The 144,179-nt window shown below is 39.5% G+C and overlaps 1 protein-coding gene and 4 long non-coding RNA genes across 12 annotated transcripts; 4 read left to right on the forward strand and 1 right to left on the reverse strand.

Annotated features, from left to right (window-relative positions):
• Window positions 1-1,714: 1,714 nt before the first annotated feature.
• Window positions 1,715-33,303, forward strand: LOC137859650 (uncharacterized). 4 transcript variants are annotated; one of them, XR_011098434.1, is made up of 4 exons: window positions 1,715-1,828; window positions 24,923-25,045; window positions 26,242-26,339; window positions 29,108-33,303. It is a non-coding gene; the product is annotated as an uncharacterized lncRNA (long non-coding RNA). The 4 variants fall into 4 exon arrangements; XR_011098436.1 differs by having other exon boundaries at window positions 29,111-33,303; XR_011098437.1 differs by lacking the exon at window positions 29,108-33,303 and adding an exon at window positions 26,582-27,625.
• Window positions 33,304-41,184: 7,881 nt separating this feature from the next.
• On the forward strand, window positions 41,185-100,697 carry PCGF5 (polycomb group ring finger 5). Of its 3 annotated transcripts, none has more exons than XM_068687980.1 (10): window positions 41,185-41,627; window positions 67,630-67,939; window positions 77,694-77,790; window positions 83,157-83,212; window positions 83,335-83,394; window positions 86,612-86,760; window positions 88,432-88,530; window positions 89,904-89,993; window positions 91,907-91,966; window positions 94,246-100,697. In XM_068687980.1, the coding sequence occupies exons 2-10, from the start codon at window positions 67,828-67,830 to the stop codon at window positions 94,291-94,293; spliced, it is 771 nt and encodes a 256-aa protein (XP_068544081.1). In that variant the 5' UTR covers window positions 41,185-41,627; window positions 67,630-67,827; the 3' UTR covers window positions 94,294-100,697. The 3 variants fall into 3 exon arrangements, with proteins under 3 accessions (XP_068544081.1, XP_068544080.1, XP_068544082.1); XM_068687979.1 differs by lacking the exon at window positions 41,185-41,627 and adding an exon at window positions 67,052-67,188; XM_068687981.1 differs by lacking the exons at window positions 41,185-41,627; window positions 91,907-91,966 and adding an exon at window positions 67,052-67,188.
• A 9,887-nt stretch (window positions 100,698-110,584) lies between these two features.
• LOC137859534 (uncharacterized) lies at window positions 110,585-132,649 on the forward strand. 2 transcript variants are annotated; one of them, XR_011098367.1, is made up of 3 exons: window positions 110,585-110,765; window positions 111,269-111,447; window positions 131,024-132,649. It is a non-coding gene; the product is annotated as an uncharacterized lncRNA (long non-coding RNA). The 2 variants fall into 2 exon arrangements; XR_011098366.1 differs by having other exon boundaries at window positions 110,595-110,765; window positions 111,344-111,447.
• Window positions 111,317-134,113, reverse strand: LOC137859533 (uncharacterized). 2 transcript variants are annotated; one of them, XR_011098365.1, is made up of 4 exons: window positions 134,011-134,113; window positions 133,875-133,927; window positions 132,907-133,005; window positions 111,317-111,480 (listed from the first exon to the last, which is right to left on the reverse strand). It is a non-coding gene; the product is annotated as an uncharacterized lncRNA (long non-coding RNA). The 2 variants fall into 2 exon arrangements; XR_011098364.1 differs by lacking the exon at window positions 111,317-111,480 and having other exon boundaries at window positions 132,714-133,005.
• Window positions 134,114-135,478: 1,365 nt separating this feature from the next.
• Window positions 135,479-139,696, forward strand: LOC137859471 (uncharacterized). Its single transcript, XR_011098313.1, has 3 exons — window positions 135,479-136,060; window positions 136,616-136,723; window positions 137,514-139,696. It is a non-coding gene; the product is annotated as an uncharacterized lncRNA (long non-coding RNA).
• Window positions 139,697-144,179: the final 4,483 nt, after the last annotated feature.

Consider the following 144,179-nt stretch of genomic DNA (forward strand, 5'->3'; position numbering starts at 1 on the left):
CAGACCTTCTGCATTATAGAGGCCCATTACTCAGAGCAAAGAGGCACTGTGATGTCTGTTGTCAAGCAGGGGAAAGGCCTTGTCCTGACATAGGCTGATCACTTGCCTGGTGCTGAGCCACCAGACTCCAGTGTGTCAGTCACAGCTGAGCTTTTGGTATTCGAGGATGCACCCATACCGAGGCTGATGTACAGGGTCCTGGTTCTTAAATGCCTACGTGCCCTCCCTCTTCCCTGCAGTTTAATTCCAGGATTTGACATGTGTAACTTGTGTCCCCCAGCAGTCACACACAGAAATTAAGGTGCAGTTGTTCCTAGCTGATGAGAGGTGGAAGAATTTCACCATATCTGAATGAGTATTTTCTAAAGCAGAACAGCACTGTCTGTCCCAAGCAAAGACTAAAAGCACTACTTTCAGGCAGTCACTCCTTCCCCTTTCTCTGATGCCTTTCTTAAGTGTGCATTCCCTCTTCATGTATTAATATAAACTTTCATTACATAATAAAGAAATCCAGGCAAAGCCTAGTATTTCTTAAAGTTTGCAAGCATTTTGTCTGCATATTTGACTTGGGTTTCGGACTGGGTTTCTGTTGTTGAAGAAATTATCACAGAAAACAAATGAAACCAATATATGACTTATTCTATGTGGATTTCTAAATTCACTTACACATATTACAAAAGAGTATGAAATATTCTTGAGGGATGTTTAGGGACAAACTGCCCTTCTGAACTGGATACCAAGAAACCTGCAGGTTAAACATAATGATGCAACTGGGAAATAACCCTAAATGTATTTGCAAATCTGGGAACTTGTTAAGAGTTTAAGTTTATAGGGGATCTGATGTTTTGTCTTTCATGTACATGAGAAGGATCCTTTCCAGTCCCCTTTCATGGTGGCGTTCTATCTGTATTTATGACTGTCCTAAATAGATCATGCTAATTTGGAATGAAATACATTTACAATTACATTTCATATATTGACACTCACAATAGGATTCATCATGAATAACATTATACAAAAATAAAAGGAACGGTGATTAATTATAATAAATGTAAACTGGACATTGCTCTTAGCTATTCCCCCACTATTCCACTGCTGTGCTTCTTTTGTAACATTTCTAACAAGACAGTGAAAGTGAGTCTCTAATCCATAACCTCTAATATATGATATGATAACATATTCTAGCATACTAAGCTGTTCCTGAAATAAAACTCTTTAGTTCTTTACGTCATTTGTATTCTCCATCTCCCACCCACATGTTTGGAAGCATTTGAGGCATAGTATATGTGTTCATACCACGACACAAAGACATCTATCCACAGGGCTGCAGCATTGTGATAATAATTTACGTGTGGTAGGTACTTATAAATCATAATATACTTCTCTATGACAGCATGATTTAACATAATTTATTAGCATTCATACCATATCTTCTTAAAGTAATTGGAAACTCTGCTACTTGCATACTATTGTGTTTCATAAAATGGTGTAACAGTTTATTACAGTGCTAGGATGCTATTGATCAAACCTGAATGCAGCATAAAAATGCCCATTATAGCTCATTGATATTTAGAGTTAAAACAAACTTTATAAAGCACCATTAACTGTATCGTTTTGTTTTAAATCCCAGCCACCCCTGCACTCTGACATCAAGCTGTGCTGAATTCACAGGTGTTTCTGCCAAGGACAACTGGCTTGCTGGGCTCCTGGTGGGTAGCTAATAAAAAAGGAGAGGAGAGGGGTGGCAGCACCTATGTGAATACAACCTGGAGGAGAATAGATCTGGTTGCTGGTGGTTGTGGGGTTGTGCATCTAGGCCTGAACTGAAGTAAGTGTTGTCTTTATTTTGGGTTTTGGTTGAGGGAAATCTGCTGGATTCATTTACAGAAATATGCTGTAGGTTATTTATTGTTTTTGCATTTAATTGTCATGTATGATGGAGCCCCAAAGGAGTTCTGCTTTGTGATTATTGCTTGTGTGATTTGTGGTGTTGTGCAGATGATGAGATTTTTTTTTACAGGTTGGGTTTTGTTCTTCAACTGGCTGCTTTTCCCCAAGGCTGACTGACCAAACAAAATTCATGCAAAAACTTAATTTCTGTGTATATGTAACTCTAAATCTTTTGCTGTGCTTTTAAGAATTCCCTAATATCTAGGACAGAAGGTAAGTAGGAAGAGAGAATAGGTATAACACCTGTGCTTCTTGTAGCAGCAGTGAAAAAAGGGACGAGATGTGACTAGAAGCCTTTGGCTTATGTGATAGACCGCTTGCAAATTTTCTGCAGGAATACTTTTTCAGTGGGAAGGAGGAAAAATCCCACGTTTGATGATTCTGCCTTTCTCTGCTGATTTCTGAAGGAAATGTGTGTAGGGTGCTCTTGTCAGCTCTGGAATCTGCAATTTTCATAGGAGCTCCCATAGGCAGAGGTGCCTGAATGGGGCATGGAAGAGCTCTGTATCTGGCTGTGTGTGGTCTCACATCTAAAGGCTCCATCTCTCCTGATGGAGTCCTGGGGGCAGCAGGTTCCTGTTGGTTATATTTTGAGAGACACTTACTGAAAAGTGACTGCTGATGTTAAGCTTTGTTTTGGCTGGGAGTGCTCCAGTATCCACAGTGGTATTCAGCCTTGAGTCTGAAGGAAAGTGAAGAGTGCTTGAAATAGCTGCTGAGCATGGCAGATGTGAAAGAAATTGACTATTGTAGGTGTTTTTTCTTGGCTTGTTCCTTCATTGGATTCACAATGCTCTCTGGGCATCTCTAGTTTCTTACCCTCTGCAGCCAACAGGAAGTCAAAAGCGCTTGTCAAAAGCTTAACTTTATTGTTGAGCTTTGAATGGCAACAGGTCTACAAACAAGGCAGGATGCTATGTGCCTTGTATCAGTGCTAGTGTGTTGTGGCTTCCTTCTTCACCTCAAATACTTTGAAAGGCCATGAACTGTCCTTTGCACCTCCTGTGCCTGAATCCTGACCTTTCTGTATCACCTGGAGCAGGTGAGCTGAGCAGCTAAATTGTGCTTGGCTGAAGTCCCCTGGCAGAGCCTTCCTGTGGCTTCCTATCTCTGCCGCTAGCCTTCTACCTCTCCCCGGTGCCGTGTTGCAGGTGCTCTTGTTGCAGCACTGATCCTTCTTCCCCTCCCATCTCTCAGCTGCAGAGGAATAACACACAACAAACAGTTTGACTCACGCACACCTTTAGCCTCTGCATTCAGCAATAAGACCTGCATTTGCACATTGGCTTAAAGAGGAATGATTTCCATAGCAACAGCAAGGATATGTGGGATAGTACTCATGCTGCCTCCGATAGCATATAAAGCACCTTCTTATGAAATAACTGACTGCACAGGCACTGGGAAAACATTCACAATTGACTATGTGGAGGAAGCGTTGTATAATATCTTTAAGCAAAAAAAAAAAAAAAAAAAAAATTATATTCATCTTTTGTTTCAGATAACAATTTAAAAAAGTCTTGGCTATAGGAGATGGGGGGCTTTTACTTTATGTCAGGTGTTAGTGAATGCAGCTGGTATAAAAAACTGATGTGATCACTTCTCCAGCAGCACAGTGAACTGATGTTCCTAGTGAAGATCTAAAGGGCAGTCACCTGAGGCGGGCTTTGAGTGGGGGAATGACAGCTCAGTTGACTGGGGGAGGGAAACAGGCTGAGCTGGCAGCCTTTTTAAATACTAGGTTTTGTGGTTATTACTGGTGGTCAGGCTTGTTGCTGCTGGGAGACAGGGAGGCAGAGCTCTAGTACTTGAGGATGCAGAGAAACAAGGCAGGAAATGTGTACGGAGGAGAAAATGTTTAGTTTCCCTGTTTACATGCACAGGTCTTCTTTACTTGTTTCCATTGTCCTCCTGCTGCTTTTTTGCTGTTGTTCCTGCATTGTTCTGCTTTACAAAGCCCCACGTACATACAGAGCAGCCGTTTGACGTTCTAGCCAGACCTTTCTTGGGAAGAAGTGCAGACAAACACCCTGGCTTCTGTGGATCCAGGTGTGACACCACTTCAGAAGAGTTGGCCCTACTTGGTCCCACCATGTGTCCCTGAGCAAACATCTGCAGCAAGCTTGGCATGCCAGCAGTAGTTACCTGGGTACACGTGGCTGCATCTGTCTGAATGGCATGGGAGTGGGAGGAATTGCTTCAGCTTATTATAGGTGGCATGAATAAGAGTAACTGGGCAGATTTTATCGTTTCCTCAGCAAGAAGATACCTAATCAGCTCTGCTGCACTGCAGCACAAGTGTCTTCAAAATAAGCAGTTCAGTATGGGGGAAACCTCCTTCATTTCAGACATTTGGTTTAATCTGTTAAATTTATTAATGTTTGGGACAACTAAAACTGTTAGAAATTGGGTCTCCCACTGGAGCTGTATGCTACAATAGCTCTCCATGTGCTGTGGAATTCCTCTACCTTCCACAAAATACAGATATGTTTGCACAGCCCACCTTCCTCAGCCTGTTTTCTACCTTTTATTGGTAAATGATCACTATTTCTGACAGAATTTACTTGCTTAAGCAACTATCCAGCACCCTCTCCCCACCAGCCAGAAGGCTCAGTCCTGTCTCTTTCGTGTGTGCATACCAAGCTACAGCAACAGTGAGGTTTACAATCACCCAGCACACTGGGTAAGGGATGATGTTCTCATTTTTATCCCTTTGGTACTTCGATAGTGGATGCCTATGTGGGGATGGTGGAAGTCAGCTGAGGGCTCTGCACAAGCTCTGTGGGCAGAGGTCTGCCTGTAAAGCAGCAATTGAAGAATGAGCTGGCCCCTTGATTTGCAACCCCCTTTTGGAAAGGCATGTGCTCTAACCCTGGCCCTTGTGCTGTGGAGGGATCCGAGACCTGCATCGTTCTCTGGGAAGAGGAAGAGCAGGGCTGCAGAAAGCAGGTGCTGGCTTTCTTTGGGCAGTGCTGCTGGGATGGCAAGCCCTGCCTGTTGAGACCAGTAATGGTGTGCTGTCCCACAGGACTGCTGCTCTGGGGTTAGATCTAGGAACAAAGAAAGCTATTTTCTTCTAATGAATGTCACGTACTCTCAGCTTATGCTGTAATAGGGTTAACCACTCTCAGAATGGTCTTGGCAGGTTTGCACATACCCTAGGGCAGGAGAGTCTAGACTCTGTCTGCCCTGGGCATCCTCACCTCTGGTGCTGACATACAAGGTGCACAGCTCTGGGGACACCTTGCCTGCTGCAGTGTGGTTGAAGCAGCCTTTTATTATGCAGGCTGTTTTTCTGGGATCAGGTTATCATCCTTTAAGCCTGAGTTGACCTGGCAACTTGAAATAATAAGGCAAAAGATGATCCAAAATGCTGCATGCACTGGTGCAAGCCTTGCCCTGAGGGAGGCAGCTATTTGAGGAAAGCTGGTTAGGAAGCAGTGCCAACTCATCCTACTTCCCTGTGCATCTGGAGGGCAAATCCTGAACTTGGTAGTTCAACCAACCCAGAGGCACTTCAGGTTTATGTCCAAGAAGGCCAGAGACTGGTAGAAAGAACAAATAGACTTCATATCTACCAACTCTTCTGCCAATATCTGTGTGGCCAAGGGTTTATCCATGGTTTGGGGAAGCTGGTAACCTCACTGCAGGCCACCTGCAGCATGAACTGTCCTCTTTAGCTGCTCTGCACCTCCTAGGGTGAGGCTGGTCCTAGTGCTCCTCTCCCACTGGACTCTGAAGTGCTGGTCCCTTGAGTGGGAAGAGTGCCATTGACTGGTGCTAGTCCCAGGATAACCCACTGGTACCCAGGGCTGCAGCCAGCCCTGGTGGGGGAGAGGCAACTGGGAAGACTTGGTGGGCTTACTCAGAGTTGAGGACTGTCCCTGAGCATCACTGCTTGCTTTCTAGCAGATGCTGTGTGATCTGCCTGTGCTGAAGATGTTGCTGTGGCTCCTGCATGTGCTTAGAGCAGAGGCAGGTGCAATTAGCAGGATGGAAGGGAAGGAAAGACAGCTTGTCTATTTGGATCCAACAGGAGTTGGTCAGTGTGCATGGCCCAGGCTGGACTGCACATGTGGATAGTGGCAGAGGGAGCAACCTGTGCTCAGAGTTGCTTTGTGCTCATCCTGTTTGCGCTCCTGCAGAGGTGCAAACAGCAGGGCACAGGATGCAGTGGCTGCCAAGGAGAACCTGCTCTTCTTCCTGAAGTAGTCCTTTCCTGAGGCTTTCTGACCCCCTTCTCATTGTTCCTTCACTGTGAAGGAAGTACAACTTTGTTTACTCTGATGTCCCAGCAGCTGCATCTGCTCTGCTCAGATGCCAGTTCTCCAGACGGGCTTGAGTTATGGACCTGCCTCACTGCCTTCCCAGCAGACGCTGCTGAAGAAGAGCATGTGCAGTGCCAGGGATGGAGATCTTACCTCTTGCTGGTGCCTCTGAAAGCAGCTCCGGGTAAGGGACCTCCAGTTAAAATCAACAACATTAGAGGACCAGTGCTGGAAGCTTTTTTTTAATCCTATACATCCACCCTCTTCATGGAAATGCAATGTGTCTGTCAAGGTTACAAAATAGCTCCTTTCCAGAAACCAATTGCGAATCTATAATAATCAGATGTCATTGCCAGCATGTGTGCTGAACAGAGTGGGGGGGAAAGCAACAGCAGCTTGTGATAAAATTCCTTTTACTGAAGCTGTAAAGAGCCATGTGATCTTCCACCTACCCTTTAGGATGGTAATAAAAGTGACTCAGCTTAACAGCACTGGTAGCAAGTGGTTGATGGCTTTAGAATTGTTTCGTTAGAGCAGGGAAAAATGAACATTAAATACAGCTTTGGTCTGTCAGATATTGGCTTCTGAAATAAGCATAAGGAGGAGGATCTACCCTCACTGCCCCAAGGTTCTTGCTAAATATGCCATATGAAAAGAAAGCATCCTCTGCTGCTCACCCCACTTTTCTGCCATCTTTCTGGGAAAGCGTGTGTAAAGCAAATGAACATGAGAACAAGTAAAAATTAATTCTTTCCAGAGGCCACAAGGTGAGGCTGTGGCAGAAATGGCAAGAGAAGGCTCTGTCCAAATGCTACATCCCAGACTTTTTCTAAGTCAAATTATTGCTTTGAGGCCTTGTAGAGGAAAACTCTGTAGCAGGGTGGGATACTGAACTGTTAAGTAACATCAGGAAAAAGGGACCTCTTTGTCCCACTTCAACAGAGCTGTTTTTATATCACCTTCTCCAACCATTGCATGTCTGCAGGAGTTTGCATAAAAATGATCTAGTGATGTGCTTATGTGAGACAAACAGGCAAAAAACTGTTCACAAGGTATCAGAGTAGATGGAGCAGAATGATTGTGGGGCCAACTGGAAGCACTTAGGAGATTTGCAGGCAGGTCTGGTGCTTCTGTGCTGAGGAGGGCTGCGGCTCCTGTAAGGAAAAGCAAAAGGGTTATGGTGGGGGAGAAATGGATGTGATAAGCAGCAGAAATACTAAGGTAGCTGGTCAAGGTAGGGATCACTGAATAAGCAGTAAATCTGTTGCTTGGTGGTCTGCATTTTGTGCAATTACTCACCTACTGAGTGTACTTGTTGGACATGCTCATTTCACCACAACATGGTGGTATTTTTCATCATCTTACCCCACCAAAAGGTAAATTTCAAGCGGTCCTTGTATCCATCCCCATCTTTGACTATTGAGTGCACAAACCTCTGCTTTCATCCTTGACAGGACGTACCCAGCTTTGGCTTTAGGCCAGGAAATCCTGCAGGCCTGTACTTGAATCCAAACAGTACTGCTTGGTAGTTTAATTATCTGCCCCTGTAGGATGTGCCTGCAGGTAGCTGCAGTTCAGACTCAATCATCTGCAGGGAGATGCCTTGAAGGGTATCTTTGAAGCACTGAGTTAGTGCCCTGTGGTGCTGCTGTGTGAAGTAAAAGATGGCACCAATGGCTTTGGGGAGGAGGTGGGGGGCGGCAGGCAGTTCAGCCTGAAAACACTTTAGCAAGTGAAAGCTTTATTAGCTCAGCAAGATGAAAACATGCTGAAAGCTGAGGAGTGGAGGAAGAAAGGGGATTTTTAGCAGTAGAGCTTGAAATCCTTGTGTATCTCAGTGCTGGGGAGCAGTCCAGGTCCACCGATGTTTTCCTAGGGACAGAGACCCTGAACTCCTGCCTCTGCTGGGGTCTGCAGAGCTTCTTGGGAGAGTGCAGTGCAGCAGGAGAGCCCTGGGGTCCCAACCAGCAGAGGAAGAAGAGCTCTTGCTAATAGCCGATGGGGAAAACTGCTCAGGTTTTCCCAGGGCACTTCTATGTTGTGACAGCTTGGTTAGCAGCCTTGGGGATGAGAAGCTGGTCAGCCTTGTCATTTGGTAAAGCAACAGCCCTGTTAAACAGACGCCTCATGGACAAAACCTCATGTACTGCATAGTAAGTGAGGTCTCTGAACAGCAGATCTACAAGGGTGGGAGCCATCCTCTTGCTGCATCCACCGCTTACACTGTTAATGCTTCTGCAGCCCCTCATTTTCTACAAGCAAAACTCCACGTAGTTCCTCCTTTGTTTCAGAAATTGTGCAGGAGGGTTGTGGGTTTCTAACATGAACAGATGCTGATACCCCTTGAGAGCAAAATAAGAGTATGCCTGCTTCATGTGTGCAGCCAAACACCCCACACTTGTTCTGGGCTCCATGTGGGGCAGCTCTGTGCAGCCTGACTGTTCCCTTGGGCTCCAAAGGCACTGGGGCTATTAGCAGGAGTGCAAGCAGGAGACTGGCTAGTTTGGGTGCTGTCCCACATGGGTGTTGCTTCTGTTGTGATGCCCACCTGGCTGTGTGTGTTCCTGCTCTGTCCTGTGCTGCTGAATGCTCTGGCACAGCTGTATCTTTGTCACAGAGCAGCTGTACCTGTAGCCAACATGGAACTGGGATTTTTCTTGCTCTCAGTTAAACTACCTTCCAGTCCTCTGCACTGATATCCTCAGGAACGCCTCAGGTCACGCCTCTGTGGTCAGCAAGAGCACTCTCACATGCATATCTTTAAAGGACACGAATCTTTCCTGTGACTGTCCCCAGGAAGCTGAAATGATTCAGCTAGTTTACAAACTAGAAATAATTGCTGCTTTTGACAAAACAAATCCCAAGAACAAAGCACACATCCTCCTGCTAAACAAAGTAGTATGCATGTTCTCAGGGAAAGTTTATCAAAATAAAGCATTCTCCTGCATGTGCCCAGAGAGGTAACGCAAGCAAACAGCATGTGACAGACTTTAGCTGTGCCTTCTAATGCCAGGCTGGAAGGTGCTCAGCTGATAAGCTGGATGTAGGAACCTAGGCAGAATAGAATGTAAGATTTCTGTGAGTCAATGCACTTTGGTTACCAGGGCATTAAGCAGTCTATTTTGGTCCTCTTAGATATTCAATTTAAAAAAAAAAAAAAAGTTGATTCAGCTCTGAAATTTTTCTTGGAGGTTAAATTAGATTTCTAAGAGGTGGACATGGAAAGGATCTGTGTCAAGGGTATCAGATGTATGAAGTATAACTCCAAGCATTACCATGGGGTGAGCAGAGCATTTTACTATTTGTTTTTTACTGGAAAAAAGTTCTTGTCCATGTTTTCCTAAATGAGTTTTGAGTGTGGTAAAAGAGGAAAAACTGAAGAGCAGAAAACATCACCTGTGAAAGCTATGGTGAGCAGGTATCTAAAACGTGAGCAAGAAGAGAGGGCAGGTGAGATACCAGAAAAGTCAACCTGCTACTCATTGATGCAAGAAAGAAAAAACTTGCCCCCCAATATAGTGAATAATCTTCTTGATTAACGAAGAATCATTTGAAACAGGGAACGGGCTATGAAAAGATGGAAAACTTGGAACTTGTTTACCTTGGGATCTTCACCACTGATTTGATCCCTCCCCGTTTCTTTCATTGTAACAGTTGATTGTCTTGTTCCTGCTGTTCTTTAATCTCATGATGTTTTGGGGTTTTTGGTAACCTAAAGTAAACCAGATGTGATGGGTGGGGGAACATAGGTATGTGTTAGAGCTGCTGTCTGTGGATGTAAGCTCGCACAGCTACTGAGTCTACTCTGCGAGCTCAGGCCATCACAGTGTAATCCTTGTGGTATTGCTTTGGTTGGGACACCTACAGTCCTTCTGCAGCTGGCTGAAGACACAGAGGTTACCATACATATGTCCATAATTCCAGGATATGTTTTCTCAGCCTAATAGCCAATGCCCATCTGAATGAATTTCACTGCTTTGCCTTCAGGTCATGCTTTTTGCAGCAGGCTGTACTGATTTGACAGTCTGACTCCTTCAATTCAGTGAATTTTTATTGTTATGGGTATTGAAGCCAACATCAGGCTTCAGCTGTGAAATACTGGGGGGATTATCACCCCCTGCAACTACAGCAGTAGTTGTTGGTGATCTTGTAATAAGGCTCCCTTGTTATGTGAATAAGTTGTGGTATTAAAATTACAACTGTGATAAACTTCTAGGCGCTTGTCCCAAATTGTTGGCCACTGAGTAAGACAGGGTAAAACTTCTTGCTGCTAACCTTTATCAGGTGCTTCAGGGTCAATGCTAGTATTTCCAATTGCAGTAAAAGCAGTACTTGTTTTCAGGTCAGATGAAAAAAATATTTCTTATGGTAATGACAGGAAGCTATCAAAATGTCCAAGGCAAGTAGGAGCTTGGGAAAGATCTTTAATCCAAAATGGAAAGAGATCATATTAAATCATAAAACCATAAAAAAGTTTGGAGGCTGCTCTTATCTTGTTTTGATTTTTTTTTTTTTTTTTACTTTAAGACAACTTTATCATTTGTGTAAACAAGAAGTTTTACTCCTCGGTTTTTCATACTACTTTGCCTGTTTATTTCTTTGATATAAAAGAGGAGGTGATAGAATTTTCCTCCTATTCCAATTTTTTCATTTTCTACTCTCATTTTAAAACAATCCTGAGGGTAATCCTTCCCTGAAGGATCTAGTTTTCAAATTTCCAATAACTCTAAGTTCACCCAACATAAGCTTATTCTCTTTGTGCCTCTATTGCTCATGCTTTAAGTACTGCTACTGCACATGTGGCAATTTCCCTTTGTTTGCTTTCCATTTCCCCCTCTGCCTACAGTGTAGGCAGCACCCACCCAGATATTCATCCTTCTGCAATCTTTGCCACTACTCAGGGTCTTAATGTTGTCTTCTTTCCACCTCCATTTCTCTCAAAACTAAATCGAAATCACAAACTCACCTATGCCTTTCCTGCACTCCCTCAGACCTTAAATATTGACTAGGAAGTTTTTATCTTTTTACCTTTTCTGTTTTCATGCTGTTCTTCTGTTTAGATCTTTCCAAGAAGTTTTCTTTGAGCTTGCTCCTGCCACTCTGTTCCTCCAGTGTGGAAGGATTTATATAACAAAACAGTGGTGTTTTTTTCCTCATAAAGCTCTAAACTTATTCTGAGTTTCTACTTCTGAATTGCATATTTGTCATGTGTGGAGGCTTGCTCAGGGAGCTCTTGGTTGGCACTTGTTAAATCTGTTTTCAGATTACTAAATCCTGTTTTATAAAAGCACATTCATGTAGCCAGGGGCCATATGGATACCTAGATAAATGCTCGTGTGGATAAATAGCTTTTAATGGCTTTGTCTTTCTGTGCAAACAACAGTTACCTTTCCTGCCAAGGAAAAGTATTGAAATAAACATAATACAAAAATATCAACAATTGGAATTAATACTATCAATTAAAATACTTCTGCAGAGATAAAACAAAACTGTGAAGCATTTTAATGTCATTTGCATGTGATGTTTGGCATTTGTTCTTCTCAATAGGAGATTACAGCAAGTACAGAAATAAGAGGAAAGTAATTTATTCCACTGATGCGTGCTTGGGTATCTGCTGTGGTGATGTACGATCCTTTCTTAGGGAAAGCAGAATTTGTCCCCAGCTGGGGACATTCCTTTCAAACTTGGCCCTAAAACTGAAGAGGCTCTTGTTTTGAGCCCTGCTTCTATCAGAAATCTGAATAAATGCTCAAAAGGCTGAGTGATAAGCAGATGTTCTGCTTAAGATGCTGTAGAAATTTGTAGAGATGAGCAGGAAAGAAGTGATTACAGTAGAAAAATAAAGAAAATGGAGACACCTAAAATGAAGTGTTTGAGATAGTGCTTAAAGTGACTTGTTTTACATCTTCTCCTGCCACAACTGTACCTACACATTTATCTCATTCTTTATTATATGCATTAGTGGAAAAAAGGGAGCATAAACTAAGGAGCCACCTCAAATGCATGTGTTTGTTTTTTTTTTTTTTCTCCAAACTAGTTAAAACTCCTTTGACCATTTGTAATGTCTCCCGGGACTTTGCCCTCTGCTTCCTCATAAATGCTTTTTTCTTGTGCTCAGTCCTTCTCTCCTGCACCCATCCATTGACACATCCTTGTGAGGTCTCAGACTGTTGATTTACTTTCACTTGAAGCTGCTACATCTGATGACAATGCCTGCCTTGACCAAGGGATAGCACTTAGCTGACAGCTGGGTAAAGCCCTCTAACATCATGTCTTGGCACTGTAGCAGGAACTCTGGCTGAGGCTTTCAGGTACTAAAGGAACAAATAAATAACCACACTTTACCATATTGCTGTGTGTTGTTTAAGCAGTCAGCTTTCCCAGAAACTCAACAATAAGTAAAACATGAAATTATGCATTTAAACTTAATCTAAGGGACTCATGCTGATGATCTGACTATTTTTCTTACATAGCTGTTTGGCAACATGCAGGATGAGAGGAAAGGGCTTATTAAGGGAAATGAGTCTTCCAGGGCACAGTGGACAGTCACTGCAACAGTCCCCAAGATAATAATGTAACTACCTGCAGGCAATGCTGGCCTACAAGAGAGCAACAGGACTGCTATAGCCTCTGAATGCTAGTTACTCAGCTGCTGGGAAGCCAGCATTTACTGGCCTTCTACCCACAATAGCTGTAACAAAAAGGCTGCCAGACAAACAACTGACTTGCTGGGCACTCCACCAAGCTCTTGAAAAAGTGACTGGTTTGGAGTGTCAAGGCAGGGTGGTGGAGTTGCAGGGATGTTAGAGTCTTTCATGGAAGGACTGTGGCTTTGCTCAGTTCCAGCTGTGTTGGCTGTGTCCTTGTGCTTGCAGGTTTATGGCCTAGGCTGGCAGTAAGGATGCAAGGTTGCTGCTCTTCCTGATCATGTAAAACCATTTCATGCCATGACATCAATGGCAATTTGAAGAAGACGGTCCTTATTCTATCAATGTTACTACTTTCCCATGCTGTCTTTCCAAAACACTTAGTGTCCTCTAATGCCATCTCTACGTATGTTTCTGTCCCATGCTGTCTCTTTGCTCCAATACTTCCCCATGCACTGTTGTGTGACAGGTGTGCAAACTTCTCATGAGCAGCTCAAAATAGTAAAGTAGGTTTCAAGCTTACCAGCACGTTGCAGGGCATGTACCAGAAAGCGGCTTTTGGAGTGCAGGTGGGATGGTGCTGGAGGAGAACTGGAACTTGCAGCAGGTCCTCTGCTTAAATAAAAAAAACTTGCTCTGGCTGGAGGAGAGAACTTCACCCAGCAGTGAGCCCTGAAAGTGACATGTCTGTAAACTCATTTTAGAGTGTGTTACAGCATTGTAGCCTTGTGTTGACACCCCCTGAAACTGAAGCGAGAGGGAAGAGGCAAAACAGGCTTCTGTCAGCAGTCATTTTGATGCTGAAGCTTGCTACTACTTACTTTCACTTCTGTATTGTTCTCGTCTTTCTGCAGCTATCCTAACATCTCCATTTAAGGCCAGGAATGTGCACCAAAACAATGACTTGAAATAAATATTTTGGAATCTGGGTAGAAAAAATACAAAAACTGTAATCATGGGTAGTTTCATTGGGAAAGATGATGCAAAGCGTTGCTTGTTTTTGACAGCAGGGAATTCATTCGTTGGTAATACCTAATATGAAATATAGCTTGTGTTGTCATGTCATGTATTTTTTCATCTTTGAACCTGAGGTATAAAGAGAAGGGGGGGGAGAAGAGTAATACTTCAGCTAATTTCTTAAATTTTTTAACAGAAGCTCAATTGATTTCCCCCTCTCTCCTCCCCAAAACCAAATGTTGTGAAGGGAAAGGTAATGATAATCATTCAAATCATACTAGTTTCAGCAAAAATTGGGAAGTCTGCCACCTCAAAGTAACAGATTTGCTCTCCCAAGCTCCAGCTGATACAGCTGAGAGTACAGGAAAAAGAGTTAAAACATACAAGTGTGTGCTCAGTTGTTTTTTTTTTTCCTGGTGGTAGGAGGGGGAAGATTTAAACAGCAGACTTCAGTAATGGCCACTTTAGTTTTTTTTATATCTGATACCTGCAAGTATTTTTCCCCATTGTTTTCAAAATCAAACTACTTTCATTCTTCCACAGTCCAATAGTAGAGGCACAAGTGAAAAATTTTGTAAGAGGTAAAAGTAAAAACAGGGTAATGTATTCATTCCAAGGCTTTGATTTTTTTTTTTTGTCTGAATATTGTCATACTCACTGCACTTAGCTGCTGTTGGACCAATAGTTAAAGGTATACTTTTCTTTGGTGATAAATAATGTCTGTTTATTGCTGTTAACAAACCTGATTAGGGTCAGGAGATACAAAACTGCAATGAAATTACATGTTCAACAGGTGCCTCATCTACAGCATAACTGAATTATCTTCAACTCCTTGCTAGTCCTTCAAGTTGGGGTGAGAACAGTACCTGAATCAGCTGTCAAAAGTATCTTCATTGTTTTTTAAAGTCAGAATAATGCCTATTCATCCTACTTAAGGTTTTTAAAACCAAGCTGAAGTTAGACAGCACGAAACTAATGTTATACAGCACCAGCATCATTTCTTCTTAGTGACTGATGGATTATTTGGGCTCAAATTGTTTCAATGTTAGGCAGCTTTTGCTACTCCAAAACTGTATTTTAATAAAATTCTTGCATCTTTACACTTGTTCAAGTGCATGTTTTTTTACAAGTAGACTTCATTAAGTTGAGAGGGTAAAAATTCAGACAAACCAATAACTTTGGATTTATTAAATTAGCATCTTAATTCTGAAGGGATGGGATTATAATGGTATAGGTTTTCATACAGTTTCTTGATGGTTTTGTTTCTGCCAGTGAAACTTGGGCTATGAGCAAAAAAGCCCCCTCACCAAGACCTTAGTGACTTTTTTTGAGATCACCAGGACCTTAATGACCTTTTTCTTTTTGTTTTTTTTTTTTTTTGAGTGGTACCAACCCCACTTGGAGAGTTCTTCTATTGCTGATGAAGTGATTACTCAAACTTTTATCCTTTATTCAGCTATACAAATGTTGCTGGCAATGCGGGAATACTTGGTCTCCTGAAGGTTCATGCAGCTGAAATAGGTTCTACACCTTGGATAACTTAAATTTACATTCTTAAATTGCACACTGAGATTTTTCTCCTTTAATTGATGCAGTTTCTCCTATAATTGAGCCTATGAGCCATTCCCCTCTGAGCATCAACAAAAGCTTCTCAAAGCTCTGCTTCTAGAAATAAGCCAAGGGAGTAGGTTGCAATTAGAGATGCCTAAATAATCAGGGGCTTTGGGATCAGTGGCTAAACTGGAATATCAAAGAGCTGTTGGGTTGACTCAAAGTGAAATTCTCTTGATTTGTCTCCTTTTTATATAAGGAAGAGATCTCCTTACAATTTGGCAGTTTTCAAAACAAATGTCATATAATTGCTAAAATAAAATATTGACTTTCCCATTTTCCCTCCTTGGCCATCATTATGTGCTAAATCTGAACTAAATTCCTGAAGGCTACCTGTTTCATCTTCCCAAGGGAAGTATCTTTCAACAAAATATTCAATATATTATATTTAAGCCCAAATTTAGCTGCACAATTCTAGTCAGAAGTAGGTCTTTGAACAGGATGTGTGCTAATCTTTGTCCAAAGGATGATCATTTCAAATATCCTCTAGTGTTCCTACTTGATTGAAGATTTAGCTAGCTATTTAGCTTGCATACTGAAAGCCTAGCCCCGGGAGGCTCCAATTCTCTTGGACAAGGCTGGCATTTTTGCTCACGGAGTGGATTTTTCTGCTCTGGTTCCATTGTGCCAGGTGCTGCACAAACACAGGAGAAAGCTGGGCCCTGCCGCAGGAGAGGGGATTTCCTCTGCAGGTGTGTGGATGGGTGATACTGAGGGATATGAGCTGCCAGGATGCCCAGGAGAAGGGGTGGCAGTGTCCAGGTGCCAAACAGCTGCCAGCTGCTGCTAAAGTGAGAGGTTTGATGGAAAGGTTCAAAAGGGGGGTGAGGAGGTCCCTGTAACACTGCAAATCCAGCTCTCCTTAAGCCTGTGGTACAAAGCAGCAGAGACAAAAATGCCTATTTCAAACCTCAACAAGTGAGTGACAAAAGCCAAAAACAGTGTTGTGCTAAGAGCAACACATCTCCCTGGCATCTCCATGTCATTTGTGCCCATCTCTGTAGCAGATCAAGCCATCCTGTTGAACAGTGACTTGCCTAAGATGTCATTCAAACAAATCAGATCTCTTTGTGCTTTGAGTTTGCATTGATTCTGGACCTGAGTGACATCAGGATCAAGCATATTGAGTCCTCCTCTGGTTTTCTTGCTCTGTCTCAAACAGGTTAAGGTCATACTGATTCACTGGAGTTTCAGTGCCCAGGAATCAGTCTAGCATCTCCCAGACCTCATGGAGTGGCTCAGCCACATTCAGTACCTTGTGGGAGCTGCACAGCCCTCGGTCCCCAACTCTCACATCCATGACATCCTTGTAACAGTCTCAGCCCACTAGCTGCGTGCTTCAGAAAGCACTTCTCATGGTGCTTCTAGGGCAACAGAAGTGTGTGAGTTTGTGTATGTAGTCTGTGGTGAAAATGGTTGCTTTAATCAGAGCTAACTTTAACAGTAAGGCTTTGTGCATTCATTGGTGTTGCTGCCAAATTTGTAAATGGAGTGATTTTTCTTCTTGTATTGTGATAATGACAGTAAAAGAAGATAATGTGAGAAAACTACACACTTTCTTCAATGCTTAATTGTAGATGTGGAGTATTTGATTTGATGGATTCATTAAAATACTTAAATTTTTAGCTTTCTTCATTCAGAATGAAGGTTAAAATCACAACTTGAGCTCTCGCAGAATTTTAGTTGGGAATACTGTGAATTATATTATCACATCAGAATATTTTAGCACTTGAGGAAAAAAAAATATGGCTAAAGAAAAAAAAACTTTTAAACAGATTTTTATATGAAGACCATAAAAGCTTTGCATGTTTTCTTGTTTGTTTAGATTTATCTTAAAGCTTTAAAACACACTTGATACTTTATGAAAGTCCCTCAGCTGAGGCTTACAAACAATATTAAAGAGGATGAATGCTAAGATGCTATATGGAACTGCCGCAAAGCAGTATGGATATTCAAACCAACCCTTAATTCCACTGTTCTTCTTTCTCAAATTCTGGGATCATCAGCCCTTAAGTTACCTGCTCACAGTATACCCAGTTGCATGCTAAGCTGCAATCTCCTCTGCCTGCTCTGGTCCTTCTGGGAATGGGAATCTGTCCTGCATCCACAGTGTTCCTAATCCACTAAACCCAAAACACAGATTTCTTCAGCTGGGCTCTGCAAACTGTGTAAAATCCTTCCAAGTTTAGGCCTCTGAGCAAGATGTTTTGAAATCCATGATCTAGGCTTGTAAACTTATAATACAGCTCTTATCTCTTGCTAGGCCAGCCTCTAACTTCACAGGTTCCTAATTCTTATGAAATAATAGCCCCCAGGCCTCCATGATAAGAGTTGCACTTCAAATGATCAACAGCCAACCTATTTTTCTTTCTACTTAGTGCTGGGAAACAAAACTCAAGTTGCACTGTACCAGGAACGCAGGGGAATGTCCAGGCCAAAGATGATACAAGATGCATTCTACTGTGGGCAGCAGAAACAAAATCTGTATTTTTAGACTACAATACATTATGACTTCAAAGAAAAAAATGAGATGCCATGAAAGTATTAGCTATAAGGGGAGGGTAGCTTTTTGTTTTCCTGTGTTTAAGGGAGGAAAAAACTGGCAATCAACTACTATAGTGAACTACTTACCTCAGAAAAAGGTGCAAGAACTACGGTCAAAGGTTAGTGAGATAATATCAACCTCTTTGTAACCACAGTAGTATCTGGAAACATGTATCCTTCTTCACAGGCAAGACAGATGTCTCTAGCATCATGAAGATCAATCTGATACATCACCACATTTTTCCTTCTAACGAACTGCAAAACAAAGGTCATTTGGAGACAAGTCTATGGTAATATCCTGTGAGTGCATGAAGTCTCCTGGATGCTTTCTGTCCTACTCAACAAAAAAGCACTTTTTTCATGCCTCTGGTTGTGGAAGAGAGACAAGAAATCCCAAAGGAGCCTGCAGAATATGTTCACCCAACTTAACCATTAATGAGCTGATGCTATATGGAAATATGTCCATGTTGCCAAACAACTGCATCAGGTTTTATTTAATTTGTGGCTTAGCTTTGGTAACACAATAATTAAAATGCACCATCCTCATTAGAAGAAAGGAAAGGTTTGTTGTACAAAAGACTAATTAGATTACTTCTACTCTCAACATCAAGAGCTTTTGAAATCAAACCAATAAGTATGTATAATTCATGAAAGGCTTGTTTTTCTTCAACATGTAATTACCAATCCAGAAAACAGCCACAAAATGGATAGTGATTTACTTTTGGGGAGTGTGTAGCTCCTCCTTTGTGAATTGAAGGAGTAAATTAGGCCTGATCAGTTCAAATAAAAAAGGATAGCATCACAGGTAGGAATCTAGACCACTCTCTCTCCACAAAACAGGAGGCTGTATTCTTCAACCCTATCGATATGCTTGCTGGTGCTCTCTCTACCACTCCTGTTGAAAGCCAGTGTTGGTGCATGTCCCATGTGGTGCCTGCAGAATGTACTGCAGAGCTTTATTAAAAGGATGATTTCTGTCCTCTTGGGCTGCAAATTGCCAGTTCCTCTGGGATGTGAGATATATAAGCCCCTTTCTATCCAGTCTGTTCCTACCATAGTGATCAGACACAGCATTGATGTTTCTACCAGCACTCTGTAAACAGCCCACACAGTACAGGCCTACTTAGCTTAAAATAAATAAAAATAGAAGAAACATGTAATTGAGATGTATCATTAGGGAGGAAAAAAAAAATCAACCTCTAGAGCTATTACCTTAAACTGATTTCTGTTGAGACAGTGGAAGATTTCCATCCTTATTTTAATTGCATAATTATAAAATTTGACTCAACTATTGTGTTTTATGGCAGCTCAATCTGACAAGGCTAATGAAGATGGTGCTCAGTGATCAGAGACACAAATCACATGGAGGATGTCTATTCAGTTGTGTAACTTCATGGCAGTTTTGCCTTCTGGGAATGAAATGTAGAAGTCCTAGTGATGCCAAAACTAGTGATACATTATCTGATGACCAAAAGAAGACTGAAGAAGCTCTGGGCAGATCTAATGCAGCTACAGTGCTTTAAGGCGATTGATTTGTCAGTCTACGTTAGCAGAGGATTTAATCCTCTGTGTTCAGATGACATCACACTGGAAAAGCATTTCCAAATGAAAGTGCTTTTTCCCCCTCTCCTCTCCACTCACTCTTCAATGGTAAAAAGAATGGAATAACAATGTTAGCTAGCATTTTTCTGCTTTTTATTTTTTTTTTATCCCTAAATTTCAAGATATGTGAAAACTGCCTCTTCACTGGCCCTGTGATACACAGCTTAGGTACTTGTCCAGGCTTTTGCCTGGCTGGAAAACATGCTACTGTTGAAAAGCTCCTGCCCTTTCTATGTCTTTCCTGTCCAGTGGTGCAATAAACACTAGTTGGGATTGGGCTGTTGGTGTTGTAGTTTCACTGCTACAATACTATGGGTTTGGAGACTCCTTAAATCAGAGGCAAAAATAAGACAATGAAAAGTTAACCTTTTCAGATGGATGCAGTATGCTGTACAGCTTCTCAAATCTGGCCCTCTCTCTGAAGATCCAGGCAGAGCCCTATAGGCACTGATTTGTGCTCAGGTCCATTGCACTAGAAGAAGAAAAGGGTAGGATGCTGTGGATAAGTAATCATGTTTGCTGCTGCAGTGGAGAAAAGATGTCAGAATTATTACAAATGCAATTACTAAATGGTTAAGTGCAAAGTGGCTCTGTTGTTGCCCTGAACTCTAAGGAGGAAAAACTCTCTGCTGTTGGTTTGCTCATTGTATGTCCTAGTTATGCAGGCGTGTGCTAGGGGGTCGGGATTTGAGCCAACATTTGGCAACTCCAGAAATCAAAGACTTAGCACTTCAACTCATTTGCAAGTACCATATAATGAGCTTTGAGAATTCCTCTTTAGTCTGAGATGCTCTCATAAGGAGTTCTGTAGTCCACGTATATTAAGGCAGCATAAATGACAGATGAGTCAAAGCCTTATTCAGTCTTTTCTCTTCTAAACCTGAAGAACAGTCTGACTTGACTGCCTGTGCTCTCCTGAAATTAATTACAGTTTTACTTTCACTACCTCAAGTTTGAGTGAAACTTTGTTTCTTATTCATCACAGCAGTGATCAAAATTGTCTTAAACAATATTGATCAGCAAGTTCAGCACTTTCTGGGTTCCAGAAGAAACCTTGTAGTTGGATTTGGGTTTTCCCCTTTCTATTTTCATATTTGAGGAAGATTTCAAATCTTGAGGCTGGCAGAAAACTCCATATAGAACTGGGATTCACCTTTGTAGAGATGGGAGATGTGTCCAGAGAGCTAAAGACAACAGAACCAAGCCAGATCATAACTGAGGTGTGATTCAAGGCTCTCTGTGTGAGCCTACAAACTGCATAGACCAGACACTGGTATGGTTTTGTTCTCACGGGCCACATTTTGAAACTTTTAAAAATTTGAGATGCGTTTCAGACATCAGTTTTTAAGAGCACATGATATGACTTCCAATGTAGTCATCAGGAGCTTCAAATCATGATGTGTATCTGCTGGAGGGTAGCAAGGCCCTGCAGAGGGACCTGGACAGGACTGATCGATGGGCAGAGGTCAATGAGATGAGGTTCAACATGGCAAAGTGCTGGGTCCCACACTTTGGCCACAACAACCCCATGCACCACTACAGGCTTGGAGTAGCTGGAAAGCTGTGCAGAGGAAAAAGATCTGGGGGTGTTGGTCAATGCTTGTCTGAATTTGAGCTGGCAGTGTGCCCAGATAGCCAAGAAGGCATCTTGGCTTATCAGGAATAGTGTAGCCAGCAGGACCAGGGAGGTGATCGTCCCCCTGTACTCTGCTTTGGTGAGGTTGCACCTTGAGTACTGTGTTCTGCTTTGGGCTCCTCACTATAAGAAGGACATCGAGGCCCTGGAGCATGTCCAGAGAAGGGCTACGAAGCTGGCGAAGGGACTGGAACACAAGTCCTGTGAGGAGTGGCTGAGGGAACTGGGGTTGTTTCCTCTGGAGAAGAGGAGGCTCAGGAGACCTTATGGCTCTCTACAGCTATTTGAAAGGACAGTGTGGGGAGCTGGGGGTCGATCTCTTCTCATGGATAACTTAGTGATAGGACTAGAGGGAATGGCCTCAAGCTGCACCAGGGAAGGTTTAGGTTGGAAATGAGGAGATATTTCATCTCAGAAAGAGCAGTCAGGCATTGGAACAGGTTGTCCAGGGAAGTGGTGGCATCACTGTCTCTGGTGGTATTCAAGGAAAGGTTGGACCTGTTGTTTAGGGACATAGTTTAGTGGGTGACGTTGGTAGTTGGGTGGTGGTTGGACCAGATAATCTTGGAGGTTTTTTCCAACCTTTATGATTCTATGAAGTGGCCATAAACCAAGCTCATCAGAGTAACCAGCGGTGATGAGGAAGAACAGTTCTATGGGGAAGTAAGGTGACTCCCTGGGAGTTGAGCTATTTGGATAGCAGCTATCTTCTGCAGCACAGACAACTCACTTCTCCAGTGCTTCAGTTACCTCTGCTCAATGGAGAGGAAATTTCCTTACCAGCAGGATCTGAGCTACCTGGAAAGTAAATGACATGAACTGACTCTTATGAGTAATACCCTTCTCTCCAGTGTGATGATGACTAAGGTCTCTGGAGTGGTAACAGTATTTTCTGTCATTGCCTCAAAATCAGGGCCGCAAGTGTCTGACTTAATATGATAGTCAGAAGCAACGGTGTGACTCTGTACTTAGCTACGGATCCCAAACTTTTCTCTGATTCACACCTTAATATTCCTGTAGATGGCAGTGGTACATGTTCTGGACACAGGACAACTCCCAAAGATACAAGTTGCCTTCTGGTAAATGGTGGTTATCGTTTTTGCTGTGGTAAGAAACGTGTTCTGTAAGTTCTTCTTTGGAACTTACAGCAGATTGTGTGACTGTCTGCCTACTACTAGCAATAAGTGTCCCTTCCTGAAATCCCCTATAAGAAGAAAAGGGGGAGCTCTGATATTGGCAAAGTCCATCTAGAAAGTGGGGAGGATGAACATGAGCAAGCTATTTGGACCAATAAACTCCAGCCTGCTTCTTATGCAATTAGGTAGCCCACCCCCTAAATAGTCACATAGACAAGTGTCTTTTAATGTCCACTTTCTTTAATTAGACTGCATTTGTCTTTAGCAATCCACAATCTGAAGTTAATGTTCATAATGCTAAATACCAGCTGCTTCCTAGTAGCATCTTGGTAAGGACAGATAGGTCAGGGCAGGGGGAAGTATGAGGCTGTTGCTATTATTTTATGTGTGTATATGTACATACAGTATTTATTTTAATTTTTATTTTAATTGTTTATCTTTTATGTATTATGTATATAATTGTACATGCATAGTTTCTGAGGCTATGTTTAGATTTCAGTTTGGACAAGTCCATTTAAAATTTGTGTTGTTCCCTGGGTGGATCTTCCCAAGCAGAGCCAACCACACTTTCAATTAGAGCTTGTCAGTCCTGCCTGACAATTGCAGCTTTGGTTGAGAGCAGCAAGAATGAATATTGTCGTTTCACCTGCTGTGACTCATGATTTAAAAGAAAATAATTGTTTGAAACACTGATTTCTTATATTTAGAAATTAAGTTATTCTGTACCCAAATACCTGGCCAGTTTTAATAATATAACCCTGCTAGTGATCACTTAAAATGAAATAAGAGGATCCAATACTTAAACATACTAAAACACCTATTCCTGTGAAAATCTTGCTTTGCTTGATTACTGTCTACTGCCTTTCATCCTCTTAGCTCCGTTACAGTAAGCAGTATAAAATATACCATTTCCACATGCCCTTTGAAATGCTTCTTGTTGTGCAGGCAGAATCAAGAGCAACACTTGATGTAGGTTATACTGTGAGCTCTGATGCTGCATAACAAAGGGTAAAAATAGGAAAAGAAGGATTTGAATCCTGACTTATGGTTTAAATGAAAACAGAAAAATGTTGTGGGGGAAAACTTTCCAGAACTAAAAGCAAGTCCTTTGCAGTATGACATGCTTGAGCTAATGTATAAATGAAGGAGTTTTTCTATTTTTAAAAGGTGCATGGACTTGCATCATCCCATCTCAAAGGAGACCTAAGTGCCAAATCTGAATGTTTCATTGTGGAATAATGATAGAAAACTATTTGTACGTGAACTTGAGATAAAAATCACCAGAGTAGGGTGGGGAGCTAGGGAATGTATCAAATCTCCAGAGCATAATCTCCTCTAGCAAGAAAGGAAGATGAATCCTGCTAGAGAGAGTAAATATCTCATATTAAGAGAAAAGGGCAAACTCCAATCAGTGCTCATCTGAATCCCCAAAGCTTCACATAACAAAGAACTTTACTCCATTTAGATTTCATCAAAATCTCTTAACTTCTCACCAGGAAAAATGTGATTCCGATCATCAGCATCCTCGATTAAATTCTGTTTTTGTGCTAGCATATTTGTCATTTTATGAGCTGCTGCTCAGTGCAAAAATAGAAATATTAATGCATGCTGATGCTTGTATTGGATCTAGCATACAAAGGAGCAGTTCAAGAGATAGAGGCATCTGGCAGACTGCCATTTGGAGATGAGAGAATAATAATTCAAATGTGATAAGAAAGTTACAAATACCCTGTGTATGAGAGCAGTAAAATTCTTGTCTGCATTAATACCCTGCTATTTCTGGGTTACTCGGAGTCCAATGTATATTTTGCGCAATGTTTATGTTCAGTTGAAAAAAGTTTGCTTTTAAACCATAATGTAATTGCCACAGACAGATCAAGGTCCCTGCTGGTGGGGAGGGACTGAAATAATTTCATCTGTTCTGCTCGGGTTTCAGACTCATCTGATTACTTTCAGGCTTCCATGTAGCTGATGTAACAGTTCAAAACATAGAAAATGGATGGGATGGGGGCAAGGAGGGTAAAGGTTATTATTAGATAGTTCCTGAATGCGCATTTGTTTCTGCTCTCAGCAATTATAGCAGTCACTGATTCTTGCTGGGGATTCTGTTTCCCTGGGAGAGGAGGCCGTCAGAGAAACAAACCCATGGCAACTAGTACAGCCTGTCTGCTAAAAACACAAAGCATAATTGTTGTGACAGTGCTACCTTTATAATGAGTGCCCACTTACATTACTCCTGGAGCTTGGCACTTTGTTAACCCTTCTCTGAACGCAAAAACTTTCCAACTGACTGTTTCCACATACCTGAGCAGCTGGTGAGAGTTATCCTCAGGAAATACAAAACTCAAAGTATGTGTATTGCTTGTAAGGTAGAGAGTATTTCATAAAATAAAAAATATTGAATTATTGACTTTAATTCAACCAGTATATATTGTAAACTTTGAGACAATTAAGCATTAGCACTGAGATAGCAGCTAATTTGGAAGCAAGGAATGAAGAAAACAGAATACTGTAATTTGCTCCTTTGACTGATATTACAGATTGCTTAACCTTTGTTTTCCTCTCTTCTTCCAGCAGCAGATCTAATCTGCCTACCAATGCAAGTACTCACAAATGCACTGCCTCCCCTTCATGAAGCTGCAGCAGTATGCAGCAAAGCCCACCTAAGCTGAGGTCCTCCAGCAGTGCTGCACCCAGGTGAATCATGTTTGTACAGCCCAGGCAGTAGTGTTAGCAGATGTGGTGCAAAAAGCTGTAAAAGCTGGCAGTGAATGATTCCACAGTTAAAGAACTGCACATTCTGAGCATCACCCACCTAAGCTCACTTCAGTGGAAAAGAGTGAGCTCTTCTGAGTCTATACAAAATCCTGGCATGTATGCAAATGTGGTATGTCACTCTTTGCAGATATGTAGTAGCTCAGAGCACACTGCACAGCACTGCAGTGTCAGTGCAGGGATGACAGAGCATCTTCACCAGCTGCCTTGCAGCTTGAACTCTGCTGTTGCCACTCTGCTCTGCTGTGGCAGCTGGGAAGGAGGCAAAGAAAAGGAGGTGGGGGGAGCAAGCAAGAGCTACAGCTAGGAGAAATGACAAAAGGAAAGATGAGAAGGGGAGGTGTAAAGCTGGAAGTGGCCTGCAAGTGTTGGTATTATGCCATAATTAACATTACAGATTCTAATTTAGAGCAAACATGCCGTCTTAGTGTCATACAAGCCTGTCTATCATCTGTGTATAAATGTTTCCAGAACAAAATTCTCTTGTGGATGAGGTCCCCATTTAGTTTTCAATAAAAATATGCATTTGCTTGGAAATATGATTGAGTTAGTTCAAAAGTGATCTGCACCAGCATAAAAAGTTGCACCAGTATACCCTGGGTGCTGTAGTTCCTACATGAATCATACTACAAATCTATCCAGAGAAAACATCTATGACTTGTTTCTGCTTCGTTGCAGAGCTCTCCAGGTTCAGTAACTCATTCTGACTAGTTGAAAGTACTGAAAATAGCTCATGGGGAGGGGAAAAGGAAGGAGACTGAGGAAGACAACTTTCCAAAGCTGAACTATCCCTTAAAGGGGGGGGGAAGGAAAAAGATGAAAGTAGGGTAGGAGGGAGAGGAGGGAGAAGAGTAGTCCTTGGAAGGAAGAGGAAAAGAAACTTATCTGAAGAAATGCATTCATACTGAGTCTTTTTTTTTTTTTTTTTTACTAACAAGTATACCAGTAAGAGCATCATAAACTATCTGTGAGTTCAGACAATTAATAGTATGTCAACTATAATCTCTAGTCAAGCTAGATTATATAGGATGTGTTTCTCTGTAAGGCAGGCCTTAGAGTTCCAAAATGTTAAAATGTCTTTCTTCAGTTCATCTCTACCACTGCCTTTCCCTCCATAGAATAAGATCTTTTGAAGAACTGTCTCTATGGACCAGTGTGTCAGTGTGTGCATGGTCTTCATAGATCCTATGCTGTCTGGAGGATTCTGAAGTAAAATGTGAGTGTTCATCAAAACATCTGCTCAGGTTGTGTCTTGTAGTGGAGGCATAAGTTACAACATGAAGCAGCAAATCTCCACTGAAGTTTCATATAGGTCTTGGGGTCAGCATCTGAGCGTGTTCAGAGCCAGCTTGCTTTCATACAGTGCTGAAATGCTAATTAACTCAGTTAACCTAAACTGCAAAAATACAGTTCCTCTACCTATGCAAAATAATCATGTAGATTTTCCTAATTATATAGATGAGCCAGCCCAAGATCTTAGGAGTGTGTGTTCCTGCACTGCAGTCCCATCTTCCTTTGCTGCTGGAACCATATTGCTTGCTTTCTTGGGCTAGAAATGTTCTGATCACCAAGAGCTGGTTTGTTAGGTGTGGTGCTGAAAATACCGTGTGAGCCTGTAATGCAATGGTTCAGGTACTAGCTGGGCTGTCTCACCTACTATGTTCAGCATTATATATATCGTGTGACTTCACACCTAAAATTCCAAGTTTGTGTAGTAAGCCAATTTGTTCACATGATAAAAACAACCAGAAGTCCTGCTGAAAAACTGGAGAAATACTTTAAGTGCTATTACTCATCCACTCACTCGACTTGCTCTTGCTGTTGTGTTTGAGTGCAAGTTCTTTACCAAAAGCCTATTTCTACCCCAGGTACATCAGGTAAGCATGAAAGTGGGTTGGAATATTTTCACCATACAGCCTGCAGCTTTGTGTGAATCAGGCACTTGTCTCTGCATAAACTAAAGGGAGGATCATATCCTACAGACATGTATATCCAGATCAGAGCTGCTGCAGAACCACAGAAGTGCTTCTGGAAAGTTTGCTTTGGTCCTTTTTCTAATGAATAGTACAGTGTAAAATAAAACTAAAAGTCTTTAAAGAGATTGAATCCTCATTCTGTTATTTATGTGAATGAAAATACTTGAACCTGACTTCATTTCTAAGGTTGTGTTTCTTGTTTTGTTTTGTTTTTTTGAGAACTAAGATGGATATCTACTGATGTCTCTTTCTACAATAAGAAATGCCATTCACTAGATAACAACATTTTAATGCACTGTATTGCCTTACTGACATCGTGATGATAAAGCATGTCCTTTGGAAGCCCAGTGAAGCTCAGTTAGGAGTAATTGTATGAGAAAGTGAAACTTGTGGTAAATGAGTCATTAAGATGTTTTTAATCTGTGAACAATATTTGCCTCAAGAACTTTTTTGTGTGTGGATTTATTTGCTGTGGATATGAGTAGGTGGTGGTTTTTAGCTGTTATCAATATATTGTTTAAATTGTTATTTTCTTTCCTTGTGATTTCCTTTTAGTGCATCTGGGATTTTTTTTTTGGTTCTGATTTTTTAAGGAAACAAGGCTTATGCAATCATGTGATCCAGATGTGGTTGTGTATCTGTCTGTCCTGATGTGGCAGCTTTTTAATCTAGTGGCCACTTCTAAGCAAATTTGAGAGCAGCAGCCATCTCCAACAAGTTACATTCCTACAAATTCAGGAAAATCAAGAGACAGCTACAGGAGAGAGAAGCTTTAGGAGTGGCCCTAATGAGGGGCAGTCCCTCTTCTCAGCATTTACAGTGAGCACATGAGATTCCACACAAGGAGCTATGTTAAAAGTATCCTTACCCCAGGAAAATCTTTAGTTAGAATTCACACCCAGTTTGCTACCAGTGAACACAACTCCCAGATAACACCCATAACAAAGCAGGCTGCATTAGCTCCCTCGTTCACATAACATTGCTTTGTCTTTGTGACCTTGGCCAAGGGGAAGCTAAATCCAAATGCTGTGTGAGTATTGCTAATACCCTGTGTATTTAGAAATATCTGGATTAGATGTGAAGAAATAATCATAAAAATGATGCATTTTATGATTCGTTAAGCTTTCAGTTGACACTGTGACATAACAAAAATGGCACAAAAAGCATGTCTAGACCCCTTTATTAATTGCAATCTTTCTGGGAAATCTGTTTGGAAAGCAGCCTGTTAGTGCCTTCTCCTCTCTTCCCTTGCAATGGCATGCAGCTTTTTTTTTTTTTTAAACCTCTCCTGAAGTTTAATCAACAAAAAAGTCATAGGCATTCTAGGTCACAGGCGTTGTGGTGACTAAAACACTTCAGAGTGAATGTTTTTCATAGACCGCAATGCACTTTGCAAACCCTCCCTTTTTCTTGGATGAACAAAGGTAAAAATACTAATTCCCTTGCTGCACTATGTGCATCAGTTTTCTGTTCACAGGTAATTTGTTGCTTCTCTTTTGCATAAATGAAACTGAATGAAATCATCCCTTTGGCACTTTATTGCTGTTTGAATCCTCATTCAGTTGTTTGGCACGTTAACAGTTCTGCAGGAAACTAACTGCAGTGATCCACTACCTATTTTATGTTGAGCTATTGGGCTTTATTTTCCTGAGATGTTAAATATATTTTCATGCTATAGTCAAGGAAAATACTTAAAAACATTGTTTAATGACTTTCAGTTATCACCTCGATAATACTGTGAAGTTTTCCTGTCATTTTTTATAGGCAAAATTACAGTTTCTGTTACTTTCTTGTTAAAGAAAAGTCTTCAAAGGGAAAACTGAACATATTCAGTTTGATACCTGTAGCATTTCATACCTGTAATAAAAACTGGTGTTCCTACCTACTGCTGTAAGACAACTCATACAGAAAACATTTCCCTTTCTTGTTGCTCATCTCCTAGTTATGGTGGTAATGGGAGGTGAAAGCACTTGCTGGCAGTCATCTGGTTGCTTTTGTTTTTCTTCAGCAGGTGGTGACTCTAAAGATCTGTCACCTGTCTCTTACTTCACTTAAATCTCTGGGTGTGGATGAAAGTTGAGCTGAGACCGTTCCTTGATCTGAATATAGTCCCTTTGTGTTCACAAAGGACTGCGGATAATACTTACTGGCAGTGAGTTATCCTTACAGCTTATGTTCCTCCAACAATACTACCAGAGTGCTACAGGTAGATGGAAGTGAAGTTATGTCACTGGGCAACTTTTCAGCAGTGCACTGTTGGCTTTGCTACCAGCTGCAGGTGGTGGCCAGCATTCAGTGACAAGTTACAATCTGAAGTCTTCTTGACCATGTTGCAATAGGATTATGTCACTGCTGTTGTATCATTTCCACCCTTCTCCATGAGGACAGCTTTCTATTTTTTGCCATTAAGGAAACCATACTGCCTGGAAATAAATCTGTATTACAATGACATTATATGGTGTTGGGAAATAGCTTTGCATCTGATTGGCTTGTTCTTAGAAGATTAGGGACTAAGTAGATATGCAAGTATTTCTTCAGATGTCATTTATATTTAATGTACAACTTGAAAGGGAAGGCTCTGCCAAGAGCTGTCTTCAAATATGCTTAAAAACTTTCATAAGAATTGAATACAAGCAGGGAGTGATGCCTGACCCCCCAAATGCTCTTATAAGTACTGTGTGTAAGAGGATGCTCTTGGCTCCTGCAGCCCTTCTGCTCTGTTTACAAGAATGTTTCCTGGCTGGCTCAGAGAAGCTGGTTTCCAATGGGAATATTAATGCAACAGGAGAGGGAACAACTGGAAAGATGTGGTATGTCTTCCCCCAGACCCGGGATGCTCCCTCAGCAGGGAGAAATGCCTGTGTTCTGCAGCCTTCAGCATCGTCTGCCAGGAAAGCAGCCATCCTGCAACAGACAAAATCTATGAAGGCATTTTAAGAGAGAAGGGATAGGAACAGGTTTGCACTGCCATCTTCAGCCCCAGGGAAAAATGGAGCTCCTTCATTTAGTGGGCAGAGCATGTGGCTGTATGGGGTATCCCACAGGCACTTGGGTATGTGTACTCCAAAGATCCTCACAAGAACAGTGCTTCTGCTGCTCTTTGCACCCGCCATGCAGGAAGAGATGGAGGGATTTCCTCCATGCAGTCACTACCAGTGCTGTGGAAGGAAAATATGTAAGCCCTCCAAGGTACAGCAAGACTACAAAAACATGGGAGAGAAGTAACTGGTGGTAAAGCATGTGTTTGAGGGAGAGAAATCTAGAAAAAAAAAAAAAGGGGGCAGCCTAGAGCTCTAGAAGGGAAAGTGAACAGAGCAGTGGAAGGTTCTGGGAAGACAAGAAAGCTTGGTACAACATATTGCCAAGTCTGCGCATGGATTTTTGAAGATTTTTTTTCTGCTCTAATATAAACATCTCTTTCCTTAATGCAGAAACACAGCTTCACTGATGGTCAGAAGATGCAATCTGGTGATGAAGTGTTTAAACAGCATTTAAGATTTTCCATTACATAGGAGTACCTATTAACCAGAGAAGTTGCATCATTATTGATTTACATTTTTGTGATTTTACATTTTCAAAAATTTTAGCAACTTCTTGGAGTTATGGTGCATGAAAGATTCTGCTAGAGTTAATGGGGTATTTGTATTTAACCACCCTTGTTGCAAGATGTGGAACAAACTTAAGAACTTAAAAAATACTCTGAACTAGAATTCCTAAAGTATCTTAAAAATCCAGTAATACTGCTTTATATAGAAAGCCACGCATCTCTGGAAATCTAGCTGCAGAACAAACCATCACATTACTGTAAAGCTGAATAGCTTTATATACAAAATGCTGAATTTTCAAAATCTTCTATCAGTAGCCTTTTTGTTTTATGGACTATTAAACTGGTGTGCAACAGGCTGTCACTAAACATTTGTTCCATGTTTTGCTGAATGAAGTACAGAAATACAAGGCAGCTGAGGCGCCTTCCCTGCAGAGAGTAAAGATGACAAAATTGGGAGCTGCTGCAAGAACTGAAAAACAGAGGTGTGGGCTACATGCTGTGTGTGTTGCAATGATGGTTATTTAGGGGTTGTGGGAAAAGGAGGCGAGATGCTGGAGCTTGCTGAAATTGTCAGAACTGCTGTATGTTTTATTAACGATCTATAACCTTTTAGATATACAGACTATGCTGCTAATAGCAAAAGCAAAATAACAAAAAGATCTTAATTTGTCTCTTTTTGTAACTGGGAAGAGTTTGATAGTGTGTTGATAGTCTCAGGACATAAACCATCAGTAATAGCTACCAGGAGTCACTGTCAGCCTGAACCTGGCTAAGTGTAAAGCGTGTATAAACTTCATCATCTAATTGCCACTAGTCATTAACCCACTCTTCTAGCTGAATACCATGTAGGACTGGCATGAAACCTGCTGGATAAAGGAATATGACTTCTCTTGCTAACAATCTGGCACTCTGAGCACCCATCCATCTGCTTATCTAGGAGCTCTGTGGTAAAAGCCATGAAGGAAAAATAGGCGAAACTTTTTGACGAGAGATAGCATTAAAGTAAGCATAATGTCAGGTGGGATTAAACTTGGGCTGATAAAATGTGCCTAAAATCTCTTCTGGAGACAGAAGTCTTCACCCACCACACAGGCTCAGCACAGCTAGTGGCAGTGTGAGTGTCTCCAGTCACACAGTGCACCTTTCTTCTTCGTGCAGACCGAGGCAGCAAGGGTACTGTGGCAAGCACACACCTAGTTGCAGTTGTCAGCATCACTTTGGAGTCCAAGCAACTTCCCATGTCAACAGGGTAATTGGCAGAAGATCTTTCACATGCACAGACATACAAATAAGTTGTATTTTGCATTCAAAACTAAGAAGGTGGCCAAACAGTTTTCCTTCAAGATCTTGATGACTTTTTCTTATTTAGGTTATTTTCAGGATTGGGAGAGATTGATTGCAAATGCCAAGTCATGTTATAAAAACAGTATCAGACACTTTAAGGAGATGGGAAGAAGCATCACTGAAGGGTGCAAGCCTGGAAGAATGTGCTTCACAGAGAGAAAACTTGTGGGTAGATTAACATTTTCTGGATAAGGCCATGCTCATTCCTTGTGTACCCCCAGGGATACTATGCACTGGGACCAAAACCTTTGTTGTCTGAATTCTCCCAATTCTTCATTACTGTAGTGCAGCAGGGGCTGGAGGCATCTGTACCTGGCTGAGGGATCCACACAGGCAGAGAAGAGAAGAGGGGCTCCATGTAATAGTTTAAGAACTACTATCCTAAATAAATAAATATGGCCTCAGGCCAGCCTTGTTTAATCTTTTGAGGCTTTGGAGATATTGAAACATGATGTGATAACAAGCAGCTGTATTTCACGAAATATTTACCAATGCTCAGTGTGTGCACTCTCTTCAAGCCATCCATCCTCTTTCATTATTTCACCAGATACTGTGACTCATTTCTGAGTCTGTGATACTTGGCTACTGAAATAATTAATCTTGAATAGAAACTAAAATTTGGTTGTATCATGCAGGATTTTCATTTTGAATGAGAGTCCAGTCAGGGATGTCTGAGCTTTAAACTTGCTCATTTCCATCTGTAAAAGCAAATAGTAAAATATTAATAAAATTGCTTGGAACCAAAAAATATTAGCATTCAAAAATCTCCATATCTTTGGATATTTGATTAAAAATTCCGATTTTACTTTGAGTATTTCTGCATATACGTATAGCTAAGAAGCTTTATCCATACAGCAGTTACTAAAACAGGTCTGACCAGCCTATTTTGTGCAGTGGGAACAGCAAGAGTATGAAAATTAGTTTCTAAGTAGGAAATAAGATCAGCCAGGAACCAGACATCTCTTTTCTTCAGTTCTGATACATGAGGTCTTTCAAAATATGTTTCAAAAGTATTTGATAGCTTCCCTTCTATTTTAGGAAAATACATAGACATAACTGCTTTAAAGGAAGAAAGCCGTCTGTAAAACATGAGAACTTGTGGGTTTGTACTTGACTTGTGCACTTTCTCCTCGCCTTTCCAAAATGCCTCTTTGAATTACAACCTCCCAAGAGAGCTATGAGCCCATAACTGAGGCTATCAGCTGGGGTAGACAACTTACCTGTTTCTCAGTGTGCAGTTCAGTGGATGGTTTCTGTGTCCCTGTTTTTATTTACTTTCCCACCAGTGTCTCTAAGCAATTACAAAGGCTTCTCTTTTCCAGTAGTTGGCCTTCGTGGCTCTCCATAATGCACTTAGCCTGTCTAAAATTAGTGACTTCTGTCTGTAACTAAGTATATGTGGAGCTGGACTCAGTGTAGCAGAGAAAATACAAACTAAACACAGGGAGGAAGAAGAAAATTGCAATAATTACACAATCATCCAACCTAGAGAGCCAGTTAGCATCATTGGCAGCCTTTGTTCACATGATCTTGTGGGCAACCAGATAGAAAAAAAGTGACAATTATTCTTTTTTTTTTTTTTTTTACTTCCTCCTCTGGTGTTTGTGAATGAAATCTGCTAGCAGCATGACAAAGCCTGCTGCTGCCACTATACCTGCGGCCAGCTCTCCAGTAGTTGCCAGTGCAGCTGAGACCTTCAATTACACAGGCACCTGCCAGTCCTCCTCCCCTCAATCTCTACTCTTCTTCTTTCTCCAATCTTTTTCCTCATGCTCTGCTGCTCTTCCTCATTTCATCTCCTCTCCAGTTATGAATCTGTCTTTTTCGAACATGATATACGCTAGAGAAAAAGTAACACCTTACGTTCAAGATACAAATCAATCCCACAGTGGCACATATGGATCCTGAATTTGGCAGGGATTTAGATGAGATCTTGAAATTTCCATCACATAAAATTTGGTGTAAAGTTTTTCAATTTCATCAATTCATCTTGTAGATTCTTCCTATTTACAGTTTTGTCTGTGTGGAAATAAGTATGATGTTAAGTTCAGATATCCACCTGCTTCCACGGATTTGTCACGCAGGATGTCTGTAAATTTGGTTGCTTAAAGCTCTCTTTCAAAACTTCAAATTTAAATGGAAGAGCATTAAGTTTATCTTGTGGCTAATTGCATTACATCATTACATTATAGCAAAGTGGTTAGCAGTAGGAGAACTTCTGAAGGCTAGATCTACTTGGAGTTCAGATGGCTTTTAAAGAAAGACCTGCAACCACAGTTTGTCCATCTGCTGGCTTCCCTTCCTTAATAATGTTTGAATTTACTGATAATTCCAGCTTATGTTTGACAGGCCTTGAGAACATGAAGCTCCTGGAAGCTTGATCAAAACCAGCAAGTGGTCAGAGGCCGCTGGCCCAGGTTAATGCCACCCACCCAAATTTTAAGGCAGTTTGTCCAGCTGGTCCCTGACACAGAGCGCTGTGAGGGGTGCAGAGCAGTGAGGGGCATCTGGGAGCACTACAGAAAAGGGGATCCATGTGCCTGTTGAACATAAAATACAGAGGGATCTGGTGGCTGCAGTTCTGTTCAGCACATAATTTGCTAGCTTCCAAAGAAAGCAATTCACGTTTAAAAACAGCAGGAAGGGCGTACGTGCTGAGTGATGAGAGAGACACGTCTGTGTGGCCTCCCTCCCCTACTCCTCACAGGTGCAGCGACCCAGAGGGGAGGGATGGCTGTCATGGGCACGGCCCCCTGGCAATAAGCTGCTTTTTCTTATTCTGATGGGCAGAGTGTTGCTGTAGTTCTGCGGTCTCTGCTGACCAACTTGCCAGGAATTGCATGCATGCAGTTTGCTGAGGAGTGTCCAGGAGTCCCCAGGTTTCCCAGCAGCCCTACTTATGCTAGCTTTTTATTTGCAAAGCTGAAAATTAATTAGGATATTTAATGCTCTGTGAAGAATTCAATAAAGCAGTCTAAGGTGTTGACATGCTTGCCTTGAACAAATAAAAGTCACCTGTGATTATTCTTATTGCCTGCTGTGGAGCTGTAGCCTGGCTGCTGAGACAGGGATCCTCAGTAGAGTGAAGTCAGGAGCAATGACAATTGGACACGTGACATTTTCAGTTTGCTATAAATTCATCTGTAAATAGCAGAGCCTGATATTAACGAGACCGGGCATCTCATTAAATAACATGAGATAACAATAAATAATGCTCAATGTGCCATTATGGAACTCTGCAGTACCTGATTTTGAGTATTACAGATCAAATTATGGAAACACTATGTTTTTTTCTGCATGGATTTACAACTATAGGCTCTCCATGTTTTAATGTGTGAAAATTTTCATGTAATGGGAGAAATTTTATATGTTTCATAAATCAGAGTACCCTGGTAACCATTCTGATTCAAAGCATAAAGAGCAGTCTGTCAAGTTCTTCGTCCTTATCTCTTGGGTGAAAATCTTTTCTATGTTTGCCAAGAAAATATACTAGTACGTGACCGCCTGATAAGCAAATCTTTCACTGACTCAATTTCAAAATAGATTACTATTAGGCAATATATACGTTTTCAGTGGTAACTGTTTGGACTGCTCAGATATATTTTTATAATGGTTTTAAAAATCACTCAGGATTAAAAACTCCTGGATCCTTGCTGTCTGGGATGAAGGTTACAAGGAATGTTACTGTGTTCCAAGTGATGGTGCCAACAGGGACATGCAGGTACATACACATAAAATATGTTCATGATATGAGACAGAAAAATGCAGTTTTGTAGTGTGCATTTTTGTATATGCTACGAAATAGCTTTTTCCTACGATATTGTGTATGCTGCATCATCCTAAGTATTTGATAGGGAACACGTTGATCCTTAATGATTAGAAAAGCTGCTTCTTGTATAGGAACTTTTGAATCCATCTGTGCTTTACCCTGTGGGAAGAGTTCTTAGCAGCTGCTTCTTTTTAAAGAAATTCAAAGAGGATATCTATTTGTGGGCTGGAGTTGCCATTACAGGTCTTCTCCGCACTATTGCATCCTGTCCACATCTCTACTATGCTACATGGAGACCTCAACTGCTCCACCCTAAATATATAGTCCTCTTAAAACTTGTTTGTTTTCAATGAGGTCTGCAAGCTAAATTGAAAATAAATACAGCATATGCAGAATGTTTTTTTCCTCTTTGCCTTTCAAAAAACATCATTCTTACATGTACCTGACATACCAATAAAACTTTATAATACATTTGTCCTTTTACTGCTAATGTTTTCAGATGCCCCAGTGAGGACCACAAAAAAACATAAGATGAAGCACTTGTGACCTTAAAGATTTTGAGATCTAATTTAGAAATTGGTGTAATACACAAACTTGATTGGGTGCAATTTATCTTCCTGTTCATGTTGTCAGCAAGACCCCCTGCAGGTGTTTTATTACAAACTCTAGCAATAACAACAACAAAACAGATTTCTGGGGATTTTAACAACTACTACAACAATCTACTCCTACTTTCTTTTACATCAATGTTAGCTCAAATCAAAGTAGTCAAAAGAAGATAAAGATTCAATGTAGGAAATACTGTTCTTTAGGATAACACCAAAATATCTACATGGTTGGGTGCGTACATGATCCATATTTAGGCATCTTGCTTAGGTGAGCTGAACGATCTAAGCAGCTACGTCTTTCACTTGATTTATGAGCTGTTTTGCAAGCCATAGGCTACAGAGGGAAAGTACAGGAGATCAGTTGTGTCCCCATCAGTAAATGAAGAGGAAAAGTGCTCCTGGAGACCTTGCTCTGTCATCCTCCTTTCCTTCATTCCTTCTGCTTGGTAACGTGAGAGTGACTGTTTGCCTAGCATGGTCTCTGGGCTGCCCAAGGACTGACTGTTCAGTAATTATGCCCTGAATCTCTCGAGAAGCAGAGCATCGCTGACAGGAGGAAACAGCTTGGAAATAGCTGCTGTGATTATTGAGCGCAGGAATCAGTCTTATCCAATGGATTTCTGTACCAAAGTCCATCCAACCCACTCAAAGAGAATTGTTAGCATTTCATTCTATTTACATCTACTATAGCAATTCTCTGTGAGCTGAACTTCCCAGTGTGAAAAAAAACAGCTCATTATAAGGAGACAACCTGTCTGTATCCTTCTTCTTTTTGGAGGGAGATTGCCCATAGTCATTCACGCGTACTTTATCCCTTCTACAAAATGAGATGTTGTAATAGTCTCATATGTAATGTAATTGTATCTTAGTTCGCATTGCATAAAATGATGAAATTCAAATTACTGATGGGAAACACCTTTCCCTGACATTAAAACACAAATGTTTCACTGTTTCACAATAATACTAAACTATGGAAGGTGATACATAAAAAATAAAAAATAAAAAATAAAAAATAAAAAATAAAAAAAAGTGAAATGGAAAGAAGTAGTGAAAGTTTCTGGAAAGGCATGACTGTAGATGAGCTGTCTCAAAGCAGCAGAGCAGGTCCATGGCACAGAGGCTGCTGCCTTCCTTGCAGCAGTGCACAATGCCTGATGTTGATGTAGCTGTGCTCCAACACCAGAGATGTTTGTCTTTGGTACCAGATGGAGGCTGGCAACTAAAAGGTGTTTGTCGTTTATTTACAACACACCAATGAATAATATTAAGCATGCTGCTTATCCACTGATCTCAACGACTTTTCCCTGAGAAGAGAGTAAGCTCCTACATTTTCTTGTAGTACGCTTTGTACCAACTTTTTAATGAGTTAGCTCTTCCAACTGACAAGAAACAGAGAAATCATCTGGCAATTCCTCTTGCTGGAGCTGAAGCCAGGGCTGAGCAGGTGAACAACCTTTTACATTTCTTCCTGCCCCTCTACAACTGAACAGCAATGGGGCACTTGTTTTCTGCTGCGTAATTCATGTGTATTTCAGTATTTATATAACAGAAGTAAAACAATGCTTGACTTAAAAATACACACCAAAAAGCAGAATCCATAATTTAGTCTCACTGCTGGTGTGAGATCCTCTGGAATCTGAGTGCCACTAAGCTGTGCTCAGCAAAGCTGAAACTCAAGGGTGCCTACAGATGATAATTAAACAACTAATAACCTTGCTTGGAGAGCCTATTGCATATGACAGAATATGTACAACAAATGGAACTGAAATGCAAAATCACTCTAAAATAGCATAATGATTCTAAATATGGAGTTAGGAGTGGTGATGATCTCTTTCCAAATAGAAGTAGTCATGAGTGTGGTAGTACTTTGCTAAACAAGATAGCTTAGTAGTCAAATTCTGGGTGAAAGGAAAGAGGGACTCATCATTCACTCTGGCAAAAAGTCCTAGCTCATAAGAAAGCTATATAATTAATGCTAGATACTTAAAAGCCATGAATTGCAGTTTCTATGTAAGCTTTGGAAATGGAAAAATGTATCCTGGCAATATTCCTGAGGAGGTAGAGAGGGTATCCGGTGATATTTATGTAGATTAAATCTGAAACTGACAGCCAGGGACCTGAAAGATAAACATATACCTAAAGGTTATGGCTCAACTTTCAGTGGAAATTATGAGGGCTTCTTTGACAGGCAGAATCTGCTCATGGCTCGTAAATTAACGTACAACTCTAAAGGTAGTAACTGCTGAGAACCAAGCTGAACACTGATTTTGCTTTGGTTTAGTTTTAAAAAATATTTCCTGACCACAAATTTTACAGTTGAAAACCACATTCGTGCCAGTTCTCCAAAGATGCGTAATCAGAGGAGGTGATAGATATGTGGCTGCTGCTCTAATCACACTTAACTGACAACTTATACAAGCCATCAATTTGAGGAAACACCTAGATGCTAAAAAGCCCAGGATAAAGAACAGAGCCCCACGGAGTAGTTTAAGGCTCCACACACTACTAGAAATAAAATCAGCAGAGGAAGTGAAAGAAATATAATTAGAAAACTGTCTTGAACCAGACAAACCCTCTTGTGTTGTATGCAAAGTTTACTGTGAAAGCTAATGACACTAAAAGCTAATTCAGTATCATCTAAAACATACAATAAAACTGGAATCTGTAGTCAAGGTTTTCACAGCTAATTGATTGACTTAGATTCTCACATTGCAACAAATAGAGTGAGTGGTACAAACTCTTGAGCTTGAATTATTAGTTTCCTGCTCCTTGGTGTCTCCTAGGAGCCAGGTAAGCATGTAAGAAAATAAGTTTTCATCTATGATTACAATTATATATTGTAGTATGTACTTATATTTAAATCTGTGGCCATCTTGTCTGGGGAAGCCTACATCTATTGTTTAGATAGGGAATACTAAGAGAAGTGATCCTTAATACTGGACTGTGTTTTGTATTGCTTTTATTGTATGCCTTCCTTTCTGTCTTGTTAAAGATAGCTAATCTGCTCTGAGCTCTGTCCTTCCATGTCTAGACCATCACTGGTGGCTATAATTTCTGCTTGGATGAAAGCTTTAGCATCTCTGTCACGGTTTCTCCCATGACTCCAGTGTAGGCACTGGTTGTTTCTCACTGGCAGACAGACCTCTATGTGTTACCATTTTGTGCTATCATACCTCCCAGGAACAGGGGATCTCTCAGAAGTTTTAAGGAAGGATTAGTTTTCCAGTAAAATCATTGTGAGTGCTAAACTGCCTTCAAATACAGGAGAGACTAGGAAGGAATTTGTTCCCTTTCTGTCCTTTATTTTTTTTTTTTTTCAAATAACTGGATGCAGTGAGAACTGCTGTATCTCTCTGGAACTGTTTCATACTCCAGAATCTATTCCTCTTTTGCAAGTGAAAGCTTACAGTCATAAGTTCTACTTACAAGCAAGCAAAATCCCCAAGCAAACAGACAAAATAAAAACCTTTAAGGATAGAACCCAGGTAAAACAATTTGGAGATGTCTGAGTGTTCAGTAAGCCTGATGCAATTGTTTCAAGTATGAACAGCCCAGTTTATTTTCAGTGAAGGTTGTCTTAATCTCTAAAAGTACTCTGTGCATTGTGTTATACCCACTGAGTATAAACTCAAAGGAGCTCAATGCACTGTTCTGATACCACAAATCTGGCTGATTATCACAAAACCGATTATTGCTAACAGCTGACTGAGCAGTCACGGCAAACAGTAGTCTGACCAGCAAACCCTTAAAATGTCCACTTTCTGACAGTGCACACTGACATCGAAATAAATGTGATGCTGTGACATGGTCAGGTGACACTAAAACATCTTCAACTCCTGGACAGCGCTCCCAGGAAGGCTTGAAGTGGCAAAAAGGGAAAATAATAATAATAAAAAAAAATGTTAGTAAGGCTCAAGAGAGCTCTTCCCTAAGTAATGTTTTTGTTTGCTTGCTTTTTAATGCAATGTTACTTGGAAAGTGTCATGGATAGATTAAAATGAACCCTTCAAAACTCTCTCACTATTCCATCTTTCTTTAAGAGTGCAGACAAGCTTGTAAAGGTGCTAACTTGCAGGTGAATGCTCTGCTGTTAGCACCCGTGGTCCTGACTGCTGGCCAGCTACTGGTTATAGTGAGGAGCAGGTTCTCAGCAAGAGCCCTGAGCCCAAGCCCCATGCAGAAGGCAGCACAAGGTGGGTTACACAGAAAGATGTTGGTTCTGTCACGACTCGAGGAAGTTGGGTGTGCTTTGTTACTAAGTTTCAGGGAAAATTAATTGAGAAGCTTACTCATTTGCAAGCGAGCAGGGGAAATTCCTGTGGTGCACGCTGAGTGCAGATTGGGGATTCCTGGCGCAATGAGCCCTCATGGCATATATGTTGGTATTACTTTATTGCTGTTGTTGATTGCGAGAAGGGATTAATGACAAGGAGCTGCTTAACAAGTTAACGAACACGAGTAATGTCATCCAATTGTTACAACCTCCTTAATTCCTCGGTTAAACGTTTATTTCACTGGAAATTCCCAAGGATAAAATGAGTCACGGCAGAACGGACAAAGTTGGGATAAGGCCCCCCCGGGTAACCAGCCCACAGCCCCCTGCCCGCTCCCAGGGGCGGGGAGCGCCGTGAGGCGAGGACCGGGAGCTGGCAGCGGCCCGGCGCGAGCCTCGCCGCCCCCTCACGGGCATGCGCGACCGCGGCGCAGGGTGCATGCGCCTCGCGGGCCCCCGCCAGAGCGCCGCGCGTGCGCAGAGCGCCGCACCGGGCAGCGACTAGGGAGGGTGGGAGGGAAGGAGGGAAGGAGGGCAGAAGGGCGGGCGGGCGGACGGCCGGCGGAGCCTTCGCCGCGCTGTGCCCGGGCAGGGCACGGGGGGCTCCTCCGCCTCGGGGGGGGGGCTCCAGCGGCGGCCGAGCACCCCCGGTCGCGACCGTGCCGGCGGCTCCCGCCCGGGGCAGTGCCCCAGTTTGTATCCAATCACCGCAGCGCGTGCACCGAGCGGGGCGTAAACAAGCCCCGGGAAACCCCCCTCCGCCCCGCGCCGCTCCGCTCCGCTCCCCGCGCCGCCCCGCAGCCTCCCCCCGCCGCCCCCTCCGGCGAGGCGCGCTCCCGCCGCCCAACCGCCTCACCCGCCCTCCCCGCCCCCCCGGCCGCCCGCCCAGCCGGCGCCGCCCGCGCCGCCGCCGCACGCACCCCGCTGCCCGCTCCCCGCTCCCGCAACGCGCCCGCGGGTGGGTGCCGCGGCCTCCGCCCGGGGAAGGTAAGGGGCCCGCCGGGGCGCGGCTGCGGGCAGGGGGGGGGGGCTGGCGGCCAGCCGCCGGCCGTGACACCGCTCCCGGCGCCGCCGCTGCTGGGGCGGGGGCCGCCGAGGAAGTTTCTCCTTGGTTAATGAGCCGCTAATGAGGGAGCGGGATGCGGGGCTGCCCGAGGGGCCGGCGGGCGGTGACGGGCGCTCCGGGAGCGAGCAGTAGCAGCCGGGTCCCGCGGGGCGGTCGGTTACATAAGGTGCCGGTGGGGAGGAGAGGGACGAGCCCGCCCTGCCTTCCCTTCCCTTCCCTTCCCTTCCCTCGGCAGGTACCGGGCAGCCCGTCCCCATCGCCGCGCCGCCCATCCCGCCCGAGGGGGCGGCAGCTCCCGGCACGTGTTGGAGGGGGGGTGCCGGGCTCGGTGCTGATCGCAAATAAACGTTCCGGCAGAACAAAGTTTAAAGAACTTGATTTTTTTCCTCCCTCCCCCCTTATCCTTCATGCGCGCGGTTCGCGTGATGCGATGGGTGGGGTGAATCATCGGTTCCGCGGAACCCAAGCAAGTGAATCACCTCGCGGCGCACACAGCGGGGGGCCGGGGGGTGGCCTCGGCTCCCAGGGCACGGGCAGGGCCCGACCCCCCCCCGGGCTGTCCGGGGGCAGCGGGAGGGCTGGGGAAGTCCTGCAGCGCTCGGTGGTCCGGGGGCAACCTGTTTCTGCATCGGCTCCCTGCCCTTCATTTTCTCCACGTCCTCAAAGGAAGGATGCTAATGACGAGATTTAAGTAACTGTGCCATTCGAAGTATGTTAATTTAAAGTCAGATTTAACCAAAACAAGCAAAACGTGAATGGTATCACACCGTATCCATAGCCCAAAACCTGAGACAGATCCCAGGTCCTTTTAATCTGGGATTGGTTTTGCGTAGTTTTGTTAAGTGAAAATAGTTAGTCTCTGGTGCAGTAAATACATAAATACATATTTGGAAAACAAACAGGTTTGTTTAATAAACATGCTAGAGTTGCACCTAGGTAGAGTTGTGCTCCCGATCCTCTTGCCTGTGGCTGTTTTAAATGGGATTAAGGCTGGGTCCTATATATAGTTTTTCTTTCAACTCTGACTTGATTCCAGAGTTGAATTCCATTTTCTACTTTTTGTTGACATGTTTATCTCTCCCTGTACACAGGCAGGACTTTGAATTTTGTAAGATGATTTCCTCTTTTCTTGGTATACCTGCCAGTGCCTAGAAATGAGGTCCCTGTTTATGATGGGGAGGTGGTGCTGGACAAATACAAGCACTCAGTAGTTTTACAATGCAAAAGTATGTGAAGATCTTTGTGCCTCTTACTGGTAAACCGTTCTGTCACCTTTGGCATCGGGTATCCTTTATCTGTCTGCCTGTGTTTTGTACCTCTATTCATTCTCCAAACAGGAATGGAGAAATAAATCAGTCATGGAAAGGATTGATTCTGGTATTTGCTTATGTATTACTTCAGCGTTCATTGTGTGGCTCTGAACGCCTCGCAGTCAGAAGATTCTGAAGTTAACCAAGTTAATCCTGCGTGCGGCTGAACAGTTCTCTGAACAGATCCTCTTAGGTACATTGGGTGGTAAAGCCAACAAACAGCAACAAATCCCATTTCTCAGGTGCATTTAAATCAGTAGTCAGACAGCACCCATCCTTCCTTAGTTAATTTCCTTACAAAGAAGGTAGAAGCATACACTATGTATAGCATTATACGTGCCTACAAAGAGACCTCAATTGAAAGCAGTACAGCAAGTAAAGCTGTAAGTGGGCTCACCACTCTGCTTCAGCCTTTTCCCCCTGCTCTCTATGCACCCTGGGCTTGAAAGTAAAAGTGAAAAATGCTAGAGTTCACTTTTAAGCCTGCAGAATGTGCAAAATGAAGTGAGATAAAACGGATTGGTTTAAGGTTGCGTCTGCGCAGCGCCATTTTTAGGATTGATAAGCAGCTTACTGTAGGACATGCAGCACAAGTTGGAAAACTGCGGAGGGCAATGCAGATAAAAGTGGAGTGTCTGAACTTTGTATGCTGGCTTTTGTTATGTTGGGATACATAGGCTTTGTTCTTAACATGGTTAATTTGTGAACAGATATAGTCATGCCCTTTTGTAAATAAAAATGGGGTGATGTTATAATGTTTATTTGAAATGGATAGTACTTTGCTCAAAAAATAGTTCACGGTATCAGCTGCTTTGCAGATTCTGTGCAATGAAAGACTGGTGCCTACAGCACCTTTGCAAGTCCTTCTAGCTATCTCAGCTGGAAATGGATGGTTAACATCCCAACGGGAAGAAGATAAATTAGATGCTTTCTTCTTCACAGTTTTTGCTTTAAAAACTCTTTCTAGATAGATGCAGCAGTCTCAAGCAAAGTTTTGAACTACTGGTGTGGAAAGAAATATTGGTGGTGCTGAAAAAGAATCAGTTCTTCAACTTCTTCATTGAAAACTTTGTACCAGGTATACATCCACCTGGCAGTCCTTTGGTCCCTAAATCCTCAGTTAAAAACAGTTGTTGCAGTTTTGTGTAAAGAAAAGTTAAATAAGGTAGTTAATTTCTATTAATAGTCTCAAGTAGGATTCTAAAATATTAAGAAAATTGTTAAGTTAAAAAAAAAAATTGACACTACAAGTTGTGTCTCTTTCTATCACTTTTGTTATTAGACTTGTAGCCAGTCTATTCTTGAATGTTGGTAAATAGTACTTTAGATATTTCCTAGAGGGATGCTTATTTCCCTGATGGCTGTGTTTTTCATGTTACATTTTTTCCAGTAAATGTAGCGTCATGGAAAGTACCAGCTTGACAGACTTTGAGACTGAAACCCCTCAATGAGCAGAGCAGGTGCAGCACAGGCAGCAAGCTCCACCGTGCAATGGCAAGAGCGTGTGCAGCTAGCTGCATGTGTGCCGTTACCTTCTCTGTCTTAGTTTTGTTGTTTATAAAATAATCATTGTTGTTTATAAAACAAAAACTGTTTGTTACCAAATGCAGGACACTTTTGGAATGAAAGATACATAGTGTTACTTGACCACTATGGTCTCAACAGCTGTCACTATTGGTTCTTACTTGTGAAACAACTAAATTTGACTGGCTACCTAAAGCTGAAACGGTTTATCCCGTTATTAATAGCTGAATTCATCTTTGTCTCAGCAGCTTTCCTAACATCTGGCCAAACTGTTCATTTGCTACTGGTCATCAGTCATTTCTTGTCTGTTGTGGAAGAATCTTCTTCCTTTGTTTGTCATTATTTTGTATGGTTAGAGGTTTGGATGAAATAAAATATAAAAATAGCCCACTAATTTGCCATAATGTTAGTAAGAATCCCATTTTCAAAAGAGACATAATGAGGAAAAGAAGAGAAAACTTTCTTTCTCAGAAGAGGTTAAAGATGAGAGTAGAAGTTATTGAGAGGATCTTGACTTTCTTATGATACCTTTATTTTACCGACTGCTGCAGCCCTGAGAGGGAGGCTTCACTGGGCTTCCGTTTGTTGCAGTCTGTTAGGGTTCAAGATCTGCTTTCCTACATTTAATTGTCACTGGCAGTGGAATTTGAACTAATTGTTTGGTTTACAGAGTGTACGTGGGCACTGGGCAGTGACTGCTGAAGAACCATGTTTAGGTATATACATTTTTGTGTGTATATGTATACAAGCACAACGCTAACGCTGCAAATGCGGTGCCTTTGGTGACCCCTTGTGCACAGCTTCAGGACGGGTTCTTCTACAGGCCGGAACACCACTGTGCAGTCACACCACTTAACTCAAAGCAAATTCTTATCAAAACGAACACTTTCTACACAGTTAATCTCTAACGTAGATATATCAGGAAATAGTGTTGGGATCTAAATGGTGAAACAGTATTTTTTTTCCTGATTCATTGGTATGATTCATTCTATGCATATTCTTGATGGCAGCTTTACAAAATTATTTTTTGACAAAGATGCATTGTTTCTGGCAACTTTCTGGCAATTACCGACTTCCTTAGAAAAATCTATGGCTCTGTGTGTATGGATAGCAGACAGCTGAATCAGTGAGTAAAATCTGATACCAGCAGGGAGGGTTGTAGTTTGTAGTTGACATAGAATTTCTTACATCCTTTTTCTTACTTCCATCTTCCCAACCCCACCCTGCACATTTGTTTAGCTCACCTGTTACAGCTTAGTCTTTGTCCTGCGAGCTCTTGGGGAATACTTTGTCACTGGTGCTGTGTTTGTAACTCCTGCAGCACTTTGGTATTTTGGTTGATTTGGCTTCCAGTCTCTATGGAAATAAGTAATAAACAATAGCTTCCATCTGAGATGTTTTTGCTTAAATCGTTAGTGTGTTCCTATCCCAGTCCAACTAAAAACCCAAACAACTTTTTTGCAGTTTGAATAGGCCATTTGTCTGAAAACCACCACTATAAGTAAAATACAAGTTTAAATAGACAACAGTATGAATGAAGGAGAATAACAAATCTAAATTCACTATTTTTATTATGACTGTTGTGAAGCTTGTCTGAAGGAGCCCATGAATGCTACCAAGAGCAAACTTAAGCTCTAGGAAAAATAAGACTTCTGTTTTGTTTCAACGTAGTTCAGCAGAAAAATCTCACAGGAATTCTCAAATGTGATGGTTATGGAAACAGTCCTAGTGATGACCTTCTGCAAGGCACAGATTGGTTGCAATTTACTTACACAATATTTTTATGGTTTCTTCTAGTCTTTCTTAAAAACTAAAACTAAAAATACGATTTGTGATGTTCCAGTGTAGCCAGTGTCGCGGTGCCCTAAGTAGAAGCTAGTTGAGCTGCAAATTTGGAATCACACACTTTTTATACCTGAGCTTTACTTCACGAGGGTGTGGAGTTAGAAACTGCTTGCACTGAGTATAGACAGATGAAATTGCTGCAGCTGACTGTTTCCATGAGGAACCAAGTGTTATGGTTGTGAGTTGATGACAGGGAAGCAATGTATCTTCAACTTGTAATTAGTAGGGTGATTTCACATTGGCCCTATATCACAGTATAAGGAATATATGGATTTACAACATAGGGTTACCTGGTACATTTATATAAATTTCTCTTTGCAGTGGTCCTTGAAAGTGTTACTGTTCATAGATTACTTTTTAGAGCTAGTGTAATTGTTGTGTAGCAGTTTGTCAGTACTAACGGATTCCATTTCACCAGTCAAACAAAAAAATAACCAACTGAGTTTGCAACAACTGTGAACTGGTAGACGTATGGTCACAGAGGTGAATTTATGACTTTTTATGAGACAGTGCAGAAGTAGAATATACAAGATTTTTCTTTAGAACTATAAAATGGAACATTTTAATATGCACTAATATTTGCATTTCTTTAAGTTTATACCATCATATAAGAAATCAATGCGTTTTAGTATGCACTCATACAGATAGTGTGGAAGTATGAGAGCACACTTGGATTAACTCTTATTTTCATCTACCTAAAGACACTTCATTTTTGCTTTCATTCATTTAAATGTGGAGTTTATTCGCAGAAGTAAGAGCTCTTTTATTTCTTTTTTGTTTGAAAAACAGTTAAAAGAGAAGAACATAGGCTGTATTCTGCCCCAGCTGTTTTGTAGCTTTCACTGAGTGTCCTAACACATGAAAAAGCTGCTGTTGTGGAGCAGTCTCATTTTTTAGTCTTGGCTTTCTCCTAATCACTACATTTTTCACACTTTGTGAATTTGTGATGCAGAAAGGAAGTACCTGAAGATTTAAAGTATTTCTAAGGTTGTAATTTCTATTTTGGCTTCGTCAGTACGGTGATAGCACCTACTGGCCTTGATCAATAGCAAGGTTTGAGTACTAAAAGAAGCTCTCCAAATGTTAACATTAAGTCTCCTTAGCAGTTGCTGACATAGTAATACAATGTAATACCGATGACATGACCTATGAAAGGCTATTAATTTCCTGATTCTATGAAGCTCTATGTAGAGGCACTGGAGTTCCTTTCAATAGCAGGAGACTTCCATTGTGCTTCCTAGTTCTGGTTCTTCTTTTTAGCGATACTGGTAAAATACCATCACCTAATTAATTTAGTTTGGATTTGAAGGGTTTGTTAGGTTATTACAGTATGTGTTCAGAGTCCCTCAGAGAAATCAACACGTTCCTTTGGGATGTAAAATGTATCAGGATTATCTATTTATTTAAGTTTCTTAAATACAATTTTTCAGATGACTTTTTGTATTGTATTGTATCTATTAGAATCTTTATGTACTACCAACGCACGTTACAGTAATAGAATCCAAACATTAAATACTCTGAAGACAGATTTCAGTGCTAGTTACTACTTATCAGATCGGACAGATAATTTCGCTCTGCCACAGAAAAAGTAGTTGATCTTGAGATAAAAGAAAAAAAGTCTTGAGGTCTTGAGTCATTTTTAGAGAAGCCATCACCACTAATTAAAGGAAGTGCAATTATATTTATCTCTTCCTTCAAGAAGAAGAATAGAATATATAAGAAAACAAGCTCTTGATTAAGTTTATACTGAAAACACTTTTCTTTTTTTTTTCAGATGGAACATCATCTTTTAAATAGCCAATGTGTGGATTGAATGAAGTTAAAGATGTTTCTTTCTTTCATGGTTTTATAAAATCATTATTTACTTTTTTGAAGAATCATGAGTAGTAGCTGCAGAGACAAAAGATCCTTTGTATGTTATAAGTGATATTTTGACTAAGTGCTCTTGGTTGATTCTGGCTGTGGAATTTCCCTGCTTACAAAGTGATTTTGAAGGGCTGCTTAATCAAACCAATATTTTTCATCTTTCTATCATAACGCTTTTGATATATTGCAGATAAAGTAAATTTTCATGCTTTCATTCCACATACTTACCAAAATTTGCAACTGTATTGTGTGGACAGTGATCACAGAATGCAAATGGATTTGTTTTAAATAAAGTACTCAGTGACAGTTGGTGCCTCACACAGGCAAGTGTTTAAAGTCTACTATTGATATGTAATTTCTTTGTATTCACTGCTGAAAATTTGGAACATAAATTGGTTTGGGATTGGTCTACAATTCAAAATTTCCATTAATTGCAGAGGAGCTTTTCTGGTGAATTCAGTGTGAAGCTGGAGGAAACCAGTCACAAACATAATAGAGGAGCTTTTCTGTAACACCTGACTTCTCAAGTTATAATAGCTCTTGCTAGATCAACTAGTACAATAGGGAAACACAAATGATTGGGCATATAAATCCTTTAGGTCTGAAACAACAGCAGCAGACTTTGAACTAATGGTGTAGTTTCAGAAGATGTCTACTGTCACTGCTACTGAAAGAGGGAAATGCTATCTCAGACATTGAGCCCTGCCAGTCATTGAACCCTCAGACTGATTAAGTTTAACTTAACTAGCAAGAAACTAATACAAATGAACTTACAGATGGATCCCTTTTTTGGTATAACTGTCCAATAGATCAGCTCCACTATTCAGGTAATCGTAGATTTAGGACAAGTTGGAAATAGTTGCTTTGAGTTTATTGTAATTATGCCAATCAAACAGACGATTTTGAGGGAAAAGTATGTTTATCACCTATAAAACAAAGGGAAGTAGAGGGAGAAATCATGAGGTAGTTCTCCATCACGGACAGAAAGAATGTAGAGGTGGTTACTGTAAGAACACAGAAAGCTCTAGTTGGAGGTGAAATGTGGGAAAAGTGTCATTGTACTCTACGGGCACGATGACACTAAGTCTGTAATTGGTGCTGTCTGGAAGGTCTGTGAGTCCTAGTTTCCACGTTTGACTTGTTGTGATGAGATCTGGGAAGTGAGAGGTGGAATTTTCTGATGAAAAATATTCTTACTGAATTCATTCCAGCATCTGGGGTTCTTGACAATGTATATTTACATTGATGGAAGGGCTGCGTAAATAGAGCAGTGTATATTGTGAAAGCAGTTCTTCCATATTTCACTAAGGTAATCTCTGGGCTTCCTTTCTTGGATACTTACTAAATTGCTGCCTTGGAAATGGGTTTGGGTCAGAGGGATGTGAAGCAAGGAGGAAGTTAGACATTCTCTGAGTCCAGACCACTAGGTGCAGACAGATTCCGCACCTCTGACTTTTTTCCTGGTGGTGGGGAATCCTTCCCACCACCCCCATCTGCCTGTTCTATATGGGGGCTCTCAGGCACCTCTAACATATAAAGAACACTTGCAAAGACCTGGCCCAGAATTGCTGATAAACCACATTGCGTGGAGCCATACCAACTCAGCAGCAGAATTTCTGTATTTGGGGTATGGCAGGGTGTTAGGTGGAAAAATGAGACAGTTCTAATGTAACTATTTTAAGGCTAAAGGACTAAAATAGTAGGATGTTTCATAGTTTAGGCTATTGGTGTGACCATAATTCATCCATGAGTATTATAATACTCATAAATTCTGTTCTTTAAAGGCTTTCTACCCAGCATCTTATTCACAGCACAGGTGTAAAGTATATGAGGAATGGATAATTACGATTTGAGAGATTGGTTTTGCCTAAAGGTTGTCTGTGTAGACAAAGGAGCATAACAGCCAAATTGGGTTCAGGGAGAGGTGCTAGTCATGCAGGTATATGTTTCCGTAAAGAACTTGGGTGTGCTGTTTGGAGATACAAAGGTACTATTTTATTCCTTCAACTGTGTGTTAGGGCACATCTATGTGATTTTAAGCAGCTGTAAGCTCCCGCTGCCTGCGCTTGAAGCCACGGGGCAGCTACCCAACAGCGGTCAGCACGGTGCCCAGGCCGAGCACCCGCGTGGTGGCTCAGTGCCATGGTAACACCCGCACAGGCCTTCCCTCAGCTTACTGCACCACACGGCCTTGTCCAGCCGGGGGTGGGGGGGCAGCTTTCAGGCTTCCTTGTTGATAAAACAAACAAGATTCATGCACAGAATTTTATCAGGAGAAACTAGCCGTTGCTTCTAGAGCTGTGACAGCGATCTCATGGATGAGTTCTGAACGTGGTATTTGTGGGAAGAGACAGGCAGATTGGAGTAAAGAACTAATGACTAACTGTGTGATAAAAATCCACAATGCTGAAAGCTGGACGATGCAGGGCCTTCCTGTTGTCCCTCAAGAAGTGGGGTGGCATTGCTTACTGGAGTGGCTGAGACTTGCCTTGTTCACAGAGATGAGTCTAAGCATTCCTTGCAGGTGACAACTAGAAGTTGATTTCTGTGTTTTTCTACCATTGAGAAAAGCATAAACATTGCTGAGCATCCTGAACAGGGGGATGTCTCAGGAGCCTGTGCTGCAGGAGCATTTGGTAATTCAAGCTAGGTCAGACTGCTTAGTGCAGTACTGCTCTAAAAGTGAGTGATAAAATATTGGCATTAATGATTGTAAGTATTCAAATATTTGACAGGAGTGTTACAGGAACTGTTAAATTGCTTCCCATGTTAGTGTAGCTGCTAAACTATAGTAACTTTTCTTTTAATAACTCAATTCTATTTATCTTGTGGGCTGCACAGGTTTTAAGTAGTGGCTAAAAAGCCTGGTACTCCATCATTGCTCATTTTATGATGTTAACATGAGCAGCACTCGCTTGGAAGTCACCAACTCTGTATGCATCATTCCCTGGAGCTATACCAAGTACACGGATGCAGTGATTCCTTATAAGCTATATAGCTGAATAGTGCAAGGATATCCAACTGCTGAATGCACAGTTGCCGTTCTTTTTCTACCGTGTACCAAAATCAATCAGTCTAGTATAGCCAGAACCAGAGCAGAGCAGGAGCCCAAAAACATTTTTGAGTGCTACTAATGTAGAGAGAAATCTCTGTTACAGAATAGTTGCTTTAGAAGCTTGTACTTTCCTCTGGACCATGCACAGATGCAGGAGGAGATTTTTAGGCTGTTCTCCTTCTCAAGGAGAAAGGCAGTAGATCAGATCTTTGCAGAATACCAGTTAAAAGTATCTTCATAGTTAGGAGGTCCCCGCAGGAATGAACTGCATTGCAATGAGTACTTTGTAATTATTTGCACCAGAGGCCACTGGGCTTAATGACTAAGAGTCTTTTTCAAAGGTGTTTTCCTGTAAGCAACTAAATGATAAATATTTTAAATCTGGAGAGCTGGAATTGCAGTCTGTGTAAATGTATGTTTACCATCTTTTTTTTTTTTTTTTTTTTTTTTTTTTTTTTTTTTTTAAGTCTTAAACTTGCACTTTTCTTTGTAAGACTTCTATTTCTGAGTTAGCAAGGTTTCATATTCAGGGTTTTACTTTTTATTTATTTATTTATTTTAATGTACCTGCTTATCTCACAAATGCAAGGGACCAACCAAAACACCAGGTAGAAGATACATTTCAGAATGAGAAGAAACTTGAGTAAACTAAAAAGAAGTCGCAGAAGGGTTGTGGAGCAGAATCTAGAGTACAAGTTCTGGTATGAAATTCTAAATATTTTCCTTGGAATTCAGGTCCCTGCTCTGAAAGGCAGACCTCACTGAATATGGAGTATAGCATGTTAAATAGTTCCACTGAGTCTGTGCTGGCCAGGCAATGATTACTTCTTACTAGAAAAACTAAGTTTAAATGAGTTTAGACTACCATAGTTCCTATTCTTCTGTATAGGTTATCCACCACAATATTTTTCATGCTTTATCTAAAGGTTGAAGCATGTTATAGGTAAGAACAATTTTATGTATGAAAATTGTCTATGAAGATGGAACAACTTTCTAGTACTAGATTCTTTTTGCCACTTGCATGATTTTTTTTTGACAGATGAGACTTTTCAAGAATAGTATATCTAGTGTAATCTGTCAGTAATTTATAAGGGTATGACAGGGTCCCTTGTAACACTTGGATGTTTAAATTTTAAATGACCTTTTACCTTCCTTTATGGTGGGCAGTATTCAAAAAGTATATAGAAAGTAAAGCAACATATACCCCTGTAGCCCAGCAAAAGACAGCTTTTGGATACAAGGGAGAGCTATGTATTGCATTTGCATAACATGTTGGTCTCAGTGTAGGTTAGATATGTGCTCAGCGTTACGGTTTTCTGTGAAAATACCATTCCCCATTTGTTCTGTATTAAACCCTTCTCCATTTATATTTTTATGCTCTTTGAAAATAAACATATAAAAGATGTGTTGTTTTAACAACTGATAAAAGCAAACTAGCTAGGGTGTGGAATGGTCCAAGATCAGCTTTCCATAAGAGTTCTTTCTGAAAGAAGAGAGATGAACTTGAGTGAATGTCTCTTATTTATTTTGCAAATAATCATAGAATGGTTTGGGTTGGAAGTAAGGAGAAGTAATAGATGCTTGGGAGTCCTAAGAAGTCAGGATTCCTGTCCTTCAGGCTTCAGTACAAGAAACAGCATTGCCTCCAGGTGTAATCTTTAATTCCCTACAAGAGATGGTTAGCTTGCAACAAGAAGTAGATTACACTTGCTCTGCAGTACACTTCAGTTACTGTCAACATATCCTTGTTTTACCCAAAAACTGGCAAGTTAGAGCAGTGCTTGCAATCTCATTACTTAGTGAAGAAGGTAGCTTTCTGCCTACCTACTTATCTTCATGTACAAGCACTTGTTAGGAGATCATTGGCATTAGTGAGGCATACAGATGTGATTCAGTGGTTTGCACAATTCATGTCCAAACTGAGTATTCTAAATTCAACCTTCCAGAGGGTTTTTTTTGTTTGGTTGGTTTTGGTAGTTTTGTTGTTGTTGTTGTTTGGTTTGTTTGTGTTTTGTTTGTTTGTGTTTTGTTTGTTTGTTTTTAACTAAAAAGGACAATCAATGTGCGTAGCATTTTGAGTGTGTGACACAGTAACACAGTGTTTATTTCAAGAGTCAAAAGGCACAGATTCCAGTCCCCCAAGAAGTCAGTCAACAATAGAGAAAATTGCTTGTGACAATTTCTAATTTATGGCCCTTAAATTTTGATTTCTATTTTATATGTATATTTTCTGTATAAAAACCTACTGTTATGTTTGGGGATTTTTCTTGCCTTTGATATAGGTGTGTGCCTTTTGATGCTAGGTGTGTGGACATTAAGAATATCCGGTAATATAAATGGAGCTTTATAATTGATGCAGTAAACAAATGTTCTGCCTTGGGTTTTGTTTCATCTTTAGTACGTGATATTTGTAAATGGTATATTCATCTTGCTGAAGATCACCATAATACTAATTACAGCACGTGTCCTACACCAGATCTTGGGGTTTATGTTGCTATATAATGTCAAATGTGAAATTGGTTAACAAACAACTTCTAATGAAATGATAAACAAGAAGAAATTCAAAGTGTTTTTCTGGAAAGCAAAAGTGTAAATAAATTATGGTAGTCATTTTTAGGCTAAAAAAATCTATAAACAGCTGTCTTATTCTCAAGACATGTTTTTCAAAAAAAGCTAACACTATCTGATGCAGGAATTCAAACACTGCATCTTCCGTTAATATTTAAAATGAAAGAGGTAATGATGAAACAGTGTTAAACATTTTACCGATTATTGTGAACCTGTGGCTGAATTATTTTGAACATATTTTAAGCAGTTTGTCCCACTGAAGTTACTCAAGACTTGAATTAATTAAAAAAAATAAGGACTTAGGTTTGTCTTGGACACACATTTGTACTTAGGTCAGTAAGTGTTCTGTTTCATTCCTTTTTCTGTAGAAAATAAACTGTGTATATAGTGTGCATTGCATGATAACTGGAAAAGTATTTTATGCTCAACTTTTTCAAAATAGATTGTTTATTTTCTTGTGCAGGAGTCTCTTAGATGTTTTGCCTAAATGGCTTATGTTTCCACCTACTCATGTCTAACATAATGTATTCCTTTCATAGAGAAATGAGATCTGAAGGATCATATTTGGCAGTTGTCTCTAGTGAAACTGAATTTTTTGCTGGAATCTCCTAAGAGTTTTGCAGGTTTACTAACAGTGCTGTTTTGGGAATAGAGCAAAAAGGTGCCTGTTATTTTTGTTGACATGGAAGCTGTAGATGTAAGCAGTCTAGCATTCCTCATGTGAGCAGTTTCCATAACAGTCTTTGAATCTTGCATGAAAACCTTATTCTTTCCTCATCTCTGCTCATGCCGTTAGTGAAATGAATCACTGATTCCATCGTGAAGTAAAGAGTTCATGTGGATGCTTATAAAGTACTGAAATATTGAAGACAGAGTAGGAGGTATTTACAATATGTAACCATCCCATGCTTGGAAGGTGCAAGGCAGGAACTAGAAAAAAGAATGGAAATGTGGTATTTATATGAATATTTTCTGCATGTGCAGTGGTCATCACAACTTAGCCATACAGTCAAAATAATGTGACATTAAAATGCAGTCTTTGCGGCTTCAAGATTAAGAGGTTTAATAGAGCCATAGACCAGAGGATCACTGCAGTTCTTAGTAGTGTCCACATACTTCCAGCACATTTTATATTAGATCATTTAATGTTGGAATTTTCTCACTTTGGAATTCTTATAGTAGTTAGAAGGAATGATGCTTTGTACACCCAGAGTAATCAATGCACTGTGGACACTGGTGGTATCATTTACTTCACATCTTTCCTCATAATTGTTGAGAGATTGTGATACTTGTGCATGTGTGGCATAAGATTAGGCAACTCCAGTTTACAAGTATGCTCCTAACCATACTGCAAAGAGTGCAATGATAAAGATGTTATCTTTAAACCTAGCTGCAGAGTATAATAAGTGTGTATGCTTGAATCTGTAATAGCATTCTTCTATTTGGCACCAAAAGTATTTTCAGTTAATTACAAATATAAAGTGAGGCAGTATTTCTGCTTCAGCTATTGTTTATTTTAACTGCTGCTTTGGAAATGAGCCTAACTGTGCATTTTTATTTCCTTTTTAATAATGAATGTGTAGCTGTAAAGCAGTCTATCAGTACTTGATATGTATTACCCAACAACTTCTTCATCACAGCAGTGGTAAAAGTACATTTAATTACATCATAGAGACATAAGAGTAACTTGTTTCAGGAAGTCATGAAGGCACTGTGTAGGATTAGGCTGTGTAAACAGCAATATTCACATTCATGAGATGTTTGTTAATAAGAAAAAGAAAGATGAGTTGATGGGTCTGATTCTTTGTCATCTTAAGTGGTCATTACTCTTGCTTAAAACTGAATGCAAAAATGCAATCAAAGCACAATGTTCTGTTTCATTTCCATTTTGCAAGTGTATAAAATTATATATATGAATGCACAAACTGGATAAGGTACTGGATAAGGTATGAATTTCCCAGCTTTTTATCTTCAACTGTTTTACTTTGTAAAATATTACGTACTTGTTTCCACATATTGAAAAAAAAAAATTGAGACTTAGCTTTTAATTCCTTAGTGGTACTGTTCTAAAAGTAACTGCAGATATCTTGGTTATTTTCAGGATTTAGTAGTATCAATAGCAATATGAGGCAATGTGTAGGCTTAGTGTTCAATATGACTTTTATGCAAAATAAAATTTCTCACCTCAGAGATTACGTGCGTGGTCTAAATCCATGTCAAATGAAATCCATGTCAATGTTCAGAAGAAGAATGGTGTTGTGATTAACACGTTGTATTGGAATTTGAGAGTTGGAAGTTTAATTCGTAGGCAGTCATGTCTGACTGTGTGGCTGACACCAGAAATTTCTTAGGAAACCGCATAGAAGTATTTTGCTCTTTGTGGAAAACAGGCTCAAAAAGGCATCCTTTTCTTCATACAGTCTAAATTGCAGGCTCCTTAGAACAAATGGACTCTCAAAGCATAAGTTTCCACTGCATCTGAAGGAATACATTTGCTGAATGGATATATTGGTACCAAGCGTGATTGAGACGGGTTTGTTGAATTGCATTAAAAATAGTGTCAGGTATTACAGTGAATGGTGCCCGGCTTGTTCTGGATCCTCGTGTGAGTAGGTTGTGCTCATGGATGTTCCTTGTGTTCACTTCCAAAGTTACTGGAGCCAGATAGATCAACAAGTAGATCTGTTTTTTCCTTCCCAACATTTGATTTATTTTGATCAGCTTTTTTATCAGGACTATGTACTTTTACTGTTATGCAGTGTTCTAGGGAGCTTATGCTAATGGTAAATCTGTCTTTAAATTGTTTAGCATATACAGTGGGAGTTTAATAATTTAAAGTTTCTAGACATATCGTGGACCTCATCTACTTTTTTTTTCTTCCTCATCAGGTGGTCTGTAGCAGACATTCACCACCTACAAGTATTTGGGGAGTGCAAAAAAAAAAAGTCTCTGCTCCACTTTAGCATAGAAAGTAGGCACTCAAAGAGGTCAGCAGAGCTCTGAGTTGTAATAAGCCTACTATTGGCAGCAGGGCTGTTCCTAGTTACTTGTTTTCTGATGTTACTTCTCAGGGAACAGCTGATACTTCCAAATGCTTTTAAGTGTCTCTGGCCCTGGATCGCATTTAGTAGCCTGTAATGAGTATGTGACTATTGCTGAAGTGATACCATTGGTACACTTGTTTACAAATACAGTGATAGAGCATTCCTGCCGTTAACAAATGTACAGATTTCTTTACATTTGGAGTCTGGGATAAACTCTACTGTGCTTAGAATGATTGATTTCTGAGCTCATTGCTACATCCATTATTGGGTATTTTACTGTAAATTAATTATTTGGTACTTTTAGCCTCCACTGTGTTTTAACATAATTTTTATCTGCAAATTGTTTTAAGTGTTTGTCAAGATGAACAGGACACAGACAGCTACATTTTGTGTGCTGAATACTAATACCTTGGTTTTGCCCTTCATGATTGTCATCAAGGTATAAGTTCTTCTGAAGTAAAATTCTCCTGTGCAATCTGCAAATGTCAGTTTATTATTGAATATTTTCAGAATGAAGTGCCTGGTAAAATGATGTCCTGACAGCTCAGTGTAAGATATAATGAGAAGCATCTACACGTAGATGTAGACATGGATATTCTGTTAATTAATTGTGGAAGTCAGGAATGCCTGCAGTTTTTATTTTAGTGGGGGTTAGGAGAATTGTGTATTCAGAAATTTGTTTTAATAAAATATTTTAAAATTCTACCCCCAAAATAAGTATTATTTTCAGAAGCTCAGAGGTGGAATAAGCTTTGGGATCTGTGGTGGGTGCAGAAACGTCTTTAAGCATAAATTGTTCTGCAGTCTCAAGGCCAGAGTAGCTCGCAGAATCACAGACAGCTTGGAGGGACCTCAGGAATATGTCTGGCCCTTCACCCCTGTTCAAAGCAGGGACAGCTGCACCTGGTTGCTCAGGGCCTTGTCAGGAGTGCTGTGACATTTTGAAAATCTCCAAACATGGAGACTCCACAGCCTCAGTGGGCAAATGATTCCAGTGTTTGTCCACCCTCACAGTGGGGGGGGGGGGGGGCGGGGGGAAATAATAATTAAAAAAAAAAAGGGTTAGTTTAGGTTTAAGTGGGATCTTCCATGTTTCAGTTTGTGCCCACTGCCTCCTGTTCTGTCACTGGACAATACTGAGAAGTCTCTTGCTCCATCTTATTTACTTCTCCCCTCATTTATACACATCGATGGGATCCCCCCTGAGCAAGGCTAACCAATCTCAGTTCTCTCAGCCCCTTCTCATATGACAGGAGGGGCTCCAATCCCTTAATCATGTCACCGGCTCTTCAGGCACTTTGTAAGATGAAAGCCATAAACAGAGGGAGAAAACAATGTGGTGGAATAGCAGTTAACTTTCACTCCTTACTGTCAATATGTGTGTCCTGCCTGGTTATTGTTACCAAGTTTTGTGGCTTTGCAGAAGAAACATTTGTGAAAGAAGTAGATGGGACCTTCATCATTTTGTGGCTGTACAATATAAACTCCTTACAGTATTCTTGTAAGTGATCACAAGTTTATTATTCTTTGGGCACTAAGTAGCATTTAAATTGGGTCCTGTTTCCATCAATGCCAGTGGTTTGAACAGTAGTGTCGTTGATAGGTCACGTAGGGATGCTTATTCTAAAATTTAATAGTGTTGCCCTTATTACCAAGTAAAAACTGTGTCTCCAAAGTTTCGGACAGGTGGTTCTAGACTCAACAAACTATGGAGCTGCTGATCTCTTTCATTAAAATAAGTGACCATATGTAATTTATCTAGTGCAAAACAATACACTTTCAATTTATTTTCTTTATAATGTTCTTTGTCATTAAACTTCCCATTAATTGTACCCAAAATTGTAGACTTCAGAAATCTTACTGAGCCTCCTTGTACTAAAATTCATTAGTTTATCCTATTTATTAGGAAGTGGTTTTGTTACTTCATCTTGAGGGTTTTCAACTGTTCTTGCCTTTATTTATTATTCACTGATATTAAAAATGGGGTGGGGATGAGGAGGAATTGTTTCTCTTGTACAAACGAGGAGACCAACAGATGCAATGAATAAATTTGTAGAACAGATTTTAAACATACTGGATAAAAGTGTAAATTGGCTGTCTCTGTTTGAAGGTACCTCTTCTTGATGTATTTTGTAACAATGATTTCTCTCACAATTTTGGTAAGTTGCTGCTTAGTAGAAGGCATACCCCAAGCATACATATTTTAGCTCCTGACTGATGGAGGGCTATGATGGCAGTAGCATTTCTGACAAGTTTAAAAGACACAAGGATAAAACGCGAGACAGCATTCCAGATTTCTCAGCAGGAAAATGTAAATCTCCTTAATATTATTCCTACTGAGCTGTGGCAACTAATGTCTTGTATTTAAATGTGAATTATTAAATAGACAGCATGATGATGATAGGAGCAGAGTATGTGTTATATGTATCAACAAGTTTGCATAAGCCTGCTACCTTGTCAAAAATTCATATTTCCATCTATGCATTTGTGATAAAGGCAAATCATTTTAAGAGTATTATGTGTTTTATTCATAAAAGCCCACTAAGGATATTAGATTAGGAAATGGAGTGAGATTTGCTTTGCAAATAGAAAGGTGAAAACTTCTAGCTTTAGGCCTACAGAAGCTAAACTTATCACAGCACTGAACATTCGCATCTAAAAAACTGAGCAAATTATAAACAGGTTGTAGTAACTTAGAAGGGTCAGGTATTGTATGATATCTTCAGCATAGTTTATATGAAATATAAATACAGTTCACTTGCCATTTAAGTATAGATACTTCTGCAGTGAATGCAGTGAAGCTTTCTGCATGCACAATGCTAAATAACAGCTTTTTGAAGAGGAGATGAGGATCTCTCTTTCTAAATAGAAATCAACAATCTTAGTAGAATGATCTTAGTTTGAGCATTTGTCAGACTTCATCAGTGTTTCATTAGATATTCATGAACCAAAACAGACATTATTGTATTTTATTCAAACAAATGTATCTCTAGAAGGGCCTTGACTGTGTGAGTGTGCTTATAAGCACAGATATTTAATTTTTTTTGACTCAAAAGCATGTAATTTCCTGTAGTATTACCTGCATTTCTTACCGTAATTTTCTTCCTACAGAAGTAGTTCATGATCCTGTGTAGCTGATGAGATCAGACAAGTTAGTAATTGGAGAATGAACTCCTGCAGACAGTACAGCTTTTTGAAAGCAGCATTATGTATACTCTTTGTATTCTGGGAGGGACTCAGTCTTGCTCTGTCCAGAGCCTAAAAAGAGAGTCCAAAACTGCCACAGCCTGCTCAGCCAAAAGCCACGTGGTCTCGTTAGCACCCCGCTGAGTTCTAAGCATCACAGAGAGGCAGCTTAAGATGCAGGGGTAGTAAATAGAGGCTCCAGCTCCAGGTTGATTTTATGCTCAGTCTGATTAAATGCACATCAACCCAGAATATGCTGTTTACATGTAGGCAGAGTCTGAAGACCATGATTTTGTAATCATAGAACAAAGTAATAAAAAACTGCATATCTCAGAATTGTTTTATAATTTCTTTTTTCAAAAACTCAGGTGATGATAATGTCAAACACTGCTTATGCAAACTTTTATGATTTATTGCAGTCGTGGGAATAAATTTGGGAAACTAGCACTGTTAACTTCCTAAGCTAATATGACTTCAGAACTGGCATATGGTGCCAAGTTAGGGGCTGAGGAGCAATTGTTCACTTGAGAATAGCTTCTGGCTAGAATCCTGAGCTTGTCTCACCCTAAAACTGGTACATTATTCAAATGAGAATTCAATTAAAAGTATCAGTTTTGCTTAATCTTTGGCCATCAGAATATTGGATACAAATTATTAATATTTCAAGACAATGCTTTTAGTAAAATGTTATCTGGAGTGATTCTCATTTGTTAATGCTAACTTTTACAAATATCCAAAACAAATGAAGTTTCTATTTTTGCTTAAGCTTAGGGAAATGCACAGATAATGCCTTTAGCTAACTCAGTAGGCCAACTTCAGGTATGACTGTAGCCATATGATCGGATGGACTGGATCACATGGAAAATGCTGCTGCACAGAGTTTGGCTCAATATGTAAGCTAAACTGCTGTTAAAAAATGCACTATGAGGATGTGAAGCTAAGATGCAAGTATCTTGGTCGGCTCCCTATTTTCACATAATTTATCCAGAAAAAACACTCTCTATTTTAGGAAATTAAAAATGAAATTCACAAGTATCTATATTAGGTTTCCTCAAGTTAAGACTACTGTTTTAATTGGCAAACAAAATAATGATACCCATGAACAAGAGACTCTTCCCATGTAGTGCAAATGAAATGGAGTCCATCCAACATTGTGTTATTAAGTTAAAGGTTTTATTCTTGAGAGGCCTAGAAATACAACTCCTGTTGAAAATCAATTGAAGTAGGGTACTTAACTTACTTAACAAACCCTAGGACATTTTAAATATCATTAATTTGTCTTGTGAAAGATAAGGAAATTTTGTTGCTACTTCTCTATTTGCTTTTGAGCCTCTTTGCTAGTTCTGCCATAGTAACTGGCATGAGTGGCTTTCTTGAGGGTTGCTTTTGCTGAGCTTATTGGAGTTTTAAATTTGTTTTGACTTAAGATCTAGTAGCAAGTCTTGTTTTTAATTTGCAGTGCAAGTTGATTGCATAATTGTGAAGCTGTTTGACATGTGTGATACAATTTGATTTGCATTCCTGCCAGCTTTCAACTGTAAGAAACAAAATCTGTTAGTAACAATTTTAGCAGGAGCCATTGGAGGGTTCTTACAGTTTGTTTTCCATCTCCCAGAGACTGAAAGATGACACTCTTTTAAAGCTATTTGAGCACTTCATGTTATTGTTTAGTTGAGCTGTGTGATATGTTGATGTGAGTGGCTATGATATTTTCAGGGAAAAAATACTGAAAACTATATAGTATATGTATAGATAGTAAACATGCAGTATAGCATGGGAGAAATGTGATGCTGATGGAAACAAGGATTAAAAAAAGTTACTGAAATATAGCAAATAGACATCAGGAAGTCCTGTGGAAAAGCATAGATTTTGCTGAGAACTGATTAGAAGACTTGGAGCATACAGTTATACTGATAGAGAGCTGCTTTGTCCCTGGAAGGATACGTATAGGGAGTTGACAAAGAATTCTTCACATGACCAACAGATCCTGGAAATCTGTGGAGGAGGCACAGTCTTGCTGGTGCAGACAGCAGCTATATTCAGGTTGGCTTATGCATGTTGCAGTGCTTGAGTTTTTCTGATAGCATGTCTCTGATTGCCACTGATCTATTTATTCATTTATATATTTGCCCATTGTACAGTAACAGGGGGGCTTGAGATGGCATTAATTCCTGAGTAAATTTTCTTGGGAAAGTCACAGAATAAGCAGTTGATAGTGTTGCAGAGAGCAGAGTAAAAAGAAGCTGAATTGGCTGAAGCATATAATCGGATAGCAATACACGTAAAGTAGTTAAAAGTATCTGAGATTATACAAGAGCAGCAATGGCAACACAGACTGGTGGCCATGAGTTCAAAGAAAGACTGACAAACTATGCAGCAGAAGTGAAATAAGTGGCCAATAGCAGAGACCAAAAAAATGACACAAGACCTTTGTGGTACATGGAGAGCAGCTGAATTAAAACTGGGTCATTTCAAATTATGTGTTGTCTTTAAGCCATTACCAAAGTGTGTGACCTTTACTTGTCCCAGGTATTTACACAGAATTGCTATGAATTTATGTGAAACATGGGACTATAAAGCACTGCTTTGGTCATTCTCTGTGGTTCCCCACAATCACAGGCAACTGTGAAATAATGCCTACTTCGCCTCAGTCTACAGAGCCACAAGCCACAAAACATTTTTTAAATACCCTGAAAGAAACTGAAGGTGATGTAGAGGAGACCAAAACCAAGTGAAACTACAGTGTCCCATAAGGAAAAAATAGGAGAGGTTAAAGATACTGCCAGTGTTTTAGTTCCCAACAGTTCCTAACGCCATCTCAGACCCCTGTTCTGAAACTGAGCACACAAGCAAGTGGATGCAGAGAAACCTCTTGGTTGCACACCTCGTGTCCGTCCTGCTGTTGCATCACTCCCTGTGAGCAATCTCTGATGGTTCAAAGACAAACTCACCTCTCCACCTTGTCACCAAAAGTCAATTAAATATGAAGAGAAGAAAAAACACTGTTGTGGTACAATGCAAGGCTGTATACCATAATGATGAACTGCCTTTGAAGCCAAAATAATGTCAATATATTAGTATTCATACCTGAGCAAATATTTGTTAATTTCAAGTAAGCTCTCAGCAGGTCAAGGGAGGTGATCCTTCCTCTCTGTTCAGCATCTGTAAGGCCACAACTGGAGTGCTGTGTGTCCAGTTCTGGGCTCTATGGTACAAAAAAAATACGGAGTGAGTCCAGGACAGGGCCACAAAGATGACTAAGTGGTTGGAGCATCTTTCATGTGAGGAGAGGCTGGTGGCACTGGGACTGCTCCACTTGGAGAAGAGAAGGCTCTGCAAAATCTTAACAATGTTTGTAAATACTTGATGGGAGGGAATGAAGATGAGGGAGTCAAAGTGTGCTTAGGTGAGTACACTGACAGGGTAAGAGGTAATGGGCACAAATTGAAACACCCAAAATTCCACCTGAAATCAAGAAAGTGTTTTTTAACTGTGATGGTAGTCAGTCGCTGGAATTAATTGCCCAGAGGTTGTGGAGTCTCCATCTGTGGAGATGTCCAGAACCTGACCAGACACAGCCCTGGACAACCATCTCCAGGTGACCCAGCTTAAGCAGAGCTGATCTCAAGAGGCCCCTTCCAACAGGAGCACTTGAGTCATAAAGTGGTGTTTCCATCAAAAGGGTAGAGACTCAATATTCAGTGAAAGTGAATGATATGGCTTCCCTCTAGATGTCATTCAGATTGTTCTACAATGTCTATTAAGAAAATCAGGGATTTTTTTTTTTTCATTTTCCAGACCAGATGTGTCCCAGTAATTCTTAGGTAACTCTAAGGATAACTGGAGGGTGATGGGACACTTGCCTAGAAACAGACTCCAGTGGGGCTCTATATGGATGAAAGGTTGTGCTCTTATGGATTTACTTGCAGAATTAGAAATAGTCACCCATTTTAAATGGTACTCAGAGCTTGGCTCTATCAACCTATGTTTATTTTCTCTCTGGAGTTTACTTGAGACAATATTACATCAAAAATGTCAGAGTTGCATTAATGAGTAAAAAGAATGAAATATGTGGAGTTCACAAGTTCTTATGTGTGCTGGCTTCTCCTTTAAAGAGATACATTTTATTTGTACGAATGTAAAGAATTACTTTTTTATATTGGATAATTTAGCGGTTCTTCAGGATTCAACAAACCACTCCTCTACTTTGATAATGCTTAGAAAGAAACCTTTATTTTTTGTTAGACTAGCTCATGTATGTAAAGAAGGACTTAACAGATTCAAAAAAAAAAAAAAGTAATTATTGTGTTAGAGGACATGGTACAAGTCAGTCAATAGTGGAGTCAGAGGTTTAAGAAACACAGGGAAATGAGAGCAGCTGTATTTTCATCACTGTCTTGAGGGCTATAATCACCCACTCTGTAGCAACACATTTGCTGTAGCTAATACATGATATATATTTACTAGAACTAGCTATGTTTATTTTTCTGATTTTCTCTCTTAACATGATGAAAATGACCACTTTGTTTGATTCAAACACTGTACGTCTGTTACCCTCTAACTGCAGTAAGTAGATCAGAATGCTCACATCATTTACATGGCCCTGTGTTTTTAAATATATGTATTGTATGCAGTGTTAGGAGTTAACTCCTTTTGAAATGACAATGAATTCACAAGCATATATTAATATAACTTCCTACCTCCTGATATAAAGTAGGAATAAGTATTTAAGGATCTTTGTTATGCTGCTTTCCTCAGATAATGAAACAAGAGCTTTTGCAATGCTTCTCACTTGTGCTTTATGTTGTGGTCTTGAAAGGTGCTGAGTGCCTCAGCTCTTTTGGTTTTCAGAGTTAAAAGTACTCAACAGCTCATAAATACAGCTTGGTGGCAGCAGGACCAAGCTCCTAAATTTTAGAGAGATGAAGCAAGAATGTGTCATATGTCCTTCACCTGGCATGTGGCAGGAACCCCTTAACAGAGAAGTATCAGTATGGCTTGTGGGAATCCCTACCCAGTGTATGTTTCGAAGTATCATGACTGCTGTGCAATTATTACTTTATGGGCTACACATAATAATAATGATGTAAAACTGTTTTTAACGTGCTTGGATAGAAAATTGTGTCCATTATTGTGTAAGCACAAGCCTAGCTGATATATTTGTTTAGAAAATTTTTTCTTGTTTGTTTGTTTTCTAGTGAGGAGATTTGATAAACCATGTTTTGAAATTTCAAACTTAGAATCCAGTTTATTTTTAAAAAAAGTCTTACTGGCCACAGCCATGTTGAAACAGCCAGGAGAGCATCAGCAGATGTTTGTTTTAAATGTGTGGAAGATTAGTAAGGCACTGTTGTGCTCAGTCCACTCCCCAAGCTTGGCCACTCCCACGCTCATTCAGAAATTGTCAACTTCTGTGAAACTGACAGAACATGGCTACTGACTAACCTACTCAGTTTCGCTAAGTAAAATATTTATATGAAAAAGAATTTGTATTCTCTCTCCTAGTAACACACTTCATAAGCTTTGTTTTCAAATGAGTAATGTCAATTTAGAAACAATCTTGCTAACTTTCAAGACAGTGCTTCCTCCAAGTTCCTCTTTCAAGTATGGGTATGCTCAGTGTCTTAGTTCCATTTCAGTGTTCTTTAAAAAATCACTAACATCATACTTTGTGAAGATGACAGATTTTTAAAACTAAGAATTCCAAAGTTAGTAAGAAAAATAGCTTATTTTTTTTTCTACATGACTAAGAAAAGACAATTTAAAATATTAGTATTTTTCAGTTTTTGCATTTTTTTACTTAAATTAAAAATATTTTTTCCCGTTTTCCCTGCATTTACCATCATATAAATATACTCATTGTTGAATATTTTTCCTTTTAGAGTTAAGTACTCTCTAACCTTTGACTGGGCAGAGTGTTTTAGGGTATAATAATGCAAAGTGGTTCACAATAGATGGGCAAACCCATCAAAATACAACATTTTCTTAAGCTACAGATGTTTCTGCAAATTATTTTTAGCTTTTAAGCTCCTGCTCATGTGGTGGAGAAATAATGTCATACAAGATGATAATTTTATCCGGAAAAATTATGCACGTTGTGTCAATTTACTGTCCGTCAGATTTACCATGCATTCGCCATTGCCCTGTAACTGTGACGCTAATAGCTCAGCGCACCTGGCTGAGCCTGGCAGCTGAGCTGGTGTGGATGAAGATCTGTGAGGGCTTCGGAGGCAGGAAGGGTGGCCGGGGCGGGCTGAAGGTACCTGTGGCACATGGCCGAGGACGAAGGACGGACAGGACGGGAGGGCCGCTGCCAGCTGAGGGTTTCAGACGAGGACAGAGAAGCCAAGACCCAGCACGGTCTCGGGCAACACGAGGCTCCTGCAGCCAGCACGAGAATTGCCTCATTGCATTTTTGTTATCGTTGCTAAAACAAGTGTAACAAATTGCTAGAAATACTGCAGTTGAAAAAGACCACGGGGCCCCTTAGCGTTATGAATAATCTCCCGGTATGACGGGGTTTCTGCGGGCGGAGGGGCAGGCGGCAGCTGGGTTTGACGCCGGCGGCAGCTCTCGCGTGCACCGAGCGCTGCTCCGGCCGCTCCGTCGCGGGGAAGCACATGGAGCGGTGCTTCCAGCCTGCGGGCCTCAGCCCTTCACTGCTGCCCCTCCGGAGCCCGCGGGGGCCGGGCAGGGCGCTGCCTTTCGGCTTCACCTTGCCGCGACCAGAAGCAGCCCAGAAGCGGGGCAGGAGGGAGCCGCCGGGGCGCGGGCTGCTTCGCGCTGCTCCTGCGCTTACCTGCGGCCGCCCTGCCCCTGCCCCTGCCCCTGCCCCTGGGCTCGGCAGCCGGGGGCTGCCGGCGGCTCCCGGCCCCGCAGCGGCGCTGCGGGGCTCGGCCGGGGAGCAGCGCCTGCGCGCCCGTCCCGCCCGCCCGCCCGCCCTGGGACCGGCCGCGGCAGCCTGGCGGGGAGGGAGGGAAGGAGGGCGGGAGGGAAGGAGGAGGGCTCGGCGGGGGCGGGAGCCGCACGCCGTTTCCCTTTCTCTTTCGCTCGGCGGCCGCCCGAGGCCGCGGGGCTCCGCCAGGTACGGCGGGGGTCGGGGAGGCGGCGGGGGGGCGCCGCAGGTGCGCCGGGACGGGACGGGGCGAGACGGGGCGGGGAGCGGGGAGAGCGGGGGCTCGGGGCGGCGGCCGCTCCGCTGCCCCCGGGGGAGGGCCGGGCCGCGGCGCTGCGCCGGGGCGGAGGGGAGCGGAGCGGAGGGCAGGAGGGGACGGAGGGCAGGGCCCGGCCCCTCCCCGCGGGGCCTGGGGGGCAGCGGCGGGGCGAGGGCGGCGGGCCGGCGGCGTGCACCTGTCAGCGCGGCCCGGCCCGGGCGGTCGCGGTCTCGGAGCTCGGCCGGGCCGTTACGTAAACGGCGACCCGGGCGGCCCCGCCGAGCCCATGGCGACGCCCGGGCGGCGGGGAGGCGCGGCGGGCGGCGCGGTGCTCGGCTCACGCGGCTTCTCCCTCCCCACGTGTGCCACAGGTATGGGAGCGGCCGGCCTGACGCAGGAGCCCGAGGCATGAGCCATGGCCCCCTGAGAGCGCCCGAGCCGCGAGCAAATGCCCGGAGCAGCCCCGCCGCACGGAGCAGCGCCGCAGCTCTGCTGAACCGCGGGCGTCGACGCCTCCCGGATTTGCTCCGCTGGCCCAGAGCGCTCCGCCAGCCTTCCCTGCCCCACGAATGGCTACTCAGAGGAAGCACTTGGTGAAAGATTTCAATCCCCATATCACCTGTTATATCTGTAAAGGCTATCTCATCAAGCCAACTACGGTAACGGAGTGCCTCCATACCTGTAAGTACTTTGCAGAACATCCTTCCTTCATCGGTGATGCTTCCTTGAAGTTTGGTTTGATGCTTGATTTGATCTCTGTGCGGTTTCTGGGGGGTTGTCCTAGACGCTGCTCTGCCCTTTGGGTCATCTCGAGGCCATACCAGCTCCCCTTAACAAATTGCAGAGTGAAGATGCCCTTTTCCTTTCTTCCAAGGTAGTGGTGATTGTGCTGGATCCAGCACCAAGATCGCTGTGGCCTGGCCGATCAGATGCAAGATCATTAGTTTGGGCGTGGTATTTTGATAATGTAGCTAGTCTGCCTTTGAAACTTATGCTGCTGTATCTGTTGGCAGCAAGTGCTATGCATACACCAGTTTGGTCAGTACTAGCTAATATTTCTAAGGCGTTCCATGGCACACTAAGTAGAAATACTTGAAAGTTGACAACATATTTAGAGAGTAGATCTCTTTGAAATTGACCCAGAAGAAATTGTTCAGGTTGTCTTCTGCTTCCTAATGCTTCTAAAATATTTGTATGAATGATATTAAACATATGAATGCTTGTATCAGACTCAGTGGGCTCACTTTCATAAGTGGAGTTACTTAGTTGCATGAGTTTCTTAGATTTATTCCCAAATATAAAACAGTTCACTTGGACCTTCTTGAGAATTTGGCATATTTCCAAAGAAAAAAATTGAACTGTCCTAGAAAAGAGTAAGGGGAACTACATGTTTTTTAGTAGACTTCCCATTTTTAAACCTATAGTAACTACCAGTTAAAGCCTTGTTTTAGAATTTCCTGTTGTTTTTGTGCAGTGTTGTTCTTGTAGTTGTTATTGTAGTTGTTATTTTTTACATTATAGTACTAAGTATATCAAGCCGTTTGTGTTATGGTCATTACTATATCAAGTACATAAAGAATTAAAACCTATCGTTCCTATAGGTTGTTCATAGTAGTGAGGCCATATTGTTTCTTGTTATATTATTATTAGCTTTTGAGGAAAAATAATTCTGAAATTATTTTTTTTTTAAAGTCTAATATCTACTAAGGCTTATAAACTGTTTTGTGGTATTATTCTTCTGAGTTATTTGGTGAAGGAATTTAACTGCAGGACAAACGAAGTTAAGCAAAACACCCATATAATATCTTGAAATAAAATGGGGAGAAGTATATTAGCTATTATTGTATTATCTTTCCCTTTAAAGAAGGTGGAATAGTTTCAGCATTAGTTAATCTTTTTATAGTTGAAGTTTAATGAACAGTAGTAACTTTTAAAAGATTAGGGTGAAGCAAAAAAGTTGCATCAGAAATCAACTCAGACTTTAAAAATAGAACAAAAACTTGTTTTTGTTATGGAATCTTTCTGTTTATATATAATTTTTTGTTTATTTACTTTTACTCCCATTGCAAAACAATAATGGCAGGAGAAGCATTTTTTCTCAACAGCATCTGTTTCTTTTGTTCACTTGTGGATTTTGAGCTCTTCCCTGAGTCAGTTCTCTTGCTGCCTAGTCCCCAGCTCTGTAGCCAAATTAGTGCAAGTGAAGGTTGCTGAGCTTCCATGTAGCTGCACAGGTCTCCTTGCACAAAAGCTGCCATGTGTTGGGGTCGTTAACTAGAAATGCAAGAAAGAAGATGGTGTTTCTTTAAAGCAGCTTACTTGCCAAAATATGAAGTTTACAATGATGAAAAGGAAAAACAAGAAACCTGTTGATACAGAAGCCTTGTGTCTGTAGAGGAAGAGGTGATATGTGTTTTGCAGAGTTCAAGATACTCTGGCAATCTTTTTTTACAGTTTGGCTTTGCAAAAATAGACATACACATATATATATTGAAGTGTAGTCATTATTCTTCAGTTATATCCAAAAAGTTATCACATGTTAATAACAATTTTAACTGTCCTTTGGTGCTTTGTCTTGTACTGCTGATTACTATGATTCGAAACAGCAGTGCATGAGTGATGAAAATCCGCAGATATTAACAGTTTAAGAAGGAGGATAAACTCTTTGGATACTGGGAATACAATGTATTAGTCTGGACAAGATGGCAAACCTGTATCAACATAGATGTTCTCTGGTGATCTTAGTAACTAATGTGATGAATAGTAACCAAATCAGTTAGTGGTTAATTCACATCTGGGTTCCCTGATCACATGTTAAGTGGTGAATTTCTGCTCTTAGAAGTCTGTGCCTTTTTAATAAACAATGTTTCTGATGATTTTTTTGCGAATGCTAGACAGACAACTGAACTCCACTAATACTGGGAAGATTAAATGTGACGTAGGCATCAGTAGTATAATTTTTTCCTGTTTCTTGGAAAGGAAACACTTGAAATACTGTAAGAATAATGCATTATTCTACAAATTCACTGCTTCATTTCTTTTTTGCTACTTTCACCAGATGATTTTGCCATATGTACTGAGACATTTTTTTTCTAGCCTGTTACATAATTGTCAAGGATTTTAAAGAGCTACTGGTTGAAGCAGGCTAGATGTGAGCTAGTGAGTATGTCCCATTATCTGTCTCCTGAGTCACTTCATTGTTTAGCACAGTGTGCACTTACAAAGATTGGAAAATAAACTTTCCTCAGGAACATTCCTTAGTGCCCTAAAATATGTCAGACTGTTTATACAATTATAGAGATGCTGGTTGGAAGAGACATCCGGAGGTTGTGTAGGCCAACCTCATGTGTGAAACAGTTCAGTTGCCAGCACTGTACTGGGTCAAGCTATGGCTCTGAATAGTTGAGTTGTGAAAATTGGAGAGCTCTTCCAGTGCTGCACTGAATGTCCTACCAAGCAACAACTTGTAACCATTGACTGTTATACCATTTGCCACTGCTAGGAAGAGATGGTGTCCATTGCAATTCACATAGTATAGGCTTATTTAGATCACCTATTAGCTTTGACCATGATTTGCTTTTGGTAAACCTGTGTTGACTATTCTTGATTGCCTTTTCCTCCCTTGTATGGTTGGAAATTGATTCAAGGGACATGACATGTTCTGCCATCTTTCTGGGGAGTTAGGGGGGGCTATTTAGCTATAGTTTCGCCAGTCATCCTTCTCATCTTTCTTAAAGGTGGGCAGAACACACTACCATTTTTCAGTCAGTCAGGTACCTTCCATAACCACCATGATTATAGTGATAAGCTTTCAGCTTAGTGAATCGTACTTCGCTTGTATTTTTGAATATGTCCAGTTTTTGTATGTAGACCTTAACGTGCTGCTCCCTGGCTGCTGGTCATACCTCTCCTTCCCAAATTATGCTGGTATTCATGAAGATCTGAGTTCAGACTTTGACTATGAAGACCAAGGCAAAAAAGACACTGAGGAACTCAAAACCTTTCAGATCTATTCCTGAGTTGTGTCCCTCATTCCTTAACTGACACGCATTTTCTCTGAACTTCATACAGCTACTAGCCTACTTGTAGAAACCCCTCAAGTCTCTCATTAGTTTTAGTTCTGGCTGGGTTTTGGCCTTCTTAATTTTCTAAGTACCCACACAATGATTTTATATCCTTTTGTTTCTCGTTGTTGTTTCCACTTCATATATGTTTTCTTTTTGTGTACTAATTATGAAGTTTGTGTACCAAGCAGCTCTTGCGCACTAGGCAGTTCTGACAATAATTCCCTGTACAATGGGGTGGTTAGCTCTTTATGTCTGAATAAATTTTATTTAAAAAACAGCCAGCCCTCCTGGGTGCCTCTCTTTGTAATGACTGCCTCCTTGGGAATTCTGACTAGCAGTGGCTTAAAGACGCTGAAGTTCTGAAACATCTCCTGAAGTTAAGAATCTTAACTCTGTTTTTCAACTTTATAGTCTTCCTCAAAATCCTGAATTCAGTCATCTTGTTGTCAGCATGAGGCAAACTGCCACCTGTGGCCGTATTCATCACCATTTTTTCACTATTCATGAAGAGCAGATGAAGTGATGCATTACTTCTACCTGGCTCCTCTAGCAGCTAGAGGAGAAAATGTCAACCAGTGCAGTCTAGGACCTTTAGAAATACCCTCCCTTCAGGAAATCAACCAGAGATAAAATTTTCAGTATAAAATCAGTAATCTTGCAACTTGAGTGTTTTTCAGATCTTGCTATATGCTCCAGCTGTGCATATCCTGTTCTTCTCCTTTACTCCGTGCCTGAAGGAGTGATTAATTTTGGGAGAGGAGGTCGTTAGAAGAATTCAAAGGATGAGTTCTGACAAAAAAAAAATTATCCCACAACTAACTAATTAAACTTTCTCTTTTAGAATATTTTGAAGAAAAATGCAGTTTGAAATTTTATTTTGGTACTTTGGCAATTGGCATTTTAAAAATATCCTCTTCTTATTGAACAATATGTATCTAGAGATGCACAAGATATGTACTTTCTTGTTTGTGTAAGATGGCATACAGCACAGTCCTGACACTTGTATCTGTAAATTTTAGCTAAGTACAAGGATCTAAAAGAATGCGTGAACTAGATATCGCTGTATTGGAAAAAGCAGCATTGTGTAGTATGCTATGGTTGCCAGCCAATTAGCATATGTCACACAAACACTTTTATCAATTGTAGTAAATCATCTTACGTGAGTTTAACTTTTATTATGGCTCATCTGATGTGTCATAGTACAACCAGGAAATACATGTCCTCATTTCACTGGTATGTGCAGCACATACCTCAAGATTCTACAAACTGTACACCTTTTGTTAATCTGTACCAGAAGTATTAAAGATATTTTTTTTTCCTGAAGTGGTAAATTAAATATACACGTAATTTAATTTTGTTTAAGGATTGCCTTTTTTTCCCTACCCTTTTCACCCAACGCTTAGACTTCATTGCGTTCTCTGAAACTTCAAAGTGACAGGCTTTGAAAAATGTTCAGTGTATCATATTGAGAAGAGGAAGATTATACCTATCATATCTAAAAATACTGGTTGATTATCTTCCTCCTACTAAGAGTATCGCATATCAGTTCATTATTCTTGAGTACTAGAATTTATATGTATTTTTGACTACATTGCTATCAGTAAATCACATTTAGCTTTTGTCAGGCAAGTGAGCATAGCAGCATAACTTTAAGTGAGGGAAAAAACAAAAGTTGTTTTTGATTGCTACAGTATTGATTTATGATTTCAAGTTTTCCTCATATAAGGTGACCTCATGTTTTGTGTTGGCTGTACAAATACTTGGTCCAGATCTTTATCTTAGTTGGCATAGGGAATACATCCATACAGGGCTGGCTTACGATTCATAATTCTTTATCATGTTTTGTCTGTATGTATTCTGCTCCAAGATCTACTTACACTGAAGATTGAGTTCTTCATTATTCATTAGTGTCTTTCTTGAACCCCCATGGCTTTTAAGGCTGCCACCTTCTCTGAAAAAAGGTATTAAGAGAGCACATAAATATATTCAGACTGAGGAATTCAGTTCTTTTCTATAGATTAGTTTGTCTTATAAATAGCTCTTTAAGTTATGTCAGTTTGGATTTTAGTGGGCTTTATTGGTTAGCAGTGTTCAGTATTTGGGAGGTTTAGGTAGTCAATCACCAGTAAATGTATTAGTTGCCTATCATCCTGTGGCATAGAGTTCTTCAGAACAATAATGATTTCAAATTCCTTCTGGGTGTAAATGGAAGTCATGGTTCATACAAGTTCTGTTAGTTTGGAAAACAAACACAAAGCCATGTGTAAAATATCTTTGCAAGTTGGATCAATGTGTCCTTTTCAAAGGATCACTGTCATCTCATCACAGACTTCAAGAACGTCTCTATCATGAATGGAGCCAAGATCCCAAGAGCAAGCAGAGGGAATCAAATTCTCCTCAAAGCATTTCAGACACACCTTTCTTGAAACACAGGGAAACGTTTTCTGAAGGAGGCTAGCACTAACTGATTACAGGAAAAAAAAAGAAAAAAAAAACAACACACTATTGTATTGATACCAAGCCAATGGTAATCATTTTGAAAAACTTTTTGTGATATACTTTTTAGAGTTTCTATTTCAATACATTTTCCGAATAAGATAGGCTTAGGGCCTATCAGTTCCAAAATCAATATTGACAAATGCCAACTATGTTTGTAACATTTCTTCCAAATTTTTTGTTCTTTATCAATTACTGAGAATTGGCATCAGGTAAGAAAAACTGAAAACACAGAGACACTGCTGATCCTACCAAAAAGGAGGCTTACAAAAAAAATAATAAATTAAAGACCAACCACTTTATTATAAGAGTTAACACAAGAGGAATTCCATTTCACTTGCTGTTCTTTACTGAAACAGATTTATCCCTAAACTCAGTTTTGTAAAGGCAAGTCAGATAAGGTCTACGATAAACCAAACTCTTATGTTACTTACCGCAACAACTTTCAGCTGAATTTCCATATGGCCATTATTTGTGACTATGTTAGACTTAATGATTTAGTCATCATACTAGCTTCTCAGCTTTTTTCCCCCCACATATTTTTAAATTGAGAATATCCAATTAATGGCATTTCCAAGATAACAAGCAATTCTTAGCCTTGTAGTTCTCATCAGTGTTGTCATCATGTGCCAGTAATTGGTACAGTTTCTCCTGACAAAGGTAGAGTATCATCTCCATCTTCAGCATGGTGTAGATACCAAGATTATGAGATACCAGAAGCTGCGCTTGAAGAGCTTGGTTGACAGCAGCATGTTTCACAGATTCCTGTGAAGCTTGGGCAAAATATGGTTATTTAGATTCTCACTCAAGTTGTCTACAAAGTGCTTGTTGTACAACTTTTGTTTCAGACTTATGCTATCTTTTGATTTCAGGCTTAATAAATTATTTTTTTATACATTTGATTTATATCACCTAGTCCTAATATCTCTACACTTAATTGCTTTGGTGTTCTTTACCTCAATTACACAGAATAGTTGTGCCCCCAAAAATGTCCTGTTTTTTTTTTTTGTTTTGTTTTGTTTTGTTTTTTGTTATGAAGTAGAAAGCACCTCCTTTGTTAATGAATGGGATAGATCTAATTTTCTTCAGTGAATTACTGTCATTCATGGCAATACTTCCTTTTCTAGACTATCTTCAATAAAAAGTCTTGCAAAAAATAAATGTTTTCACACGGTCTTATGTTTCCTTTCCTTTCTTTTTTATTTTTTTTAAACAGGGATTATAGTACATAGTATATTATAGTATAAACTAAAGAGCCTTCTCCATCATGGTTTTGTGCCACATTGTCTTCTCTTTTGATTTTCCTATTGTGCTCAGAGTAGGACCTTTTTTTTTGGTTACCTTGTTTTTCTTTGCTCAAGAAGAGCAAGATAAATGAATTACTCAATACTTGGACTGCCTGTTTCAGAAAGAAAAGCTTACTTCACCCTAGCTTTCTCATGAGCAGTGTATCAAAATTTCATATTAATCAGCCATACTGACTGTTTTTTTCTATTCAAATGACGTGGCATGTTCTTGAGCCGTTTGGGGGGGTGGGGAGGAGGGAGGGTAATCTTCAGGACTATTCATAGTATCTAAAAAGTAAAGGTACAGTAATTAATGTTTGAAGATAAGCAGGAATATTTTTAGAGGGTATTAAACAATGTTGTTTGGCCAGCTAATGAAAATCTGTCTCTGTACATTATAAATACTCAAATGCTGTTGTTGGCTGTTTGCAAGTAATTCATGTGAGGACTCTGGTAGGGCTTCTATTTGTTCCTCAGCATCTGTTTCTCTCAGTCATGTTAACAAAATTTTTTTTTTACAAATCTCTGTGTATAAAATATATGGTCTAAAAGTTATTGGGACTTGTGCTTTAATTTAAGCATGTCCTTAAGTGCTCTGTTGGACTGGCAGGGATACTTCTGTTTGGGTGATGAAACTCTTAGTATTCTGCATGTATTCTACATGTAAGTGTATTGACCACTTAAAGTCTAAGGGACCTGATTTTAAAATCTTCATATGAAAATAGTGTAGTAGCAAGGTGTTTTGTGTTTTGTTTTTGAGCATTAGTTACAAAAAGAATATAGAAAAGTGAAAAAGTCTTGTAGGTATAGAACACAGGCTCACTGATTCAGGCTCACTTATCTTCACTAGATTTCTTACCCTGGGGAAGTGTTAGGAAATGCATGTGCAAAAATCAATTAGGTGCAGTAATGTAAATTAATGCAGTAAATGCAGTAAATTATAAAAATTATGTGATATAAGAAGAGTTCTGTGATTACAGGTTCTTGTATCTGTATGCCAGTGCTAAATACCTCACACCTCGAGTTTAAGAAAAAACATACTTGTGTCCTGAGGGTTGAACTGTGCTCTCATAACATCACAGTTCTCAGCTCTGTTCTGGGGACCCCGTGTGTAGAGGACAGCATTGTGCCTCACTTACTGGACTTGTTTGGCAGGACTTCTGGGCTTTCTGAACTCATTTTACCAGATCATCAGCAATTTGTCATGCATCCAGCACTGCTAGAGCCATTTAGCATGGGGAGAGTGCCAAGAGCTAGTCAGAGCTCTGCCTGTCAGACTTAAAGGATAAAGTTCATTGCAATTGCAAAAAAATCTATGAAGTTGATGTCCTTCAGTCAGTGTTTTTAACCAGTTTGAGGGGGAAAACAAACAAACAAACAAAAACACCTACACAGAGGTTTAATACCTGTGTGTATTACCAGAGTCAGCTAAGTGTAATAACTCTTCTGGGCATTCTAAGGTAAAGGTAAGTGCAGACCTATCTTGTTAGATGTTTGTTGCTGGTGTTTTGTTGTTGTTGTTTGTTTGTTTGTTTGTTTTTTAAAAAGCACCAAGATTATTCTTAAAGATTTTCAAATAATTAAGATTTACTAGTTTGCTTTAGAGGTGATTTTAGTTCTTTAAGTAATTGATGAAAGAAATAACAGTGTTTCAGCAGAAAACATACTGCAATTGCAGCAGTCGATTTGTTTTTTTTCTTAGTCCATTTACTGAAGAGATCTTGTTCTAGTTTAGGTAGAGTAATAATAAACAGGGGATTGAGTTTACCTCCATTCCGAATGTTATAACACAGTAATAATAGCAGGTATATTTATTCTCGTCAGGTCATGTTCCATTTTCTTATTAATGACAGTAAAATCTGAAGTCTGTAATTAATCATTTGGAAGCAACAGTGGTGTAGCACCTTCTTTAGTTTAGTTTCAGTTTATTGGGTTTTAAATTCAGACTGTTGTTGGTTTTGGTTCATTTAGACTTGCAGTGGTCATGATCCTGATTTTTCATGGTAAGGTTCAAGTATTAAAGGTTTACTGTATTTTCTGTCACTGCTTTTGAAGGCCATAAGTCAAAAGGGAAGCATAGCTACTTTGAACCTGTGTACAATTTCTATGAACTTTTCTCTTAAAAGCAGTATTTACAACAGTATTTTCAGTTGCCAACAACTCTGTTGGAAAGCAAACAATGCAGGCGAATCATTTTCAGATCATCTGAAGTGATGATTGGCTCCTGCTGGACTACTACGCCGCAGAATGGGCTATCTCAGAACCTATTCTTTGTATACATGTGCTGCATGGCATGTTTTTTTTGCATTTTACCACGCCATGTCAATTGTAAGTTGTAAAAACACCACATACTCTAAAGCAATGCTTGTCTAAGCTGCTCTGCTGGACTTGGTATCTCAGCAGAGCAGAACTAGCTATGGCTTTGAGGAACAATAAGTGGATAAGGTACATTGCAGTTATTTGCTTTGAAATAATACTCTTTAAACTTTGATGTATTAAGTAGTTAGCTGGCATCACTATGTTGTGTTCAATCAGTGTTACTTAGAACTTAGTTTTTCTTACTTTTTTTCCTTTTTTGTCCCTCAGTTTGTAAGACTTGTATTGTTCAGCACTTTGAAGACAGCAATGACTGTCCCAGGTGTGGCAACCAAGTGCATGAGACCAATCCACTAGAAATGTTAAGGTAAGGTGACATTGCACAACATTTGCTGAAATGGAAGGACAAACAAACAAAACCAACAACTTTTAGTGTACTTATCCTGAAACGGAATTCAATTTTTTGCCTGTTAGTAAAATGTATGTGTTGACTGTGCTTGACCACAGCTTCTGTCAATTTTTCATCTCTCTACAAATTATAAATTGGGATTTTTCACATATAATACAAGGGGGAAAGACAAGGGAAAGTCACAGTAAGGCTTGAGTATATTGTACAAATGAAATTAAATGTTTTAAAACCTCTATTAAACAAAGAAATGAACCAAGAACCTTTCACACTTTATATGAACAGAAGTTCAATAGTCCTTTTTTCCTTTCCTCCTCCCCTAGATTTAGGGGAGGATTCCAAACTGCATGCAACCTTTTCCTTCTTAGAGCAAAGCAATGTAGAAAAAGGATCATGCAAATAACTGAATGTTTTCCAAGGGGTTGGTTTACCAATCTGAATTGACAATGCTGTTAGATTAATCAAAAGAGAGTTGTGAAAGGTTTTGAAACTGAAATTGTCATTGGGAAATTGTATTTTTAATATCAGAATAACATACACATCTTTGTTCAGACAACTTTTTTCCTTGAAATTCTACATTCTCTTCTGGTGATGTTATGTTGAAACAAAGTGATTACCGTCCTACAAGTATAGTACAGAGAAATCAAGAAATGTCATCAATAGTAGAATTTCAAGTTTTCCTAGAATGATGAAGTGCTTCCCCCCATCCTTATCGCTTCCCACCTTCCCCAAGATCTACTAATTTACTTGCTTTCTACAGTATACGTGTTGGGAGTCTGTTGGAGGTGAAGGACTTCAGAAGAGAAATTCTTTGGGTGAAAATTAGCTGAAGAAAAGAAGCACTGTTTAATATATTAATTACGGAACATATGCTTGCTAAAGCAACACACTAAGAAGTATTTCTCATTTCTGTCAAAGGATCCATTGTACTCTCCTCATCTGTTTTTCTTCACTTTGCTTTTTAGAATGTTTTACAGGCTCAACTTTCTTACATCGTATAGTTTGCTCCTTCCATATATGTCTGTGTCACCTAATATGATCCAAGCAATTTTAGGAGAGGTGTTCTGTACTTGATCTTCCAGATGGATTTTTACATGCCTAGTATTTCGATTATTCAGATAACAAACTTAATTGTCCAAACATTTGGAGAGTGAGCAACAGCCCAATCATGCATGTGAGAACTGACTATTTGTTTATTTTTAATGGAAACTGGCTTATTTTAGCTGGAAAAGAATTTGAATCAGTGATGAGCTGGATCTTCAGAGGAACCTGGAGAAACCAAAGCAGTAAAAAGGAAACTAGATGTTTCTTGGTCGCTGTGTGTGCAGTGAAAATGAGTAAAATTAATCAGCTGCTACCCAGGCAAGGCTATCCTGAGTGGCTTATGCCAATGCTTAAAATTATAATTTAATGTTAATGATTGGCCCTAAGGAAGCATTGCTTCCTTCTCACAACTACCTTTTGTCTTCTGTACAAGTGTAAAAGTTTTTTGTTGTTGTTGTTGTTTTTAAAAAAAAAGGGTACCATTTTTCATTTAGCGTGTAATACTGTTGCGAACTTAGGAAGAAATATTCCTGTGTCAACGCTAAAATATTTACATCTGTGGTTTGCTAGAGGTGGTATTATTTCCTGATTTCCTTGTGTTTGCTATAATTTGTCATATTTGCTTTGATTTTTATGATGGATATGTGTGTGCACATTCCCAGATATGCATGCTTCACTTAGATTCTAAGAGGGTAGGTGAGAAAGATTAAATTCAGCAACTCTAAGTGGTGCCATTAAGTCTTTGTCATCCAAATGTTTTTGGACTGTGGGGTTAAAAGGGTTTATGTAGATATTTACCACGAGTATTTTTTTGATCTCCTGTCAGCATCTGATGCACTGTGTCTGCCATAACAGGAGATGCTGTTACACAGTACAGAAGACTGCTAATAGTCTGAAAACAAAAGCATTTTAGAAATATGTCTTTTATTGTGACAGGACTATTTCAGAGGAGCTGAAAAGGGGCGTTTTCTGAAATGTCTAGTAGATGTTTAGTAAAATAATAACATGCTTTAAGCAGGAAATGCTCGAAGGGTGAGAAAAGTTAAGATCACAAGCCAGAAATGTGGGAAGACCTATTTTCTCTGCAATTATTTCCTGAAACTCCTTTTAGAGTAATGGGGTTATTTGTCGACAAACTGCATATAGCTAGTAGTTTGCTGGTTTTACTTCAGAAAACAGTTTTAACTATTTGCTAAACAAACCATTAGAAGAGCACATGAGCAATGTAACGGAATTATCTTTTCTGGAAGTTGCCTGAACAACTTCATACATGAATTATACTCTCTCTTTAGAGAGATCAGCTCCATCACTACTCAAGAGTGCAGTATGTTTCCAAGAAATGGCACTGTACACTCTAAATAGTGTTTTTAGCTGAGATGTTTCAGATAAACTTTATAAACTACTTTATAAACTCGATTCTGAGTAACTTCACAGCTGAGTTTTTTAGATACATCCTTCAGTTAGCAGTATTTAAGGTCTGTTGAAACTATAAGCATAAGTCTGAAATTTAACATTGAGCTCTAAAATGAAAACTCACAAAAAGTGTTAAATTCTGGAATTCTCTTTCCTAATTTTGTACAATTATTTATTATCAATATTCAGTAGAATTTTTGTTGGTTATACCACAAAAGCATGCTTCTTAGCACGCTTCTCTGAATGCAGGCTTTCCTGAGTAACAGTCTTCATTTGCTTCATTTCAGATGATTAGCAATTACCAGAGTTGCTTTGATCATAAAAGTCATACAAAATCATAGAAGAGGGGAAAAAATACACGAAGCTGTCATAATTGCTTGGTGGTTATTTCCATGCATTCTGTTTTGATAGTTGGAAGATATGGGGGTGCAAAGAGGTGTCTAAAATATAAATGTTTTTGGTTCAGCTTTAACAGGAAGTATCATAGTAAACAACTGAGACCAACTTCAGAGCTGTCTCAAGTAGTTTCATTTTGGAATGGATTTGTTGCAAGTCACAGAAATACAAATTTATTAGAGTTCTCATAGGCTTGGAGAGTAGGAGCACTATTGGATGTACCTGAAATCGACAATATTTTTACAATTTCCTAAATTTGTCCCTTCATTTTCTAAATTCATCACTATAGTTTAAGATTAGATTTCCTGTACTCAAAGATTGAGTAGGTATTATTTTCTTCCACTTTTTTTTCCCGCTTTATCTACTGGGGTATTTTGCTTTAAATAGTATATATAAGGTAGTAGTATTTCCTTCTGTTCACTCATTTAAGGAAAAGAAGACCATTGAGTAAAGTTGTGCACTTAAGTTTTGTGCATCATAAATTTACTAAGCATACATCTTTTCTTGCTACTTTGCTTTTGGGCCATTGAAGACCAGTTAAAAGTGCGAAGGGAAAATTCTCAGAAATGAATGTAGAAAAGACAGTATGTATATACCATTCTTAGGAATGGTTGGCAGGATTTTTGATTGAAGGTAGTGAGGTTCTGTCTTGAAGTCCTAATTTCTTTTCTCTTAATGTGTAAGTTACAAAGATTGAAGCTTTCTTGCAAAGTGGAATTGTTTCTAAGTAATAGTATATTTTCAGTTTCTGGGACAAGTTCACAAGTTCCCAATGGTCCCCTGTAGGAACTTCATAGAAAGTAGTACCATCTAGTTGCATTAGATATTGAGAGGCAGTATGCCGTTTGGAAAGGTAGACCTGTAGGTTCACATATCGGACAGTCAGTGTTTTGATCTCCCATGAATTTTTCTTTCTCATCCATAAGAAAGTGGTCTCTATGCTTCTTTGCTTTTGGGGCAGTGTATTTCACTTGCTGAAATTTTGTTTGTTTGTTTGTTTTTTGTCTTTATAAGAGAAACAATTTAAAAATGGATCATGGTGGTAGTTTAAATATACGTATTCTTATTTTATGACTGTCTCCATGAAATGACATAGAGAATTGGTCTCAAAACAAGCTGATTGGTTAATGTGTCTGTTTGTAAACTTTTAATTACAAACACAAATTATTTTAAGAAGAGAGCTTGGAATGCTGCTGTATTTAGTATAACACGTGGCTTACTAACTATTAAAATTTCATCCAGCATTCCTCAACAGTAAAATCATCCTATCTTCCTACTCTGCTACCACTAGTGAAAAAGAGATAGTGAATAGTATTTTATAACAGGCCTATAATGTATTGTTAACAGCACATACACGTACAAATAGAACTTTATATCGTATGTGTATTTTGAGATAGATATGTATCATAATTGAGAAGATTAATTAATGCAATTAAAAATATAGCAAAGGTGATTATTATATTGTAGTTTCAGGATTAATTTCAAGGTACTTAATTTCTCTGGCTGTATTACTTGGTTTTGTTGTGGGTCTTTGTTAAACTGTGGACAGTGAGTTACTATTCATAAGAGAAGATGTAGAGAGCAAAGAAGAAAAACAAAACAATGAGAGACAGGAAACTGAAGGATAAGTGAGATGGAGTGTAAAAGCAAATGATATACTAAATGGATAGGAGACAAGTAAATCTGGAGAATGGGAAGTAAAATATTTTAGCATCAACAACAAATGTAAATGCACTGTGAACTCTGGAAGGGACTGTCATAGCTATTTTTGACACTATAGAGCATTATAGATCATATCAGATCAGGGTATCGGAATACATGCCTATGCTGTGTCTTGTTGCCTTCTAGACAAACTCATGGCAGATATAAATAGAACTATTTATGGTGAATTAACTTGGGTACTGCGAACTGTCTAGCCAGAGTAGCGTGGATGCTGTATGGGCTTCTTTATACTGCCCACATCAGTTTGTCTATGTTGTAATGAGTAGGGAACAGGCTCAGTTTTTCCTCAGATGTATTAGAAAGGACTTGAACTCTTAAAATCAGTATGATAATGGAGTGTATCATTTTCATGCTTATTACTCATGACCTGAGCCTTAAGATTCAATATCACTTTTCTAAATTATCTTTGCAGTTTGTTTTTAACTTCTGTTATACACAAACACTTTACAGAATAATGTGTTGTGGTATTTTTTTTACTTTCCTTTTTTTTTTTTTTTTTTTTTTTTGTCTTGATGCATTAAAATGTAAACTTCTTGGTAATTTCTGGAAGAAATCCATTCAGGAGGCAGTTTAAATAAGCTTTACTACATGTTTTTTTTTCTCTCAAGCTAAAATCAACTACATTTTCCATGATACATTATTTACCAGAAACACACAATTCATTTTATTATTCACAAGTATTTGTTTTTTAAAGTCAATATGTAAAATGCTAGTTTCTAGTTAATATGAAATGTTTTTTTTCCCTTTGAAAGGCTGGATAACACCTTGGAGGAAATTATATTTAAGCTGGTGCCTGGACTTCGAGAGCGTAAGTTTCTAATTTGGTTTTGGGTACTGGTTTGGGTGGATGGAGGGAATATGACTATTTCTAATGATAAGCCTGTAGTACTGATTTTAAAATTCATATTACTGTTCTTTGATGTTAACTAGAGGAACTGCAGCGAGAAATTGAATTTTGGAAGAAAAACAAACCTCAAGAAAATGGACAAGGTGATGTTTTGTTTTGTTTCTTCCTCCCTCAATGGTACCTCATTCTAGGTAACATTTCAGCTCCTCACGGAGCCCTGATTCTTCAAATGTTAGCACACGTACATTGTTTTTACTGAATTCAAAGATGATGCAAACTCTTAAAAAATCTATGTAAATATAGTTTGGGCCTTCATTTACTGCTGCTTACCTTTTAACCAGTTGTTTTACAAACCCTAGCTGTTTTACCATTATTTTTGCGTTTCCTTAAGCTCTCACAGTCATCATTCATGCAATTTTCCATTTGAATTCTTCATTTTCCTAATAATACATGCAGTGTAGAATAACTTGAGTCTTTTTTACAGGTTATTTTCTGTTACTAAGTTTGACCAGCTGTGAAGTAGGAGGCTGTCAAGAATTATTTATGACAAGTAGTAAAAGTGTTCCACATATGCTAAACAATTGTTTTATATAGATTTTTTTCTTTTTTTTTTTTTTTTTGTAGTTGACCCATGAACTTTGAGAGCTCATTATTGAGCTGCTGAGTCAGGTGTATATCTAACTGTCTTTAGGCCCCTTTAATTTTGCTTTGGAGTTTAATGACATACCCTACTTGATTTGGGCTTTTTAAATATTTCTGAAAGGCTCTGCTAAGCTTAAAAAAAAAAATACAAAACCCACTATTTTTAGTGAAGGATTGTTGTCACATGAATGTCTTGCAATGCTTTTCTGCATTCCATTGTTTGTAATATCTTTTTTTCAACTACAGAATATTTCATTTTCTTTCTTACTGGTTTTGTTCATTCGCGTTTGGCATCTGTTATAAGCAGCTGAGTTCTTCACCTCAGTTATATAGTTAAATGAAAAGGTACAGGACAGTTTAAGTTATATTAGTTTATTACAACATGTTGTGTTAACATACTTTCTTGGTTTAAAAAATATTCAGAAAATATTTATGAAATACAGACCTGTTGACTGTTTCAAAAAAACAGATTTATTGCTATATAAGTAAAGATGCATAGAGGAAAAGTTACATACGATTTGCAAATTTGTAGAATGTGACTTACTTTTAATCAATTTATTCTTCTGGTTGTTACCTTCCATAATTTAATGATAAACCTAATGGAGGTCAGTTACTAAATATAATAAATGGAGTTGTTTTTTGAGTCACAAACTCTCACAATATAATTTTAAGCAGCTACAGATGTATCCAGCTTTGTTAGGGAATGTGTCATTGGGCTATAGAAATTTGGCTCTACAAACCGTTTGAAAGCCCTGATAATACACTGAGACAAAAAATGATATTTTTTTTCTGATATGAACAAAAATTCAGAACGTTGCCTGAGAATTAATTATTTTATGAGAAAATTTCAGTAAGAAGGAACCGTTTCAGTTGTCAATACTATCCCTTGCTGTCACATAGTCTAGTTCAACAGTCCGCCAGTTATGTACCAAAGGTCCAGTGCAGTTCCCAAACTTAGCATTTAAGATCTGTGATAAAATCCACAAAATTACAATTTTCACATTATCAAAAGGAAGAGAAAGAAAAAAGGCAAAGCATATCTCAGGCATTGGTGATATGCTGCACTAGGAAAGTAGTTACTAGAGAGAATTAATGGATAATTGTGTGATACTGGAAAAAAAAAAAATCCTTCCTGGTACTTTCCAGTCTAAACTGGAGAAAGCAAAGGGCAACCAGCTCTACATTGACTCATTCTCTGGCAATCAGTTTAACACTGACTATCTGAGAAAAACACAGGAAGTAGACAAGTCCCAGGATTTGCAAGGAAGATGAGGGAAAAAATATGACACACCAAACTATGCCTCATGGAAAGAGGGGTGGAGTTAGGGAATTCTTTTATTTTTTTTCTCTCTTCCATTCTTGGCTTGATGTTTTTTAATTGTAGAATGCAGAGTCCATTTTGGTGAAATTAGCTTTTATTTTTTTTTTTTAAACTTGTATAATACTGAACTTTAGTATTGTGCCTTTACTGGGCCATCACATTGATTTCTGGAGGTTGCTTCCACAAATAACATTACTTCTAATATCATAGAATCATAGAATATCCTGAGTTGGAAGGGACCCTTAAGGATCATCAAGTCCAACTCTTGACACCGCACAGGTCTACCCAAAAGTTCAGACCATGTGACTAAGTGCACAGTCCAATCTCTTCTTAAATTCAGGCAGGCTCAGCGAGAATATTCTTTAGTAAATAGATTGTTTAGCACCTTTTAGTATATGGAGGAGCATATGAGTTTTTATCAGGATACCTTGTAAGTAAGGCATGACCTTTGTGTTGTGTGTACCTGTTTCTGATTTTATGTTTTAACAATTGGAAATTTGCTAATTTCTTTAGTTCTTTAGCTGGTTTGCTTTACCTTTCAAGACTTTTCAAACCACATAACTAAATTTTCCCCCAAATCTTTTTTTTTTTCCCATTCTAAACAAGTTAAAATTTGAAGAAAAAAAAAAAACTCATCTTGAATATGGAAACTAAATTAATTGTGAACTAATTACTGTGTCTAGAAGCTTAGGAATAGCTTGATATTCACTGAAGTTTTCATTCTATATTCTCACCTTAACTCTTGTAAGTGATCTAAAAAGTTTGTGGTAAGCATAGGAAAACAGCTAAATTAAATTTTGAACTTTTCCAGGAAATGCAAAAGTAGCTTATCCAAGTGACTTGGGCATAACTTGTGATAATTTTTTATTCCAATAGGGAGCAGACTGTGTTTTAAATCAAAATAAGTAAGTTGGGGATACAAAAAATTATGAATATATATGACACTGTATACTGCATTTCAAAAATGTAAAAATTAGCCCTTTTCATGGTTCTTTGTATGGTTATTTTTTTAACCTATGCCAGACCCTCATGTAGATAGCCTTGCTAGTTTTAGGATTTAGTATTCAGAAATTCAAATTCAGAAAAGGTACCAGTTTTCAAACTTTTAGAACTTCTGAAAAGTTGGATGTTTAATCATTGCCTGCCACATAGAAATGTTTTATGTGTGTTTTACATTAAAATTTCAGTAGTAAAGCTTCATTTTAAGAGATTTTTTTAATTGATCAATATAAGTATATACTGATGATATATAGTTGTGTTGTTTTAACGTGAAGAAAAATACACTATTGAAAATGAAGTAGGAAAAAGTTTTTTTTGTTTGTTTTCAGTTAATGTTTGTTGCCACTGTGACTTTCAATTGTTTTACACTTAACTAATACAGTCCGCATATTTTACAGATGAAAGCCCCAAAGCTGATAAACCCAAAGTAGATGAGGAATGTGATGAAAATGAAGAAGATAAAGACTATCACAGGAGTGACCCACAGATTGCTATCTGCCTTGACTGTTTACGCAACAATGGGCAGTCGGGAGATAATGTAGTAAAAGTGAGTAGTAAAAACAATCTGTGTTGTTATTGTTGGAAGAATAGCAGGAACCAAATCATTCTGTAACAATTAGCAATAAATTTTAATAAGAGATCGTTAGGGGGTGGGGTTGCCCTTTATGTGAGGGAGCAATTAGAGTGTACCCAGCTCCAGCTGGGGGAGAGTGAAGGACAAGTGGAGAACTTGATGGTAAGAATTGAGGGGTGGGCTGGTATGGGAGACACGGGTCCGGTCTTGTTCAACATCTTTATCGACAACCGTGATGAGGGAATAGTGTCTGCCCTCAGCAAGTACGCCGATGACACAAAGCTGGGAGGAGTGGCTGACAGGCCTGAAGGCTGTGCTGCCATTCAGCGAGACCTGGACTGGCTGGAGAGATGGGCAGGAAGAAACCAAATGAGATTTAATAAGAGCAAGTGTAGAGTCCTGCACCTGGGAAGGAACAACCTGAAGTATCAGTACAGGCTGGGGGACGACCTCCTGGAGAGGAGCTCTGAGGAGAAGGACCTGGGGGTCCTGGTGGATGACAGGTTGACCATGAGCCAGCACTGTGCCTTTGTGGCCAAGAGGGCTAATGGGATCCTGGCGTGCATTAAAAGGAGTGTGGCCAGCAGGTCAAGGGAGGTGATCCTCCCCCTCTACTCTGCCCTGGTCAGACCTCACCTGGAGTACTGTGTCCAGTTCTGGGCTCCCCAGTACAAGAAAGACAGGGATCTCCTGGAAAGTCCAGCGGAGGGCCACAAAGATGATACGGGACCTGGGGCATCTTCCTTATGAGGAAAGGCTGAGAGAACTGGGTCTGTTCAGCCTGGAGAAGAGAAGACTGAGAGGGGATCTATTCAGTGTATATAAATACCTGAGGGGTGGAGGACAGAAGGATGTAGCCAACCTCTTCTCAGTGGTTTGTGGGGATAGGACAAGGGGCAGTGGCTGCAAGTTAGAGCACAGGAAGTTCCGCACTGACATGCGAAAGAACTTCTTCAGGGTGAGGGTGATGGAGCATTGGAACCGGCTGCTCAGGGAGGTTGTGGAGTCTTCTTCTCTGGAGATATTCAAGGCCTGTCTGGACGCCTACCTGGGCAGCCTGCTCTGAGGAACCTGCTTTGGCAGGGGCGTTGGACCCGATGATCTTTTGAGGTCTCTTCCAACCCCTACAGTTCTGTGATTCTGTGATTGTTGATAACCTGTCTCCACTTCTACATTCATTTAGTCCTTTTGTTTGAGACAATTCAGTGCATTTCAGAATTAAAAAAAAAAAAGTTTTCTTGTTTATCTTTTTGGTAGATTATACCAAAAAGCATCGATGGTAGATATTACGGATAGATTATAGATAGGTATGTATTACCCAGCAGATTACAGAATACCACACAAATATTAAAAAAAGTTAGCTGTAGGTGAGCTACCTCACGCTTTCAGGATTGTTGTCAGCATAAATCATGTTGTCAGCATTGAATGACTGGGATCCAAATCTTCTTTCAAAGTGAACAGAAATGAACCTATGGTGCTATTATGGATTAAAAGACTGCAGTAAAATATTTTTGTTCAACCAGTAATCATTACTTACAGCTAGCTCTTCTTGACAAAAGATTGCTTACATGCTATTTAATGAAGAACAAGAATGCGTAATTCCATAATTTCTAACATGCTTTTTCTGTTTTGTTGTTGCTTTAGGGTTTAATGAAGAAATTTATCCGCTGTTCCACTCGAGTGACTGTGGGAACTATTAAAAAGTTTCTCAGCTTAAAATTAAAACTTCCAAGTTCTTACGAGGTACATTTGAAAGAACAATGCTTGTATTTTTATTGCATTGCAAAATATTAGATTTTTATGAAACTCAATCATATTTAAACTTGAGGAATATCTTTAAGTCTGAGTCACTAAGTACTATTCAATGTTCTAAGGTATATTTTCTGTCCTTAAATGGAAGTCCATGTTTTTATCACAATGGCTAAAACTTTCTAACCAAGAAACTCATACAGTTGTAATAATCTGAGAGATAAATTAGTTTAGGCATTTTTATGTGAAAATAAATGATCTCTCTTTTCATGTGGCTAATAAAAAAAAAAAAAGTTACTTAATGAACGTTTCAGCCAGTAGCTGTTGGGAAAAGGAGAGATCAACTAGACATACACCAAGTTATCCTTCAATTTCATTTTCTTTAGATATAAAAAACAATTCAGTCATTAGGAAGAAGTAACAAAAAATACCATTTGAATATTTGAATCTTTGAAGTTGTATGTGTGTGTGTATAAATATATATACACACACACCTTCTCTGGATTTACATGGAATTTCATGGAGAGAGGGGTGGGTTGCAGAGTTATAAACCTGAGTTTAGCATGTTATTATGATGTGCTAACTAGCCATTTTGTTGTTATTTGGTTTTGTTTTACATTAATTTAATCTCACTCTGACACCTTAAAGTCCTGTGTTATGTGGTATCTGCTTACTGCAAAATTTTAACATTTAAAATTTTTTTCCTCTTAAAAGTAGGAAAGCATTTATGGCTATAGTAATGAAAAAATAGCCATAGATTTTCACTGAAAGGTAAACTTAAGATGCTATGGTACAGTTTAAATCAGTCATCTTTAACAGTAAGATAAACAGCTTTTTGTATTATGCCTTTAGTCCTCAAGTTAATGAGGAATCATGTCTTTATACTGAGAAATGCATTTACCATGGAATTTACCATTATTTTTAAACTACATTTTTAAAGTTAATTCATAACTTATTTTAAAAAGCTGACAATTACAGTACTTCAGTTTTGTAAGTTTGGGTTTGAAAGAGTATTGCAGAATACCTTCACTGTGCAACACAAAAGGCTTTCTCTTCAAAGAGACTGTGTGGCATTGATAAGTATAGGAAACATCTACTAGTGATTTTCTACCTAGTTTAGTAGGTTTTCTTCTATCAACATTTTCATTTAAAATGTAAAAGTGAAAAAAATAAATTGGAATACTAGTGTACAAAATAGCACATTGTCAGAATGTTGGATTTATTAAGATTTGATACATATTCCTGATAAAATTATTATATAATAATAGAAGTTCTGGGATTAATTTTCAGAGGTTCTCTTAAGAGTTTATTCAGTCATGAAAATGTTGCATAAGTTTGTCTTACTGTTTGTTCTGTTGTATTTTAAGCTGGATGTACTATGCAATGGAGAAATCATGGGGAAGGATCATACTATGGAATTCATCTATATGACAAGATGGAGACTAAGAGGCGAAAACGTAAATGCTGTTACATTATTAATAGATGATGTTTTGGTGTATTTATTGTACAGAGCATACATACTTTTATAGCTTGACACAGAATATATACCATGACCCTTCAAAAGCTCTGAATTTAAAAATTGATTTTGCATGTCTTCTGGATTTCTTATTTTAAAAAGGATCTAGTGAGTGAAACTCTCTAGCAAGTATATTGTGTAGAATCTGAAACTTAAAATTAGCAGGTATACACAGTTTACATAGAAGTCCTGCTCATAGTTTTAAGTCATCTATCTGAAAACTCCAAGCACGTATTTTCTGCAAATTTCCTTCTAGTGACCTTTTACATCTCACTAGTTAAGGAATCTGCATCTGACAATTTTTTATTTAGAATTTGTTTTATTGAGTCAGTAATAAACCATAACACTGAAAAATTATGGGAGAAATCTAATTGATTTATGATTGCTTCTGTTAATGCTGAACCCATGTAATTTAGCGATGTTGTGTAACAAACACTAACATCCATGTAACACAGCTAGAGGTGTTTTTCTTCTTTTATGTGTATATTTTAGAATATTTGATTTATTAAACAACCTTTCTTTCAGGTCTGATATTGTTTGATTAAGTAGCTCTTACAATTACTTGTATACTAAGTTGTTTTTTTTATCAGAGGTCATACCTCCATTTCTTCTCTTTCAATATATATATTCATTTGTTTGTGTGTGGCTATTGATTGCTCTTCACTCCTTATTGCTTTATGCTATAAGCAGATTTGTTGCCTGTCACTACCAGTGGGGGCTATGTTGGAGCACAGCTAAAGTTATGCACTTAAGTTAATTTATTAATCTGTAGAAAATTCCAAACTTTCTATACTCTTTTTAAGCTTTCTAGTACTTGGAATTAAAATGCACTGGGACTTGAACAGAGAAGACAGAGGATTAAGCACACTGTGGAGTTAACGATTCAAGAGTCTCTTAAAGATTTACCTTAATCTGGAGGGGGAAAAAAAAAGAAAAAAGGGTGAAAAAAAATCATAGGAACTAAGGGTGTTAATGTGTGTAGGAAAGTATTTATTACATTTGAAAATAATATTGCACTGAAATTTGATGTTTACTGAAACCCCAAACTGTACCAGTAACACCCTAAGTACCATTTTTCTAGTGCTGCCTTGACACCAGTGGTATGTGTTTGCCTAGCCATTTTATATTTTAACACTCATTGTACTATTAGGAAACGCTGAAGCAACAACTTTAGTGATAACAGTTTTTTTTTCATGAAATGTAGTCCTGCGGACCATGCCTACAGATGGACCTTTGTCAGTTGCACTGGTTTGTAAGCAATGGTAATAGCCATCTCGACAAAAAGGACATTATTTGTACTGGCTTATGTTTTTCAAAAATCTCAGAACTACCATTTTAACCTTAAGTGAATATAAAAGTTGACAACTTTTGCTTAGATTTATAAGTCGGGTAAGGGTTCATCTTTTCCTTTATGTATTTTTAAATCATTCCCCTGAAGTCAGAGATGACAAACTAAAACCAGTAAAAATTACATTGTGCTGATGATAAATCTAGTAACATCTGGGCTTCTGATTTCGTTTTCCCTAACTTTGTTGGGTCTTGTTATAAAACAGAAGTTGCAATGGTAATTAATTAACGATCTCTTCTTTTGGATGAAGATCAAGTAAATCCATTATCTATGTCTTTGATACTATTCACTGTGAGCTTTTGCTGGCACACCTGTGGACCTTTCAAGAGGTAGCATAGTTAAGGGAAAAGATCAATTTATTCTTTAGAGAATTCTTTCTTGTTTTAAACAAGTAAATAAATTTTAAATTTTACATTTGAAAAATAAATAAGAAAAATTAAAAAGATAAATGTATATGTCCAGTTGTGGATGCCTCTTATCTGATCAGAAAATCATCTCCTTCGCAGTTTCGGTGTCAGAACTGCTCATCTTCGCAAGTCTGCTCACAGGATGGCACTTTTTATCAGGTAAGAGGCACTCACGACTGTACATATTACAGTCAGTAAGATCCTGTCAACACTACAGTTGTAATCCAAATTGTGGAGTTTTTATATCCTCTCACTGTAAAGTGTGCAAACACCATGAGCAAGGGCTATTTATATTCATTCAAAAATAGCTTTATGGAATTAATAAATATACTCCATTCAAATTATCAGATTTTATATGCTTAAAAGATTTTTAATTTCCATTAGGTCAATTATCTTGTTGCTTCATTCTGTAGTTGGAAATCGACATCAGTGTGGAAGTGTTATCTAACTTCATCTTTCTACATGTTATCTCATCCTTCTAACAAGTAGCATTGGGCAGTCACTAACAAAGGACCAAAACTGAAGAGTGAACCAAAAAAGACCACGCTGGTGTCGTATTTTTAAGGCACTTCATACGTTCTTTTTAATGGAGAAAAATAGTGTTTGTTGTTCGTTGTTTTTTTTTTTTCTGCTACTATATTCCTTTCATTTCTTTTCAAATTAGAAATGGAATAATGACTTATCTGTAGAATATAACGAACAATAAACCTCCAGTCTGCAAATTGAAGTTGATTCCTAGATTTCACTGATCAGCTTGGTGTTTTTTTCTCTGTATATCAATGTTTCAGTGTGCTCACTGAGCCTTTTGAATTGAATTGAATTAATTTCTTCTAAAAGTAACTTTGAAAGTCTGAAGTAATATTTTTACTTGAGGGGGGAAAAAAAAAGAATAAAGATAGCAGGTTGCTTCTGCTGTGGATGGGAGTGACCTGCTTTACAGTCATGTCTACCTCACTACCTATACTCGCTCCACCATATTGCATTTTATTTGTACAGTTGGTTTGTGTTTTTTTGTAACAGCGCTGGTTTACATGGCAAATTTTTCAGTGAGGTCTCTGCCTGTATGCACTTCCAATTAGAGTTGAGTACTTTAGATGCAATTTATATAATCCAAGTATTTGTTCTGAAGCATGAAGAACAAGTGAAATAGCATTTAAATAATGTGGTAGCCATATCCTAGCTGAGAAAATCAGACCAATTTCTTACACTATGAATACATTTGTTAATTACACATGGTGCTCCCTGTCTTCTCTACTAAATGCTCTTGCTACTGCTGAATACTTCTGGTTTTATGCTTTGATTTCTCTGCACTCCAGTTTTTAAATCCTCAGCAAGTATGTTCACATTTAGTTCTGCTGATCATTTCAGTACCCCAGCATGAAAACTTTAATCTGTATAGGTCTCTGCAGTGGTATCTTTCTGTTTTTGGTTTCTGAATTTTGTCTCTCTTGCGTTTGAAGGATGCAGTAAAATATTACTGGTTTTAATGGTAACTTCTGTAATAATTCTTGATTCTTCCAAATTTGCAATAAAAAAGACTTAAACTATCTATGCCCTATAGCAGAGGCTACTTAAGCCCATACAGTTGCTGAAACAATATTTTCTTCATTTTTATGCTATAGAAAATGATCAGTAAGTTAAGAGGAAAATGTCAGACTTAAATGAAATGCTGACAGAGCGAAAAAAATTAGATGTTAACAACTTCCAGCAACAAGCACTCAGATATTCTATGACACTTTCTGGAAGCCTACTCTTACCTCTTATACCACAACAGTTTTGTGTAATTAAGGGATTCAGATAGTTTATTTGCTAATTTTTCCCAGTAAGAACTAATAAAAATGTATTGCTGGATCTGAAGTTGAGGAGTTTGGATTTCAGGGAGGGGGAAAAGTAAGCCCTCATTTTTCAGAAAATCAGCTGACAGCAATTTGACCTGAGTTTATTTGTTGGTTTTTTTTGGTGGTGTGGTAGTGTGCTTTTTTTTTTTTTTTTAATACCAGAGGAATCTAGCTCCCATGAAAATCACACTGTATACATCATCTATAGATAGACCTTGTTTTACAAAGTATAAAATTTTAGGATTGTATCAGCAACGAAGACATAAGAGGATTTGAACATTCCAGTATGTGTCATAAAACATAAAAATCATGAAATACATAAAACTCAGATATAGGAATTTTATATTTATAACAAATAATTACAGTGTACTTTGAGATAAGATATAGATTTGAAATACAATAAAAATAATGGCATTAATTGTTGAAATGTATAGAATTATTTCATATATATTGCAATCAGTTTTATTTATATATATATGTCATAGGGATAAGCTCTGGCTATTCCTAAAGCAAACTTTAATTGCATTTTCTTAGTATTTTTTGTGAACTGTATCTTCATGTTATTCTTGTCTGTTGTTTTTCTCTTGCTTTTGTTTTTAGTCTTATCCTATGGTACTTCAGTATCGACCTAGAATTGACTTCGGTTAGACCAAAGGGCCAGATCCCACTGAGATGAATCCTGCACTATTTGTTTACCCATCGACAGATTGCACAATGAATGGATGTGCCTGGATTAGGGGGACACAACCAGATTTTCAGCATGCAAATAAGGACATTGTCTTTCTTAAAATTGTCAGTTGCATCTTTGTTGTTTCTATTAGAGCAAGCCAAGTGCCATTCTGCTACTGAAATGTGCATAAGATATTTGTGAATTTTACAAGTGTGCTGCAAATCATAGCCAAAATCATGAAGTGTACAGTCAAGATTCAAAAACTATGGAATATTTTTGCTTGTGTGTTAGAAAATTTTTCTGGTCCTAATATTGATTACACTAGCAAAATGGCAAAGTGCTCATTCCATGTGGTGTTGCAGTTTCACACACTTACTATTTTACTGAATATTGTTGTTTAAATCATAGAGTACTGTACAAATAGCTAAGGATTATACCTTGAAGATATTTTGTATAGAAAATATATTTAGAAAAGTGGTGATTGTGCCACTACCTTTTTCTTGATAAGCTTCTCATGGGTCCAGGTATAGCTCGCTCATGAGTGTGCAAGAGTTCTTTTGTAGTGAATGAAGATTAATTACCCTTAACAAGAGATGTTTAACGTGATAATTGAAAAAAGTAATTTTAAATTGTCTAAATAGACTCTGCCAATATTGCTTAAAAGCATAGCAGCCTTTGTGATTGCACTTTTCTATGGCTACCCTAAAGATTGGAATATGGGATACAGCTATTTTTGGAAAATGGCTTCTGGTCAGGTTACATTTCTTCTAATAAAGCCTTCATAAAAAATAGGTTAAAATAATTTATCTATGAAACAAATTTCACTGTCGGGTTACAGCCAAGGCAAAATTTACACATAGTTATTGCACTTCATGGTAAGCACTTCCTTTTAAGATTGGGTGAAGGACATGTTAAGAAAAAATAACATAGCTTTAATTACATTATATATCTCTTGTGACTATCCGGGACTTAGAATTCATTGTAGAAATTTTTCACTAGTTGAAGTCACGTCATAAAACTATTTACATAAAATTAGAGGCAATGCAATACTGAAGATAAGCAGTCTGACCAAAATAATTGTTCAGATCATTGTTTTTTCCTAAGGTCTGGTAGTGCTGGATAGAAGAGTGATTGTTGCCTTAGGTATTGCAAGGAAAATTGTTGAAGTATAGAATGTTTATTGAGGTCTCTGGTAATGTCGCAGGGAGCATAGTAATGCATGTTTCCTGTAGTCTTCCATTGTCTTTGCTCTGCTTAAAAATCAAATGAGTTTTTTTACTTCAAATTCTGTGGAGATATCTGTAGTTCAGTACCTTTATATAATTTCTACTTCATACACACCTGCTAGTATTGTAGATAGCTATTTACTTTCCTATGCTTTTTGCATACAACAGAAAAGAACCAAATCAACTTTTCAGAAGCTAATCTAGTCGTACTTAGGACAAAGTGAAAATTCTATCTTTAAAACCTTGGGATCAGGTATAAAAGATAGATGCAAGGCTGTAACTGCTTTTTAAATGTATATTCATGTACTTTAGTATGTTTCTGTAGGAGAAGCATGTATGTTGTGGATTAAATCTGGCCCCCTTAGTGTTTGCAGGAGTTCTAACGTTGCTGACCTGAGGAATCCATACATAGTTAGGCTAAGTCCTGCCATTGCACTCCAAAGCCTGTATGAAACGCAGAAATAAAGATGCTGTCAGTAGCAATCTGTTTAGGAAACCTGCCATTGCAGGTCAAGGTTGCACATATTGTGCAGATGCCAGTGAACCTAGGGAAGCAAAATGTTCAGGAAGCTGCTGCTCCTTTCTGCAGGTATAACGTGCTGACTGGTACAGGCACTGCTTCGCCCACCCTATGGATGGAAACAGGGCCACGTGCTGGCTGCAGGAAGTGGTCATCTTTTTGTCCATACGGTGTATGATGTGCTGCTGCTTGACAGAAGCGAGAAGAGACTCAATATAGGGAGGGCACTGCTCCTTGGCAGAGAAAAAGTTCTTTGTGTGCATGGAGGTCCTCCTCATGGAGCAGCCTGTCAGATCAGAGCATGCATTCTAATTGCAAGTCATTGTTACCTTTAGTATATACAATTGTTTTATATGGTATAAATAAGATATTATTTGTAAATATTTACATGCACATGCAAATGACACCTTACAGTTTTTTATATATTTCACGTGTTTTTATACCAGAATTTTCACTGTAGATTCACCTAACATAAAATGGCTGTTTCAGTTTATCATGAAACAATACTACTCTTAAGCATAATTTCTGCTTGGTTTGGGGGACAATTTTTTTTTTTTCTGAAGAATTACTCTTGCTGTTTTGACAAGTTTGAACAGATTTGATGTGGAAAAAGAAAAAGAACAACGCGTTAATTGTAATCTATTTTCAGTTGTCTTACACAGAAGTTTTCATCCAGTGAGCAGGACCCTTGAAATTTGACTACTTTGTGATGTCTTCTGAATGACATCCCAATAGAAGATGTGATGTCTACCGACTGTCTGTATTCACAATTCAGAGAACCATGAATTTGTCTTGATCAAAATGAGATACTGTTAATTCATGGTATTTTTGCCTTCTGTAAACTAACTTAAAGCTAGTTTACAGAAGGCAAATCTTCATTTTAAGTATGGAAAATACAGACAGATATGATTTAATGTTCCCAGCTGAGAATTATGGCCTTAAACGCTTTTAAATGCATATAATCTAGCCAACTACCTACAATTTATGCATTTCTGATTTGATGGCACAGCGTCTGAGTGCTGTTCTACTTTAATAGTTTTTGTAGCAGTGAAGTGCCAGTGAAATACATATCTAAACTGGGCAGCTTGTATAACACAGGCATCGCCTTTTTTTTTACAGGAAAATTCTCTTCTGTATAGTACATATGTGCCATGTGTCTACAGATAGGCATATTTGATTCATTTGTGCCAATTAAAAATACCTGAACAACACAGGGATATGAGAATGCATGTACAGATTCATGTGTGCCAAAGATGGAGTAAGTGGAACAAGTAGTAAACGTTCTACTAGAACTGCACCATATTCCATCACAGAGCAGATTACTGTATACAGTGCACACTTTCTGAACATTTCCATGACACAGAGTCACCACTGCATGTTTGTAAAGAATAAAAGAAGTGTTGCTGCAACTGTTTTTCTTAGGCTTTCCCGTATTGTCAGTACCTAGCTGCAGAAGACCTAAAAAATTCGACACTACTACCTAACCTTGCTGTCTCTTATTTAGCACATTTGGTGCTATTTTTTTTTTCCTGAAAGAGAAAAATTCTCTGCTTTTGTTTTGAGTAACACATTAGTGAAAATTTTAATCAACTTTTCATTGGGCATAGCTGTATGCTGCATTTGTCTAGTAATGAACTAGCTAGAATTTACAAGTGAGATCCTATAAAATCTCAAACAGTATAGAATTCAATAATCAAGAAATGTATTTTCCATCATGCCTTGCTACAGTGCTCCTAGCTAAGGGCCTAGTCCTTGAAAACACATTTTTATTTGGATGAAATACCAAATAAGATTACTATGATAATCTTAAGTAACTCATCACTGCTGTACTTAACTGCTCACGAGTGCTTCTGGGATTTGGGTCCTAGCAGTATGCAACGCTCTAAGTATATTGGGCATACTCAGCTAGCTTGCAGCTATTATGCAAAAAATAATAATATATGAAATAAAAAAATATATATATGAAAAGTATTATTTTGACTTTACCGAAAATGTTATATAAAGTGCCTGATTAGTAATACAGAATATATTTTAAAACCATTATTTGCATTTGGCAGGGTAATATTTCCTTTTGTATCTTATCAATGGTCTTAATATTTTCAGCAAGAGTATTTCATAATTCTTCTGTATTGAGAAGCCTTCTTTCATGTGAAACAAGCAGAAAAATAAATGTTCTGTCAGTTTTTTTCAATTTCAAATTATCTGTCTCAGTAGAAACTATATGAAAAGAATACCTTTATAATTAAATTATTTTATTTTCTGTGTGAGGTGACCTTGAATTTTGAATCTTGATCTTTTTTCTCCTAGGCTCCAAAGATTTGACTCTACTTTTCTCTTCTGCAGTTATCAAAAACAGTCCCAGTATAACTGTAGGAGAAGAGATTATCACATTCCTTTTGGGCATAAGCTAGACTCTCTTCTCCACTGCAGACGAAGTGATGGTGTACAGTTCCCATCTCCTCCATTCTACGTGTAATTTTTAGGCATGGCTTTGTAAGAGAAGTAAAGAATTTCTTTGCTGCTTTCTAAAATAACAGAAAGTGCTAGTGTTTAATCTTTAATTGAACCAATCACTAAATTGTATTGTTCCTTTTGCTTGCAACAGAAGGAATAGTTTCCAGCTCTGCCAGGTACTACAGCTGGTAGAAATTCTGTAGAATAGACAATTGTTCAAAACCAATCTTAAGTCACAAAATAAACATACTGAGCCCTGTTTATAGAGGGGCTGCATAAAATACTGGTCAAAAACATAGAATAATCAAACTCATTTTTATTCTGGAAAAGACCCAAAGCAGTTAAGACATGTTCCTATCCACAGCAAGTATATAAACATTGTAGAGATGCTTAAATCAAGAGTGTGGTTCAATTTCTTCACTTAACATAGACAAGCTGAAAGCAAGTGTTGAAGAAAGCGAATAATTTAAAAGGTTAATTTGATAATTAATTTGCCTTTACAAAGGGACAATCCTGTAGGTACAGCCACTACTAAGATGGAAAAATGTGTGGCATGTCCCTTCACAGTTACAACCCCACAAGTCTTCTGGTCTTGTAGTATAAAAACAGTTTCATAGCTAAGACTGAACAGGATGGAGATTCTCTGAAGAGCCACTATTAAAAGAGTTTGCAGAAGAGAGCAAAGCAAAACAAACCTAGACTATGTGACAGACCTCCTTTTGCAGTACAGATACCAAATTGCTGATTGTTACGGCAGCACCTTTTTGGACAGAGAGCACACCTGAACTGAGTCCAGAAAAGCTCCACAGCGTCAGTTTTCTAGATCTGAGAGCCAGCAGGTGATACGCTGCATCTCCACTGCATGTCTTAGAACAAGTTAGAAGCAGGTGCCACCCTGACATTAAAAAAAGCTAATGCTCAATGCCAAAGAAATTCATGTTTTTTTTGGAATTAAGTTAGTCCTGGATTTCACCAAAATGTTCACAGTTCTGCATTTTGAATCCTTTATACCCAATTTGAATGAGATAATGCTTCCATGAGGTATTCAGCTAGAGAAGTTTGTTTGAGGAAGGATCACTGGAGCTTGTTCCAGGATAGATTCCAAGATTCAAGGAGTTTGATTCACGCTAAATGAAATGTGAAAAGCTTCTGATTGTCCAGCTACTAGTTTTATGATGTATGGGGAGTCTAGTCTTCAGACCTCAGTTGAAATGTCCTTTTGTAGGGATGTCCTCCAAAAGACTTGTAATATTTTTTCTTTGTAAGCAGATCTATCTGTTTATGTTTTGTTTTTCCAGTACTATACTGCCCGTAGATCAGGTAAAAACATCATATTTCAGAATAGGAAATCTATTAAGAGATTCTTCCATCCAAGTTATGTGATATACATCTTCTGAAGTTAGGTAGTTTTCTAACAGTTAAAAAGGATGTTGTTTTGTTCTCTAGCAAGCAGTTTAAATCCACGCAGTGCTGGTGTGTGGCAATGAAATGGAAGAACTCTGTAGGCTTTTGGAAAAGCTCAGGCTACCTTTTGTACCTGCACAGAACCAGAGAGCTGCTTCAGTAGACACAGGATGGAGGAGACGTTTTGGAATGAAAGGTGTCTACAAGTGGATTTTTTTTTCTAATCACATTAATTTTAGCCAAAGAGAGGCATTAGTTGGAATTTGCATGTTTATCTAAACCATACAATGTAGTTTTATTTGAAGTAATGTGTATTTTTAGAAAAAAAAAAATCTAATAAGGTTTAACAATGTGACAGATAACAGGGTGAGATGAACAGAAGTAGTTATTGTGCGTTTGCCTTTTTCGTGATTGTGAGTGGATGGCAAAATAAGGGTTAAGGGTCAGTTGCATCAGATAGAAGATGGCTGCAACAGTAAAACATTTGTGCTGCTGGTTAACATACTGAGGTTTGTGTTACAAATGAAGTTGTAATAAAGATGTTTATTATCAAAGTGAGAGGCACATATTTTATGATGGTATTCTACTCCTAAAATTGTGTTTTGTATTATAGCATGTTGAGTAAATAGACATTCTTGCTGTTGTCTCATGAATTTTGATGCAGTAAAATGAAACTTGCCCCCCTTTTTACTGAAAAATGTAACATAACTAATTGATTTTAAAATATTCTTTGTTGTCAGACACTTAGTTTGTTCACCAAAAAAAGTTTCCTTAAAAAGAGCAAATTATTTTTATGGATAATCTGATTGCCTAATAGTTCTAAAGGACTTATTTAATACCAAAGGTAAGCCACCCAGAAACTGACTTGGAATTAGGCACTGGAGTGCAGTGGTGGAGAGCTACGTCTGGAGCTGGTCCAGCAGAACTCCCTGGTGGTGACTGTGTCTGTCACCCACTCAAGGGGTCAGGCATACCTAGACGTTTCCAAAACAAACTAAAAAGTAAAAACGGGACTAAAGTTAATAGACCTAGAGTAACTCTCTGAGTATAGTTAACGTTCAAAAAGAGCACAAATGCTTGCATTACTGATGTGTCTGCTATACCTGGCCTGTGAACTAATCAAATACTTTGGTGTGCTGTCAATCCTGTAAACCTTCCAAAGCACAAAATATTCACCAAGCTACTTTTGGGTTTTCTAGTTGTAGTTCAGTGATATTTTGGAGGGTGGAAAGGACAGACTTGGAAGATAATGAGAAAATATTGTGTTTTACAGATTTTTATAGATATTTTTTTAGCAAATGGCATTGCTGTCCTCAACGTGAGACCATTAATTAGCAAGAAGTCAATTATTTTACTTGTGCAGTATAAAATACAATAAAGAAATCTAAATACCCTAACTTCCTTTTCCAGAATAGTGAATAACTAAACTGGAAAGTTATAGGGCAAGTTAATTATTTAGCTGACTGAAATATTTAATTCTAAAAACTTACCAGTAGTAGTATTTTTCTCAAATACGTGCTTCTTAAAATAAGCATGAAGCAGTGCATCATTTTTTCCCTTATTGCAGACTTAACTGTTGACAGGAAGGTTATTTTGCCTTTTTTGTTTTTTTGTTTTTAAATGCAGAGCCTGAATTGTTGGATGTTCCAGGCTCCTGAATAGATGCTATAGAGTTAGTCTCAATGGATTTTCTTTGGGATGGGGGCCTAAGTGTCCTTATATAAGCTGTGATCCAAGTTATGATAAGAAAGGAGCCTATGGTGAGCAGTAATAATGTTCTAATGCTTCCTTGCATTTGATCAGTAGCTATTGGTTTTTAATATAACAGCCCTCACAGTACTTAGGAGCTCATAGAACATATTGTGTTGTTATGTTGCTAATTTGTTTTAAAATATAAAATGTTTTAAGCTTTTTGTCAAAAGTGATAACATCATATTACAAATAAACCTTTTTGTGGTTGTAAAATTTAGCTTATAAATCATTCAAATTGAAGTGAAAAAACACAGGTCATTGTTAATGACAGTCTATCCTACTATTAAGAGTATATGTATTTTTGTAAAGGAAAAGCACTTGTAGATATTTAATCAGTCCAATATCTATCTATGTTAATGTTTTGGAAAAAAAACAAAAAACAAAATGCTGCTTAGAGAATCACTTACATATTTTTATTTGTTGTGCTCAGATGCATTTTCTGTTGATTTATGGAATGTTTATTCTGTGTGAAGCTGTGTAGTTAGTACAGCTGGGCTAAATGCATTTCTTACCTGAACTTAATGAAATGGATGTAACTCTGCTATCACATATTCTGTCCGATCAGAAACCTGTTGGCAAAACATAGATTGGTGGTGCTGTTTTTCATCTTTGATATTAGCTTCATCCTTCCTTAGATCATTTCTACTTCATAATAATTATAAAAATACTAGCAGATTTCTGTGGTGTTTGTGTTTTAATAGATGTTTGGGGGCATATGTGGTTATTCAGTTATATCTTCTTATACATATGAACATTTATATAAAACAGTGACAAAAATTTACAGATGATATTTAAAATGCGGTTTCCCCAGATGAAAAATGTGCCAGATTAGTCAAGTTTAATAATTTTCCTCCAAAGGAAACTACTGCCAGGTACATGCATGGAATTTGATTGCATCACTAAAGTTTGAGCATTTGTACAAATAGTGTACATTTTTTTTTTTTAATCCAGATTAACTCATTTCTTGTAACATTTTGAGGCAATTCAAAACCTCATCCTTAACTTTATTTTGACTCAATATAGTGGATTTACAGTTTCAAAAAAAAAAAAGATCAAAACAGATAATTTTATTGGAGTATTAGTGGAAACTGGTGACCACATTTGTTTGTAGTTATTGATGTACGGTCTAAATTTTATTTACTTGTTTCAGTGGGATTCTACAGGGTCTTCTCAGTGGTCAAAGTCTTCAGTGGAGTTACTTTGTGTAGTTCTCATTGTAGCTAAGACTCGAAATGGCCCAGAAGTCCCACTTCCTCACTGAAATTTCTTTCATGGTTGGCTTGTTCAACGTCTAACTCATATTGTTTAAATTTAATCTTATTATATTAACCTTCCTGTAAGTAAATAAATTTTGCAACATTCAATGTATACACTAGCAGTAGTTTCAGTGTTATGAACACAGCTGAGTAAATACTTGCAGAATTGTGAAATAAGGGGAGAATTTCACTTAAACTATGAATATTTGTCATGACAGTATCTTATTAATACGCATGCTTCACAAAGATCTGTGAATGATCAGTTTCTAATGTGTTTTATTATTTGAATATTGTACATATTTATAACTTTTGTTAAGAGCTGATTTACATATGGATTGGGGGTCAACATCTCAGGGTCCACAAAGTAGCATTTTGAAAACTTAAATCCATTTGAGCTATGAATGCAATACCAGTATTGCAGTCTTGTGTCGCCTGAAGAACCAAATACTTTGTGTTTCAAAGAGTTTAAACACATTGTAAATTTTATCTAGTTCTACCAAAGGAATGTTTTTTCATACATGCTGACATAATTAGAAACTGAGTTGTGGCCCTGGAAAAAATGAGATGCCTATAACTGAGTTAGCACTAGAGAGCAATTTAACAATTAGGTAAATGAAGTGCTGGCACTAATGTCTATTTTGGCAAAAAGCTGTGGTACTGCCTTTTGGTGCAGAGTGAAGTGTGTATGTTTGAAGATGCATCTACATTTGTAAACAAGGTTTATTTTAGAGCAGTAGCTCATGCAAACCCTGTAAATGGACCTATTTGAATCTTGTGTATTAAATATGATTGATATGTAGTATTTATAATTATGTAACTACTTGTAAGTTTCATTACCAGTGATGTTAAATGGAGTTCTTCATACTAATGTCAAGAATGTTCACAGCACCTTTATAACCACTGATAACAAATTGCAATTTGGTATGACCCATGTGCTGCAAGATGCCTCTAGCCCAGTTGGATTAATTTTATTAAAAAAATCTAGATGAGCAAGAAGTATAACTAATCTGCTTACTAGCACTGAATTGCTCCTTTCTCAAAGCAATAAATATATTCATGTTGTAACATCTGTTGTGCAGCCTACATTCGAGTTGTTTTGTTGCATTGTTTCTATATAATTTATTTTGTGCAATAAAAAAATCTCTGGTTTTATCTGACTTTTCTCTAATTTGTAATAATACTTCAATAAAAACCTTTGCTAGCCTTATGGCTCAGTCAGGGAAGTAAGTGTACTATCAACTCACAAAAACACAAAATTGAAAATGGAATGCAGAAATGTTTCACCTTATAGAAAAAGCAGAACGTACTTAAATAGCCTAACTTTGTTCTCATTAATGTCATAGGGAGCATTACCATTTTCATGGGTGCAAAGCCTGCCAAGCACTAAAGTTGACTGGATTTGGCACTCCATCTGCAAAATATATACACATACTGAGTTATTGAGAAGAAAAACAATGGAGGAAGAGATGCTATTCAGGAAAAGTCATGTTTTTTTATCTGAGATGTGAAATCTGTAATACCGCTGCATGAGAGCTGAGATGTTTCAGATTAGGAAATAATAGAAAGGATTGCTGATTAAAAAGATCTGAGACAATAGGCATTTTGCATCCTCTTGTAAAATTCTTCTAGCAGAAAGAAGATGATAACTTCCTGTGAACTCAAAACGTGAAGGTGTATATACTATTTTGCAATATGTACGTATGATTAAGTGAAACACGTTTTCCATGACTAGCTTAGATTTGTTAGCAATGCTGCAGTTTGCTGATATACAGGCAAAGAGCAGTTATGTGATGATATTTGCTGCTATGAGAGCCTGTGCAACAGGAGGAGTGCAGCTTATCTGGCTCTACTTTGAAGCTTTTTCTTGTTGAATATTTCATCTCCAAATATTCGGAATATGTTATTATATAAGTTTTGTATAAAGTCATACTCTATGGCCTTAAAAATAATAATTTCCCTTCTGTTAAATGTGTTCAATCAAGGAAAAAAAAAAAAAAGAAAAAAGGAAAAACTGCTTAATGCTTCTACAATACTTATGAAACAGAAATTCGTTGAATGGTACTTAGCTGCAAAATTCTGCTCCTAAGTAGGGAACAATGATTCTTCAAACAAAATTTCCGGGGGGGAGGGGGGGGAATAAAAAAAAAAAAAAAAGTGTTGCTGATTAAATTAAAGATTTACTTTGTTTCAGGCAGCTAAAAAAAGAATCATTACAGGAAAAACACGCAAAGGTCTAGTAACAAATGCATAATCAGTCATCAGTCCTGATTATGATTTATTGAAGGAGGAATCTGTAAGTCCTTCCTGGAGCCAGAGCTGCAGGTAGGTGGTATACAAACAGCTATTTACATTGGGGTGTAGCTTATGAATTTCCCTGTTAATAGAACTATGATTCAAATTGTTTTATATCCTGTTTCATTTTTTTATTATTATTATTCTAGAGGAGCATATGCTGTGCAACATCTATAGGCAAATTTATTTTTTTTTGGGGAGGGGGGAGAAAAGTGATTTAGTAATCTAGTTTTCATTAAAGAAACAGAAATTTGCTGGCAATCTGTAATATGAGCACCTCGTTCCAGTGGCAGACTTCCAACATCTTCATTTGGAAAGAAGACTGCTGCATTCATAATTCATAAAAGCATTGGCATCTATCCCATTAAACTAACACAGGAAGAGAAAACATACTCAAAAACATTCTGTCCATCTTTTCTAAACTATTCATAGGTGGAGTTCTGTCCTTTTCTGGACTACACAAAAAATACAGTAAGTACATTTATAGATATGAAAAATAATTACAATAATCAACCTATTGATAAAAAGTGCTGTGCTTAATACCAAGTATGGAGAAATTTTAAATTCCTTGAATTTAATTTTGTCCTCTGGTGACTGAAGATGCATAATGTGCGTGTGCCAGTGCCTCTGCAGACTTCCAGTCCTCTTGTCAGTAGCCTTTACAGATTTAAATGTTCTAGGACATCTGTAGACCTGGCAGACCTTGTTACTAGCCAGTATTCTTCCTTTATATTTTCTGATCATGTTCTTCTCAAAATAGTATAATTTGTGTTTTACTGCTTTCTAAAATATGTTTTATTCTAATGGTTCTCCCTCTAAAGTACTAAAAGTGATGCAGACAAAGAGAGTATCCTGTACGTTCATCTTTGTATCCTTATGCTGCACCCAACGTGAAGATTCCTGAACATCTGGAGAAGTGGTCTCAGGAAGTTCAGCATTGCTCCTGTGCTTTGCTGATTTATGATTTTTAAACCATCTTATTACACATGAAGAACTCTGAGCAGGAAAATGGCTTTGAACAGCTGATCGAATGGTATCTTCTGAGACAGATAATGCATGAACCATTTTAAGAAATAAATGATTTTCTTGTTATATGAGGGGCTACTTACCTAATTCCACAGGAGCTGCAAAATTCAAGAGTATCTTGAAAATCTGGTTCATGTGAACAAATCAACTGTCATCAGGCTTGATGTATTTTACCATTGCAAAAAATAACACTTGTTCTGATGTTCAGCACTAGGGTAGCTGAAAATAACAGATTTTCTACTATTTACTGTAAACCCTGCTGTATAGCATTGTATATTATTTATGTCATAGGTTTCATACTTCATGTATGAAATGGTTTCAGAAGCTATCTATGCTACAGCATCCAGAATTGGCTGTCCAATTGGCGACCAACATCCAGAATAGCACCTGTACTGTGAAGTGTGTTCCTTCTTCATCTTCAGCACTGATTGCATTCTAATGCTAAACAGCAATATCAGGGATTTCATCTAGACCCCTTCTCTTTCTGTAAATGTTTACCTCATTTTTGTTCTCTAGTAATGAAAATTCTTGGAACAAGAAATAATGGTAGGCTTGGACCTGTATTGGTAAATAAAGTTCTTTAACTTAGAGCAGTAAGCCTACCCCATTCTTCTCATGTTCTGCTGATTGCCAGAACCTTTCTTCTCAGCATGAAAATGTGGTTCGGGAGTACCTTACGAATAAATGGAAGAACTTTGCTAATCTGCTTGAGGAAAGTGATATATTACTTATTTTTCAGTTTCTGAATAACTGCAATTTGAAGAAATCTCTGGCTAATATTTTGAGAGGATGAATGTGCTTGTTCAGAGCATTGCCTATCTAATTTGACAAATTATTTATTCATAGAGTGATAAAAAGGTAACAAGCTAGTAGAAATGCGTGTTAATATAAAAATAAATAAATCATGCTATAGCTTATTTAGAGAAGTTCTACTGTGAAGGATAGAATCTGCACTGTTCCTGTTTTCACCAAAGGCTGCTATAATTTGTGTTCTTTACTTGCTGTGAAAAACTCAAGGAATCGCAGCATGATCACAGCATGAAGCCAAAGAAGTGTTATGTAGATGCTTGATCCTGTAGACAGGCATGTGATTAAAGACTATTCACATGTGTGACCTGCAACACATGTGCATAGGTTTTAGTGATGCTATTATGGAAATATGAATTGGCTTGCTAGTGGCATGTTCTCCATATGTTTTATATATTGTATGTAAAACAATAAAATCACCAGAGAAAATAGATGCCTAGCATGTCAAAGGAATCTGAAGTGCTTTGTAAATTATATATTTAAAACATACACATGCAGGAGGGGCTTTGCTACAACAACATGGCTGTAGGTGAAAGCAGAATTGAGTGACCTAGTACAAGTAATACCACCTTCAGCTGCAACTTACGAAGGTAAGTTTTCAAGGTAGCAGTAACTTGAAATCACAATTCACATTGAAATTTTGTTCAGGCCTGTCCCCTGACATTGGAGAAAAGTGCCAAGAAAAAAGTGCATTAGCAAGGCAGCACTGTGCTGCTGTGCCGGCTGGCTTTGAGCTGAGGTACAAGCTCATCACTGGCCATGATGCCCTGGCACCGTGCTTCGTTGTGCACAGAGTTTTCTCTTGTGATAAACAGAAAAAACTCTGTCAAAGTACATCACATTTGACCAACAAATACATTTTTATATCACTTATCTAAACTACTGCAAAGCCATGGCTCAAGTAGGTGACCAGAAGATGGGCTTCTTAGAAGTCCTCCCTTTTTACTACTACTAAGCTTAGACTTAGACTGCAAACAGTAGCTGAAACTAACATCGAGACTTTCTAAAGGACATGACCTTGGAAAACAGTAGAAGGGCATCTTTAAAGCCTTACCAGAGCAGAAAAAAATGGACAATAAATAAAATAAATTTGGAGGGGGGGGGGGGGGGGGTGGAAAGGTGTCCCTGGTTATGGCAGAAGATAAAGGGCTTCTTGTCATAGCCATAGGACTGAAACTGTGAAATATGCTGCAAGACAGTCCATAGAGTTACAGGTGGCTTGATGATGAATACTTTGGGAGCATAGGTCCTGGGAAAGGAAAGCTACCTGTTGTGAGGCAGCTCTCTTGTCTGGTGTGCTTTCACTTGCCCACAAGTGATCACTGGAATAAGAATCTTTATTTGGGGTGGTGGCGGTGGAAAATCATGTTGTAAGGAGCTCAGAGTTGTGAATATAAATAAAACATTTCTGTGAGAAAGTGAGCACTAGATAGTGCTTCATACTATTAATAGCTTCTAAGAAAAGATACCATGTCCCAAGAGCAAAAGCATGCTGGGTTGTAGCCTGCTGCTAGGAGAACTTATCTAAATGTAGTCCCCACAGAGGCTGACGATTGTTTCCATTTACTCTCTAAGTCAAATGTGTTTTTTTCCACTTCAGTGCGGGATCAATTATACATATCTCTGAAAGCCCACAGGTACAAGCACCTCTAACTCAACAGACTACAAGGTGCACATACATTTCTAATTTAAGGAGCCAAAGCTTAACCAAATCTGTATCTCCTCATGCATCAGTAATATTCAGAAAAGGAGGAGAAATCCAGCTTTGTTTGAGTGATGACCCATGAAGGTTGCATTAAGAATGTTCAAAGCATCATAGATCCATTCCAAGCAGCACAATAAATGCTCCAGTTGTGCTCCTACAAAAGTCACATAGAGATGGCAGGAGGCTTCCCCCTGACTTCTCCGGGTACAAGAGCAATGCCCAGGTGCTGAAGCCATTCCGAGTAAAAATGGGGACACAGCATCCTCACACAGCTGATCACTATCAACAGCAGTGGAGATGCTTGCAAGGCCCAACTCCAGAGTAGGGCACAGAGGAAAGAGGAGTCTCCCAAGGAATGGGAGAAGTTCCTCTGTGGATCTCCAGAATCACATGAATGAAGGCATCTTTAGCCACCACCCACACCCAGTGCTTTTGTCAAGTGTGAAATGCATATGGAGTGCTTGTGCTTTGCACTGAAAGAAAAATTACTTTCTGGCAATTTCCTGAAAGCCCCAGGCATTTTTTTTCTGAAGTCAATGGCAAGAAAAAACAATATACTGGAAGGTGAGAAAGCAAAGATCCTCGCTCAACAGTGAGAGACCTTCAGTAGCATGGGGAGGCTGCAAATATAGCAGCAGCAAAGGAAGAGGGTTCCGTGACTGGAAAAAGCCTTATTACACAGAAAGAACTACAGAAGATTTAAAATATAGTTCACTGAATTGTACATCAAAGTAGAAGCTAAGGAAATAAGTTGGGTTTTTTTCCTTGTTCGTGTTTATTTTTAAAACATTAACTTAATGGCTGTATAGATGTCCTCCACGTTCATTAATATCTGGCCTTTTTTCTGTGCAAAAGCAACACTTGAGCCCTATGCCACTAGGACAATTTACTGCAGTTAATGATCAGTACAGGGCAGCTGTTCCTTGGGTTCAGATATGACAGTGAGGATTTAAAACTGTAAATAACGCCTTTACACTGGTAAGGCAAAAAACTAACCTTAAATGCAGGAGACAGCTGCCGAGAGTTATCTTAAGGTTGGAAAACCCATCTGTGTGCACTCTGTCATCAGTCGTGACCTTTAGGAGCTTGGTATTAGTTAAACAGTATAGTTCCATAGCCAGGCAGCATAACAAACAACACCCAGCACCTCCAGCTCTCGTCTGTGGTAAAGATTTCTGAAAAACATCCTTTATCTCCAGGATCTGTTATTTTCAACAGGTGATGTAGCTGGATCTGGGCTCTTCTGATGGCATTTATGCTGGGCAGTTCTATAGAAAACCTTAAGTAAGTTGCTCTGATACCCTGACAGCCTGCAAAAATCAGAACAAAAAGGGAGGCGGTATTCAGGAGCTGTTGACAGGAATGTGCTGGACCTCCGTGTTTTAAGCTTATTAGATATGATACATCACAGATATTTGGTTAAACTGCTGAAGGATTTTGCTCACCATCTTTTGTTATCGATTCTTTTTGAGCAGCAGAAGCCATGAGCTTTTGCAGTTAATTTACCAGCAACAGAGACTACTCTCTCTGCTCTTCTGGCTTCTGCCAGAAGCCCTACCCGAGGAGCCAGCTGTGTTGTGTTACCAATCTCTGTCCTCTCAGGTTGGATCCCCTAACAAATCAGGTGCTGACTTCTCAACTCTTCTTCCAGAAGAGCTTGTCATTGAAATGTCTTTGTCCTTTTAATAGCAACAGCTCTGCTTCAAATTACAGTGGTTAATTTCTTTGAAGTAGGCTCTCCTGGTGCTAATTGTGTCCACAAGGGTGGAAATTGCTGCTAAATCAACAGACACAGGTATCTGTAGTTGCTAAGATCTGAATGCAAAGCTATTTTAGTCCACAACCACTCCTTCCCTGCCAGCACAACACCAAACCCAGGGACACACTTCCCATGTAGCCCCTGCTTTCTGGGAAATTCCCGTTCTGCCCATGGGATGGAGAATGAACCCAGAGGACAGTACAGACCAACCTCCTATGGTCCCAGTTCCTCCCCACCTACACCCTGAGAGTAGGGATGCTCTGCACTATTGCTTTTCATTCATTTCACAGTGTTTGTTTTGCCCTTGAAACCCCCTACTCCATAACTGTAGTTTTTTTGGTTGTTGTTAGTAACTTTTTTTGACATACAGCTTGAGAACAACTGTTTTTTTTCTTGTTGTTGTTGTTGTTTTGTTTTTTCTTAAACATTATATTTAAACCATTGTTTTTTCTGTCTTGTTTCAAACTTTACCTAAAGCCAGCTAACACATTCACTAAGTCTTGTTTAAGGCTGCCAATGCCCCTTCTACCAAGGTGTGACTCCCAAGGAAACTCAAACTGGGGCCATTAGGATCAGGGAGATTACACATGACACGGTTTTAGATAATGTAAGACTGGAGGAGAACCTAATTCTGACCTTTCTCAGTTTCAATCTGGAGTCTCTCCACTAATACTGTGTTCTTGTAAAACAGGCTAGTTTAGAAATAAATATATGTTTTTCCCATTAGTGAATCTTATTTTTATTATCACAAGTGAAACAGATGTGAAAGGAGTGGTGCTGTACATTTTCCTCACGTGACAAACACTATTGCACATCAATTGCTGCAGGCTCACAAAAACCAACCCTGCTCCAGAAGTCTGGAGAATCTTCTCAGTGCCATCCACACTCCAGCCGAAGCAAGGCTGCTGCAGGCTCTCCTCAGGATCTCCAGGTAAGGGCTTGTTCCCTGTTTGGTGTGGAACCCCTTGCAGAAAGAAACATGACAGTGAGACCAGTTCCTGCATCCCACAACACTTGTAGAAGCTGGTTGACTGTAAACATAGCAAGAGTGGACCAGGGCTCATCAGTGCTGTTTATTAATCTTTCAGTTCGCTAATTAAAGAAGCAGAACACGGCCTTGCTCTCTGCATTGCTTTCTACTGTAGATGAAGTATTAATTTCAGTGTTAACTGCAAGAGGACATTGGCAAGGGATGTTTGGATGTGAGTGGGTTTCTGGCTTTGTTTTAGTCTGTTTGTGAACATCTGCTGGGGTGGGTGGCTGCTTCGGGGGGGAGTGAAAATTAACTTTATTGATTGAGTAATTTCCTTTATGAAGGATCTGAAGGGGATGGCTGCCTGCAGAATAATATTTGTTAAATTGCCATATTTGGAAAATGAGTCAGTGAGAAAATAGCATGCAAATCCCCCAGCTTATCTCCAGAAGGGAAAGAACAGAATCATGCTAAGAAAGGGGGAGAGATGCTAGCCCAAGGGTGCCAAACTAAAATGACCCTAGCATGACTTTTGTTTGATTTTTGTACAGAAAAATCTATTTTGAAATGGCCAATGTCAGTATTTTTTAATTTTTAAACTTTTTCTTAGTGAAAAAATAGCACTCAAATAATTGTCTACCTGCAAAATATCTCTAGGTTCTCGAGTGTCCATTTATGCTAGGTTTTGCAGCTCTATCCATTACCTACCTTCATCTACTTTTTCTAGAAAAAAAAATAAAAAGGTATAAAGGAGAACACGATACATTTAAAGTAATGAATAAGAAAAGAAAGGGAAAAGAAACTCCTTTGTATTCTATGAACTATATTACCATAACTCACAGGGCAGTCCAGCCCCCCCCCCCCAATCCCCCCCCCCCAAAAAAAAAAAAAAAACAAAAAACAAACAAACAAACAAAAAAAAGATCTCCCAGAAAAACCCTCGTGTTTTAGACAGCAAGGCAGCAGCCCTTCTGATTAGCTAAAGTTACTATCTCTTTAGCAGTCTTTTCACCACTGACCCTTTAGCATTTACTGTGAGCCTTTGTAGAGGACACTTTCTGTTGTCCCTTGTTCTGGCAGCTGGCTCTGTACAACCCAGAGCTGGCAGAAATGGTTTCCACCTTCTACCAGTCTGCAGGTGTTTGGGTTCTTGTTTACTCTTGTGTTCCTCCTGATCCTGAAGAGGTGCCACAGCCTGGCTTGGCTTGGTGTTGATGTGGGTTTGGAGGGACTGCCGGGGAGGTGGCAATGCTTTTGCTATGTGGAAACCCAGAGGGAGGGGATCAGAAACGTGAAGTTACAACAGGCCTTTTGTTCTTGGCTTGGGACAAGAGTGGGAAATGGTAAATGAAACAATGTGAAATCTGATATTTACTAAGTAAGCTTTTAACACTGGTGCGTTGGATGGGGACACTGCCAGTGGCTCAGAATAGCTCTGCACTGATGCAGGGAACACATCCCCAGACCAGAGCTTGGAGTCGGTGCTGGTGCAGATGCAATCCCGGTATGGGAGCATGGTGGAGGCAAAGCTGCTGTGCCATTGCAAGCTGTGAGATTTTTGTTTGTTTGTTTGTTTTTTTGTTGTTGTTGTTTTAAAAAACTCTGGCTGATATATCCTCATCTGATACCAATGTCATTTTCTTCTCCACCGATGCTGGAAGAAACATGCACTGCATTAACGCAAATGAAAAACTCCTGAGTCTCTTCTGTGACAAGGAGTGTTTTTCAATCCACCTGAAAACTGATCTCTGAAGTGGTTTTCCTATACTTTTTCAAAGATGTAACTTCCAAAGTTTATTACAGGAGACCAGTTGATCAGAGTGGTATTGACATATTGTGTTGCAAGTAATGCTAACAACTGGAGGAGTGTAAGGTGTGAAATGCACACAAAGTAAGCTGTAACACAGAGAAGTGCAATGGGACATTCAGGGTGGTCCTTCATGAGCAGACAGGGGTGTTATGTCAACAAAACATGTCAAAAATACAACTCCCTACACATGAGAGGGAGTTAGCTCTGGCCAGTGAGGGTTATGGCGCTCTTTAAAAGATGAATCTCGTAAAAATGATATTTAAACCTTTGATTTACATTAAGGGTTGTGTTCTGGTCCTGGACTGCAGAGTGTTGTTATCCTTGCTCTGTTTGCTGTAATAAGATGGATGTATCACCCTCATGTTCCAGTGAAACACAAATTAGGTTATTTCCTTCTAGCTAAAGCTTCCTCTATGTCTTAATTGGATGTATTCGAATTCGCCTTGTGAGATTAGGGAAGAAGAACATGCTGTGCAGAAAATCCTGCCCAGTCCTGAGGACTAATGAGAGGGCTGCAGAGGTTGCTCCACCATCTCCATTGATCTGCCCCAGAGCCCCCATTTAAGTATCCACAGAAGGAGAGAAGACAATTAAAAAAGGGTTGCATAAAAAGGTTGCACAGTACTTAGAGAGGGATGAAGATCTGCACTATTACATGTAACACGATTATTTAAATGGCCTGCATGCCTAGAAATTCCTACAGTCTTCCACTAATGTTTTTCCATGGGCAGCGCATTCAGACGTTGAAGTTGCCATTGCCATTTTAATTCTAAACACACTTATTCCAGCCTTGAGTTGCTCCCTGTCTGGTAGACATGAGCTACATTTAGGTGGAACCAGCACCATGGGTGTCTTAGGGAAGTCAGACAAGTATCACTTCTGATCTGTCCCGAAATGGCAAACACCAACATATGTTGGTGCTGTGTTTAGCAGAGAGGATCTAGTTGGTTACACCAGAGTGAAGAACGAGGACAAACAGCCCTGGGCTCGCACCATCTCCTGCAGTAGTTAACTCCAGCTTTGGGTGGGTTCCAACAGGGGCACAACTGTCTCCTGGGAGCTCACCACTCTTGAAAGCAAAACCCAAGTTTTAACATTTTTTGTGTGTCTTTCCTCCTGCTTTCTGGTGTATTTGGATTTACTTCCAGTAGGAGGACCAGCAATGGTGTTTCTCTTTTTGTTTTGTTTTGAAACAAGTGCAACTATTGACAACTACACTAATAATAGACTATTTCAGTGGTAAGCCACCAAAATGGGGTTGTTTAAGAGAAAAAGCTGAGCATATGACAGAGAAGAATAAAGCTAAGGGTGTGGGTTTTTTTTTTTTATCCTGGAGCTGAAAGTGCTGAGAGGATCCAAGTGCATTCTTCTGCTACCGAAATGGATGTTAGGGAGTTAAAAGAGGTAATTTCAGTAAACATAAACCTCATGAAACACCAACATTCTTTGAAAGTAGAGGAATAGGGACTGCCAGAGAGGTTGCAGTGTGCTGAGAGTTAGCAATATGCCTGTGTACTTGTAGTACCTGTTCACTGCTTGAAGAAAGCCAGCTTAAGGAATCTTATCACATATTCGCTTCTTGGACAGTATCTGGGGTTTTCAGTGTTCTTGCCATTTCTGAGCATGCATTACATTCGCTGAGTCTCTGTTCTGACAGGGGGTGGGAAAAAATAAAAACTTCAAGTTAGAAGTCTGAGTTTCATGGGAATTGTAAATGTCTCAATGAATTTCAGTGGATCTTGAAACAAGCAAAATAAGACTATTCCAGGGCCTCTGTGTAATCAATTTCTACATTTGTATGACTCAGACCATGAAACATGAAATGCTGGGTTATACACTGTGGGCCAAGAAGAAAAATAAGGTTGTGAATTGTACCTTACTGACAAGTATTATTGCAGGACAGTGGTGTTAATATTGAATTTTTAAAAAAGAAATAGTGTAAATTAACTGAAGTGTAGCAAAGCATAAGAGCCTTGGGGTTTGGACATAAGAAGTTTAATTTCATAGTTTTTTTGTTGTTGTTAATTTACACTTTTCTCAAAGCACAGGGAAAGCTAACGTGAGAATTTGTGTATTGAATCAACATGATGTTACACAGTAAAGCATTTTTTTTTGTTGCTTTTTGATGATCTTTTGCACACAGAATAGTAGGGCTTAAACGACTGAGAGAGTTGCAGCCTCTCCAGCCTCTAGGCATCTGCCGTGGGTGCCTGGAACAGTAGGGGCTCCCAGAGCTGTCATCAGTCAACACCCTCCCAGCAGCCTCCAAAGCTCGGCAGGTGATGTAAGCCCAGCGTGTGAATAGGTTTGCATTTTTTCCACAAAGATCATGCCCAGGGACAACCTTATGAAGTTTGCAGTTTGACTAGCTCTGAATAACCCGGATCTATGGCTAACACTACTTGAAAAGATGTTATGAGAGAAAAGCACTTTTTGGCACTCCTCAAAAATATCAGCCATATATTGTTTCGCCCAAACCCTAAGGTCAATATAGTGCTTATGTGTACTGGCTTAACCCTGAAAGCATCACTGCTACCATATAAAATTTTAGACAAAATCAATGATTTTTACTTTCTAACACTTCAGATTAACAGTCAGAAAGCCTGAGTAAAGGGTCATGCAAAGTCTATACACTCAGCCAGAAGCTGCCCAGGTACCTGAGTACTTGGGTGAAATTTTACCTGAGTAAAATGTCCTGTTACAGGCTTCAAGCTCCAGGAGAAGCCTTCCTGAAGGAGCCTGGCTCTGGGTCTGCCCTGAGGACGGTTCCACTGTCTGTTCCTTCAAGGAGCAATGTGTGCGTCGCTGGGAACATTTGTTGTGCACCTTTCCCAACACAAGAGGTGATTACAGCACTGGCAGAGCAAGCAGCAGATTTGCATTCAGGTCCCTGCTCAGCCTAAGATAATTCAAATCCACATGTCCTATTTTCAGGGCTACAGCTTATCCTGGAAGAACACCCTTCCCTCTCCTTTTGAATGCATGCCACCAAATCAAAATTAATTAAAAGGAAAGAAAGCATGAATACAAAGAAACAAAAAAAGCTGCAGGACTGTGGGCTAATGCTTAGGGCACTCACTGAGAAGAGGGGAGTCCTGAGCCATGGCTCGTGTCCCTAAGATGAGTTGTGTTTGGCACTTGATCAATAATACATGCAAGCATTTCTGGCAGCAGAGAGTATAGCCAGGGCTCCCTGCCTGCTTTGGAGTGCCCTGAGCATGGTGAAGGCTTTCAGTGAGCTCTCAGTCCTTCCCCAGACAGCCACCAGGGTTTTTGTCTGCGCCACTGCAACCTGCGAGCCAAGGGCACCGTGACTGAGTGGCTCCTGCCACTGGGATGAGCTGAGGCTCTGCTGCTGGGTGTGGACAAGGCCAAAGCAGAGCCAGATGCTGATACACTTTGGGCATGTAAGGTGGTGCAGCTCAGGGTGCATTGGCAGAGGAAGTAGGTATGTCAGAGTTTTCTCCAGTTCTGGGAGTCAACCAAGCAAGGAGAGTCCAGGAACAGGTGCTTGAGTCCTGGCTGGGTCCTTTCCGATGTCTTGTATCCTTTTTTGTCTCTTTCAGCTCAGTTAGTCCAAATTCCCTCATGGCATGGACCTAACAGGCCTCTGAAAGGCTGAGAATTTCAAGGCATTACGCATTATTAGTGCAACTAAGCATGAGAAATGCCCTCCAGTATGAGGAAAAGCTACCCTTAAATCTGCTTCCAGTCTCTCCATTAATCTTAAGGCTGTCTGTTCAAGAAACTTCTGACAACGATGCTGTTCATTTCAGTACTTACTGATACTGGCTGTTTTTGGGGATGTGTAAGTTTGGCTGTAATGACTTCTTAGTCTGGACAAGCTCAGCCAGGACATGTTACTGGAAGAGGGATCAGCATTGGCTCGCGCTGCTGTGTTGGCAGGCTTTCCCCGTCAGTGATGCCTGTTTTCTTTGCTGCTGGAGCCAGAGAGAGAAAGCTGAAATGGAAGTTGGGATTGGCAAGGCAGGAGTGAGGTGTAAGGACGTGAATCTCAGCATTCTAATCACAGCTATGGTTGCAGTTAGAGATACGGCGAAGATAAAATATGCAGCGTGCCTGAGGGACCTATATATCCAACTGCTCCTGGATTGCTATCTGACAAGTTAATTAACCATAACAATGTTGAAATACATACTCAGAATGATTGCTTGGGACTGGACTCAGCATTCTCTCATCATAGTGCCACAGAGAGAGCAGATGATAGAAACTTCAGGGAGTAAAGGAAGGAGTGAAATAAGAGATCTGTTTCTCAGCCAGGATGAGGGCATTCGGTCCAACAAATCCCACATTACAAGTGACGTTAAAGATGAGTGAGATCCTTCCAAACCACAGTCTGGACCCTAAACATGCTTGGAGAACTGAAGAATAAATAAGTTTTCCTCTATGGCATGTTCACCTCTAAATTAACTTTAAAAATAAAAATAAATAATCCTGGTTTTAAGGAGGCTTCTTTTCTCAAACTTCTGTTTTCTAGTGTCTTCCAATTTATTTCACCCCAGAGTGGGCATTTGTGAGTCCTCAGGCTTTCTGTGGATGGCAGAACAAGAGCATGAGCTGGGGAGTGATGATGGAGCATGTCTTCAGGGTGAGCAGCACGAGGCTCTGAGTTCAGCTCACTGAATGAATCGCTTGCTCAGCTGCAGACACTCGGATACACAGTGCTGAGCGTCTGCACTTAGATACGTCATGATTGTTGGTGTCTGCTGACAGGTTTTGGTGCAGGGGAATGAAATCCTCTCTGTGAAGGAGAAAAGTGCAGAGGTGGCCGCAGCTGACGACTTCTGTCTTGTGGGAAATGCTGATGTGTCAGCATTTATTCTTGTCTGTGTGGGACAGAGAGGTGAACAAGTTTGATATGTGTGGTTTGCTGGTAGAGAAAAATATCTGTCGTATGGTAGGTCGAAGTGAAAATCCAAACCTGGCCACCATTATTTGCCTTGGCTGTTTGTATATATGTTCATCAGAAGCATTCTTAAGTACCTTTAAAAATTTCAACTTTTTGTTCTGTTTTATTAGCTGTAGTATATTTATGTATTTAGGTATATTTATGCATGGTTTGATTCATCTCTCGTATACCTTGTGCTTTTACAAAACTTCGCAATTGAATGAGCTGCTTGGAAAAATTGGCAGGTTTGTGGTGGGGGTTTCTTCCAGCATGTGAATGTCTGGGCCATCTTCATTTCCTGAATAATTGATGATCAAAGGAAAGCATCTCCTCTGAATCGAAAATTAATTGTAGCCAAACTGTAGGGAACTCTGGCAATGATAAACAAACATAACAAACACCACCGCCAAATAAATAATAATAATAATAAAACTCATAAAAATGAGTTAAATGAGTTCAGTTTTTCTTTTCCTCAGAGATAAATGTCACTGTTTAATCAGAATCTTTTTGGTTGCACTGTTTATTCACCTGAAAGCAAGCACCACAACATATTCTTCTTTCCTCACCATAATTTGTTGTTTTCTTTCAAGCCACAATACCCTATTCCAGGAATAAACCTGGGAGGAGGGCATGGGGAGGGATTAGGAGGCCAGTAGAGCAATATTTGATTATTGCAGGCAGCAGAAAAAACTCAGACGTTGCTTTAACATTACCCCTAGCCAAAGTTCTAAATGTCACTGTGTTTTGGATAGATGTTTATTGAGACAAAACAGTAAGATGTGGTAGATGTAGCTGAACGTTCATTTTCATTTTATGGTGGCTGGCTGTTTCTGATTGAATGAGAAAAGCCAACAATGCAAATAGACCAAAATGAAGTTTTGGAGTAAACATCGCATCTTGCAGTCCTTAAGCAAATTTCCAAATAATTCAGATGGAAATCTTGCTGCAGGAAGGATCATTTTTTGGCAACAAAATATAAAAGCTACAGCAAAACATGGGTGATTTTGACATGATTTATTGACTTTCTTTCTTGTAAATGACTTTCTTCTTATTTGTGCTTGTAACAAGAAATCTCCTCCTTTCTGCACAGCCACAGAGCCTGCTTTAAAACCTAAAAATTGTTATTGGCCTGTTTTCAGCTGCTTCTCTTGACGTCAGCAGGGAGATCTGGCTCTCCCTAAAACACGTTAAAGTAGTGGATATGAATGTTATAAATATATCAAGAAATAAAAAGATTTCTTCAAAATAAGGGAGCAGCAGCTCCTACATCAGCAGATACCCTGCCATCTCCACTAAGCAGTAGGCAGAGGTATGGCTGTCTGGATAGCTGCCCTTCTCCTGTGCTGTTGGCTTCTGTTCTAAAGCACATCTATTATTTCTGAAGGATTCAGTCATATCAAGTTAAATCTAAACAAAGGAAGGTCCTGACAAGTCAGACTAAAAAGCAGAATCATTTTACTACAGAGTCAAAAATAAATCAAATGTTTGCAACAACTTTATATTCCCTGTGCAGAAATAATGCTTCCTATTCGGGCATGACGACTGTGGTGGTTTTTTTTCACTGTGCTTTCACATTGAAGGAGATGCAGAGGGTAACCCAGGACATCAGTAAGTGGCTTTTCTTGTAACATGAGATTTTCATACAGCTTGCATATGAGCAAAGCGTTTGTGTGCAACTCAGCATGAATAATCCTGCAAAGATGATCATACTTGGTTATTGATGGAAAGATGATACAGTTCCTAAGCCACACAGAAGCAGCTCTCCCGATGGTTTGCATTAGTTCATATAGAAGGCATTCAGACTATGTCGCCAGCAGACAGCTCTGCCTTTTTAGGATGAGGCAGTGTTCTTGTCGGAGTCTGCACTTTTCCGTGTTGCACAGGAGCCTGATGAATGGGCAGATGTTATACCAATCTGACTCTCACTTCTTTCATGCCAGATTGATTATGCTGTCTCAACATAACACAGAGCCTCTCTCCCTAGGGTATATGTTGGCATTTCTTTGAGTCTAAATATGTAATTTGCTGTCTTTCTGAAGGCATAGATTGTGTTCATCGCCATCTGTGGGTGAAAGCTGTATTCTTCACATGCTTAGGTCCACATAAAATCCTAAAGATTTGTGCACAGGAGGGAGAATTTCTATCTCTTCCCTCTGCCAGCAGGGGATTTTTAATGTGGGAACATCCTGAGGAGGTGTTGTAATATTATTAAGCAATTACTGTTAGGGCTACCTGGACCAGTCAGTCCTGAGCCTTGAATTGTTGCAGAATACACATCTAAAATATTGGACACTGAAATCTTTAGCATTTGGTACATATCTGCTTTTTTTTTTTTTTTTTTTTTAAAAAAAAAAAAAAGGCAGCAGAAATAGCTCCAAGGATACTAATTCTCCCTACTCCCTAAAGAAATTTAACATGATAAACAGGATTCTTTGCAAAACTGAGCTGTGATCTACTCAGAGATCATGCCCTGACCCCACAAGGGCTAAAACTCTCCATTCATAATAATCATGTAATATCTTGGCTCCTGTCACCACTGCTACCATAGCAGGGGAAAAAGAAAAAAAAAAAATGTATTTACAAGAGAGCAGAGCCCAGTGCTTTATGGAAGTGAAGGTGTTGGTCTCCACTTATGTGAAGCTACACTGAGGCCAGGTGCCTGCTGAGCAGCTGGTTGCTCACCACCTCCTGCGAGCTCAAGGAACAGAAACCTTGCCCTGGTGGAGGCACTGGAGCCTGACCATGGGTCACTGCAGCCCAGAGAACCAGATCAGTCACTGCCACTTGGCACAACAGCACTGTTGAGCTTTATTCACAAGCTTTCCACCACTTGATGCAGTCTGGATCATAATGTTTAAGCAAGGAAGTATCCTGATATAAATTTATGGTTTTGCAGAAGCTGTCAAATTACTTGTTTGCTCTCTGGTCTAAATTTGCAAACAAAGCCAGACTTTCTGAATGCTCAGAGGAAACAAAAAAAAAAAAAAAAAAAAAAAAACTGAAAATATTGTTCCACAGTAAGCTTAACCAGTTAACTTCCACTTGTAGAAAAAGAAGTCAGACTCCAGGCTGCACAACTCCTTTGAACATCTTCTGACCCATGTTTGCCAGTAATGGATCTTCCTAGCAGGAAGTCTGGGTTATCATGGCACTGCTGTGAGAGCACCTCTGGGATCGATCCTTGGTGAGGAGGGAGAGTTTTGGAGTCCCACTCATTTTTTATAAATCACAAAAGAGTGATCAACCACAGAATCCTGACTAGTTTAGAAATTCTTTCTGTTGCCTAGGTTTCCATTGCAGCCATAACTAACAAAATGGCTGAACACAAAAAGAAAATTCCTCTTGCTCCTTCTCTACATGAGAAGTCCCAGGAACCGCTCTTGGGAAACCTATCATTGCTATAGTATTTCATTTATTTTCCTGCAATAAACTGTCAGTTCCAGAAGGAAAACAGTCTTCTCCTAGACTCTCAGTCCAATAGGAGATTCATTTCTCCTAAGGACTTATATCAGTTCTCCTATCTATAGCTTCTCTTACTTTATAGCTTTTGTTCCTGTAAGTTTCCCCAGGGACATTCCACAATACTTCCTGCTCCAGACTTTCACCAGCGCCAAAGAGAGCCGAAGTTACACCCATAACTTCCTTAGATTCCTGAGAGAATGCATAATCTCCTCTTTTTTTAGCTTGCTGTAACATGCTGAAGTGTTGCAAGCATTAGAAACTGTTAAAAGGTCCAAATTGATGTCACCAAGAGATGAGCAGCATATAAGGTCCCCAACCTGCATCTATTATGCTGCTCTCTGTTAAATATACTGGAGGATGCAATGCCTCTCATCTCATTGAGACTCCACTTTTTACCAAAGACCTGTACTTTTAATTAATAAAAGCTGAAAGAAAGCCTCAAGCAGAGGTGTTGTCTTGTAAATCATTAAATTCTTAAGTCTGGATCTGAAAAAAAGAACAGGTTTAGACTACCGTGCTAGCGCAGAACCTCACTACCTTCTTTCTCAAGGATTATAGCCTTCAGCAAGAAAAAAATGTGCAGAGGGTGTGAGAAAAAGAGAATCAGAGGTGAAATGTAATGCTGACCCGGGCAGTGCACTGTATTTATATACATATGTTTCTATTAACTACTAGAGCTTATTTCTCCAATGTAAAATATTTACAGCAACAGTTACATCACTGCAACAAAATTCTGCTTCCAGTTAAATTTGGAACAATAGCACAAAGCTTCTTATGGCCATTTTTACAACAATATCTGCTTAAGATATCTTGGAAAGCCATATAACATTTTATCCTTTTGAAAGACATTTCCTTAGCCATGTACTATACTTGTTCCCCACTCTGCTTTTCTTGGAAACTGTATAAAAATGAAGTATTTGTTAGGACTTCCTCACTATGGGTTTCACTTTACTATGTATGGGAGAAATGACTTTTTCCTTTCTTAATCCCCCTGCAATGTTAGTTAGAAAACTGTTTCAGTTTGAGAATGTCCATGTTGGGGCTGAAAAGGGAAGATTATGGCTATAGAACCTGAATAAATCTCAAACAGTTGCTGAAGCTTGAATTATGTAGAAATTGTCAATAGTAGATCCATGATAGTGTCTTCCCTCTGCTACTTGCCTTCTTCAGTCTTGCAAAGGATCTATTAGATCTCCTCAAGGTTTTCACAGAGCACTGCACAAGCTGTATCAAAGAAAGTGGCTTAGGAATTACACTTTTGGGGGGTTATTTGTTTCTGTAAATAGGTTTGTATCTTTTTTTCCCCATTATTTTTAGTGAAAGTAATGGTTGCTAGTGTTGACCACATGACAGCAGTACAATTCCTACCATAATAAGATTCAACCGTTTGAAAATATAAAAACTAAAATCTAAGGGTCCCTGAATAATAAAGAGAAGTGCTCTTTAGGTATTTAGGATAAGGTAGATTTGTGATCTTGTCGATTCATTCTTGTACTAAACATCCAAACTCTTTAACTTCTATTTGAGGCAGTGCTTTTGCCATCTAGAAACCTAGAAATTTCCCTTACCCTACACAAAGGTTTTCAAATTTGGAAACGCCTCCAGCATGGTCAGTTAAAACAGTTTTGGTGGTGTTCATCTCATGGTTCTGTCCTTGTGTCACGGCAGTTCTGGGAGCAGGGCTGGCCATGATAAAGGGCTCTGGCCCTACAGCAGTTCCCAGGTCAGCATCTCCTAACAGTCTGGTTACAGCCTGGTCCTATCCAGTTCCCTGAATGCCTACTGGGGGCCAGCTGCCAAAACCCATCTAAGTCCCCAGTGTCTGGACAGTGACTGACAGCTGTTTGTAAACCCTGGTTGCATGAATGCAGCCTGGCCTTTGCTGGGGCCATGGGATGCACAATTCTGCTCCCTGCATGCCAGAGCCACTGCCACCTCATATGAGCCCATTGGGGCTTCCTGTGAAATCTTAGTCGTGGTGTCCTCCTAATCCACTCCGGCAGGCTGATAAAGCCATTTGCTGGCTCCTGGCTTAGCCCAGCATGCTGCAAAGATGGGGACACACCGAAGCGGAGATAATCACAATGCCAGCACTTTGGAGCTGCCATGCTATGAGATGCATGCTACCACTTGTGCTGCGAAGGCTGATGGAGCTCTGTTCCTGTGCATGTCCTTCAGGGGAAGAAAGAAATAGCAGCAATAGTGCTAGCACTGGCTGCCAAGCTGAGAAATCCACCGAATGCCATGGCCCTGCTCACCTTTGTGCCCCTCCAACATGTGAACTCAGCTGGTAATGAAAACAATTTACAAAGCAATAATTTCTAATTGGTGTCACCTATTAACTGCCACAAACCCAGAGGCATAGCAGCAACTCAGCTGTTATTCTTCCAAGAAATAAATATATCAACCATTTTATTTGCCCCTACAGAGGAGGAGGAGACAGACAAAGAAAGAAAGAAAGAAGCCACTAGCAAACAATTATCTAAAATTTTCTGCTTGGATAAGCAGATAGCTGGTATGAAAAAATCACACTCAAACAAAACAAGGTGGGGCTGTCTTTCATTTTCTAAAGACAAGAAAGCAATCTTTGGCTTTGTAGGTTGAAATGAAGTACAGGGAGAGGTGGAAACTCACTTTTCTGGGAGCTTCCCTCATTCTTTCCCCCATGCTTTCCAACCTCTACTAATCTAATCATTTTGTCATTTAGCATAGTTGTGAGCAGCGGGTAGGGCTAGAGGACTGACTAGATGGTATCTCTCTCCCTTTTTATTTTAAGGTCCTTTAGGGAATTTCCAGAACTCTTTTCCACCTGATGTAATTTGAACAGATTTTTCTAGTAAGACTTATGACAGGTTCAATTTTAACCCCATTGTTTTTGCAAATGACAATTTATTTAAATTTATTGAAAAGTAACATTAGCACCAAACCCAAAAATAATCTGACATTTTTTGGCAATTGAAGGAAAGCTGTAACACAAGACAGGAAAAAAAGTTTTCCTATGTTATTGACCTGCTCAGGGCAGGTGGAGATTGGCATGGTCACTGATGTAATTTTATCTCAGGCTTTGCTTGCTGTCTTTGCTTGATGTCTTGCTACCCCCTGATGAAGCCTGAAATGCAGCACACTGAGCTGAGCTGTTGTATGGCCATCCTTGTGCTGTGCTGGAAGGAGGGACGGGGCTGACATAACTACTTCAGGAGACATGGGCGATCCTTCACACAGTAAATGTGGTGAATTTTGGTTAAAGTAAATAAAGCTCTCTAGTCAAGGAGCTGCTACGTGAGAATGTCTGCTGAGGCCAGAGTTAGTTTCTTTAGCTTTAAACTTGACATTTTATCCTCATGTTTTTCTAACTCATTTAACTGTGAGACGTTGGTATTGGAGTCAATCAGATATGGAGGTTTATTTGTGCTGTTATTCGTATCTGTTCTCATACTTCATTGGTTTTTTAGGCTGCATGACAGGGAGAGGTGAGGTCTATCTTTCTCCTGCTTGTGTGTTAGTTATTCTAGCATGGGACTGATAACACTCAAGGTTTATTGCTTCAATAATGCCTGCAGAGTGCTTTGTCATCATTGCTTGGATGTGTTGGAAATTGCCACAGGCCTGGAGCAGAGGCTTGAGGCCTGGGTTTCTGCCCATGGCAAAAGAGCTGCTCGGCACAAAGCAGGGTATACATAGAGGCTCCACCAGTGCAGCCCGTGTTGCCACCAGGCCTTGGGAAGCAGGACCAAAGCTCAGCCACAGCCCAGCTGCTGCTTGACGTCCTGCTGCGAGCGAAGGAGAGATTTCAAGCATTTTCCAGAAATATGGTGCTCCCAGAAAGGTTCCCCTGTTCATCAAATGGAAGACACTTGTGCTGCTGAGACACTCTGGGCCAGTGGTGGAAGTGAAGGCAGACAGAAAGGTTTTTGTTCTGTGGTGGGGAGGTGGATAGCCCTTCATGTTCAGTTATCGGCTTGAACATTACTTACCAAATCTGACATCTGAAGCATGATTTGGCTTGCTGAAAAACCTACAGTTGCATTCTTGCTGAGGTGATGCAGGAAGTGCAAACAGCATGTAAGTTCTTATGGGCAAAAACCAGAAGTCCTACATGGTCTTCTCCTGATACATCTTTTGGTAGTTTGAGAAGTTTCTGTATCCAAGATTGCAATCAGGCTATCAGGCTCAGTAGTCTCAGGCTTATATATATATTTTTAATTTCTTATTAGTCTGTTTAGGGTTATGACCTACCACTCTGCAACAGTCAGTTCAACAATTTAATTTTACAGGGTAAAAAAGGGGAAGAAAAAAACATAATTAAATTCCTCTTTTTTTTTTTTTTCTACTTCTGCTACAGAAAGACCTTGCATTGTGAGAGTGAATAATCATCTCCAGGCAGACATGTCCCTGCTTGCTGTCTGTGCCCTTCTAATGTCCTAGCCTAGCACTGGATTGATGCCAGTCGTGGATTAACATGCATTTCCTTAACATGGGGAAGTGGGACATCACATGAATATTATCTTTGAATTGCCTCTGGCTGTTTTTGCCAGCCATCTGTCCAAACTCTGCAACAACAGCCATTTGTTTGGGCTGAATATGGTGCTCTGGTTCAGGCCTGTATCACTACTCCTTTCCTTAGGACCTCACTTACTCCCTCCACTCTAACCAGTACATCCCAGCACACAGCAACCCACATGAAGCACTGAATTCATGTTTTTGTTGTATGCCAGAAGGAGAAAGCTGTCACTGAGACAAGCTTGCTCTAAAATGGCCAGTGGCCTTGGGCTCAAGGCCTACACACCAGCAAGGCAACAGGCCCTGGGTGAAGCAAGGGAGCAAGAGCTGGGCCCGGTCATCTCACGAGTGCCCTGAATGCCAGCTGCTGCTGTTATCGAGACCTGTCTTTCTTAGCTCTGAGTGGAGAAGCCCTTATCTCAAAGCTTTTGTAAAAATAAAAAGAAAGAAATCTACCTTTCCAACTGCTACCCCAAACCATGCAACTGATAGATCCTAAATCTGCTCTCCCAGGTCTCAGTATGGCTCAGTAGTCAGTCTTGTGTATGTGTGTGTATATATATATAAAATAATAATAATAAAAAAAAGCTTCTGAAAATATTATACTGAGGCAAGCCAAAAAGGCTATGATTTCTACAGGACAAACGTACGAACTGTGCTTTCAAAAGACCTAACCCGTAGTGAAGTACGGTAATTGCCAACATGTGTATCTTATTTTCAAATGGCAATTCAGCCAATTTCAGTTAATAAACTGAATTATGTATTTGTTTACAGTACTCTATTCAAAAGAAACGTCACATTTATAATAACCACATGCACATGGAAGTTCTTTTATTCACGTCTTATCAGTTGTTCATGCTTTTAGAAGATTCCTCTTATTCCAATTTCACTGAAGCAAGAATTATTTTAGTTCAGAATATGATTAAAGAAAAATTAGTTAAGCAAGCTTGTTTACTAAGCAGCGCAGATGAAATGAGAGTCATTGTTGCTCCGTATCGGATCTGTTCTGGGGTTTCTGCTGACAGACAAAGCTGGTGTGCTCTGTGCCTGCCCCACAAATCTGGCCACGTGCCAGCAGGACTCGGGAGCTGCAGCTGGAGCAGCAGCCCAGTGACCAGCATCACCTCCTTTCCCTTTGTCCCCCTCTTTTCCAGAGCAAGTGAACGTTTCAGACTTTTGACAGATCCAAGTGCCGCTGTCACTCAGTACAACCTTGCAAATAATGTCTTTCAAACACTGCTCTCCACATTGTCCAGATTGCGTCATTCCCACACAAACCAAGCCAAATTAATGTATTTTTAAAGTCCCTATTACAAAAGCATAGAAAGTGTGTACATAGCAGTTTAAAGGAGAAAGGACATGCTGCCAAAACCAATGGAGAAGTTAACACCATATTCAATTGTTTTTAACAGTTGCAAAACAGAATGTTCTCTTTTCCAGTCCATTTAAGTCTTATGATGGGCTTAGCCAAAATTATGATTGTATTACCAGAAGGAGGTAAGTAGTGATGGATTTTCTGCTGGAATATATTTTTTTCATTGTTGTGCTTCAGCTTTCATGTGAAGAACCATTTTCATTCATCTAGTCTTTACCTAATTTATATATTTATATTCTCTACCTCTTTCCTGTGTTTTGCAATCCCAAAATAAGTAGTTAACCACACAAAGGTACTTTAATATTTCTGTCTGCTGTTGCTCCCTTAACTCCAAGCTCCTAGCAGGTAGAACAACTGCAGGATATCCTTACTCCCTTTGAGTGGTGCCTCACTTCACAAATAGCTTTACTGACATCGGTGGATGTCCTCGTTATGTCTGGCAGCAGCTATCAAACAGATTTATCAGCCTGGTGAGATTCTGGCAGTTCCAACAGGGTCACCAGCCTGACAGAAGTACAATTGTTCATACAGTTTATATGGTCAGAAGCCCAACAGAAGTGGGATAAAACTGAGGAAAAAAAAATGAGAAGAGCTGCAGTAAAAGCTCAATAGCTGTGAACACAGATACTGTGATCTGCCTCTCATTCGTAAACACTGCTGTTGAATTCTGTGAAACTCCTTTAAGTGTTTTATCATCTAAAATAGAGAAACAATTTTTTGCATTTGAATATAATCTGTGCACATCAGGATGGTTCATACATACAAACATTAAGGCCACACTGCAAAGAGCTCCAAATGGCTATCTTCAGATACCATCTCAGCTTTGTTGCAGAAGTCGTTGCAATAGCTTTTATGGACAGATGGAAAATATTATGCCTTGTTTTTTTTCAGCTACAATGTCACAAGGGATTTTCCTTTAAAAGACTTAATCTTGATCATACCATGTCCCCCCAAATTGTCCTACTTGTTCTGTTCTCTCAAAAGAACCACCTGACAGGCATTTATCCTTGTGTTTGCTAAATAATACAATAAGAGGTCCATTTAAATACAGAGCTAATCCCACAACATTTCCTTTCATTTCAGCTACTTTGTTGTTTCATCATGTTAATTAAGTATTTAAGAGGCCAAAATCACTGTTGTAATAGTCAAGGAATGGGAGTTAGTTAAGCTCCACATCTAAAACTAATAAACTTGTCAAAATCTATAGGGTCTGATAATAACCAGCATGTTGTTTTGTGATGATAACTCCATCCTTATAGAATGCAGCACTTCATAAAACTTGAATTATTCCGTATGTCTGAGTACTATGAACAAAGATGCTAGGCACCTGGGAGACTGGCTGTGGGAACCGGTAAGAGCTAAGAGCATGCAGAGCTATCCAATTCTCAGTCAGAAAATGTTGTATGTGTGAGTAATGGCCATATGTGGCTATTGAGGGAAAAGCTGTCTGGATTATCTGAAGCAGTGAAGTTTGGTTCCTGAGAATAGTGATTTCAAAAAGTCAGAACTGATCTTGGGCATCCACTCAGAAGTTGAAGGACAAGCAGTGGAAATCTGAAACTCCAGCTCTGTTCTCCTTTGAGGTGTTTCTCCAGCTTCAGGCTGTTCCAGTGACCCAACAAGCAGCCTGGAGAACTTATTACCACTGTTGATCATACTGTTTGTTGCTCTTTGACTGCAGTGCTCTTAATTTTGGCTGCTCTGTCAACACAGAGCTGCCTGAACCACTTAATGTCCTCACCTGGAGGGCTATACCAGCAAGGGGTAGGCAGGCTGCCGCCATGAGCCCTTGTTGTGTTCCTGTAGGCCATTCCCACTGGCTTTTGTTATTCAGGTTCTCAATCTGAGGGTCCACGGGGACGCTCAGCTAGTCTGTGAAGGTCAGGCAGAAGCCAGGACACAGGAATACTCTTTTCTAGTTGTAGCTGATGAGAAATGGTCTGCTGAAGGTTGAATATGAGTAGAGGAAGAAGAGGGTTCTTCAAAGGGTAAGATGAAGAACCTGGACTTTACCTTACTTGTGTTTCCCTTAGTGTGCATAGCACATGAAGGAACTGTGACCAGAGCCTCCAAAAGTGTGTCTGAAACAAATTCACTAACAGTAAATGAAAATTTGGTTGTGCACAGAGTTGTCCTGACCTTGGTCAAGGTACATGGAAAATATTTCCAGCTTTGTACTGCACACCTTTTCATTTGATCAAATGACAGTCTCTGAATAAGTGTTGGGTTTTGAAGGTCTTTTATTACCTCTGGGTTCAGCAAATTGCAAATTTAATACCGGTGGAAGGTTTTTGTTTGTTTTGTTGTGTTTTTACCACGACAGTGAAGTGACGTGTAGCTGAAACTGTTTCTCAGCTCCACACATAGAGGTGTCTAAGCTCAGGCAATACACAGTTTAAGCTTGAAGAGTGAGGAAGGTAGGGATTAAATTTTAATAGTCCTGCTTTTTTTTTTTTTTTTTTTTTTTTGACTTTTAGCTAATGAGGCCATAGCTGAGTAGCTGGTTAACTGCAGGGTTTCCAAACCCTGTTTCATTTTAAACTGTGTCACTTCTTTAAATGGGGGATTCTAAAAAGTGAAAATGAGGAAACACCAGAAACAGGAACTTTAACTGTTGTATGAAGCCAGTTTTATACTGTAAATGCAGACAATCTAGAGAAGTGACAGGATTTGCCTTTAGTATAGGTCTTGTTGAAATAATTAGCACTAAAGAGATGAAGCTTTGAAGAACAGAGTCCTGATATGCCATGAAATATTCATTTCTACTAAGTCATTTAAATTAGAAGTGTTGAAAAGGGAAATTGTTCCAAGACTTCTCACAAAGTCTGTTGAACACTGAGTTGGGAATAAGGAGGGGGAGAGGAGAAGGAGGGTTGTTTTGGGTTTGTTTTCTTTTTTTAAATTAAAGCCTGAGATGGAGCTTACCATGTTTATCTTAACAATGAATTCCTTGGTATTTCTCTTACATAGTCATATGATGCTGACCAGAACTCGGAAGGAAATGTTTGAAATTTATACCTAAGCTCCTTTTCCCATTCCAGAAATCTGTATTGTGGGGTATAAAGTAATACGAACCAGCAAGACTGCCCGAGGTGTTGGTTAACACTGTTCTGAAAGATTTATTACCACCCAAAACATGAGAAATTCTTCTCGGTCAACTGACTTTATACTAATAAGACCTCAATTAAAAAAAAAAAAAAATCATTCTGTGGCAATGTTTGAAAAAAAAAATCCCTTTGTACTGTGTTGTAACAGGCTGCCAGCCAATGTCATCCACATGTCTACTTGGTAGCAGAAAAGATTTTCAGCATGTCTTCTTACTAAAATGAAACATTTTATATACATTTCAAAAGCATCTTGGCATTTTAAATTAGATGATTGCATACATTTAATTTTACTTTGAAAAGGAAAACAAGGTTCACACCATTTATAGTTTGGCTTCACTTCATATCACTAACTTTTTCTCTCCCTTTTCAAGCATCTTTCAGCAGAAACCCCACTATGCCAACCAATTTTAAGCAGAACTGCTCGGATTAAATGCGTCTACATTAATGCAGCAGAAACTAAAGGGCACAGTGCTACAATTTAGGGACGTGCCATCAGCGGAGTTACAGACATGAACCAGGGGTCTGGAATCTGCCTTCCCATGTGAGCTCAGCTCACATGAGCCCCGAGTTCATCACCGTTAATGCTTTGCCCACAAGACTGGAACAAGCAACGGGAACAGTCAGATAGTCACTGGAGACATTTGCATCGTGAGCAAATGGAAAATTGCTGGGGCAAGGATGTCTTTTGTCCTTGACCTGTGCTTCCAGTTGTTCAGCAATCTGTTTCCATCAATTATTCTTACTTGTATTGTGGTAACATCTAGGAGCACCAGTATGGATGAGGACTGTGTCATCCCTAGTGTGATACAAAGACCCAAGAGACCTTTTCTGTTTGGGATGCATTTGCCATGACCCATGGACACTGACAGCAGACTGGCCTCTGATTGATTCTCATGAAAAATCTATGCCAGAGCCCGAGGTGAAAGGTTTCTGGATGCAGAGCACCACCAGTGTATTGCAAGGAACTCCAACAGGACCACATTCAGCCTTAGCACAGGCTGCTTGACCCTCCTTCATCCAGAAATCCCAGTTTATGGCCATCCAAGAGTTCATCAAGCATGCAAGAAGTATAAGATGAAATACTTCAAACTCATTAGAGACTTAACAGACTTAAGGCTACTGGGGAATTTCCAACCAGATTGTAAAAAGATACTGAGCAAAGTCCTATTTTGGAAACAGTCTATTTGCTAGAAAACAGGAAGCTTTTCTCTTCTCTTCCCTGCAAACTATTTCTTTCGATCACTGAGCAGCCTATAACAAAATTATTTCCTTATCTCCATCTGTTAGCATTTATTTATAGTCTTTTGTATCATACACAGATTGCCAGCTTTCTTTGGGACTGCCCTTTTATTCCAGTTTTGTACAACATTCAGCACAACAGCTTTCTAACTGAGGTTTCTAGGCACTCCAGAAACATGGATGAATATTGCCTGCACACAACTCTGCTGGCTTCTCAAGTGCAACACTTGGAAGCATGTATAAAAATCCAAATTAATGTCATTTTACCTGGTTTTTGCCTTTTCATCTGTAGGAGCAGTAAAGTGAAATCTTTCCTTCCAGAGCTGTTGCTCTGCTCACAGAGCCAGTTACCTTCTCAGCAATGCTGCTGAGAAGAAGGGGCACAAAAGAGGCTTCTGGAGTGTCACCTCTCAGAGGCAGAAGGAAATACTTGCAGCTACTTCCTAAATGTGCTGTTGTTTAGGGATGATGTGTTACCCACAAGATCACAGGAAATTCTGCCAACTCATCTTCTCAGGTTTTTGTAAGTGTTGTACACACACATATTAAAGATCATGATTTTTAAGCTAGCTACTCACCTGAGTAGATTTAAATAGGAGAGGAAAGGAAAGGAAAACACCTCTTTTGAAGAAAACTCATTGCTCTTAACCAATACATACATAGCCACCTCTTGCTCTGTGTAGCATAAAAAGTCATTGTAAACATAAAAATGTGACAAAAAAAAAAAGTAATATTAAAAAAAAAAAAAAAAAAAAAAACCATTTAGTACTTTACTAATATTGCTATTCATGGTATAAGAAAAGGGAGACTAATTTCTCAAAATTCATTATTAAGGTTACAAAACCTTTATTGTCGTGTGGGTTTGGACTGTTGATTTTGGGAATGCACCCTTCAGATACATTTATAAGTCTTGTTTTTATGCCAAATAAATGATTACTGTGTTCAAATCTATCCCCGCTGGTGTCTGCACAGTATTATGTTCAGCGGGACAGGCAGTTCTGGGTGCTCAGCATACCTCTCGCGTGCATCAGATGCTGTCAACAATTTGGCATGGAATTCACTGGAGTCCCACCTTCTGGATCCACCCTCATGGCTCTGCAGGGCTGTGTTACTCCTGTGGGCAGAGGGAATAGACGGTTGCATCATCCCCCTCATGCACCTGTCCTGGATGTATTTACTTGTGCTCTACCTCTTCTGTGGGTGCCAAATTCACGGTCCTACGGAACTGGGATACCAAGGGGTTTAGCAGAGTAGCTCGAAGTGTATTTTGCAACACGGGAGTGTAAAAGCAAAAGTTTTAAGGGTTATGACTAGAATTATTAAAATGAAGAACAATAACGAAGTAAAGCAATAAGTTTAATTGTTTTTATTGTAACTGGCAATTTACTAAGAAGCAGATTGCTCTTAATGAAACTATTCATATGAGTAAAATGGGCAGGAATTGGTTCTATAGCTCTCTAAGGCTGAAATCTAATCACATTGGTTAATTTGTTATTTATCCAGAACATTTTGTTTATTACCTTATTGTCCTTCACAAGTAACTCTGCGTATAAATTTCTCTGCTCCCTCTCTTCTGATTATATGACTGTGGAACCTGAATGTAGCAATTTAAATAATTCAGCGGCTGCTGCTCTCTGTAATCAGCATTTCAAAAAGGGTCATGGATACCTTTTCTAAAAAGGTTGTCAGAACAACCCTTCTCTTCTGGCTGCTCTCTTAAATCACAGTCATTGTGTGCCACCCAGAGTTGGGATAGCAGAGCCAGGGCACATCACGGGCTGGAGGAGAGCAGTAGTCACTGCAGTCCTGGTATATCAAGCATCTCCTTCCATGTTTTCTCCAGCAATGAGTGACTTTATATACAGCTAAATAATAAAAGACTTCTCCTGTGACAAAACACAGGGAGGAAAGCAACATCCTCAGTAGTTACAGAAATAAAATGTATGGCAGAAAACTGAGACTTAATGTGGTGCACATGCTTACCTTTATGTGTTTTATTTACTTATGGCTCGCTTCCAAACAGATGATGTATCATCCTGTGAGGGACAAAGGAGAGGGAGGGATAAAAAATGGCAACCTAGTCCCAGCTTACCTTGCTGGCAACAAAAAAAAGGCTCACCTTAAAGTGTTCAGTGCTAAGTTGTCCCTCTTCAGTGGGTGCTTCTACTGGGACTGACATTCCCTCTCCCCCTCCACATGTGATAACACTCTGTATTTCCATGTACTCAACAGTATTTTTAGCACATATTGCAATTCCCTAGATGGGAAGCAAAACCACAATGTTGTATCTCAGTCCAATGGAAACACTTCAGACTGCTGCCATGAGCTGATACTTAAGTCATACATCCTTAATTATATCAGATACCTACTCGGATCACATTCTTTGTCCTGGAAGCTTGCTGTGCTACGTCATGTCTCAAATCACACCACAAGCAAAAAATATTCACTGTACCTTTTTTGGGCAGTTCTCACAACATGCTACCTATGTAAGCATTCCCGTCCTGTGCTGCAGGCAGCTGGGCACCAGAAGTAAATTTGGAGTCCAACTCCCAGTTGAAGGGGTCCCTGTTTGAGCGTCCCCCCCAGGTCAATTTTGATGCCCTTTCCTGTACCACACCTACATCAATGGGGTGAACACCAGCCTTGGGGCTGGTGCCTGACTGGCACAGCAGAACCACTGTGCTCAGCCCTGTTGCTGGCCCTCCCAGCACTGGGATGTTTTTTCATGAATGGTCTACCAACTTTCTTTGGTTTTCCCCTTGTTACAGCATAGCCGGATCTCCGGGTGACCACAAAAAACATCTCTGGAAACACAAGGGAAGGGAAGTGGTGGGATGAAAGCAAGTAGCTGGAAGGTGGGGAAGGTAGACAGCTTCTTTCAACACCAGAGCTGGTTTGTGTTACCTGAAATCATTAATGAACAGGCAGCCTCTGCTGTCTATCAGCAGCATGAATAACTTACAAAGGAAAACCCCAGCTTATATTAGTCTCATTTGAAGACGGGTAAAAAAGAAATTCTTGGGAGCTAGAAAGCTGTCCTGTTAGGAAAAATGTTAGGGAAAAAAAAAATTGCAATCTTTAATTTTTCTTTTATCTTTTCAAAAGCAAAGGATTTATAAAGAAGAATCCCTTGTGGGCTTGATATTTATTTTTTCTTTTAATGTAAAATTAATTTATCATTTTGAAATTGTTAAAAACCACTCCGATTTGTATACTGAGGTGTTTTTTTTAACAGACATGATTTGGCTCAACCTCTAGGGCTGTAGTGTTAAGAAAGTGGATCCCTGAGTTTTCTGTAAATAAGCTTTTAAAGAAATAATTCACAGAGTACATAATGACCAGAAAATGTTTGCTATTTCACAAGGACAGCTGTAGCAGGAGAGGAGGAGACCTCCTGACAAGGTTCCCATCAAATGATGACATGAGATATGTGACCTTCCTAACAGTATACTGGAGCATTGGTTTGAAAAGCAAGCTCCTGCTGGCATGATTTCAAAACCTGACCATAAATTAGTTCTCATCCACAGCTGTCTGAAACCCAAAGAAATTAAATCAGGTTCTTTGCATTGCTTCGTTCTGACAGGAAGGACAAAAATGTTTGCGTGTCACGATTACTGTAGGTGTGCATTGCTAAATCTTGGCTGCTGCGTAGAGCTTGATATGGTGTTGTTACCTATTATTTTGATGTAGCTGAATATAATATGGAGTAATTCTTACAGGAAAAGGTATTGATGAATACATCTGTAAAGAGGTATAGCCAATGAATGTTGAAATTCTGTCATTTTTCAGAGGAGAAAAAAAAAAAGAGAGTAGTGAGAATATTGCATTTTGTATGAGCAAATGCTTCAAATTTATAAGCTTGTGACTGGTCTTGATTCATATTTGTGGCTAGTTAAATTCAATGGAACTAAAGAATCTAAATTTTTAAAAGATATATTTGTTTTCTGTAACCATTTTGGTAAATTTTCTTTGTTTAACAAATATGTGGAATGTTCCTCCCAAAAGGGCCAGAAAAAAATAAGTAATCATGCGCATTACCTTGTATTGGCATAAGTGCTTCTAACAAGAGTAAGTTGCTTACTGAAAAAAAAAAAAAAATTAGTTATGAATTTGACAATCATATTAAGTGAGTAAGTTGAACTGAAGACTGATCACAATCTTTTCATCCTGTAAGTATTCTTAAAATTTAGAAAATTAATTAAAACCTAGGTATCATAATAGGGGGCACTTTTGATTTACATTTAAACATGTTTACAAATAATCATGTGCATTCCCTCCATTTGTTATGAATGGAAGCCTGTGCTTGAGGCAGGTCCCTGACCAGATGGGACCTCATTAGCTGTGTTCTCTCTCCCCTCCTGTCTTCCAAGGTGCTCAGAAAAGAAAGTGAGCAGGGTGTACATCATGTTTACACTGACCTGCCCTCTTCTGCCACTGTTGGCAGGGCACTCTGTCCTGTATTATACAATCTTCTGGTTTCATTTGCTAGCCTACTAGAACTCAGATTTGATAACTTCAGAATGTGGCAGAAGACATTTCTTTACCTGTGTGAAATGGAGCAATTTTCTTCACCTGTGGTTATATGTTTGGTTTATTGTGTGAGGGGCAGTTTCTGGCCATTCAGTGTTGTAGATCACTGAATGTAACTTCTGTTGGCATAGATCTGTTTTCTTAACTGTGATGCCTTGGACTTTAATACTCTGTAAATGTGATTGTGGGTGTAGAGCAGTGCCCTGCAGTAATCACTCAGAGGAGGCTCTTCCTTGCCTACATGGGAGCATTAGGGGCCCTCCATTGTGCTGAGGATTTTGTCAGTAATGTCATCACTACAGGTATTGTTGTGCTCACTTCAGGTGTTTTGTAAGTTTTGTTTGTTGTTTTTTTTCCCTTACAGTGAATTCATAAGGATAGTTCTTTTTCACTGCAAATGAGTGTTACTAACAAATTTTGTCAGGGGACACTGCCCTTGGGTTATTACTACAGTGCTATTACCTGTCATCTTATTCCTCACTGATCAAGGCTGTAAGGTCAGAGAATGGAGGGAGGGAAGAAGGTGCTACAGTAAGCTTTTGTACAGTTAAAAGAGCCAAAAAACTAAGACATCTGCAACTATTGCATAAATAAGCCATTTGACACCTTTAATAGCTTTAACACACTCTTTTTGGAATAAAATTAGCATCTGTGCTGACAGCTTACACACCAAATTTCAGCCTGATGCAAATTTGAAAAGTCCTGGATAGAAACTGTGAAAAATCCAGAGTTTATAAACACTACCTGATCCTAACTGACATTCTAAATAGATGGTAGTTAAGCTGCACTATTTATATAGTGCACTACTTCATACACTGGAAAGACAGAAAGTAATCGCCTTCTTTAGAAGTGCTGTACCAAGTATATGACTGGGTCACCTGAAGGGTTATTATAAATAGAACGACTTGGCTGAATACAAATGACATTATAAGTTGTCACTGCTGTTTTGGGAAGGAGACTGTACTCCTGCTATGATCTCCAGTAAATCAGATACCTCTGTACTCAATAACAGTGAATTCTGCAATATCTGCTGAGAATACGGGAGGTGGTGCTATATGCACAGCCACTTCCTTACCCCTCTCTGCTTTGCAGCACAGGGCAGATCTGCACCCATCTTGCTATCTGCGTCTTCCATGGGTCAGAGGTCTACAGGAAGCTCCACAACACCTCCTCTCCGCTCATTTCTTCTTCCAGAGAAGTCAGAGCGTGCAAGGTGGAGGAATGGGATGAGCTCCCTCCATCACACAGGTGGAAAAGGGAAGCGATGCTCTGCTCACACACTGGCCAATGACACCGTGAGATTAAACCACTCTCAAGAAAAAAAGCCTTCAGATTTATTTCTGGAAGAGAGTTTTGAGTTTCAAGACCAGTAATAACTTATACAGGGACATGGTATAGCTGTTAGTTTCAGTATCTCTTATTTACATATGAGAAGTGTTTAATGCCAGGATTCTTTACTGCTTTGCTTTGTGTCTTGGGGACTCCACTGAGTGTAGGTCTACAGACCCAGTGAGGGTCTACAAGATTATACAGAGGGGAAGATCTTTGTGAGCGATATTGGAAGAATTATTTATTTATTTATTTTAAGGAGAGTAGCTGTGGGTAAAGTACAAATTGGAAACATTTCTTAAAAGAGAACTACTTGGGAAGAGGTCATATACATCAATCCTATTATCTAGAAAAATGCTCTGCTTTTACAAAGTTTCCACTACTCAAGTTAAACACCGCTTCTTTTATAGAGGAATTCTGTATGGGGCAAGGGCAGAAAATGTGATTATTCAGTCCTGGGTGAATGTTTCCTCTGAACATCATGACTGAAAACCACGGAAGCAAAACAGCATTTTTGTTCATTTATTAAGTGAACTCAGTTGCCCTTATATTTAGTTGTGTTAGCGTCACTCCTTTTGTTCCACACACACCGATGGGACTTGGTACTTCAACTTTGAAAAGGAGGTTTACTGGAATAGAGGCTGTTTAGGACGGAGCAAGTTTTGGCTGAAGATGAGCATTTCTGTGAAAGCAGTTAGGCAGAGAACAGAGAGCTGCTGGTGTCAGAGTCAGCACTGCCCAAGGACATGTCCCGCAGGCTGCTGTAAGGCACAGCTGCAGGTGGATCCACACCTGCCTGCAGCTCCGTGTGAGGAGCAGGATCTTGGGAGAAACATCCTCAGGGCTTGCTCCACTGCAGCGACAGCCCTACCAGCATCCAGCAGCAGAGGCCCCCCTACGCTTTGGGTTCCCGGAGGCTTGTAGTAACAGAAGACGAGCAGGGCTGGTTTACCTTACAGAGCAGCCTGATTCACCAGCAAGAACTGTGTCTTTCTGAGGGTGGGGGCAGTAGCTGACCCACCCCTATGATTTTAGTCAATGTCCTGGGGCTGCCAGGACCCTTTTCCCTGCGAGATTCAAGGCCACTGCGAGTTGCTCCATTTATAAAAGTTTGTCATTGTCTTTAAAAAGAAATAGGAAACACGATGAAGCCTGTCACATTCTGACATTACAGAGGGAACACCAGATAATGCATTTAAGGTATGAAATGCTCAGCAGCCTTCAAGCATCCAGCTCTTAGTCCTGCCACAACCACCCTATGAGGTGAACTGTAGCTCTGTAATCTGCCCTAACAGTTTCCAAGTACTGCATACATAACTTGTCCCCACACTTCTTATTTTTGAGGCTCAAAACCTGAGCATTTCTCAGTGCTCGCTGTGAGCTCAGATCTGCAGCCTGGGCTGGGCGCTGGAGGCAGCTGTGGCCTCAGCCTCTGCCGACCTTCTCGCAGCTCTGCTCCTTTCCACTCTGCCTCAGAAGCAGAGAGGACAAGCAGATTGAAATGATTTACCTCTTACCTCTCACTATTTCTTCAGTTCATGGATGTTTACTTTTTTTTTTTTAAAGCAGATCAGGCTGGTCACCTAGCCCAGGAAGTATGCAAAGGTCTGCAAAGCCACACTGAACAGCAATCTTAATTCTAATTAGTATTTTTTAATTTTATGGGTCATATGATGACGAAGGTAGACAAGCAACTTTCTGAATTAAAAATTACATACTGCCTCAGACCATCCCCTTTTTAGCATGGCATACTTTATTATTATTATTATTATTATTATTATTATTTCATGTTTGAATAGAAACAGGCTAAAATCTTGTGTCTAGTATCTGCCTCTATACCATTTAAAAATAGTTTCCAGATCGGACATGACAAAGACAGAGGGTATCTCCTGGCCTCAGCTTTTGTCCCTTGCAATACTTGAGGGAAGGTCATGCTACTGCTATGTCTCATAAGATTTCAAGTGAAGTTAACTGAAGACTGAAGTTTAAAGATTGAATATAGTGGTAAACATATATTCAGGACAAGAGCAATTCCCAACTAACGCCACTTTTCTGGAGAGAAAAAGAAAAACCCTAGTAAAAGTTGTGTGGTTTCTAAGTTCAATCTCCTCGCTTGGTGATTTTTTTCCTAGCAGTCTCTTCTAATGTTTGCATCCAGCGAGTTATCACAGATAACCTAACTCTGGACATCACTAAAATATCCACTGTGTTTCTAAAAATAGAGAACATGATTTTTTTTCAACCCAAAGGTCCTGTTCCCTGGCAAGGGGTAATTTAATATTCAGCTTGCTCCAGTAGACAAAAAAAAAAAAGAGTTAATCACTGACCTAAAAAATCAGCTGTTGCCTAGGCACCAGTGACCACGAGCCTTTTACAGTTTGCTAGTACAAATAGTGTATTGCACCAGCCAGTGATGACGAGGAACCTGAAATGCAAATGTAATGAGGCTGAAAAGGCAGAACTGCGTATTAGCTTTTCTTTCTGTGTACTAGGCAAGCACAAGCAGGATGTATCCCATCTGATGATGCATCTTCAACCAAAACTTTACCATTTACAAAAGAGAAAGATAAAAAGATAAAACTGAGTATCTGATGAGTCAAAACAACACCTCAGTAATTTGCATTAAGTGCCTCAGATGAATTAGCTGAGGAAGTCTCTGCACCACTTTTCTAAATGTTTGTAAACTCTTTAAAAACATTCTGAACAGAGGAGAATAGCCAAAAGGTAAGTGAGACCTTAGACCAGTACATCTAATGTTAATCATAGGAGAAATTATGCAGATTTAGCTGGGGAGAGCTTGAGTGCACCTTGTGCACATGCCCTGGAAAAGAGAGAGCTTTTCTGCCTTACAGGTAAAGGCACATGATCCAAGGATGAAAAGATAGACTAAGACAAGCTCAAGTCTGACATAAATTCTTCTTCTCAGCAAGAATACTAACATGAATCGACTAGCTTGTCAGCAATGGCAGACAGATTTACAATCATTTGGATTCCATAGGACAAAATTTCAAAAATTCATGCCTTAGTCCAACTTCAAGGGAAAAGGACAGCTGACAACAGGGGAGGTTTGGCAAGACTGGGATCATCCTTATAAACCCTGATGTCTTGGAACAGGTATGACTTGTGGGCAGACATGGACTTCCATCTTCCCTAGCGGGTGATGTGGGCAGGTGACATGGGAGGGTAGAGCAGCTCGGGAGTTCAGAAGTCCTGTGGTCTCTGATTTTGACATGATTCACATGGCAAGTATGGTGAGCCCTCCAACTGAGTCAGCAGAGTAACAGGTGGGTTTCAGTGGCACCCTGCCTAAGTTCTGTTAAAAGGTCACTGAAAAAGATGCTTTTTTGTAAAACATTTCTATTTCAATGAATCAGGTCTTTCTGTTGAAACTGAAATGTTTTGCCGAAAACCTGTTATGTTGGAAAATTCCCAGCCATTTATCTCTCTCCTACTCCCATAGAGAGGAAATGGGTTGTCTCCAGCTTTTGCTTCCCCTTTCAATGTTTCAGCCATCCTGTGCTTCCCCTTGTGCCCACTCGGGGTCCATCTCATAAAGCACACATCTGTTAAAGGGTCCAAATATTTTTGTACTAGGGTGTGTAAGATTTTCAGACTATGAAGAGGAAAAAAAAAAAGTACTGCTCAATGAGAAAGAAAGATAGAATAGCTGTGTCACGAGAGTGTATCACCAACCAAACAAAAATTCAGCCTATCTTTTCTAAAGGACAAAGGCCACTTCAATTCCCTAAGTGTCAGCTTCCATAAGGGATCTCTGACATTCCTGTAAACACTAGTAAAGCATTTGAGGGCCAGCCAAAACCAAAAATTATTATTATTATAAATATTATAAATATTATTGATCATTAATAGTAATAACAATTACAGGCCAAAAACACCCCTACCATTCCTGTGTTAAACCAAGGCTGAGTTTGGCTATGGTTGCATTCTGACTTCTGACTGCAGAGGAACATGTGACCAGGTACACTCAATTATTTGTCACAAAAATACTAGCCAGGAAATTAAGCCTGATGTGTGTGTGCATGTGTGTGTGTGCGCGCATCATTCCCAAATGCCAGTCTCTGCGACTGTATCTATTACTTGTAAGCATTTACTAATCGTTTGTGAACAAATGTTAGCAGTTAGTTTGTTTCCATCTGTCATTCCTGTGCCGGTCTGTGCCTGGCCACGTCATTGTGCAGAGATGTGCAGTTGACTTTTTCCCCTTCCTGACGACTCAAACTCTTTGGATAGAAGGAATATGTTTGTGAATAATTGTAAAATAAATTGTTGTGGTCTCCTTCTGCTTGATCGGACCAGCACCCTGCTAAGGTTGGACTGTTCTCCCGTAAGTACAAGAAAATATGCTCAGGGTCATGTACTGCCATAGTCACTCAGGGGTGTTACTGTGCTTTATGTACGCTTATCTGAGCCAGCAGCAGGGCATGCCAGCGTGGGGTCCAGTGCAGGCTGCAAAACTCATCCAGGAACCAGTGTGAATGTGTAGGCCCAGGCAGCATGTACTTGGCATGAGGAACAGCCTGTGATTTAACCTTAATATTCCCTGACTCCCCCCAGAATAATGTGAAGTAGCTGGCAACATGTTATTTAAGACTTTTAGGTTGCTCAAAGGGATTGAAAGAATCAAGGAAAGGGTCCTTGGAAGGATAAAGGAGGGAACACAGTAATATTGTCTGTTAGAAGACAGGCCATCTTTACCCTTTTTTCTGACTGCTCCATTGCCCACTACCCTTGTTTATCACTTTGGCAATGAATGATTGCATGATTACATGCATTGCTTCATTACACACAGCACTGCTGCAACCAGCTAGCATCCATCCATACTAGCAAATTTAAAGCCAGTTTAGATGTGCCTTTCCCAGCTGTGGTTATATCTTTGACTATGTTGTAGAAGATACTGATGATATGGATGTAGATGATGATGTAGATGTAGATGATACAGGTAATACTGAAATACTGTTAGTTACAACAAGTAGGCAACAAGTGTATGCTACCTTTATTAGAAGTAGGAAAATGTGTTTATTTCTCCTTCAGTATAAGGTCCTTTTACTCTTTTACAAAAACAGGAACAAAATTTTTTAACAGATTTATGCCAATTTTCATAATTGTCCTTGGTCAAAATATTCCCCTGAGTTAGTTTAGTTCAATAGGGCACTTTGGTTTAATGTAGCACAGGTTTGATATTTCTATGGACAGCAAAAATTGATATCTTGCTCTGGTGTAGCATTAGTTTTTTGTGAAATAATCTTGCTAAAATGCTATTTCAGTATTTTCAAAGCTATCAAAAAAACAGACCCTTATAGCTCAACAGAAATGGAAAAAAAAAAAAAAAAAGAAAAAGAAAAAAGAAAAAAAAAAGAGGCATTATGAAATCATTTGTATATCATTTGTATACTTTCTATTTCCCTTTGCTTCTTCTTCGTCTCTGCAGGCTTAAGGAAACAGACCCTTCCATGTTTCCAGTTGGCATAGCTCCACAGAACCACTATGCCAATTACTTCCAGTTGAGGACTACCACTGGGTGTATAGCTGCTTGTACTGAAGTTGTTGCAATTACTATCATTATGTTATTTCTCGGCAAGGAAAAGAAAAAAATGAGTGAGTTTTGGGGGGCTTCGTTTAACTGCAGTGAGCCACTTACTCATGCCAACCACTGAGAGCAACTTGGAGGCAAGCACAGTGAGAAGTGAACTTCTTGGAAAGAACGGCTTTCAAATTTAACTTGGTAGGGAGACAAAGGGATTTCTTAATGAAACCTAATAAACTTTAGGTCTGCCAGTTCCTTCACAAATGGAAAGCATTTTTCAATGTGTTAGATTACCACTGCAGTACCAATTATGCCCTTGCTTTTATGCATCATACAGAGATCTTTACCACAGCTCCAACCTGCAGGAGCTACTTGTGTAATGCCAGTTCCAGGGAAAAACTATTGTGTGGTTTACCTCTATCCAAGAAACCATCTTTAAGATTTCTTGTACATAACTATTCGCACTCCTTTGATTCCTGCACTAGGAGGGGAAGTCTCTAGGCTAATTAAGATCTGAAAGCAGCTAGCTTCAGGTGGCAGCTAGTAGTTTGAAGGACCTAAATGTTTTGTTGCTCAGTATAAACAACCACAACAGCCCTCTCATGTAGGACTCCCCACAGCTTTGCTTACCAAGTCAAGTGGTAGGTCAGTACCCCTAGACATCTACACTAGATGTTGTATTACGACCAGTTCAAGACAGCGTGTCTTCTAAACATTATTATTATTATTTTATTTTATTTTGTTAAACAGCAAAGCTTCAGCAAGCCCAGGGTATGGCACTGAGGCTCTGAAAATGGGTCATGCCTCAGACGTCCTGAGCTTCTGCTGCTGCTGGATCCTGGCTGCGCTCTGTCTATGCCAGTGAGACACGGAGAGAATCTTTT

This window comes from Anas acuta, chromosome 7 (assembly GCF_963932015.1).
Source record: "Anas acuta chromosome 7, bAnaAcu1.1, whole genome shotgun sequence".
Classification (NCBI taxonomy): domain Eukaryota; kingdom Metazoa; phylum Chordata; class Aves; order Anseriformes; family Anatidae; genus Anas; species Anas acuta.

Bases quoted from the DNA above. Each gene is read 5' to 3' on its own strand.
- PCGF5 (XM_068687980.1), top strand. From the start codon at position 67,828: ATGGCTACTCAGAGGAAGCACTTGGTGAAAGATTTCAATCCCCATATC. The intron at 77,791-83,156 runs GTAAGGTGACAT...TCCCTTTGAAAG, and splicing joins AATCCACTAGAAATGTTAAG to GCTGGATAACACCTTGGAGG. The intron at 89,994-91,906 runs GTAAATGCTGTT...TCTCCTTCGCAG, and splicing joins GGAGACTAAGAGGCGAAAAC to TTTCGGTGTCAGAACTGCTC.